This window comes from Cygnus atratus, chromosome Z (assembly GCF_013377495.2).
Source record: "Cygnus atratus isolate AKBS03 ecotype Queensland, Australia chromosome Z, CAtr_DNAZoo_HiC_assembly, whole genome shotgun sequence".
Classification (NCBI taxonomy): domain Eukaryota; kingdom Metazoa; phylum Chordata; class Aves; order Anseriformes; family Anatidae; genus Cygnus; species Cygnus atratus.
In genome coordinates this window covers 75898525-76042703 of record NC_066396.1, presented here as the reverse complement: position 1 = coordinate 76042703, position 144179 = coordinate 75898525, and positions in this window count along the sequence as shown.

Here is a 144179-nt window from a genome sequence, read left to right as displayed (position 1 = left end):
CTCCTCTTTCAGTAACAGAGAAGAATGTGACTCCACATTTGTGCCATGAAATTGCTGCTGAGGTTTTGGCGAAAGAAGGCTGCTGAAAAATTCCTGTACAAGACTTCTTGGAGTTATTGTACACCCATATGGCATGGAGAGATGGATGGAAATGCTGCTTTCAGCAGATTTGCATTCAGACAGGTGTGGGGTGCAGGTGATGCAGCATTCACAGAAGTAAGGTTTTGGATAGAACATGCTTTAGACTTCCTCCAGAGCAAGGGGGCAACTGGAGTCTGAAGACAGATTTATAGATTGTCCCAGCTCTGCATAAAAATACACATTTGGGTTTAATTTTTTCATCTAGAGAAGTTGCACCTGATGAAAAGAGGAAGAGAGGCCAGTCAAAGGGATACAGGTTTATGGAAGAAGCTTGTATGATTCTGACTTTTCTGCCTATTGTCATGGGATAAAATGGCATGCCTTAACCATGCAACAGTACTCTAAATATCTATGAGTTCAGAGGATAGTTACCAGCATTCTGTGCTCTTAAATACTGGTCATCTTTTAGATTGCTAATTTTCATCCTTACCTGTGTAGAAATTCACTTCCTTTCTGGTTTTTGTATAGCCCAGATGCTTCAGTGATAGTATCAGTGGGATTTTCAGAAGTGCTTGTAAAGTTTTCTACTGAAACAATGATAGAATTAGTCTTAGAATGAGTTTATTTCCAAAGGATGGATAGTTGAAATCAGTTGGCCCCTCTGGGACAGGTGGACATTCACACTTAAATAGCTGACAGTTCTGCAAGCTCCACATTAGTTTCTGTTAATAGCTTCCTGAAAACCAAGCCCACTCAAAACTTCTTGGCTCATGAATTTAAACATCAAGGGACCTAAATAATTAGGCTCTTCTGAAAAATCTTTGCCTCTTGCTAAATGAAGCAAATCAGGATAAGATGTCAGGAACTACAAGGAGGAAAAAAAAGAAACAAACAAACAAACAAAGAAATAAAAAAAAAAAGAAAGGTTATTTTGTTATAATTTCCTCTATTAAGTGTCCTGGGAATTTAGATTAAATACAGAACAAATATAACACTGCTGAAAGAAACAAAGGCTAAGAAATAATAATAATAATAATAATAATAATAATAATAATAATCTTATCTTGTATTTGGAATCAGTCATTCCTCTTTTTCTTTTGGGGCCAAAAGGCAGGAGTGGAGCTCTATTCAGTGTTCTTATCAACTAGTATGTAATACTTTGTCACATATTAAAGTAGTCCTTCTATTCAGCTTTTACAAGCTAAATAACTTTGTTTCTTACAATCTGACAAAACCACTGAGTATACTGATAAAAACTATTGTTGATCCTATCCAAACGCTGAAAAAACAGAGGTTACGTATAGCCATCTACAAGAAATGGGATTAAGCAGTTGATGACTAAAATGCCTCTGCAACTTTCTATCTCTATTACATCCCCACTATTTATATGATTTTATTTCATTTCGTCTCTGCTCATTGCTTTTGCTACTAAGCTGCCACTTTGCATTATGTCCTACTCTCCTGTTCCCACAATGAACAACCACTGCTAATTCCACCTAAATGCATGTCCCCTTGCTTGCATAAGGGGAACCTGCTAAGACCTCTTCAAGTCAGAGTGCTCAGTGATTCCTTCTACACTCATACAGCCTTTCCACAGCTGGCAAAAGTTACTTGCTTTTCCACTGTTAAAAGACAACTATGTTTCACAATGAAAACACTGCATTTCCAAAATCCCTCTTGCCTTCCTGCTAAGACTACTTCCTCAGAAAGCGGTAAAGTCAAATCTTACTGGGAAACAGCACATAAACAATTCAGACATGCAAACCTAGTGACAAGAAGGCTAGAGAAGTTATAAGGTAAAGCTTTCCGTGGGTGCATATAAAACTGCTGGAAACAGTATTTGTGCTTTAGTTTCTGTCAGCTGCTAACTGGGACTGAACTTTGCCAGGCTAGATAGTGAACAGAAATGAGATACAGCCCCTGTCTCGAGACTGTTGGTACTCACAGACAAAAGAAAAGTCGTAGTATGAATCTGATCATCTCTTCTACAAATTGGTTTCTAATTTCCAGACAATCAATAACAAAGTTTTTAATAAAACCAACAAGAGAAACTCCACCTATCAAAGGAATCACAAAGCATAAAATCACATTATTATAAAGATTTTTTCATTTTTAATAACTGTAGAGAGAAATATACAGAGAAAATCAATGTCAAAAATTTTCAAGGCTCTCTGAAGGAATTAAAACCACTAATTATTTCAGAATAAATTCAAGGACTCCCAGATTCCCATTGAAAAATTAAATCAAGTACGTATAATTCAATATATCATTGTTTTGCAAGAGACTTTCAAGTAATTATGGGTGGAATATGTTAAATCTCATGCAACATAAATCACTATATAATAAATTGTTTTTGATGGTGAAGCAGGGGGATTTACATTTCACTTAATATCAAACGTAGAAAACTTACCCTTAATCAAATATGGCAAGGTTGCTGTAATTAACAATTCACTGTAAGGGATCATTCCACATTTTTAAAGGGTGAGATTTAATGACTCTATAAGTAGGACCTCCTGACAATTTCATGATCCTTTTTTTTCTGGTCAGATTGAGAATGAGAATATATTCTGTAAAATTCTAAGTGTTTGAGGCTAGGCTTTTCCAGTGATGGGTGCTGGCCCTAGGAAGTTCAGCCAAACAACAGTCTGTGAAATTCAGTACGGAAGAATATTATCACCATAATTTGTGGATTAAGGTATTTAGCTGCCAAATGATACACACCAGGCTATACATTTGCAGCAGAGTAAATCTTTTTCATTAACATTTAAGAAATCTCTCACTTTGCCTGCTATACCAACTCTACAAATGTTCTGAGACTTTTCTGAATCATTAAATTGGCTAGGATCCATTCATAATGGTTGACAATTAAAATAATTCCCTTATAATTTTACACATTTTGTTGTTTAAATTAATTTAAATACTTACAATGAATTCCACTTTCATAATATATTATGGGTCTGCTCATTTTTTGTAAAGGTTGAAAAGTGATCAAGAAATAAAAATCACCAAGGAATATTGGATGCAACAGACTCAAATGCATACTCCTAATGCTTCCTAGTCTATATCAATAACTTAGACGAGTAAAATCAACAAAACATCTTTTGAAAAGTTCATTTAGCATTCAGACACCAGTTTGGTGTGAGACATGCTGTGGCTTCCACAAGTAAAAACATTCACTCAGATTAAGTCTGAGAAATGCGTAATACTCAACCCCGTCTTAACCACAGGTTAAGATGTGCGTGCCCCCTAGTAAATCAACATCACAGCTGGCAGCCATTTTGCCACATGGCAAACCTGAGCTTTCTTCTTTCGAGCCTCTCCTCTGCTCTGGGATTGCTGTCCCTTGCAGTGGATACCTCTTCTTCTCCTCCTTGCAATGGTGCTGCTGTCTATCTGCCATAGAGATAAAATGGTGACGTGATAGCCCCACAAAGCTCACAGAGTTTGTGTGACCTGACTCTGATTTTGAATGTGATCTCCGTGCTTGGTGCTGCTCTAGATGAAGAAATCAAGAATGAAAAAGATGGCAAGAGCTGCCCAGATAACAGGAGCGTGAAAGAAAATGATATATTTATTTATTTTTAATTCTATTTATTTATTTATTTATTTATTTTAAGGGGAGAGCAGGGAGAAGGGAAAGTAAAGGGAAATGGTGTAAACTGCCTTTTTAAAGCATAGTCAGAGCCATGAGAGCTGAGTTTTACTACTGGCACTGCCCACCTGTGAAGCTTTGGGCAGGCACCCTTCCCAGCCCATGCCTTGTTTAGCCCTCTGGGGACTGCAAGGTGGGGGAAGAAAAGGATGTGCTTACCTCTGGGTTGAGTGGGGCTGGCTTCTGCTATGCGCATGAAGACAAGATCTCCTCCCCAAATTCAGGAGGGAATAGAGAGTATATGTTCTTTGTGATTTGCATGAAAAATAAGGTCCAAATTTTTGAGTTGGAAAACCAGTTGCATTGATCCTGCTGGAAACAGAAAACAAGACTTGAAATAGCAAGAACAACAATACCAACAGCAGCGGAAACATCCACCCGCACAAACCTGCCTAATCCAAAATAGTTGAACACTTTTACAAACACATTGAATAAAGAAGTCTGCCCAGACTAGGCTTGTGTCTGGGAAAGTTTAAACTAAAGGAGGTTCCTGAGGAGGAAATTTAGGATACCAAGAGGCTCATCATTTAAAGTGTTTTGCAGTTCTAAAAGCACAGCTGCTGTGATGCCATTTGGAGAAAGGAACATATCCATGGTAGCAATAAGTGACAGTTTGCTTCAGCACAGGGAGGACTTTATCAGGTTCTGAACACAAGTTTTATCTGTATGTGAAAGCTCCAATGCTCTCATGCCGTAAGGGAAATGGTAATAGTTCTACATACATATGTTTTCAGTGCAATTAGAATAAATCCTCTTTTTATTCTAGTTACTTATGCCACATTAGAAGAAGCCATTTAAAAAGGAAAGGAAATAGGCAAGGTGGAGGATGAACAGCTCTTCCTGCCTTCCTGTCTCTTCTGAGCTGACAAGGCTTACTGTGCTCTGTCTCCTTCTTTGCACAAAACACGTTTCAGATGGAAACCTGGTCACAGCAGGGCAAAAGGCACTGCACTAGGCGTGGATCCAGCAGGCATGTCTCATTCCTGTTCTTCAGAGGAGTGGAGGAAACTGCCTCAGAATGTTTCATGGGGCAAGTGCAGCCTATGAGTCTTGGGACAACCATTGCTGAAGAGAAGGAAGCTAGCAGCCACTTGTCTCAAATAAGTCTTCAGCCCACACTGAGGCCTCCAGCGAATTTTATTCCTTTTTCCTTTTTTTTTCTTCCTTCTCTATAGATGGCAATTCTCATCCCACTTAAGGGAATAAGTCAGTAGAAGTGGGAAACTAAAGCTCTTCCAAGAGGCCTCTTGCATAAGTAGGAAATGAATGAGTTTTAAAAAAGTCTTTATGGTCATCTCAACTCTATATGCTATATGCTATAGGAATCTGGGACTCCTCAGCCAAGCAACTATAAAGTCAATATTCTTTAGGAGTTTATTATTCTGCTGAGACTTTAGCAACACAGCAACCTGCTGCTTTTTTTATTATTATTTTTTATTATTTTTTTTATTTTTTAACATTAGAGCTACTGAACAGTAAAAAAGATGTTTCATGGTTGTTGGAAAAAAAACCTGTAACCTGGAAAAAAAAAAAAAAAACAACTGGAAAAATAACCTGTATTCAGCTCTACTGAAGCAAACCAATTGGGAGATATGTTTCTTTTTGCTAAACACAAAATGGAATAAAGGAAAAAAAGCCCTACTGCATAGTGTGTCAATTGGTAGTTAAAAGTTGTGTCCTTGTCAGTAGCTTTTCACTTTGGTCATAAGAGAGACAATTGCATCTACACTTGTTAAAACGATGTTACAGAATCACAAGCTGTTCAGTTTCTGTACTTTTAAATCTTTCTGTTGCTCTACTGGCATGCACTTTTCCCCCCTCACCAACAGCCATGAGTGCACATTTAGCATGAGAATCAGCCTAGTGGTCGTCCTGATCTGTGAAGTCAAAGCAAGAGTGGAAAGGGATCGTTAGCTGTTGCCAGCCTCAGCGGGAGGGCCCATGAAACAATCGAAGAGCTACCAAGGGAAGAGAGGTATTCTATAGCTTACTAAAAAGTATAAGGAACGATAAGCATTCTACTGTGCTGATAATATTCACGTAGTATGAAAAGAATACTTTTTATTTTTTAACTTCAGAAAAATCTATACCCCATGTCCTCATGTCAACTCTGCTGTTTTTCCTTCCTATCAAGTTGCGAAATTAACTGCATTTTTTACACCCCACTGGCACAGAGCAAAGCAGCACCCATTTAAAAGGAGTAAAACAAAAAAGTAAAAAAAAAAAAGTTGAGTGTGTGGAAGCTTGTTCTTAAAACAGTGTTGCTTCACTCATGTGAGATTTTAGTGTCATGCTGTTCAAAGATAAGCATATTCCTAATACATTCCTTCCTCATTGTTATGTTCCTTCACTCTAGCAGGGTAATACCTTGTTACTTCTGCAGTAAACTTTCACCTCTGAGGGTGAAAAAGAAGATTCCTTAAGTCTTAGCCTGTAACAATGGTAATTAATTAGCTATTCAGCTGTAGTCTATAGACAGATGACTTTAAAATAGCTGAGCACCAGAAGGAGCAATATAGGAACAGCTGCAGCAGCTGGGAAGCAAAGGCTTGACTATAAATTGGAAAGGCTCTTTCCCCATGGCAAAAGAGAAGAAGAATGCCTCTGTCTATGAAGAGGCCAGCAGCTAGTCTAGTAGGAGCAGAAACATGGGAGAGAATAACAACAGTCTTCCCTGATTCACAGGAAGGAGCTGACAGTTCACACCACGGAGGTCAGCAGTAGTAACTAAGATATTTAGCCAACAAACGAGCAGAGCAAGAACCTGAAAATGCACTGCACAGTCTTAACCTCTAAGTGAAGCTGAGAGAGTATGCCCATATATTACTTTTAAAAGTACTCAGTATGCTCAAATACTGACATTAATGCTTGGAAAATGCTAGATAAGGTCACATTAAAAAGTGTGCGAGCCTCATTTCACACCAGGGAAGGTATCAGGTGACATGTACTAAGAACTGCAACTCACTCATGTGCTAGAATAATAAATACACAAAAATACTACTGGGAGAAGAACTCATTGAGAGCAGTCCTGCAGAGAGGGACTTGGGACTTGTTCTGCTGGACAAAAAGCTCAACATGAGCCAGCAGTGCACACTTTCAGCCCAGAAGGCCAACTGCATCCTGGGCTGCATCACCAGAGGGGTGACCAGCAGGTCAAGGGAGGTGATTGTCCCCCCTATACTTTGCATTTGTGAGGCCCCACTTGAAGTCCTGCATCCAGGTCTGAGGGCCCCAGCTCAAGAAGGATGTGGGTCCGTTAGAGTGTGGTAGTTTTATTTGGGTGGGTAACCAAGGTCCACCACAGCCACTCTCTTACTCCCCCTCCTCAAAGAGAAAGGAGGAGAAAATATGATAGAAAGGGCTCAAGGGTTGAGATAAGGACGGGGGGAGATTGCTCAACAGTTATTGTGACAGGCAAAACACACTCAGAGTAGGGAGATAGTAAGTTTTATTACCTATTACTAACAAGCTAGAGAAGTGAGAAACAAAGAAAAGAAATCAAAAACACCTTCCCTCCATCCACCCTCTTCCACCTCCCTCCCCAAGCAGTGCAGGGGAATGAGGAAATGGGGGCTGCGGTCAGTCCCTGACGCTTTGTCTCTTCTGCTCCTTCACGGTCACTCTCTGCCTCTGCTCCATGGGGGTCCCTCTCAGGGGATGCCATCCTTCCCAAACTGAGCCTGTGGGGGCTGCCCACAGGCAGCAGCTCTTCAAGAACTGCTTCCACATGGCTCCATACCACAGGGTCCATCCATCCCCCAGGAGCAAATTGCTCCAGCACGAGTCCCCCAAAGGTGGCAGCTCCCCCCAGAACCCCCGCTCCAGCTTGGGCTCCTCTCCACAGGCTGCAGCTCTGGCCTGGGGCCTGCTCCTGTGGGGGCTCTCCATAGGCAGCAGCCTCCTTCAGGCCACATCCACCTGCTCCACCGGGGGCTCCGCCACGGGCTGCAGCGTGGAGATCTGCTCCATGTGGGACCCATGGGCTGCAGGGGGACAGCCTGCTCCACCAGGGGCCTCTCCACAGGCCGCAGGGGAACTGCTGCTGCATGCCTGGAGCACCTCCTGCCCTCCTTCTGCACTCACCTGGGGGCTGCAGGGCTATCTCTTACTCCTCTGTCTCTCCCAACTGCTGTTCCTCAGCATTTTTTTTTCCCCTTTCTTAAACACGATTTCTCAGAGGCACAAACAACATCACTTATTGGCTTCTCTCTGGCCGGTGGCAGGGCCCTTATCTAACATGGGGCAACTTCTGGATTCTTCTCACAGAAGCCACCCCTAGGGTCCCCTGCTACCAAAACCTTGCCATGTAAACACACTACATAGAGCAGGTCCAAGGGAAGGCCACAAAGATGATCAGAAGGCTGGAGTACCTCTCTTAAGAATATAGGCTGAGAGAGCTGCTGATGTCCAGCTAGCTGGAAGAAGAGAAGGCTGTGGGATGACCTTATTGCAGCTTTTCAGTACTTAGAGGGGGCTTATAAAAATGTGGAGAGCCACTTTTTGCTCGAGCAGACAATAATAGGACAACAGGGAGTGTTTTTCAATTAAAAGATGGGAAATTTAGATTAGATGTTAGGAGGAAATTCTTCACTCAGAGGGTGGTGAGGCACTGGAACAGGTTGCCCAGAGAAGTTGTGGATGCCCCATCCCTCAAGGTGTCCAAGACCAGGCTGGACAAGGCCCTAGGCAACCTGATCTAGTGGGTGGCATCCCTGCCAATGGCAGGGGGTTGTAGCTGGATGGACTTTAAGATTTCTTCCAATCCAAGCTGTTCTAAGATGATTCCATGATTATATGAAAGTTACTCTCATCGTAAAAGCAGTGTGACCTAGCAATAACCATGGTGTTATCACAGAATCTCTGTAAGATCACAGCCCCAGGGGCATACGAGGGTGCTCAGGGTTTTGTCCAGTCAGGGCTTAAAACCCTCCAAGGGAGGGGATGAAAACAGCGCTATCTCCGAGATTGCTCTGAGGTGCTTCACTTTTTCTCATGTCTTATGTACAAAGCTTAGAGACCTAACAGCTGAGGGCTGAGAATTCTGGTCTGTTAGACCTTGTAATTAGGTGGTTACTTGAATTTCTTTGATCTCTCTAACCTGGTGGTAGTTTAGAGCAGTGTATTCATTGAATATGTATTCAAGGGTAGGGGACTTATATGAGTTTACCTGTACGCTTTCTTATTCATATATTTAGCTTCCTGGAGTGACTTCTTGGCAGTAACTTTCTTCTTGGCAGTAATGAGCAAGGAGAGAATTCTAAGGGTAACGACCAAATGCAGGTGTCCTCACAAGAAATACAGGGAAATTAAACTAAACAAACCTGTTTTATGCTCTATGAACTATTCCTTTCCACTTCCAAACAATGAATCAGGTAGTTAAATGCCCCATATTCCACTAATAAGCTAAAGCAAAAACTAGAATAAACACACACAACTAACTATTTCCTTCTAAAGTCTGAAACAAAGTTATTTCTTGTTTTCTTCAGACTTCCCTAACGAAGAAGCTAGGGTTATTAGCAGCTTCTTCTGTAACAAGACGTCATTCACAGTTATGATTTGCCATGTCCCAAATCTCTGTTACATATCCAGAAGGTTGAAAGCTGTCATCTAAGCTGAAAGTGGGCTGACCTGCCAACTGTCTGCTCCTGTTAGCCACTCCCACTGAGCTCCACCTCCTGCCTCTCCAGCCGCACTGTTCTGTGAAGTGCCCTAGCCAGGTCTGTGCTACTGGAAATTCTATTTCCAGGTTATGTCTGCTCTTTAGAAAGAGGAAATACAACAGCCAGAACTTGCCTGCAACATCTTTTTGATATTGTTGGAATTCAAAACACCCAAAATTGCAAGCTATTGATCAGAATGAGGACACTCTTGCCCCATGGTGCAAGTGGGGAGTCCATTTTCCGTATAAATATGAGGGAAAAGAATGCACACAAATATAACCGACGCAGAAATTAATTATGTTTAAGGCTTGAGTCTTTTCATCATCTTTCTGTGAGGTGCTAACAGTGAGCTCTTCTCTTTCTGGTCTTCTCTCTCTTCTTTTAAGTTTCAGACACCAGATGGCAAACATACTGTCACTGTGTATAACATGTAGAGAGAACAAGCACAACACAGCACTACTTAAATATAGTATAATTTCCTCCTGAAACCACAATGAATGTGTATATTCCTGTGAAGTACTTCCACTATAGTTGACAGTGGAAAGTAGTGTAAGTTATTTGTAGCATTCTTCATAAACATACCTGTGTATGAAGCTCTACTCCAAGTACCATGTCAGTTAGAGGTGTGATGTTTGTTTGCAAACAATTTAAACTATAAAAACCTTCTCCAAACTGACTTGGATCCATGGAAGGGTGCCTCCCAAACTTGCACCAACTGCAACTGCTGCACAGTTCTGAAAAGATGTGAAATGCAGAAAAGCTACTGTGAAACCTCTGAAGCAGCAAAACATCTTCTGTGTGACTTCAATACCTTAACTTAAAATACACAGGAGTCAATGGAGTTGCACTGAAATAAAAGTAGAAATGAATGAACGAACCACTGGACTGATATGCTAGAGACACACTTTCTGTTCTGAACTCCTCCACTGGCCTGTTAGATAAATTTACATGTATTAACCAGATATCTACAGACTCCCACTTGTTCTAAGTGTAATTTTAACAAAGGAAAATAAAAAAAAAAATGTTGTTTTTAAATTTTCACAATCGTACTGCCAGAAGCTGAAGGAAACTTGAGGTCCTTTAGATATTTTCTAGGCAATTCTTCTAGCCTGACTCTTAGCAGAAGAGGGCTCTGTTCAAAAAAGAAAAATAATTTCAAATTTTCTGTTAGATTCAAATACCAACATATAAGATGTGCCTTCTTCCTCCTAACACACAGCTTTTCAAAACAATTCTCCAGCTAAATGCAAATGCTGAGATTGAAATATTTCTGCACATGCCATTTAGTATCTAAAGCAGGAAGTCTAGGAGGCCAAAAGAAGTGAAAAATCTCCTCTGAGCCTGTCATTGATTAGAAGAACTGGCATGAAATTTAATGATGGAAGAAGGAATGAAAGAAAAACAAAACAAAACAAAAAAACAACAAACAAACAAAACAAAACAAACAAACAAACAAAACACTTTCTGCTCCTTCCTGAACCCTCTTCAGTAACTTAATAAGAACTCTGAAACAAATAACATTCCACCCACAAAATAACTCTTTTATAATAAATTTATCCCCAAATATACAACCAGTCTAGGTACCAGATAAGGGTCAACCAGTTAGGCCAATGAATAACACTTTAACACACAAGCCAAAATACGCAGAACAATGTAAAAACAAGTTCAGACAGGAGCATGAGAGAAAGCCAAACTTTTTGTTTGGTTGGGCAGTTGCCAAAAATATTTGGTATTATAATAGCAGATTAAATACAAATGATTTTTCTGTACTTATCAGAACAAAACAGTTACTTAATCCTCGGTGTTAGAATACAGATTATTTTGATAATCCAGAGAATGAGTAGAAGCAAAGAGATGGGAGGAGGAAGCAAGGGAAGAAAAGTAAGTCTTCTGCAAGGTTTTCATACCCTGGCAGAAATCTTTTTAAAGCTTCTGCTCAAGCTCACACAGATAGTTTTTGGATAAAGAAAGGTCTAATTATTTCAGTTAGTAATTGCTGGTGTCAGACTGGCATAAGGATATTTGTGTCTTTCTCAGTTATCCTTTCTGCCTCAAGTAATTTGCTTGGCAGTTCTAGCACCAGCTGCATTGTGGAAACGAAGAGAGCCAAGACATTGGTCCAGCTGGTAACAAGATATTTTCTGTTCCAGTGACTCTTCGTTAACTTGCTGCAAGACCCACACATCACTATTTGCAGTATCTGAAAGGTGAAGGAGAAGAAAACTGAAGTATGGCATCGTTTTATTCTCTGCTAATGGGATTTATGGTCAAAGCTTTGGAAAACCTTTCTTTGTATATGAAATCACAGTTCCAGTGTAGAATATTTGGAGCAGTTGCCTTCAGTGAAATCTTATTCAGCCCATTGCTTGCTACATGAACCAGCATGGATGGCCAGAAACAGAAGCCTACCTGGAAATCTGTTATACTGTTGCAAAATATCTTTAATACCATGACACAGCATAGTACTTTCTCACTAGCTTGAAGAACTTGGGTAATTACAGTTTAGTAGCCAAAGGTGGTTTGTCCCTAGCCATGAGGCTCAGACTAGGAGATATACAACCTGTAAAAGATAAAAATCCTGTCCCAGTTCCCTCTGACTGTACATACAAGAGAATTTTCTTCTTATATTATCCTTAAAATAAAATATTTAATATAAGATAGTCCAATTACAGATAGAAAGAAAAAGAATGACAGCTGATAAAATGATACTTGATTTTTTTCTGCCTGGTTACTCTAGCTGAGTACTTTCACACTGGAAAGTACTACCTGACTGGAAAAGGCTAAACTGGATTCTATTACAATCAGGAAAGGTAGATTCAGGTCCATATAACTTACATTTTGACAAAAAGACTATCACTTCAATAAAGTTTTTGCTCTTGTGACAGTACAGCAAATTCTGCCTAAGCTATGGAAGAACTAGACCCTCTCTGGATTGCACTGTCAGGCAAATTAATGAAAGAAACAATGATCTGCATCCATTGCAAATGTTTATGCATGTAAAAGGAAGAAAAGATAGTAAGTTGGAGTAGGAGGTGAATTCTCCCCACTGAGCTTTAATAAATTAATTATTGTTTATTCATTGACCCAAGATAAAAGAAAATGCTTAGGTGAGGAACTCCAGCAGTAGTTCCTCCCTTGGAGACAAATTTTTAAGAAGGGAAATAGAGTAGAATTATCTTTCAGGATACAAATATAGGTGTTTGGAATCTAGAAAAAAAGGAATGAAAAAGTCATCTGAAAGCTGGAAGCTCACAGAGCTGCCTCTGTTACACTGCTCAGAAACCTTGCGATGGTAAAGGTAAGGTTGTCTTTTCACTTATCTGCAGGCTGAGGAGTCTCAGGCTGATGAATCTCAGGCTGAGGAATCCTCAGTCCAGTGGGGACTGAGGGGAATGTTTTGTTTTCTTAAATGCCAACTAGCAATCTCTTGACTTCTCTCAACAGTCACATGCAATCACATCTCTCTTCATCCAGACATCATCATACAGACATATGTGTTCAAGGAATGAAGTTGGTGCATGTAAGGTGGAAAGCTCTTTACCTCTGCAACAGACAGAATACTAAGCCAAAGTACTCTACAGGCTCACCATGAAGAATTGGTTACAAAGTGGAGTGTGGTGTCCCTTCTGTCTCAACCACCAGATCACTTTCAAACCTGCAAAGTACCACATAGTCTTTGTATATGTAAACTGCATGCTAATAATACTGGAAGTGAAGAGAGAGAACAAGCGGAGCTACAGAAGATTACTGCATTTCCATACATAGTTTGTCTAAACAGGAACCCAAGATGAAGATATTGGAAGTCAGAAATCTAATGCCTCCTTCCAACTTTCCAGCTCTGAATGGAGCATGAATTGCAGCATTAACAGGAAAGTCTAAGCCCTTTCCTAGCGGAAAACAATTCACAGAATCACAGAATCACAGAATTGTAGGGGTTAGAAGGGACCTCAAGAGATCATCGGGTCCAACCACCCTGCCAGTGCAGGTTCCTTAGAGCAGGTTGCCCAGGTAGGCGTCCAGATGGGCCTTGAATACCTCCAGAGAAGGAGACTTCCATGACCTCCCTGGGCAGCCTGTTCCGGTGCTCTGTCACTCTCACTGTGAAGAAGAACATTCTTTCGCATGTTGGTGCGGAACTTCCTGTGAATTTCAGCTACTGGGATTTCCCTGCAGACTCCTCTTGGTAAGCCTTACAAAGGTAAAGGTATTTCTGCATGCACTGCTGATCTAATGAAACAGGGAACAACAATAAAATACTTATGCAATATGTACAGACAAGCAAACAAATAAATCAATGAAAGTCAAGAAAAATATAGAATCACAGAATCATAGAATATCCTGAGTTGGGATAAACCGACAAGGATCATCGAGTCCAGCTCCTAGTTCCACACAGGACCACCCAAAAATCAGACTGTATCTGACAGCACTGTCTGAACACTTGAACTCTGGCAGGCTCAATGCTGTGACCACAGCCCCGGGAAGTCTGTTCCAGTGCCAAAACTTGGACTTGCTCTGTTTTCTAGAAAGGCAAATGTTCTGCATGCCAAAGAGACACAACAAAGTTCAGACCTGAAAGGAAATATCTCACCAACCTCTTCAGCTTTATATTTCCACTGTTATTAGAGGCCCCTGGATGCCTCAGAGATTTCAACCACACTATGTGAAGTGATATATAAATAAAAGTGGTAGTCTGGCTTCGACACCAAGTGAATTTCTTGATTTCTGTGGTGTGAATCACTGCTGCTTTGGAAGGAACTGTAAGTCGGCTGCATATGGTTGTGTTACACCCTAACTGAGTCAAAGACATATACCCAGTCTTTCTCCTACTGCATATGTAATGACAGCACTTCAGAACGATGCCTTACAAAATTATCTGACTGGCACCAGTTAGCCTAACAGCTGTGCTTTCTGTACTTTTAAGACTTTTTTCTACCACATTTTCATTGCAGCATGGGGTAAGTTATGAAGCAAGGCATTTCAAGCTGTTTGTGAAGAATCCACAGCTACACTTAGCATTCAGCTCCCCCTCTGATCTCTCCAGCACCTTGGGATGAAAAGTTTTCCGATGCACATGGCTATTTATTCCAGCTTTAATCATCTTGCTGACCTCTGGAAAAAAGGCCCACTGTACAGAAGACTGTATATCGGAACTGAAAAGAGAAAAATCACACAGATATAGTCTTAGGTCTAATGAGTATTACTTGCATTCACAGAACTGAATATTGCTTGAAGCCAGCCTTGAAAATCTGAGTGAGGAATATGAACATTTTAAAGTCAAGCAAGAAAATATCTGTTCCTTAAAATGCTGGGCCACCCAGAGGTCATGGATTAATTATTATAATAGAGCATAACCGCAAAATGTTTTCACTTTTGGGAGAGAAGAAAAACTCGTGTTACTCTAATGCTCCACTGATGTGCACAGTTCTCCTCCTCCCCCTCCCCTCCCCCCAAGACTTGGGACACAGAAAGCAGCTGAAGTAAAAAGCTGAAGTAAAAACTCACTTTTCTTTAAGGCGTTTCACAACATGATTTCAGCATTTATAGCTCTCTATTATTTCAGAATGGAAGTACTTAGCACAGGCTCTAAACTGTTTCAAAACACCCCTGCTTAGTAGTTCTAGATACTGAAGAGTAGAGTTAAATTTGGTCAATTTAACCATCATCCATAGCTGTTTGTATAGCATGTTGATGAAGGCAGGAAGAACAAACAGAAATAGTATGATTTTTTGTGCACTTCCTTATTTCCCATTTCCATGCTAAGTTTCTCAAGTTCTCTGAGTCAAGATTATCCTATTTACAGACTTTGGTTAACTGGAAAGATTTGGATGACTTTGTAGCACACAGAAATAGTGTATGTAAGCAAGTATGTTTTGGATTTGGATGGGTACATGAAGCAACAAGCACCAGAGCCAAAAATAGCCAAATAAGTGGTAACATTAATAGCTCTCATTTTAATCTACAACAAGTGTGGGTTGTTTTTTTTTTTAACAGTTTTTTTTTTTTTTAATCTCTGTTCTGATGTACAACTGGAAGAAAACATATGTGAGTGAAAGATCTGAGCATAAACTGAAACACAGGAGGTTCTGTCTAAATATCAGGAAACACTGATTGTACAGGTGTCTGAGCCCTGGAACAAGTTGACCAGAGAGGTTGTAGAGTCTCCATCCCTGGAGACATTCACATGGTTCTGGCCATGTAGGAGCAGGGAGGCTGGACCAGCTGACCTCCAGTTGTCTCTTCCAACACCAACTGTTCTGTGATTCTGTGACTCAGTGAAAAGCTGTCATCTGAGCTTCATAATAAATAAATAACATCAGAGAATGAAACTATCTGAGGAATGCGGTCAATGCAGCCATTGAACTGATGGGCTGTCAATTTTTTTGACTAGCTGTAAGTTTTGAAGTATGTATCATTTTATCCAAGTAGGAGAATCACATCAAATGCCACAACAATATAAATTCTTCTCTTTTCTAAGAGCTAGTTTTCTTCTACTAACATATTACAGAACAAGAACCAGCAGCATTGCCTGATGAACAATAATATTATTAAAATCTACAAAGATTTGCAGCACATGTGATTCAGATGTGTTATTTTGGTAGTTCATGCTGATTAAACAGAAAACAAGCTTCAGGTATGTCTTGGTTTTGGCTAGGATAGAGTTAATTTTCCTCCTAGTAGCTGGTATGGTGCAGTGTTTTAGATTTAGGATGAGAATAATGCTGATAGCACAGTGATGTTTTAATTGTTGTAGAGCAGTGCTTACACTAAGCTGCTCAGGGATAGGCTGGGCATCAGTCAGCGAGTGGTGAGCAATTGCATTGTACATCACCTGTCTTGTACACATTATTATTAGTAGTACTATTATAATAATTATTATTATTATCATTTATTTCCTGTCCTAATAAATTGTCTTTATCTCAACCCACAAACTCTCACTTTTTTTCGGATTCTCACCCTGGTCCCACTGAGAGGGTGGGGGGTTGGGGCAGGGTACAAATGGCTATACTGGGGTTGAGCTGCCGGCTGGGTTAGACCACAACAAAATAACAAATACAGCAAAAGAGAAGTACACACTACTTGGCACTATCATTACAGGGGTTGGAAACAACCCAACATTAAGTAAGACATGAATGAGCTGAAAGCCCCAAATGAATTAATAAAAATTCAGAACAGAAATGTACAAATATGATGGATTTCAGGTGCAAAAGGTAAACTGATAAGTTTTAAAGGAAAAAAAAATGCAAAGAAATAAAGTAAGATACGTCCACTCCACACTGCCAGCCAACACACTGAAAAGCCAATTTGTCTGAACCAAACTGTTACAAGTCATGATATATTTGCATCCTGATATCTTTGTACACCTTTTGTGGATCACCACTATCAAAACAACCCTCTACCCTTACACCGTTTTTGGTGCAGGCATTGAGCAAGTGGTAAGGCTGAGGAGTTATGTTCTCTGTTGGCATACCAGTGGTGCTATGGAGCAAGAAGAAATAGAAAAGAATAAAGACAAAGAGAGAACTGGTGAGAAGGGAATAAATTATTGTGAAAATGAGAATGAAAAGGAAAGTGAGAGATGAACAGAAGCTGCTGAACAAAGAAAAGATAAATCGCTGTGACCTGTAAATCACAGGCAAAGCATGTGTCTTAAACTGGCTGTATTTCTACCATGAACTAATTCTTTCAGGCCAAATTCTAAGACCTTGGGGCAAGTTCATATCTTCGCAGGTTTCCCAGGACTAGATGATTCCTTTAAAGATCTATCTGTGAAGTAGCAGAAGATATTCTCAAAAATAAGCTCCAGAATCCAGCTGCAACTTTTAATCTTGATCTGAAATGCTGCCTGGTAGGCAGCTGTTTCCAAGGAGATGGACAAGGAGCTAGGGACAGCCAAAACATCCTCACAGAAGAGAGTCTATCTCCACCCATTCTGCATGTCATAAATCTTTACAAAGCATCAGTCTCTAGATCTGAGTTGACAAGCTCCCACCCAGCTCAGAACATGTAGATAATGTGAAAAAACTCCCTGGATCAAATTTCCTCCATACAGAAAGAGTGTATTTAGCACTGTCATCCTTTCTGCAGTATCCTGCTGTATCTTTTAGCTTGTTTTTCTAAAACTGTTGTGAACTTCTTTTGGCAGCAATGGATCTTAGCCATTAGGAAGATCCTACTAGACTTATTACAGTACAGTCACCATGCAGGTAAAGCCCCTGGTGACTATATAGCCCCTGATCCTGACTATTCCTACCTTAAATCCTTGACCGATATAATGTTGCAGCCTTGTTTATTACCAAAGAAAAGATATGATATATGGCACTATGATATTATAACATCTTTGTAATCATGATTAATGGGAGGGGGAAAAAATGATTTTTCAGTGATGTCTATTTAGAGTATACATTCAGAAATATGTATTCAGCATATAACAGATTACAATAAACATGGTATTTTGCACAGACTTTGGATCACAAAGCAACATTTGAGGAACAGTTTGCTATTCCACATCTAGATCTTCTCCTGGTGGATTGAATAACAAAGTACTCCCTAATGGCAAGTGTTGCAGCATGAGCTCAGAAGGGGCACAAGCCTACTGCCATTAAAATCAGTCAGCTGTTCCATCAGTCAGTTACCACTCTCCCATTCCTTCCCACAGAAGATAATTTGTGGTTTGTACTCAGGGCCACAGATGAAGACAAAAGTCTCCTGTACACAGCTTGCTGGAGTCCGTAGGGAATTTAAGGGAGACATCCATTAGAAATAGCTTAGACATCCACCTACCAACCATTGTCTAGGCTAATCCATACAATTTTTGCAGTCATTACTTTTAGACGAAAGTGAATAAACACCATGTTTGTATTGGTTTAGTGTAATAAGTGAAAGACTCTCTGGTCTCAGAAATCAATGGGAAGAGATTTGAACAGAGGTGACATTATAGCTGAGAATTTTTATTCAGTTGTTATCAGTAGATACCTCATGGACAGTGTGGAATCAAATGATGAAAAAATCTGCAGAATAACTGTTTGTCAAGTTAATGAAAGCAGGAGTTTATTATTATTATTATTGCTTTGCAATCATAATTTGAGATTTTGTAGTGGACTTTCACAATGCAAATGTAAAGCACTGCTCTACATATATTAGACTGAGTACTTGTCATGGTGCATTGCCAGGATTACACTATCTTTCAAAGACAGTAAACATAAGAACAACTAAAGAGGAAATTCTAATTAGCCTTCCAGTACACTACAAGATTTAATTTTGGTTCTGGGTCAGATGGACGTTAATCAGGGATCTGAGTGTGTTTCTATCACAGGTTAAGAAATAAAAGTGAAAATGAAAATATAGAATAGCCACAGAGTTTAGCTAAAATCCATATCATGGGCCCTGCTCCTTTTGGGATTTAGTGGAACACTTTAACATATGTTTAATTTCAAGAAAGTGAGCAATCCATTTAAACCTCATGGGTCTGATGTGCTTTATTATACTAGATTAAGGCTTATGGTTTCCTTCAAAATACATCTGAATCTGCTAGACATCTGTTGTACGAAATCTTAGTAATCAATCCATCACTTTAATGCTAGTTTCTTTCTTAACTATAATGTATGTTGGAATGGGATTTATAGGCAATAAGGTTTAATTGTCTAATCTAGGCTTAATTATCTAATCATCTAATGACCTAATTATTGCACTTACAACCCCAATGATCTATAAACAGTCACCAAAAATTTTTTACCTTTTGCAAGTGCACATGTGAGTGCCTATATTTCAGAAACATATTAACCTTGTCAGAGCTCAAGTATTTATAAAATTCAGAAGTTTTCTTAGTGTAAATTACCAAGGAATGAGCCCAAGAATCCAACCTCAGTTTGCATCTCCTCATGATATTCTTTCTGTAATTGACAGGAGCATGGTACTAGAAGACATTTATTATTGAGTGCAATCTCCTCCAAGCTACCTTATCTTGCAAGTCTTTTCTTAAGGTGTGTTTTAATTCTTTTATGTTGCAAACATTTTCACCCTTCTTGCTTTGAAGAGAGTGATGTTGAAGAATCTTGTTGCTCTAAAACAACTCAGAAACTTTTGTCTAATCTCCGGCCTTCATTTTTTGATAGACATCTATTATACCTGTGCTTTTGGGCCAACATTATCTAGCAAATTTTCTCTTCATTCACCATTCATAACATTCATAACATTCAACATTCATAACATTCACCATGCTAATAGAAGTTAATTGAGCACCAGCCATCTCTGAGACTTCACTTTGCTGGGTTAAGCAAGCAATGGTCTTATGTCACTTAACTTCTAAGATACCCACAATCCTACACTGCAGCTGTTTTGTCAGTCTCATTAATGTTGCCCAGTTTTCACTGTCTGTAGAACATGTTTCGCTAATGAGAAATCATTGTATATTAGATTTCTATGTTATTCCAAAGCATTTAATGTTGCTCACAATTGCCTAAAATGGGACATGAAACCAGCCAGTTTCCTTAGGGAAGAAAGCAAATGTAATTCTTAAGTAAATCTAGAGTTCACACTTACAGATTTGTCACATAAATGCAGTCCGTTCAAGCTGTATACATGTGCTAAAAAAAAAAAAAAAAAAACAGTCTATCTTCTTTATCTGTTTTTTTTTTTTTTTTTTTTTTCCCCTCCTTGTTGAAGGTTTTGTTGTTGCTGGAAAGGCTTAGGAAAACAAACAAACAAACAAACAAACAAAAACTTTTAGGTTCAGGATGGTATTTCATTTTGAGCTTTAAGCTAAATGTGCAGAGAAAAAAAATCCAAATCCTCAGCAAAGACAAGTCTGTTGTTTTATAGGTAAGTCCTACACAGTCCTCAGATTCAAGCAAACTGTGATTAAGGGAAAATAAGAAACTTTACAGTATGTAGACGTTATAAGACTACATTTCTGACTGACTGTGGTTAAAGACTCCAGACAGCTTGGAAACAGCTGTTCATTACAGTGAATTAAGAAACTGAAATATTTCAGAGAAAAAAGTCTCCTTTGCTACAAACACAGCCATGCAATGTGCTATGTTAACATGCATTATATTCGTTATAGTTAAGTATGAGTGTTTGCTTTCACTCTCCTAAAGGGTTTCAAAATGTGGGTGTACCGAAAACAAGTGGTACTTTAGCAATCTTCTGTCTCATTAAGAAAGCAAAATTCCATTCTCTAGGCTTGATATCTTGCTATTACTGATTTCCATATCCAGATGTATAAGTGGACCAATGGAAGCAAAGTCCAAATTAAGTAATCAAGCCACTTCAAAGTAGTACACTATCACCACAATGCAAAGAAAAGAACTATTGCTTTTGAAATGGATTATGTACATCAAAAACATCAATGGATTTGTTGACTGTGTGATGTTGTTTCAAGTGAAACATGAGAATTGATGGAGTGCCCATCCCTGGAGTTATTTAAGAGATGTACAGGTGTGGCACTAAGGGATTTAGTTATAGGACTCAGGAGGCCAGGTTGAAGGTAGGACTTGATGATCCCGACTGTTTTTTCCAACCTAAATGGTTCTAGGATTCTATGGGTCTTTGAGGGTCATGAATATGATCAGAGGGCTGGAGCACCTCTCTTGCGAAGAAAAGCTGAGAGAGTTCAGGTTGTTTAGCCTGGAGAGGAGAAGCATTCAGGAAGACCTTATAGTACTTCCATTACCTAAAGGGGGCCCACAGGAAAGATGAGGAGGAATTCTGTCAGTAGTGATAGGAAAAGAGATCACAGCTTTAAACTAAAAAGGGTAGGTTTAGATTAGATATCATGAAGAAACGATTTACTCTGAGAGTGGTGAGGCACTGGAACAGGTTGCCCATAGAAGCTGTGGATGCCACATTCTTGGAAGTATTCAAGGCCAGGTTGTACGGGGCTTTGGGCAACCTGGTATGCTGGGATGTGTCCCTGCCAAGAAGGGTTGGACCTAGGTGATCTTTAAGACTACTCCTAACCCAAACCATTCTATGATTCTAAAAGTCAATCGTATTTAAGAAGGTTCTTAATCTTTCCTATGTTACATACTGGCATTGCAAAAGGCATACAACATGCTGTCCATGATGTTTTTTTAGACTTTGACTGTCCTCCTCTGAGAAATACAGTCCTGAAAATTGTTGCTCCTACTGATTTCATTGATATTGCAGTACTTTCTTAACCAGATAAATCTGGAGTTCTTCTTCCAGTATTTATTTTACATGCCTTGTCTGCCAGTCGTAACAGTACTGTATTGTATAACACAAGCATTTTAAGATAAAGGCATCCTCCAAAAAATCATAAAGACAGTTCTGCTTAGACTCAGAATAGAATAAAGCACAATCCAATCTGTTTCATCCAAGATGAGGTTTTCTATGTGTAGCTGTTACATGTCAGCAGATTATTACTGAACAGTTGATATTCAACATACTGTTGAAAACAATAATCTAGAATATATCAGAAGAACAGGTGGAAGGGAAAAACCCTCCAAGAAAATACTTTAACACCTTCCATCTTTCTGACAGCAATAGTTAGAAACGATTTCTGCAACGTAAATATATTTTTAGTAATGCTGAAGACATCATGTGCTCTCAGATTAGTCAATTTTTAGGAGTAACAGCAGCTACTGAGGTATACATTTGTGGTGGTGTACTCCCTCTGTCATGTGTATCATTAGTGTCATAGGTCACATGATACTATTTAGAAGCTCTGGGATTTCCTATCAGTGGTGGTCACTATACCACCATTAATTGTATATCAGGAGAAGCAATGCTTTTATAGGAATCTGACATCTGCAAAGTGAAACTCTACACTGAATGTCATTAAAGGTAGGATTTCATAGAGAAGTCATATATCACAGAGCTCCTTCTTTTCCAGAATGTAAAATATCCTTGTGGTTTCTGAAATGTCTAAAGTTATTCGTCCAATATAAATAATACTTGATGACCTTAAAGTAAATCTATTGCTGAACTAGCCTGCTATTTCTATGCTACTTGATCTGTGCTCAGGGTGATAGCTGTCAACATTAGAGCCCACAAAATAAACTTATCATTATTCTCCATCCCTCACAATAACAAGATGATTCTTCTAGATGAGCATCAGACAGGAGTCTACAACATGTTCAGGTGTGTATCTCTGTAAGTAGCAATATGGTATGTCTTGACTTCTGATCTTGCTGTGGAAAAATGGTATTTTCTATTCAATAGTCCTTTCAATATTCTTTGGAAGAACCAGATTGGCACCAGGTATAAAAACCAGTGTAGCTGAGCTGTAGAATTAGAGTGGAATTGTGTCGTTGCCACAGTGGCCAATTCAATGCCTTGGAGCTAGCCATCTGAGCAAATTCTCGATGATAGCAATCACATAGCTCTGTAAAAAATACAATGAGAATTCAACCAAATTACTCTTTTAGGGGAGAGAGGGGAAGAATAGCATCACCAACAACAACAAAAATTCACTGTGGCTAAGTCAGAAAAAGAAACAAATATTTTGTGTTAATTTCAGTGAAAATAAGGTCTTAATAGAGCCTACCGAGATAAAATTTTAGCTTCACAGTTACTAAATATATTTGCTCAGTTTTCCAGATTGTGATATATCTAGTACCAATGTCTTGGTACTTAATATAGTTACTACTGGGAATTTTATTTTACCGATGTCCAAGATTATTCTCTCTGCTAATATGAATGTTTGAATTATTTGGGCACTTATACAGGGCCTGGATTTTCAAACCTCCTTTAAAAACATGCCAGAAACGTTTGCACAATTATTAGTGTTGAACTCTACAAGGAAAGAATGCAAAAAGTATAATTGCTTTGTTTCTCACATTATCAGCACCACTGAGAAAAACAGTATGTATATAAATTGATACAACATCTAATACTCCATATCTTTTCCACAACATCCAAAATACATTGTGTGTCTAAGATTCTCCTCAGTTTTTTTTGTAGGAACCATGGATGGTCCATTGACCTCTGTACTTTGAACCTTCTTTGGTCTGTACATCAAGCAGTAAAACTGGCCTCAAGGTTTATGCTAGAAAACTGGATTCACAACCCTCATCAAGTCAGAGCTGACTCTCATATCAGCAAACCACAAATTAATGTATAAAAAATGAGAAGTATCTGGGACTTGCATCCCACCTCATGCTTAATACATCAAAACACTAGAGTGAAAAGAAAGAATACAATGAGGAGTAATGTTATTTTATATAACATTCATAGTCCTACTACTCATACTGTAATCATGTTACTACTTTTCTGGCACTGGAAGAAATGGTATTATGAAGGATTGTTAGCGGACAGAGTTGCAAAGCTAGGACGCATTTTGAGCATATATTGTTTATGGGGAGTTTTTCTTTTATATATGAAGTAATTTGCAGTACACAAACACATTAAATAAGTGAAAGTCATCCAGTGAGGAAGCCATTCAGCCACCTATGCAAAAGGAATTAATCATTTGCTGAATGTTCTTTATCCATGTATTCTATAAGAATGCTGATATGAAGCATGGATGTGTAGTCCCATGCAGAGCTGCAGGGGAGTTTCAGTGGGTTTTTCTTGCTCCTGTACAGAGAACAAGGGAGTGAAGGGAAATATACATCTTGACACAGAGCCTACTGAACATGAAATACGTACTTCAAATCTGAATAAGGAAACAATTTTCATTGGATAGTAAAAATGTGGGTTACTTCCCTCTGCTAAAATACAAAGGAGTCCAAAGAAGGCATTTTGACTTATGCGTTTTTTCACACGAATATTATTAGTCAGAACTAACCCAGGTGTACAGCAAAATAGCAGTGCTATCTGCATTTTTAAGAGCATTTAAAATATTCACATAGCAAATGGTCAAGCCCCATCCTGAGTGCCAAAATTTAAATTCAGTTCTCTTCTTGGAGAAATGTGTTTCAGAGAGGTCTATATGGGTTTTAACCCATATTGAAAAATCATGGCAAGTAAATTACTACAAGTCCACAGTTATTAGTTAAACTAAGATTCAATTCTGCAAGTGAAACCTACGGCTTTATCTGTGTAAGCTAACACCGGCTTCCAGGAGACAAGCACTAACTAGCTCCAAGGGTTTTTTGCACAGCAAAAAGCTTCTATCATCTCATTTAATTTACTACTGGATACCTGGTTTGAGAGCAGAGTTTAGCCCAGTGGTTTTAACACACTTTTTACAGAGTCCCCCTCTGTAGCAAGGCAGAGCATATACTGTATATCCTATAGAATTTCTGCATATCCAGCTAAGCCTTTTAAGTGTCTTTAGGAATCCAGATGTTTTTATCTTGTTGGCAAGTTTTGTGTATGTGTGTATGGGAAGGTGGGTGAAGTTGAATCAAATATAAAATATAGTATGGCTTTAACACGGTTGCTTTTAGCTAGATTACTTTGTCTCTGCTATTCATAAATAATGCAATAAAAAGATACTGCTTTGTCGATAGAACATAATTACATTTTTTTATAGCAGCATTGTGTGTGTGTGTGTATCCAGTTTTCACACTAATCCCGGGATCCTAATTTATTATCTGCTTCAAAACAATTTCCATCTGAATGCAATTTTCTTCACGCTACTCCCCCCTCACTACAAGGTTTTAGAGTTGAGTGCATCCACAGCCAAATTTCCTCAGCATTAGCTCAGAATAACAGGCTCAAGTTTATCTATAACATACAAAGTTCAATATAAAAAAAAAAAAAAGAAAATGTGTGCAGAAATCCCAAACTTGAGTTCATCTTCTCAATACAGCTAATGGCTGAGAAAATAAAATTCCCACCTGCCTCATATTTTTCATATGAAAATTCAGGTTTTTAAAGAAAAGTTGTAAACCTGAAATATTTTTGGACATTAGGTAGAATAATTGTGCTGTTATTACAGACATTCACGAAGCTGCAGTTCGGATACTTCCCAATTATTCCACAGGTGTTTTTTATTAATATGGGAGATATTATTCATTGCTTTTTCAGTTTTGCTAACTTCTCAGGCAGAAGAGAGCATGTGCTGTGGATTCCCAAGTCGACCTGAACACAGTCTCTAATGCAGGGACTATGCTGTCACTAACCCTCACTACAACATGTGAGAGCCAGGCAATCCCTTGCAGATTCTCTCATCCTTGTCAGCAAATTTACTCTGAGGCACTGGCTGTTTTCTAAAGACATTCATGTCTGTTTCCAGGTCAGCTGCTTCAGAAGGAACACCTGCCTGAGGTAAAATTACCACCTGGTAATTACTCTTGGTCTATAAGGGACTCAAAATCTCTAACGCAGACAATACCTCATATTCCCAAATAAGAAAAGTAGCTTTCATCTCATCAAACCTTCCTCTCTGTTCTCCAGGGAGGAAAATTGTGTTTTGTCAGCACACAGAAGATCCAAAAGAGCCAAAATACTTTACGCAAGGAGGGAAATAAAAGTGAAAAAAAAAAAAAAGGAAGAAAAAAAAAAGAAGGTGTTTTACATTGACAAGTCAGAGATCAAGTACAAAAGAGAGCACATGAGCTGTCTTTCTCAGCTCGGAAGTGCACAGAAACTTTGAAGCTTGGCAGAAGTCACACGGGTCCTTGATCTAAGAGCTATAAACACAGGCCTCATCTCTTATTTGGGAGACATAGGATTGCACACGTGTGTAAGTCAGATTTGTCACAGGACAGTTAACCAATGGGCATTATCAGTCTTCAGGAAAAGTCTCAAATTAATACATAATTTTTGGTGATGGATTTTCACCCTTAAAAGTCTGCCATAAAAAGTGGCCAGCAAAAAAAGAAGACCACAAATTTAACCCAGCATTTTAGGTGCTATACCTAAATTCTTTATATCTAAAAGCTAGAAACTCATGAGGAGCTTAACCAGGTTGTGTTTCTCTAGAGAGAACCAGCAATTGGCACCTGCCAGTGGTGAGCTGCTCAGTCCTTCTTCTCTTCAGAGGAGGACTGCAGTTGGGTTACACCACTGTGTCCTGCAGTGGTCCTCAGGGTGCAGGAGGAAGGAGTCTTGTCATCTAAGCTGTGCTGGAAAACAAGAAGATGCTTTTTGCAGGCACGCCTTTGTAGTAGTGTGTAGTGTGTATCCACAGTATGGGGAAGACTATCAGGTAGTTCTGCAGGTGGGATGAGCTCCTCTTTGCCCCACTGCCACCCTGCACTGTTCCTGGGTCTGCGTTGGGCAGTCAGAAAGCCTTGCAGAGGAAGGATCTGGGGTGACTTGCAGCTGGCACATGGTCTCCAAATATAGGAGATCTGGTCACAGGAGGTGTTGGAGCTGTTTGTGCTTTACTCTGAGCTATGATAATGTACATAATGGAGTAGGATTTGCTCCTTTGGATGAAATGCAGAATGTTAACAGCTTGGGGTTGGGAAAAAAAAAAAAAAAAAAAAAAAGGCTGAAGAGTGGTCTCCTTTGGCTGACACACAGGCTGAGCTCCTTCTCAGGTAGCCCTGGAGTCACTCTGCCTTCAGGGCAAGCTCTGACTGACTGAGCAGAGGATGTCGGGTGAAACATGTCCACAGCAGCCTTTTCCACAGCTTCCTCCACAGAGGAGTCTGCATTAACTCCATCTGCTGGAGGCTGGGTCAGTGCAGCAGGCATGTCTCCAGGGTGATGGCCATGGCAGGACCTCTGCAAAGAGCTAAGGATTCTAGTTATGACAGTAAGGTATGAAAGTAATTTCTCCTCTGTGTTGGTGCTGATGATTATACATATCAGCTTATGCAGAGGGGAAAGTGCATTTGCTCATTTATCCTTCATTTGCTTTTGCCACCATTCAGGACTGTGGCAGGGGACAACATGCATACAGATACATCTGACGCAGATGGACTTTTTAATGATATTTTACTTTCCTCATTCAGATAGCAACCAACCAAGTGCAGGGATAATAAAAGCTAGTTGGCCTTTATCAAATATTGCAGCTTCTAGGTCAACATAATAAAGCAAAAGCAAGTTTTCCTCTTTCCAGCAGAGCTCCTTCTTATGCCTGTGGCAGCTTGTGCATCAAAAAGGGGTACAGGATTGTGTGATAAGAATCATATTGAAACTGATAATTTCTTGCGTATTTACATAAAGAAGAAATATGGAAAGATTAAAATGGTATAGGAAAAGTGGGGTACTCTGCTTTGTTTTACAAAGGAAAGGGATGACCTGCCATAGATCAAAAGTACAAATTATTGACAGCAGTAGTAAAGGAAACGAGCAGATCAACAGTGTTTATTCTGTATAGGTAATGACCACGTGAAAATCCAGCTTTATGGATAACGAAGAACACAAACTTCTACAATAGAGGGAAATTAGGTTTTGCAATGAGGAAAGTGGAGAAAAGTGCAGCAAAGGCAGAATCTTGGGATCTTGGGCATTTTTATTTTTTTTTAAGCACCTTGAATCACATATTCCCCTAAGCCACAAGAGAAATATATATGACCACAGTGGCAATTTGTTTCTTGGATGCTGCTGATTTCAAAAGAAATTATTGTAGTACCCTCTGGAGCCATATAAGTATATTTAGTCCTTCTCCATCTCCAAATGAGTAACGTATATGGAGGAGGTGTATTTGCCTGGCTCTGTAGTAAGAAAAGCCATGTTTTTATGTGCAGATATATTTTTGTAACCACCCTGAGCCTGTTTCAAATTGATTTACACGTCACTAACTTTTCCCTTTGAAAAGCAGCTGTGAGAATCTCACTATTTTAGAGAGAGAGATATAACTACAGAAATGGACAACAGAAAGAGATTACTTAGTTCTCCCACCTAAGACCTGCCTGTTTGAAACAGCAAATATTAAGATATCGGTGTACAGAGGAACACTTCTGCAACTTAGAGAAAAAATCAAATCAGCTCCCAAGATTCTCATCATAATTCCTGGATTTACAGACCGATAGCACACTTAGAACAGCTGAAAATAGAAGTCCTGTTATAAAGGTGGTATAAGAACGTCATCCTGTAACAATAACCCATTGTGATCATTTACTGTAATGCCACTTATGCTTCATGTTTCATGTCTGATGTCAAAAAAGAACCAGCCAAGAGACTTCATTGTGAAATATCAGTAATGTGCTTATAATCTCTGCAGCGAAATAATGGTTGCCTTTGCAATATCTTCACCTGCCCAGTCCATTCTTCTCAGTGCTTCGTCTCATGGATTCCCACAGTATCCTCATTTTCAGACATGGTAGACAGCTGTTTTCCTTTCCTTGAAGATGCATAAGTAAATAAATAAAATTAAAATCCTTGTAATTTAATTGTTCCTTTTTTCCTATATTCTTGCTCTTTGAAAAAAATAAAGGAGGAAGAGGAGATAGGGAGATGGTGAGGACCACAGTGGGACTGCTAACCCATATAATAAGCTCTTCAAAAATAGTAAAAGCTTTTTTTTTTTTTTTTTCCCCTTCCATAGTGCTATCAGTTTTATTAATGTCGTTGTATGTAGCACAGAGGCACAGAGCAGAAACAATGTGTTACAAAGGTATTCTGGGAAATGCACAGAAATACTCCAACAATTTTAGAGCTGCAGTCAAGCCTCTATTTTCTCCTATTTCTTCCTTTTCACATATATAAATTACTACTAAAACTACCACATCTGAGAGGCAGTGTGGCCTACAAGATGGCATATTGTCCTGAGGATAATCAATCTTTGCTCCTGATTTTGTTTGTGACTCTCTCTCTCCTTTTCCCCCCCCACCCCCTCCCCCGCCTTGGAAAAGTTTTTTTTTTTTTTTTTTTAAAGTAATTACCTTCTTCTCAAAACTGGGAACAGCTACTGCTGTCCTGGTAGAGGTCATTGAAGTCAGTGGAAGAAGCACCACCACCAACTCAAAACAGACACTTGTAAGAAATTACACTTGTTAAGATAGAAACGACCAGTAAGAACATTTTTATTACAATTATTCCATCCTCAGTCCTTAAAATATTACCATGCTGTTAAAATGTCTTTCTAGAAGAGGGAGTCACAGGCCACAGAGGGAACTGTGACCAGCAGAGTCCACCACTATTACTGAACCTTACTGTCATGGAAGAGTTCATATTTCTGTCCCTTCCTTCAATGTTTTTTGGCTGCTACTAAATGAGGGATTAAAACATGGAAGACATAGGAATCACAGAGAATCCATATTAGATACCATTATGTTATGTCTGTCTACACTGACATAACTACACAGAATAACAGACATGCTATACATAATAGCTTAGACTGCTTTCTCAAAATATTACCATCTTGCGTCTCCTTTCCTCTTTCATTGCTTCAACAATATTTAATTTTATAATATTTTTCTCTGAACACTTAGACACACCTAATCCTTTTTGCTGTCTTCTACATATTTATAAATGTGGGCTGCTGTTCGGAGCCTCTATTAAACATTCAATTAACTGGTCATAGCTCTCACGGGCTATTGGTATTTGCCATGTAGATTGCCATTAAAATAGTCACACTTGGAATGCATCATGACTAGTGCATATGAAATTTAATGCGTATATCGGACCTCCTGAATCTTTGAGTTGCTACATTCTGTTATAGGCTTTTCTTGTAACAAAGTTCTCCTTAGGTTGTAGATGTACATTTAATATATACAAAGCTGTTTTTCACTCCTTATTCCTGCTGCTGTGAGGAGTAAAACAAAGTAATGTCAAAAACCATAACTAATATTTGCTATTGCCTGAGAGATCTTATCATAAGCTTTATATCAAAATGACTTTTTCTGTCAGATATGTTTTGACACGATGGGAAAATATTTCCATGCCTGAATCAGAGGAATGAAGTCGAGGTAGAGGAGTCATCTCTACCTGGTCCAGGAGACTGTCTCTCATGATTAACAGTGTTATTGCTTAATTTGGAAGCATTAGACAACTTCACCTGGGTAAGAGGAGGTCAGTATGCACAGGACTTAAAAGCTTTGTGATGGGCTATGATGTCTTCTCCACTCAGTGCCAGAAACAGTTTCTCTACACAAGTTTCTCAATGGAAATTCAAAGACATGCAACTAAATCTGGTGGGCACTGCTGAGCCATGTCCACAGAAAAAAATTGGAATTTTTGCCCACTCAGTCAAACTGTCTCTTTGGTCAGCAAAAGGAAAAAGAAAGGTAATTTTGTTGTGCCCACTTACTTCCTCCTTCTAAGGAGAATAAATTGGAGCACTGGACGCTGACCACTGTAGTGTATGCCACAAATACAGAGTGTTGCATACACATCGTGCAGAGCTCCAGGTAGACATCTGTGTTGGGTGCCCATCACCTCCATCAGGTTGCTTCTTTGGGGGACTGTACTATGACACAGCCGCCATTAGCATATTCTGGATATTTGTTTTCTCCTCACACCTTTTTGGGAAGGGATGAACCTCACCAAGGTGTCTGCCTGTTCCATTTCAGACTTTTGATGAGATTATGTTTTTGTGGGTAAGGCACAAGAGCGTCAGAATATAGAGGGAGGGATAGGGGTGGGAGTGTTGGTGGGTGGAGACTGGATGCCTGGGCACATAACTCCACTCCTTTCCAGACTATCTGGAAATGGTATCTGTGGAAGTATTTTTTGATACAAACCAAATCAAAGACTTGCAACACTGATGTGTGGACATGTTCTGCAAAGAATATTAAGACACATGCAACTTCAAACAGGGCAGACCAGACTTGTATTTCTGCAATACTGTCAAAAAAGAATAGCCAACAGAGCCAATGCCTTAAATGGCAAAAGAAAAGAAAGTACCCTTCTTGACTCAAATAATGAAATTCAGCACAGAAGTCAACATAGACTTCATCTTCTATCACTAAGCTGAAATTTGTTTCTGAGGTTTTTGGAATACACACTAGAGTGCTTATGAATATGCAGCTCTCACAATGTTTGTCTTTCTGTTTAGATGCAGGACTCCTGCTGAAGAAGGTGTTTTATTTTGGCAGGAAGAGTTTCCAGAGGTAGCACTAATAGGGAAACTTCTACACAGAATTAAGTAGAAAATGAAGTGCTTCTTAGGATGGAATTTATTCAAATATTTTTATTTGAATATCTTCTCAAGGTTGAAGGTGTGCTGGTTGTTCTCCACTTGTCAAGGGAAATGTAACCATCTTCATGCACTGACTATCCACAAGGGAAAGACAAGCTTGAAGAGCACAGAGGACATAATTTACCATCACATGAGAGAAACCCACCAGTAAAATACAAGGGTCTGGACTCTATAATTATAGAAGTAGTAGGTACCAATAGCAGATGGTCTTCACTGATGCAGATCATGTCACTGTCACATGTACCCCTTCCTTCAAACATCCCCAGTACAGAAAGAACTGCAGAGCTGTTTGCGTGGCTAGCAGCTCTGACTCTAGAGAACATCAATGTCTGGGAGAAAATTTGGCTGCACTGAATTTAAAGTATTTAGTAGAAACTTATTTTCTAAAAAGCTTAGAAAACCAACAACAAACAAAACCAAACAGAGCAAGGAAGAATCAGAATGGATACTAGCTAACAGTGTCAGGCATTGATATCATGAGATATGGGTTCCTATATATAATCTAACTATGATGTGAAAAGCCTGGTAATTGGGCTAGCAGCCATATCAAAGACCATGTCCATATTTTCAAAAGGTGTTAGCAAATCTTTTCTTCAGCAAAATTGAGGCTGACTGGCAGAAATTGTCCATGTTTGATCTCTGACAGACTAAGGCATGCAGTGTTGTATATGTTAAAGATTTTGTTTTGTTAGGTGTGTTTCTGTGGTTCAAATGAACAAACTAATTAAGCAGTACGCATTTTGCCCAGATGCCCTCAGTCAGATTCTGTATTTGACCACAGCAGCATCTGGATTCTGCAGGTCCACTCTACCTTTATGAAGGTTACTTTAGATTTGATTCAAAGACAAATAACAGCTGTTAAGACACTTTAAACTTTATTATTATTATTACTATTATTATTATTTATTTATTTATTTGTTTATTTATTTTTTCAAGCAGGGATTTATCTTCAAATTAAAAAAGATATCCAATGGAAAAATAAAGCAAAACAAAAATGTTTCTCTGTATCATGGGAACACATCAGAACACCAGATGGGAATATATGCTCATCCAACTATCTTACAGGTTTGGGGATGGATCATTAAAGAAACATTGATGGCTCATAGATGGTGTGGAAACAATTCTATTTATAAATAGTTCTTATGCATTACACGTTTTACATTTATTTCCACTTAACACATTATTACTAAGAATATATGAATGAAAACAGAATTTTTAAACAGCTCATCTGTTCTTTATCTGCTTGTTTCCATTCCCAGGTATTCTGTTTACAATGGAATTACTGGATATAGAAATATAGAAAAAAATATTACATCTAAAGAAAGACAGATTTGCTTAATATTGGAAAAGGAAACATCAGAATGTCATCAGAATGGATATATTCCATTAATAAATATAGAATAAATAAATAAATATAGAATAAATAAAGAAATACAGAAACATATTTTTCATTTACTGGAATAACATATATCGATATTCAAAATTCAGCCAGAACCCCTGCTGAGAGAAGCACTTAAACACATGCCCAGCTTCAAGTGGATGCTCATGTCTGTTGAGCTCAGCAGGGTATAAATGTACATCTGAAGCTATTTAGTCACTTAAATCACTGCTTGACAGGGTAAACCACCAAATCACAGTCAAAGACAACTTCTGTTAAGCTATGCACATCTGATCTCAGACATTGTTGCTCCATAAGAATGCTCAATAGGGGGTATTGTTATTCTTCTCTTACCAAGGGGGAGGTTTTGGTATTTGTTGTTGGTTGGTTGTCATTTTTTTAATGGCGCTTCCGTGCCTTAATCAATAGGCTTTAATTTACACTTGGTATTAAAGTAATTCAGGGTCCAGAAGGAATTTTCCCCTTCTGGACTGCACAGGATTGCTGTGGTATTTTTTATTTTTGTCTACAATGTCACGCAGTTTTCTAGGCTCAGTCAGACCCTAAATTTTACTTATCAGTTGTGTAAGATAACTTTAGATGGACACTTTTCTTATCTCTTGACATTTGATTTTCTAACATGAATAACACCAAAACAAAAAGTTTTCACCCCCTTAGACTTAGCTAATTCCAGTTGACTGAAGTGCCCTTAATAATTTTTAGCATTCCCTTACAATTCCAGCTAAGTAACTTCTAAGATCTGGTTATAAAATACTAGCCTCACTTTTTTTTTTTTAACAATCATTTTCTCAATTACATTATAAATATTATGCAGGCCCCAGGCAGTTCCTACAAAGATTCACTGCACCTACATATTAGTTTCAGTGAGGAGAAGTAAGGATAAGAAAGATATTTTGGAAAGCAAGGTCCAAGCATATACCAAGTCATTTGTGTCTCCTGGAAAACATTCAGTAATTTGTATCCTTCAATGCCCATTAAAGATTGTCGATGAATTTCACCTCTTATTATGGCAATTGAAATTTCACCTCTTATTACAGCAATTTCACCTCTAATTTCGGCAATTGAAAGTTTCATTCTACTAGAAGGCAGTCTATGCAGCTGTATCACTGGAATTCTGTGTAATAGACAGTACCTTTCTTTTCTGGTGTAACATAACTTTATTTTCAAATATCTACACTTTCAAAATTAAGCCCAACTACCAAGTCATATTATTGTGGTCATTATTTCTATGGAAATTATCCATCAGTAATATAGCCTATTCAATATTTCTTTCATAAGAAGGCTTCCAACTTGAACCCTAAGCTCAGACATGCCTAAAGTTGTGAATAAATAAATAAAAATAATAAATATATATATATATATATAGTCTATATTTGAATTTCATAAAGCTTGTCTCCAGCTATAGGATCTCATTATAATCTTTACACAATCTCACAGTATAATCAGATGACAAATGATTTTGAAATAATTGTTTTGTTTTACTTGTTTAGATGTAATTCCTGTATAAATATTCAACTAGTTTATTTAGAACCTGCCATCAACAACATCATGATGCTGAAAGACATATCTCAATGCAAATTCCATAACAGTGGGAAGCTCATTCTCTCTCTTCCATAAAAGACTTTTAGAAAATCAGCCAACAGAATTGTGTTGCTCCTAATAGCTATTTAAAAGACAAATGATCAGTTTTAAATGGGAAATCTAAATTTGGTTTAGATTAAACACTACATTTCAAAAAGAAAACTACATCTAAATATAATTGGGTCAAATTACTCTGAACCAGTGCCAAAATCTACTAGTTGAACGCAGTTCATTATGGCTTCAGCTGGAATAACCATTAAAACTCAGATTTCATGTCTGATAGATTCTAAAGGGCTTTTTAGCCACTTACAGATAGATCATACAATTCTAAACCTTACACAAATTATCCACTGATGTCTGTGGTGTTTGTTCTGCTAGGTGAGAACCCATATACATACATATATATATGTATAAATATATATATGTTGGTCAGTGTGTGTATGCATTTATAGATGAAAGTGTTGGTGTTCCAGGACTTTCAGCCCATTATTTCTTTCAGTAATTACACTTTAACAATGAAAGATTTCTCAGGGGTAATTTCAACCGTAAATGGCTTAGAGACAATGTATCAGTAAATGTGGATCACTGTTGCAGTATCCCGCATGTTTCTCCATACTCCTTCCCCATTTTTATTAACTATGCAAAATTAATTACAAGAGTCTGTTTACTATCTGAAAGGAGATGGAGGATGGGAAAATTAATTGTGCAGACAAAAGTTTTACTCCAAAGCAGGGATTAGCAGGGCATGTTATCTAGACACAATCACTACCAAAACCTCCCTCAAAATGATTAAAATCCTGAACAACATCTACTAAAGGAAGGAGCAAAATATCCCCAAAGTGATGAGATAGTTGAGTTACATCTGTCTCTTTTTTTTTTTTCTTTTTTTTTCATGAAGTATAAGGGTTCCAAAGCTTTCTAGAGATGCTGTAGTAATCCTTCATACTTCAGCTTTCGTAACATTCTTTTTTTTCCCACTCACTCCTTCACCTAAAAAGAGGATTTGTAAAAAGAGATTGGTACCAACTGTTCATCTATTGGCAGGAGTGATTCAGGATCACCATCCTTTGGACAGAACCTTTAAATCCACAGAGCCTAGTCCATACTCTGGAATGATCAATGGGCATAGGCCTTTTTATCCCATTATAATGTTCAAAAAGGAATATAGAAAGGAATCAGAGATCCCTGGTTTTAGTGAGCACACAATGCATTCAGCTAGATTGCAGCACTAATACAGCAGGTACTCAGCATATTTCATAGTCCACACCAAACCACTCAATACCATTGGTGACTTTGATGTTGTGTTCCTGCCACACAAAGCACATAGTTTTATATCTACAGCCCCACAGAGGTACATTAACACTGAGAACGTCAGTAGTAATATGTTTGGTTTCCCTTATTCTGGTTACCTGAGACAGGAGATAGAAAATAACAAAAATAGTAACAAAAAACAACTTATTTCAGTTCTTGAATCCTCCTTTCCCTTTCATGAAGGAATAAGGTTGGTTTCAGTGGGTGATGTGATGACTCTATAGTTCTAATTCAAATGATAATTCCATAATAAGCTTTTTTTTTTTTTTAAAGAAAAAATAATTTTTATAGACAAAGTAGAAGACATCTTTACAACTAAGCTTAGCATCAAATCATTTCAACTGCCAATTGGCTCTAAAAAATGTGTTGCTGTTATTAGAAAAATAATTTTCTGATGCTCATTTCAAGGGCCCTTGGATTACTATTGCATAATATGTGGAGATAGAAATGATTTATTTTGTGTACAGGCATTATGGCACTGTAACATGCATTATGGCACTGTACATGCATTATGGCACTGTAACAGGGTCTTCCAGCAGCAGTATATAAAGAATTATCCTGTGACCTTTTAAAAATCAGGTTTGTACTGAAACTGAAGTCATGACACTATTTTTCTGAACACGGTAAAATATCCTGAGAAATATCTGTATATATATATGTATATATATGTATATATACATATCTATCTATCTATCTATCTATCTATCTGTAAAACTATGTATCTGAAAGTTAGCCCATCTTCTTTGTCTCACCACTGTCAAATGGAAAGGATATGTTTCTTTAGTGGGAGAGCCAGGAGTAATGAGGATCCTGCTTAAACTTTTATTCTGGAACAACAGATTTTTGCTCATTCTAGAGATGTCCCTTTCATTTCGGATACTGCTGTACAGGCAGGTTCTAATATTTCTTTCTTCACATGGAGCCTGGATGTGGGAGTCTAGCTCAAAAGCATCTATATCCAAGCTACTCAGACTCAATAGAGACCTGGGCAATAAAGTTTGCAAAGGTTTTTTCCTGATTACATGCAGACATTTACTTTACCATTAGACAAATTGCACCCACTCCTCACCTGATTGTGTCAACAAGCTCTCCCCTGCTTGTAAGGAGAAGGTTTGTAACCAGCTTAGATCTATGTGCCTTTTTTGTAGACCATCAAAGTATAGAAATGAATTCCTCCCTTTGTCTTTTACTATGCGCTAATATGAGTAACATCGGCTTTTTTTGTTGTTGTTGTTTTGTTTTGCTTTGTTTTTTCATCCTCTCTGGTGAAGAGTAGAGGAAAGGGTGGGGGAAGGAAGAGAAATCATGTTATCAACACAATGTGTTGTTGGGACATGGAGTGCATCATGTCCCAGATTCATGACAAGCAGTAGAACTGAAAAAGAAGAGCCACCGTGTTTTAAAAATCTGGTGCTGTATTAACCACTGAGCCTTTGCAACTAAAAGGGCCCTTTCCCTGGGTTTATATTCGTTCATTGCTAAAGGTTAGTTCTTTACTCCAACTAAACAAATGGCAGACTTCAGAAAGAAAATAAATAAAGATGATATTAATATGAAAATACGTAGTACATAAGTGGAAAAAATGTTATATATCCAGATGAGGGAATAAAAAACCCAACAGCCCTAGAAAGAAAAAGGGTACATTGAACAGTGTTGCATAAAAATCAGTGAGCTGGAAGACATTAGTTATAGAAGAAGAACAGCTGACTCTAAGTCTGGAGGAAATGGTCATTCTCATAGCACCATTTGTAACTTGTGATAAAATTATTTAGCTAGTCTCTGGCCTAATCTCTCCACCAGGAATCTAAATCAGTGCCCGCATGAAAAAAAAGCTGTAGTGTTGCAGAGAGGTAGAGGCTGAGAGGAAAGCTACAGAGGCTTTTCTGGGGCAGTATAATTTTATGCCATCATATATTTCTTTTCCAAATCTGATCTTTTATCTGAATGCAGATTTCTGCCCTGGTTACTGAAGCACAGCTTCTGTTCTGAACCACTTCCAATCAAGTTCTGTCGATGACAGATCTCTGGGTTGATTGCTTAATTTTTCCCTTTACCTGCTCTCAGAAACAAATGTACCCTGGAGCAGTGATTAATCCTTTGCAATGCCCAAACTTCCATTCTAGCAGGGTGTAGAAAAGCTCATTGTATCATGAGAAAAGGTCCATAGTAAACTCCAACAAGAACAAACCATTATTTGTTGTAATAATGTTGAGCTTGTTATTTACCTTCTCTTCTTACATGTGCTGGATAAATCTAACCTGTTCCAATGTTTGATCAACCTCTCCATGAAATGACTTTTCTTAATCTAAAATCTAAACCTCCCCTGGCAAAACTTGCAACTATTTCCTTGCAGCCTATCACTTATTACCAGAGAAAAGAGGTGCACACCCTCTTTGCTACAACCTCCTTTCGGGTAGTTGTAAAGAGTGATGAGATTTCCCCTCAGCATCCTCTTAGCCAGACTAAATTAGCACAATTCTCCCAGCCACTCCTCATAACTCTTGTATTTTAGTCCCTTCACCAGCTTTGATACTCTTCTCTGCACACTCTCGAACAACCCAATATCTTGCTTGTAGCGAGAGGCCCAAAACTAAACACAATATTTTAGGTGTAGTCGCACCAGTGACACATGCATGGGCACCATCTCTTCCCTAGAACTGCTGCCCCCTCTATGATGGATTCAGGCCACGATGTCACTGGCCTCCTCAGTCACCTGGGCACACTGCTGGCTCATGTTCAGCCAGATGTTGACCAACACCTCCAGGTCTCTTTCTGCTGGGCAAATTTTCCAGCTACTCTATTCCAAACCTGCATGAGTTTGTTAAGACTGAAGTGCAGGACCCAGCGCTTATCCTTGTTAAACGTCATGTAACTGGACTCAGCTCATTGAACCAATCTGTCCAGATCACTCTGCAAAACCTTCCTACCCTCAAATAGGTCAACAGTCCTGCCTGACTTGGTATTGCCCATGAATTTACTGAGGGTGCGCTTGTTCCTCTCATCCAGATTTTTGATAAAAAATTGAAAGAAAACTTGCCCCGATACTGAGCTCTGGAGAATGCCACTGCTGACCAGCTGCAACTGGATTGAACTTCATTCACTATAAACCTTTGTGCCCAGCCATCCAGCCATTTCTTCACACAGAAAACCGTACATCTGTTCAAGCCATGACCAGCCAGTTTCTCCAGGAGAATGCTGTGGGAAACAGTGTCTAATGCTTTACTAAAATCCATGCAGACGACATCCACAACCTTTTCCTCATCTACTAAGTTGGTCATTTTCTCAAAGAAGGAGATCAGATTAGTCAGGCAGGACCTGCCTTTCATAAACCTATGCTGGCTGGTCACTCAAATGTCCTCTATGCACCGTGAGATGACATTCCAGATGACCTGCTCCTTGATGTGCCCTGGTACTGAGGAGAGACTGACAGGCCCAGGGTAACCTAGATCCTCCTTCCTACCCTTCTTACAAATTAGTGTCCCATTCGCTAACCTCCAGTCAACTGCTACCTCCTGGTTTAGCCAGAACTGCTGGTAAATTGTTGAAAGTGTCTTGGTGATCACTTCTACCAGCTCTTTCAGTAGGCTTGGATGTATCCCACCTGGCTCCATAGACTTGTGGATGTTCAAACGCTGTAATGGGTGATTTACAATTCCCCTTACTAAAAAAAATGCGACATTACTAAAAAGACTGAGGCAAAAAAGGCATTAAGTAGTACATCAGCCTTATTCTCACCTTTCCTCACAACATTTCCTGTCATGTCCAATAAAGGGTGGAGATTCTCCTTAGTCCTCCTTCTGCTGTCATTGTATTTGTAAAGCTTTTTCTTGTTGTTGTTGTCTTTTACTGCACTAGTCAAACTGAGTTCTAGTCAGGTTTTGTCCCTACTAATTTTCTTCCTGTGCACCTTGACAAGAGGTCTATAGTGCTTCTGTGTTGCCTGACCCTTCTTCCAGCACTCACAAATTCTTTTTTCTTCCTGAATTCCTGTAGAAACTCTCTGCGCAGCAAAGCTGGTCTTCTTTCCTGATGGCTTGTCTTTCAGAACATTAGGACAGCCTGCTTCTGTGACTTTAAGATTTCTCTCTTGAAGAAGAGAGAACTTTCCTGGAGTCCTTTGCCTTTCAGAACTGCCTCACAAGGATCTCTGTCAACCAGATCTCTAAATAGGCCAATCTCTGCCCTTTGGAGAACTTCTGAATACAGAACCTTCCCTATTTCACCAAAGAATAAAAATTCTAATTTCATGATCATGCCCAAGACAGCCTCCAACCATCACATTACCCACAAACCCTCCCCTGGTTGCAAGCAACAAGTTAACTGGGGCATCTTCCCTAGCTGGTTCACTCACAACCCCTTTCAAGAAATTATCCTGACACACTCCAGGAATTTCCTAGTCTCTTTTCTATCTATTGTATTGCATTTCAAGCAGATGTCTGGGAAGCTGAAGTCGCAGTATACCTTTCTTGAACCAATCACAGCATTTAAAGATTAGCTACTTATACAGTGATGAAATATGACCCTTTGCTTGTTTTAAACTTGCTGTGAGTTCATGTTCCCTGATCTCTCTCTCTCTTTTTTTTTTTTTTTTTTAATAAACAGTTATTCCCATTCATCTTCTCTTCGATCCCTCCTCTTATATCCCATCTCAGTTGACTCTCCCACTGCTTTTTTTCATAGCTCTTCTAGTTCATTTATACCTTTTCAGAGGGAAGTCCAGAACTGGACTCAGTATTCAAAAAGTGATTGTACAGCAGGAACCAACAGCACTTTTTTATTCTCAATTCCTTCCCCAGTATTTCAATACAGACATTCTTTTCACAAAATTTTGCATTTTACAATTCAATGTAGTCTGATCCTATTAGTAGCATTAAATGGGGTCATTCTTGCACATTTCACCTACCTGGGTAGGAAGTCACCACTGCAACACTAAAACTTTGGTTGAGATTTTGCCTTTGAATCTGAGGTTATGTTTCCATGAAAAACAGGGAATAAGTTCCCAACTTGTTCATTCAAAACTGACTCCAAACCCAGCACAACAACTGTGGTCACTGTCTGGGCTGATGTGGTTGATTACGGTGAATTTACAAAGATAGGATATCCCAGTAATGTTTAAGGTATCCCAGTACAGACGTGATCCAGTCACAACTAAGAACATTGAGCTTTGACTTTGACCACCAGTTTCTTCTCCTAATACAATGAATATTTGTGTTATATGAAAGAGCAGCACACTGCAGCTGACAGAAAATTCAGTGTCCAATGACAAATATGGGATAGCTACAGGCAACCAGCTGGACACCCTAGAAGAAATGGCCTACTAGCCTAAAAGGAAGCCAATATAGAAAGAGAGACTTTGTTCACTGCTGCTGGTCATAGAGATAAAGAAGGTGTTTTGGGCTAGATCATCAGCTCAACTGAACTGATAAAATCTGCCAGAAGTCCATGTTTGTACCAAGTGATGTTTGTACCAAGTGATGTGAGCTTTATTATTCCATAGTGACTCCCAGATACAGACTGAGGAATGCAAATGTGTTTACATATCTTCCAAATTTCCTCAAATCCTCTTTGAGAAATACTTTGCTAAACAACATTGTTTTTATCTTTTTCAGGGTTTGAATAAGGTTAATTCAATTCAGCCAGATTCTTCCTTCAGTAGCTAATATCTAATTCTATGACTTGGTGACACACAAGAAGGTGTTTTTTTTGTTTCTTTGTTTGTTTTTTTGTTTGTTTGTTTTTGTGTTCACAGCTGAATACAAATCAGCCTTGTATTCTGTTAGCACGTCAATAGAGGACAAGGGCTTCCTTTGCTTCAATATTCACAAGATACTCCTTATTAAATTCCTTTGTCATGAATTAAGGCTGAAATTCCTGAAACTGCCTGGGCAAATAATGAAACACCTATGCAGCTGTCTTTATAATGGTTTTACCTTAACATTTTCTCCGGTTTTCTTGATTGTTCACCTTGCAATTGCTTTGTGGGGGTATACAGATTTCTTTGTTGAAACCAACAGTGTCACAGTGGTATGTGACAGAGAAATCTTATTACAGATTACCTACAGTGAAACTATTAATCTTAAAAGTCTTAAGAATACAATGTGACCTAAATTAAAGATGGGTCCTTTACAGAGTTAAGCATTAAGAACTACAAAACAGGTAGACATTGTCTGAACATGGCACATATGCTCATCAGTTCTACTGTGCAACAGAATTAGCATAATCAGGAATATTATTCTCTCAGTACTTTTTTTTTTTTCTTTTAATATATATATATATGGGCTCTATGATATTAACAACTTATAAAGATTTTATAAAGATTTTATTTAATGACAACTCCTTTGATTTATTTCAGTCTCTACCATTTTAATTTTTCCTGTCCATGTATAACTTCCTACCTTGCAGCTTACAGCTTGTTTTTTACTCTAAAATATACATGTGCAGGAGACAGGAGATCTGTGGCAAGCTTGTCCTCAAAGTTTATCCAAAATTTTCTTCACTTCATGTTGTCCTCCAAAATACTAAGAGTTCTAAGGATGAATGCTATATCTGGTGTCAATATGGATATTTTAAATTGGTACTATCCTTAGAGTTTTAAGGTATGGTAATAATTTGAAATGGTTACATTATTTCCTTCAATAATAATAAAAAACTCCCTCTGATGACAGCAGTTTTGAAACTGTTCTACCATGAAAATACTGTGCTACAGAGGAAGATTTATATTGTAAGGCATGACCCAAATGATAAATGCCGAGGTCTGGAAAGAAATGTTCCCTCTGGGCAGGATATTTTGTAGTTACCCATTTTAGGGGTTTCTTACATCTTCCTCTGATACATCTAGGAATGATCATTGTCATAGGCAGATTATTGCATTTGAATGAATATTTTTTGCATTACTCAATGAATATTTTTTGCATTACTCAAAGCCAAGAAAAGAAAACTCAGCAAAGATCAATTGGCGAACATTTTTTTTTTTTTTTTTTTTTCAGTGGCAACAATGTAAAAACGGTAGGGATTGCAACCCCAGCAGGACAAATGGAAAAGATTACAGTGTACAAATATGAATGTCATATTTCCACTTCCCTACAAAAAAGGTCAGTCCTTTATTTCTGTTGAAACAAGAAAGCCACTCTCACCATCTCTCAGGAGCAAAGAGAAATTCTCTCTGTTTTCAGAGAAGAAAAAAATGAAATACGGTCCTGCACACCTTCTTTTAATGAGAAAGGTTTACACATACCTGAAGTCCAATGATGAAGTAGAGAATGACACTGATAGATCAAAGACCTTATTACTTTCTAGTGTTGAATGTGAAGTGCTAATGAATGATTAATAGATATTGTAAGTATGTTAAGAATATTAATAAATATTATGGATAATTTCCCAACCATCAGCAAAGGGAATTCAAAGCAGTGATAAGTCAGAGTTACAAGTAGTGTATTAGTCTACTGAGCTTTATAAAATGTATTATTTATGAAATCTCATACTACTTTTTATTAAGTTTTTTTAGGAAGCATGACATTAATTCAAAAATTTTAACCAGAAAGAGATTCAAGCTGAAGTATTATAAACTCCAAATCTAATTTATTTGGATGAGAATTGGTTTAATATATCTCTTAGGCAGTGTTGAAAATCTCAGCCCATGCACTTAGGACCGCTGAGAAGGAAGACAGGTAATTTTTTAATTTCAACGAGAAAAACAACAAAAAAAGTCCTTTTAAATCAGCCATTAACAAAATGGCTGAATAAATAAAAAAAACATTGTCAGACTGCGCAGTTGCATACTGAGAGAAACTTGCTTAATATGATGGCCGAGTACATTTCAAATTCCACATATTTCAGGTGGTTAAATTACATTTACAATATTACTTGGGAGATAAAAAAATATGTTTTTATACTTTAAAAAGAAAAAAAAAATTGCATAAGAAGCAAGTTACCAAACTGGGTCTACTTTAACTATATTGTAAAAAATTCATCTTGAGCAACTGAAAGTCCTTATCTGGCCACAGTTAAAAGTATTTTATTTTTTTATCAGTCTATTTAGCAAAGGTGAGATCTTTTGTAATTGTTTATCAAATTACTTTGCATTTGTCTCCACAGCAGAATGTAGCAATGTTTTCCTGCCCACTTTACAAGAAATAATTTTTTCTAGTGTCTATTTACAATGTATTTTTTCTGGTTCTCACTTATATTCTTCTTTCCTGTTATCCATGCTATATGGAAAATCTCAACAAAATTACATTTCCCTTCTGTCATAAAAGGAATTAAGTACTTCTCTCATAAAAGTGAGGCAGCAATATATTAATTGATGAAAACAGTGATGTAGCAAAACTTAATAATGAATAAGACAGCATTTTTTTTCCGCATTGAACATTTATCTATATTTATCTATATATCTATAATGCAAAGAAACTGAAAATATATGAACCATTCTGAGTTCTACAGGTTGAGAAATAGATATTTTCTTCTTTTTTTTTTTTTTTTTTTGTGAGACAGAGACTCATTTCTGAAACAGCAAATTAACTCTTTCTTTTCTTTTCTTTTCTTTTCTTTTCTTTTCTTTTCTTTTCTTTTCTTTTCTTTTTCCTTTCCTTTCCTTTCCTTTCCTTTCCTTTCCTTTCCTTTCCTTTCCTTTCCTTTCCTTTCCTTTCCTTTCCTTTCCTTTCCTTTCCTTTCCTTTCCTTTCCTTTCCTTTCCTTTCCTTTCCTTTCCTTTCCTTTCCTTTCCTTTCCTTTCCTTTCCTTTCCTTTCCTTTCCTTTCCCTTCCCTTCCCTTCCCTTCCCTTCCCTTCCCTTCCCTTCCCTTCCCTTCCCTTCCCTTCCCTTCCCTTCCCTTCCCTTCCCTTCCCTTCCCTTCCCTTCCCTTCCCTTCCCTTCCCTTCCCTTCCCTTCCCTTCCCTTCCCTTCCCTTCCCTTCCCTTCCCTTCCCTTCCCTTCCCTTCCCTTCCCTTCCCTTCCCTTCCCTTCCCTTCCCTTCCCTTCCCTTCCCTTCCCTTCCCTTCCCTTCCCTTCCCTTCCCTTCCCTTCCCTTCCCTTCCCTTCCCTTCCCTTCCCTTCCCTTCCCTTCCCTTCCCTTCCCTTCCCTTCCCTTCCCTTCCCTTCCCTTCCCTTCCCTTCCCTTCCCTTCCCTTCCCTTCCCTTCCCTTCCCTTCCCTTCCCTTCCCTTCCCTTCCCTTCCCTTCCCTTCCCTTTCCCTTTCCCTTTCCCTTTCCCTTTCCCTTTCCCTTTCCCTTTCCCTTTCCCTTTCCCTTTCCCTTTCCCTTTCCTTTTTTTCTTTCCTTTTCTTTTCTGAGCGGGCAGCTCAGAACAAGCTCACTGCAGGTGGTATGCCTACTCAAGTTTCACTAAACTTGCAGCTTGGAGGAACAAGGCAGACCTGTGGATCCTTGGATCCATAATGGTACCAATGACCTGAATATGAAACTTTATAGCTTTACTGTGATAACATGGGATTTGCTGACCAGTCTTGCTTGAAATGAAACTCGATGAGACAGAAACTACAGTTCTTTGATGTTTTATAATAGTTCTTTGAAATGCTTATTGTAGAAGACGCACAGAACTTCCCTCACAATTTTATTCTGTGTGTTTGATTGATTGTTTTGAGTTTTGATACAAGGTAATTTTGGGATAATTGCTAGAAGGAAAATTGTATTTCTTAACTTTTCTGACTGCTTTTCCTTAAAGAGACAATGAAGTGTTATTTTCCTTGAAACTGATTTCTGGACAGACAATTGTTGATTTCTGGCAGATTAGGAACATCTGAAGGATATCTCATTTTGCCACTCCTGAAATCTGTGCAAACTGTAACTTGGGACTGGACATAAATGACACAGCTGCACAGATGCAGTATGCCGGTTGGATACATAAAAGCATACCTTTAAAATAGATGTCCTTCTCTCAAGCCTAGCAGAAAATCAGGGAAAAAAATATATTCAGAAGACCACTTGGGAGCATGGTACTCACTATCATTTACAACGAGCCTGCATGCTGAGGATTCATATTTGATAGATGGGATCTTGAGTCCCAAGAAGGAAAGGATTATAAATACTGCTATGGTCTCTCCCTGACAGATTTCCTATATTATCAGGGTCAAAGCCACCATGAGACCATCAATATTACTTCAGATCTGAAACAGTATCGAGACAAAATAAACACTCATTTTCTGAGCACTGCAGCCCATTGCCAAGATTAGTTATGTACTCTCTATCAGAACAGCATACCAAAACAACGGGCAACAGGGCTCTAAGCAGACTGGTCTAACTTTGAAACTACCCCAGCTTCAGGAAGGAGGTTACATAAAATGATTTTCAGAGGTCCCTGGTTTTACCAGGGAGATGTTTCTCGAGAATTAGCAGCTATAAATTTATTCTAGAAATCTGCAGGGAAAAAAAGTAATAAAATATTTGTTGGTAAATATTTTTTTCTTAATTAACCATTCTGAATAATGTTATGTCTCAGTCTGCCTTTTGCTGTTAGCATACAGCTGATTTTAAAACAACATGCAGAGATAGTTACCTTGGTCTTCATATTCAGTACTTAGCAAAACACTAAATGTAACATAATTATTCTCTCATGTTCTTTCATGTGAGAGGAGGACATTTCTCTGTTGCCTAATGCTGTGCAAAATATAAGTTAGAAGTTTTTCACTTTTTCAGATGCATAGTTACTTAGATAAAAAAAGCTTTTCTTTTTTTTTTTTTTTTAATTATGTTGAAATTCCCAAAGGTGGACCTGAAATCATTGACGATAGATTACAGTAGCAGAATGATTTTATGTGTATGTGATACCCATGCAGCACATTCCTCAGATGCTTGTAAAGTATGCTAGCAGACAATAAATGAAAAAAAATCTGGGAACAAAAGGAGGTGAATGGGAGAGGAACAACACTGGGGTACTTTTTTATCTGCTATGCTAATAGATAATCTGTGTTTTAAACTAATATGCTAGACAAAGATGTATCTGACCCATTGTGGGAAATGCATATGTAAGGAACCTAACTCAAGGTGTCTGCTTACACAATTAGGTAGTGAGATCCTACTTTTCCAGAATATGCATGTTAGGATTTCCACAAGTATGGGCTTCCAGAACCAAGAAGAGAATCCACTTGGGATATATGACAGGTAAGTCTGAGCAAGGTTTTATTGACTCACCCAGCAGCTTCTCTAGCATGATGCATTTTCAGTATCAGTGAGCTAGCAAAAAAGAAGTAGGGGACTGACAGTGAATATCACGGTACAATTATGTTACAGAAGAAATTCCCAACATGCAGTTGTACTTTTCTCTTGTTGGACACCATTACAATGATTTATTTTTCCTCGAGCAACTTGATATTTGTAGTGAGGATGATCTAACTGTCATGAAAGAGCTTTTGTAATGAGTGGAGAACTTTGGAATTATATTAATGTCAATATTAATTAACTGAATGCATTAGGAAAACCTATATTAGTCTTAATTATTTTTTTTTCACATGGGATTGATGTTTGCACTTTAGCCATTCACAAAATTCAGATTATATATTTATATATGTATATACACACTCTATTTTTCCACACATAGCATATCCTGACCCAGTAAAGCAAGCGTTAAAACATAGAAATACTTCACACAAGGCTTTGGATTATTGGATTACTTTTAAACTAGATAAAGGCAATAGAATATAGCAACAGAGAAACTTTCACAGATAAGATTAAAAAAAAAAAAAAGTACAACAGCTCTCAAGTATTTTCAATTAACATTATTTTTGCGGCTCATAATTTCATGTGTCATCAGTATTAATTACATTTTAAATGATATACAATGTTGCAAATATTTCCTGAAGCTCTAAAGAGGGAAGAATATACCACTAGCATTAAAAGCAGAGCTATGTAACCTATACTTGCATGATAATATCTCTTTTAGAATAATAACATAAGCCTAAGAATAGAAAACCTTGAAAGTACAGAAAGAAAAAACAGAGAGCAGTTCTTTTGTAAAACAGCAAGAGTAGTTTGACAGCTGAGTTTCCTGTTCAGAGCATCTGAGGTACTGGGACGGTAGTCATGGCAAGATAAGAATATTGATTGCAGGCAAGGAAAAGGTAAAACACAGAGCCTCTATCCAAAGATCTGTCATGCAGTTTGATTTGCTTGCTTGAAAATCAAGTTATTTTCCTGCTTTTGTCAATACAATATTGAAGTCATGATCACAAAGGGATGTATTTCTAAACAAACAAAAAGAATGAAAATCTGCAGCACACTGGTGCTGTCTCAGGCTGTCAGATCATGTCTCTGTGGATGCAGTCATGCAGTCTAATGCTGCTTTCTAAGGCTTGAGTAAATGACTTCTTTCTATTTTCTTCTTTTCTATTTTCTAAATGTCTTCTTTCTTTTGGACAGCAGCATGGTCTGGCCATTTATTTAGAACTTTTTTTTTTCTTTTTCTTTTTTTTTTTTCACTTTCTGTGTGTGTTTTGTTGTTGTTTGTTTTGTTTTTGTTTCTGTGTTTATTTTTCACCTCCCGTATAATCTCTAGAAGTAGTACTTCCAGAAACAACAACAGGGTTTCCACTTGCAGGAAATGTAAATAGATTCAGGACAGACATGCATGCCTTATTTTCTAGAGCTAGGCTGTTTGGATATTATATTTTGTAGGGCAGTGTTTTTATTTCGACTTTTCATATATTACAATGCAATGTAGACACTATTAGTTTATCTAGACAAATAAATATATCAATGAATCTCTAAGGAAAGGCTAAAAATGTGGTCACCTACTATTCAGGGAACATTAATGTATCTTCAAGGGATGAAGAATAAATCTATGGTTCCAAATCTTCATTTCATATTCTGATAATTTTAAAATATGTTACAGTATAGTTGGTCACAACAAGTAATTTAAAGGTTCATCACTGCAGTTAGAAGATTGCTGTCTGAGTAAAGCTTGCCTTGAAAATAGAATTCATTAATTTTTCAATTATTTACCGCATAAAGTCAAGCATACATATGATTAGCAGATGCATTGGGTCTGAGTGCATGTCTACCCTTGTTCATTAGTCAGCTGTCTCTAAGGGCTGGCTCTTAGGAAAAGAGCAGAAGGAAAAAAACAAACATGGGATGATCATTCCTCAAAAAATAAAAAAATAAAAAAGTCTTCCTGGCTCTGGTAGTTAAGGGATATATAAACTGAAGGTTGAGTCTGGACTGTTGCACCCACAAGTCTGTGATATAATTTCCCTCTGTGAGTTTGTCTAAACACTTTCTTACTTTCTGCTTAACCCCCCACAATTTTTTTTATTTTATTTTTTTTCATCTCTGCAGCAATGAGTTCTACTCTCAAATCTGAAGTGTGTGAAAAGGTAAAAGGTATGAAAAGGTAAAAGGTATTTGGTGCATTCTTTTAGTGCCAGGCAGTAATGCTAGCTCAACACAACTGGAGTGTTTCCTGATCTTGGTAAAAAAGGAGTCCTAAAATATCATCAGAAGGATTTATTATTTATCATACTATAAATAAATAAATAAATAAATAAATATTATTTTATTTATTTATTTTATATATTATTTTTATATATTTATTATTTTATATATTATTTTATTTATTTATTTATAAATACTATAAATAAATAAATAAATATTATTGTGATATAATATAATATAATATAATATAATATATATATAATAATATATATATAATATAATATGTAATATAATATATATTATTTATTATATATACTATTTCAGTTATTTCATTATTTTATTTTATTTTATTTTATTATTATTTTTTTCCAGCAGTGAAAGAAACTCTTATTCAAATGTTAAGCACAAAACTTCAACAACAATATTTATACTGAAAACTACATTAAGAACAGTCTGACTAACCCGTCAAAAGAACTGATTGTTGTCCCACTAGACCTGGCATTATTGTGGCCTCACCTTGAGTACTGTGTACAGTTTTGGGCTTCGCAATATAAGAAGGATATAAAAATATTAGAAATTGTCTGAAGAAAGGCAACAAAGTTATCTGGTGAAAGACCTAGAGGGCAAGAGAAATGAGGAGCAGCTGATGTCTCTGGGTTTGTTAATCCCAGAGCAGAGGAGGCTGAGGGGAAGCCTCTTGGTGGCCTGTAGCTTCCTCAGGAGGGGAGCAGAGTAGCAGGTGTTGAGCTCTGCTCTCTGGGGACAGTGACAGGACCGGAGGGAATGGCATAGAGTTAGGACATGGGAGGTTCAGGCTGGATATTTCAGAATATTGCTGGATATCCTAACTAGCAAGGAAAAACAAAACAACAAACCAAAACAAACAACCAAACCAAACAAACAAAAAAACCAACGAAACAAAAACCTACAAAAGTTTTACTTAGAGGTTTTAAAAGCAGCATCTGCAGCTTTTCCTAATCACCCAGGAGTGAAATTTAAACTCTAGCACAATTAAATTGCAACATTTCTATTAAAAAATATCTTTTAGTTACAATGATTACTGGCAATCCAATCCCAAGCAAAGTAGGCCTTCCATCACTCTAGCATGTGTCTAGAAAATTACAAAAATAGGTTACAGTGTATAAGACAGAACTGGTCATAGGGAGATAACACAGTTTCCTTAACCTCATCCCTCTGCTCCACACTATTTTGCTCTGCCAAGAGCATCACCCATCACTCACAGTAACTGATAAGCATAAACAGCTTAACTTTGAAGTGATCATCCTGTTCTGTTTTTATTATTTTATCAGATTATTTCAGTACTGTTTTTATTTCCAACCCATAGAGGCTGTGTTCATGAAATTGTACCTGTTTTTTCAGATAGTTGAAAGAAGATGTTATATTTGCCTTTAAACCTTGTTAATAATCTCTACTGATACTCACATGATTGCAGCAATTCTAATTCAAAATAATGATGAAAGGAAAAATCTTTGGTTTTACAGCCATTAAGTACCATAACACTTTTTCTCGTTATGACATGAAAATTCACAATAGAACCTACCACTGAACCTAGATATCTCAAACTCAAAGATTTTTTTAACCTACCTAATAGATTACAAATTACAGATTTCTGAGCAGTCTGAATGTTTTATTACTTCATACCCATAAGGCACAGAGCCTGTCAAAGTACATAAAAATGCATGTTGTATTAATTAGAAGAATTACAGAAAACCAAGGCTTCAAACAAGCAGTAAGCAGATAAGAAAGATATGCTATCTACTGATAAAAGGACACCTTTACAAAGTGTGGCTCAAAACTTTATGGCTTGATAAGAAAAACTTGAGGGAGTGTACAAGTCATTCCCATGTTAAAGTTCAAACTAAAGAATGATTATTTCTAGTTCTGTTTTGGATGTTGCTTAGAGCCTGAACCCACCACAGATGATGTCAGATATTACATGGTCTCAGATAACTCTGTCTGATGAACAGCTAAAATCCTTTACTTAATCTGTCTCAGCACACATAACTTCAGCACTTGTCGCCCAGTATCTGAACTTTAAAGCTAGTGTTATACTGAACCCCCCAAACAGTACTAAATCTTAAATGAGTCTGAAAACACCTAATTTAATTTAGTTTCCCAATCCTATCAATATAATCTGTTCTTCTGTTAGAAGTTAATTGGTTTTAAGAGCAACTTGAAAGATGTGTATATATATATATACATATATATATATAAAGAATCTTTTTAACAGTATGATGCATACTACTCTGAAAATAAAAAAATAATAGCCATACATTCCAAGCTCCCTCCTCTCATGCAAACTAGGTAGAACAGCTTGGATGAAAGTTACTCTGACAGTCATGTTATGTAAGAATGTATATTGCTGCTGGAAAATACTGAATTGTGAAAGAATAGGTATTTTCTACCATCACAGAATTGGAGATATCTTACAAAGTCAGCTAGCTGATACCTCAAGGCTGGGTAAGCCAACAGTTTTATTGCAGTCTTTTACTACAATTAGACTTAAGTGATGGAGACTCCACAACTCCCCAGACAATCTATTTTGACTTAATTACATACCTGTAGTAAAAAAGAAAGTAAAGACACCTTGAAAGTACCACGCTGTTATGTTTGGACCTTACCAAAGGTGTTTTTGTTTCAAAACTGCATCATAAAGCATATAATAAAGCTACATATTTCTTAGTTTTCATATCTAAGCCTTGGAAAGGGGAGGAAAACTTCAACATTCTTATTGTGTGCTTGCTTTTAGATTAACTATCGGGATCAGATTCTAGAAGTTAACTACGTGTTAAAGTCCTGTCTCAGGTGCCTGAGTTCCTCTCTGCATCCTGTATTATGTTCAGAAATCTAGGTAGGGCCTTTTCATGAATATAAAGATATTAAAATATTGCTATATAACACAGTTGCCATACCACTTGTATTTGCCTATGCAGTGACTAGTCTAATGCTATCAAGGAAATGTAACAGGATGCATTCAGAAGAATCTACTGAAATGACATCACTTTAGACATATACTTATAAAGCACTGTAAACTGCAAAATCTGCTTTAGAGGGCTCTGGTTACTGTTATCAGCCTCTTCTCACAGATAACTATTGACAGGACAAGAGGGAATGGCCTCAAGTTGTGCCAGAGGAGGTTCAGGTTGGAAATGAGGAGGCATTTCTTCTCAGAAAGAGTAGTCAGGCATTGGATCAGGTTGCCCAGGGAGGTGGTAGAGTCACTGTCCCGGGGGTGTTTAAGAAAAGGCTGGACATGGCACTTAAGGACATGGTTTAGTGGGTGATGTTGGAAGTAGGGGTATGGTTGAACCAGATGATCTTAGTGGTCTTTTCCAACCTTAATGATTCTACGCCCTATGACTGTAGCTTGTATATCAAGTGCCATCTTTAAAAATTAAAATCATAAAATCATCTAGGTTGTAAGAAACCTTCATAATCATCATGTGCCACTGATGACCAGCTGCTAACTCTTTTTCATACTGTTAACCTTGACGAATATAATTTAGAAAAGTATACACAGTTGAATCCCTAGATCACTGACTTCCTGTGCAAAAATGTCTTTGGATTATGAGGTATGACAATTTGAGTGATTAACCAACAAATGCTCTAGGCCAGCTGGAGAGAATAAAGAATATCAGTATGTATTAATCAATAGAAAAAAGACTTCAAAGTTAAATGCTTGTCTGTTAAGCCATTCTAAATCAGCAGCATTAGGGAATAATGTATGTTGCTTTCAATTCTCTTAATTAAAGAAATCCATTGGACTGTAAAGTCTGGATTCTTCTCAGTTAGGGAGCTGGATTGTCTTTGGCAACAATCTCTATCTTTTTGCTCAAACGAAGAACAAGGTCATGACCTAAGGGATCTGTATTAATTAATAAAAACTGATCATGGAAGCATGAGTACAGTGTATAATGGGATTGTGTAGGTTAGGTGGTGGGGTAAAATAAAAAGTTTAAAATGGAAAGAAAGATTTAATAGTCAATGAAAATGTACCTGTACAAACCTCCTAGGATCAGGAAGCTTTTCTGTAAATCATTGCATGTGTCAAATAATAATAATAATTTTTAAAAAATCAAAACCAGACTGATTAATTTTTATTTGCCTAATCTTTGTCTAAAAAAATGTACCATGCCTACAAAATACAAATTTGATTGCTGGTGGCTGATAGTTACCTTTTTTTACATTGGACTGACTTGTCCATGTACTTAAATTTGTATGATGATAAAATATTTTTTGTAATTTTGTTATTGTTGAGACAGACTTTATCTTTTTTAATTTTTATTTTTCCTAAAAAACATTCTGAAAGTGAGTTAAACATCAGTGAAATTTTCAGTGCCATTATTTAAGCCTTCACGTAATTTAAGACATGTATTCTCTACCTTTAATAACCTCCCTGTACATCATTCTAGATCTCCTAGGGTCATAGATTGACCTCAGTCATTTGTGAAAATAGAATTGAATTTCTGTTCCCAGACAAACCATTCAGACTGTGGTTTTGTTTTCATCTTGCCTAAGGAAAAGTGGAGAACACTTGAGACAACATAAAGGTCATATCAGCTCTGTAGGCATTCTTTAATAAGCTTAAACTGGAAAGTCATCTTATACAGAAATTGTTCATGATGCAAAGTGTGGAAACTATTAAGAGATGTCTTTTTTTTTTTTTTAACAGTATGAATATGTACCCCAGTTTTTTACATAGTTCTTTTCCATCCAAAAGCTTACTTTTTTTTTTTTTTTTTTTTTTTTGACTGCAGGTGCTAACAGTACTTGATTATATTTACTTAATCAGTAGGATTTTCATGTTTACTTTTCTTTGTTCTGCTTGACTGTTTTGCTGCTTGAAGATATCTTCACTCCAGCAGCGTGCCTTGGCAGCCAGGAGGGCCAACCATATCCTGGGGTGTATCAAGCACAGCATTGTTAGTTGAGGGAAGTGATTTTCTTGCTCTACTCTGTGCTGGTGTGACCTCACCTTGAGTACTGTGTGCAGTTTGGGGTACCACAGTATGAAAAGGATGTGAAACTATTGGAGAGTGTCCAGAGAAGGGCTACTAAGATGGTGACGGTCCTAGAGCGGAAGACGGACAAGGAGCTGCTAAGGTCACTTGGTCTTTTCAGCCTGGAAAAGAGGAGGATGAGGGGAGACCTCATCACACTCTACAGCTTCCTTAAATGGGGGAGTGGAAGGACAGGCACTGATCTTTTCTCATTAGTGACGAGTGATAGAACCTGAGGAAATGGAGTCAAGCTGTGACAGGGTAGGTTCAGGCTGGATATCAGGAAGAGGTTCTTCACCAAGAGGGTTGTCATGCACTGGAACAGGCTCCCTGCGGACGTAGTCACAGCACCAAGCCTGTCAGAGTTTTAAGAAGCGTTCAGACTACACACATGCAGCTGCAGGACAGCATTACTCTTAAAGAGCTACAACAAACCTATACCTTTTTGTGTCACCTGCTAAACACAAGGTAATGTCTTGAATGAACAAGCTTACAATGCATGCTATTTGGACCCCCATATGGGTAGAATGTCAGTCACAGATATAAACATGTAAGACACTACTGTGCTTACTGAGAGCAGCAAAAAGGAAATTACTGCTCTATAGAAGTAACAGAAGACTTACCTAAGCTACCATCTTTTTACTGCTCTGTTGCTGGATAGAGGTAGTATTGATCCATGCTTTACTAAAGTTAAACTATCTAAGGTCATAGGTTTATTGTCCTCCATAAACAGGTAATAATGTTTTCCGTGCTGTAAGTTTCAGTTATTCATTATTATTATATTCAGTTATTTTACTGACACATGGGGGCTACTTGGCTTCCAGATAGAGTGTGACATAGCAAACTTGCATCTTCCTGAGGGAATTAATATAGACACACTTTGAATGACAGTTCAGTCCATAGCTATACAAAAATCTAAGCAGCAAAAAAAAAAAAAAAAAGTTAGTTTTATTTTTTTCCTAATGTGTTTTGACATAAAGCAGGACTATAAACTCAAAGTAGTAGTAAATAGACAATTTCAGGATTTTAATAACTGCCCGTCCAAACATGCGGCAGTTCAGGTCTCCGGATGCGGGGAGTGTCTGAGCCTCTTGCTGCCATCGGCGGGAGGCAGAGGGACTGCTTGCGTGAGGTGCGAGCAGGTGGACGACCTGGTCCGCATGGTGGCGGAACTCAAGGAGGAGGTGCAGAGGTTGAGGGATATCAGGGAGTGCGAGCGGGAGATAGACTGGTGGAGTGACTCCCTGCAGGACCGGAGGGAGAGGGACCAGGGTGAGACGCCCCAAAGGGGGGTGGACCCCCTGCCCTGTCGCCATCGGGCAGAGGGAGGGGACCTGCGAGTTGAGGAGGAATGGAGACAGGTCCCTTCTCGACCTCACAGGAGATGCCCTCCCCTTCCGGCGCTGCCTTCCCAGGTGCCCTTGAACAATAGGTTTGAGGCCCTGGAGCTTGAGAGACCGGTGGGTGAGGACAAGGTAGGAAGCCTACCCAGGAGGATGCCTGAGGTGAGGAAGTTGACTCCACGCCTCAGGACTGCCTCCACCAAGAAAGAAAGAAGGGTGATTGTTGTGGGCGACTCCCTCCTCAGGGGAACGGAGGGTCCTATTTGTCGGCCTGACCCCACACATAGGGAAGTCTGCTGCCTCCCTGGGGCCAGGGTCAGAGACGTTACCAGGAAGCTTCCCAACCTGGTTCGCCCCTCTGACTATTACCCGCTTTTGACAGTCCAGGCTGGCAGTGATGATCCTGAAAAGAGAAGCCTGAAGGCTATCAAACAGGACTATAGGGGGCTGGGACGATTGGTGGAGGGAGCGGGAGTGCAGGTGGTGTTTTCGTCTATCCCTACGGGGGAAGGGAGAGGCACGGAGAGGACATGGAAAGCTCACGTGGTTAATAGGTGGCTCAGAGGCTGGTGCCAACACAGAAATTTTGGGTTTTTTCACCATGGGGAGCTTTACTCGGCACCCGGCCTGATGGCCCCAGACGGGTCCCTATCTCCAAGGGGAAAACGGATCCTAGGCCAGGAGCTGGCGGGGCTCATAGAGAGAGCTTTAAACTAAGCAAGAAGGGGGACGGGGCTCAAACAAGGCTTGTTGGAGCCGTGCCGGGGGAAACAATGGCTAGGCTGGGGAAGAAGGCGATGGCCCAGCTGAAGTGCATCTACACTAATGCACGCAGCATGGGTAACAAACAGGAGGAGCTGGAAGCCATCGTGCAGCAGGAAGGCTACGACTTGGTTGCCATCACGGAGACGTGGTGGGACCGCTCCCATGACTGGAGTGCTGCAATGCCTGGCTATCGGCTCTTCAGGAGGGACAGGCAGCACAGAGGGGGTGGTGGCGTGGCTCTCTACATTAGAGAATCTTTTGATGTTGTGGAACTCCAGGCTGGGAATGATAAGGTTGAATCCCTGTGGGTTAGGATCCGTGGGAAGGCCGGCAAGGCTAGCGTCCTGGTCGGGGTCTGTTATAGACCGCCGAACCAGGATGAGGAGACGGATGAGGAGTTTTATAGGCAACTGACAGAAGTTGCAAAATCGTCGGCGCTTGTCCTTGTGGGGGACTTCAACTTCCCGGATATATCCTGGAAACACAACACGGCACGGAGAAAGCAGTCTAGGAGGTTTCTGGAGAGCGTGGGAGATAGCTTCCTGACGCAGCTGGTCAGTGAACCCACCAGGGGTGGTGCCCCGCTAGACCTTCTCTTCACAAACAGAGAAGGACTGGTGGGAGATGTGGTGGTCGGAAACTGTCTTGGACAGAGTGACCACGAAATGGTAAAGTTCTCTATTCTTGGCGAGGCCAGGAAGGGGACCAGTAAAACTGCTGTCTTGGACTTCCGGAGGGCTGACTTTGAGCTGCTCAGGACGCTGGTTGGCCGAGTCCCTTGGGAGGAGGTTCTGAAGGGCAGAGGAGTCCAGGAAGGCTGGGCGCTCCTCAAGAAGGAAATCTTAACGGCACAGGAGCGGTCCGTCCCCACGTGCCCAAAGACGAGCCGGCGTGGAAGAAGACCGGCCTGGCTCAACAGAGAGTTGCGGCTTGTGCTTAGCAGAAAAAAGAGGGTTTATAATCTTTGGAAGAAAGGGCGGGCCGCTGAGGAGGACTACAAGAATGTAGCGAGGCTGTGCAGGGAGAAAATTAGAAAGGCCAAAGCTCATCTGGAGCTCAACCTGGCTACTGCCGTTAAAGACAACAAAAAATCCTTTTACAAATATATCAATGCGAAACGGAGGACTAAGGAGAATCTCCATCCTTTACTGGATGCGAGGGGAAACCTAGTTACTAAGGATGAGGAAAAGGCTGAGGTGCTTAATGCCGCCTTTGCCTCAGTCTTTAGCGGCAATACCGGTTGTTCTCTGGATACCCAGTGCCCTGAGCTGGCGGAAGGGGATGGGGAGCAGGATGTGGCCTTTGCTATTCATGAGGAAATGGTTGGCGACCTGCTAAGGAGCTTGGATGTGCGCAAGTCGATGGGGCCGGATGGGATGCACCCGAGGGTACTGAAAGAACTGGCGGAGGAGCTGGCCGAGCCGCTTTCCATCATTTATCGGCAGTCCTGGCTATCGGGGGTGGTCCCAGTTGACTGGCGGCTAGCCAATGTGACGCCCATCTATAAGAAGGGCCGGAGGGTAGACCCGGGGAACTATAGGCCTGTCAGTTTGACCTCAGTGCCAGGAAAGCTCATGGAGCAGATTATCTTGAGGGTCATCACGCGGCACTTGCAGGGCAAGCAGGCGATCAGGCCCAGTCAGCATGGGTTTATGAAAGGCAGGTCCTGCTTGACGAACCTGATCTCCTTCTATGACAAAGTGACGCGCTTGGTGGATGAGGGAAGGGCTGTGGATATGGTTTACCTTGACCTCAGTAAGGCTTTTGACACCGTTCCCCACAACATTCTCCTCAAGAAACTGGCTGCTCGGGGCTTGGACTGGCGTACGCTTCGCTGGGTTAGAAACTGGCTGGATAGCCGGGCCCAGAGAGTTGTGGTGAATGGAGTCAAATCTGGTTGGAGGCTGGTCACAAGTGGTGTCCCCCAGGGCTCGGTACTGGGGCCGGTCCTCTTTAATATCTTTATCGATGATCTGGATGAGGGCGTCCAGTGCACCCTCAGTAAGTTTGCAGATGACACCAAGCTAAGTGCGTGTGTCGATCTGCTCGAGGGCAGGAAGGCTCTGCAGGAGGATCTGGATAGGCTGGAGCGATGGGCTGAGGTCAACTGTATGAAGTTCAACAAGGCCAAGTGCCGGGTCCTGCACCTGGGGCGCAACAAGCCCAAGCAGAGCTACAGGCTGGGAGATGAGTGGCTGGAAAGCTGCCTGGCCGAGAAGGACCTGGGAGTATGGGTTGATAGTCGGCTGAATATGAGCCAGCAGTGTGCTCAGGTGGCCAAGAAGGCCAACAGCATCCTGGCCTGTATAAGAAGCAGTGTGGCCAGCAGGTCTAGGGAGGTGATTGTCCCCCTGTACTCGGCTCTGGTGAGGCCACACCTCGAGTACTGTGTTCAGTTTTGGGCCCCTCGCTACAGGAAGGACATGGACGTGCTCGAGCGAGTCCAGAGAAGGGCGACCAAGCTGGTGAGGGGTCTGGAGAACAAGTCTTACGAGGAGCGGCTGAGGGAGCTGGGCTTGTTCAGCCTGGAGAAGAGGAGGCTCAGGGGCGACCTTATCGCTCTCTACAGTTACCTTAAAGGAAGCTGTAGTGAGGTGGGGGTTGGTCTGTTCTCCCACGTGCCTGGTGACAGGACGAGGGGGAATGGGCGAAAGTTGCGACAGGGGAGTTTTAGGTTGGATGTTAGGAAGTACTTCTTTACCGAAAGGGTTATTAAGCATTGGAACGGGCTGCCCAGGGAGGTGGTGGAGTCGCCATCCCTGGAGGTCTTTAAGAGACGTTTAGATGTAGAGCTTAGCGATATGGTTTAGTGGAGTACTTAGTGTTAGGTCGGAGGTTGGACTCGATGATCTTGAGGTCTCTTCCAACCTAGAAATCTGTGTGTGTGTGTGTGTACACTCTTAGCCGTATGGTCTGAATTTTCGGGTAGACTTGCATGGAGCCAGGGTTAGGACTCTATGATCCTTATGGGTCCGTTCCAACTCGGGTTATTCTATGATTCTTAATGGTGAGTGAAGGGTTTATAATAATCTAAGTTTAAATCACACTGCAGTGAACAGTATATTTCAGGAAACTTTTAAGTGAAGTTCTCTGGAGGGTGGATTTTTTATTTATTTATTTATTTTTAAAATGAAAAGCAATGTCAGCTCATCTATTTTAATTATTTAAATTATTTTCACTTCAAGCATTCCATTAGAAATTATAATCCTTGATTGCCATCAGTATGAAGCTACACTGAAAGCCCTGGCTAATCACATAATTAAAGTCATTTGGTAGTGGACTTTAGTGAAATTAGGAGCATTTACATCAGTTTTAAAGTCTCTGTGCCCTCGCTCAGTAAATTAATGTAAGAAAGCATATTAGAAAATGGATTAGTCTCATTGAATGACAAAAGGCACCAGTCAAAATATATATACATATATATATGTGTGTGTGTATATATGTAAGTATAAATGTATATCCCTTGAGCCTTCAAAACTATACCTGTGGGCACAACACTTTTTGTTTAAGCTGGTAGGTTTCTTTAAGCTGGTTGATTCATTTGAACTTGATACTTCTAATATTTTGGATTTATTTTTTTTTATTGCACTGCTGATATTGTTTATCAACAGGAGCTAGAAAAGAGAAAAACTACATGGCCAGTAAAACAATGTTGAAGCTGCACTAGCATGTAATCTACTCATCCTCTGCAAGATCACTTTAAAGGGTGGAAAGCTTTCCTTGATATTGCTCCAGAGGAGATCTTTGAGTTAACTCCTCAGGAGGCATGCTGCAGGACTACTCCATTTTAATGTGTCCTGGGAAGCTTTATCCAGGTGCATTTAGGAGGAAGGAGTATACTTGGAAATTTCCTGAGTGAGATCTGATTTCTACATAGTTGCAAATCCCTGGGAGACCACAAAAAATTTTTGAAAATACTGAATCTCTGACCTATACACCACATGACAGGAGTCCTGATGAGGTCTGGACAAAACAAGCAATGATTATGTCCATCTGTAATCACAGCCCAGGGGTGGATTATGATCAGACTAGCTGGAAAATAATTCAAGGTTCTGCAGATGGACAAATGTACGTATTTCATCTGGTTTGATGTGAAAAAAAAGCCATCAACTATTCAATTGATGATAGCTGTCTGAACCACTTATATCTAATTTAGTGTTACCTGCTTTGCTAAATTTCTGTCCAGATTGCGTTTGTGTTCATTCCAGGAATAAGACTTCAGTAACCTTCACTTCAGATCTGTTATTCACTGTTCACATTACATGTGACAAAGCTTAGATTTTCTTTATTAAGAAAAGCATATATTTCTTGATGGTCGTGGTGGTAGTAGGTTTTTCTTTTTGTTTGTTTTCACATTCAGGAAAGCCAAAACTATTAGCATCACTTAGAAGAGCCAACAGAGCACATGAAAAACAAACAAACAAACACAACAACGACAACAAAACACCAGTATTCCACTATTGAATAAAAATTTTACCTAAGACTAAGATTCAGTGAGTATTCAAATACAACTTTTCTTTTCTTCCTCCTTTCCTTCTCTCTCCATCTTTTTTTTTTTTTTTTTTTTTTCTTCCTTTCAAGAGGCCTGCTGACTCTAACCATGATTCTTGTGATGAGGCATAATTTGTGAAGTTATGGCTCTTCTCTGAAAAGGGGGCATGAAACATTTTAATGAAATGGAAATCTTTTGTTAGAAAGGAAAATATCTGAAGTATGTCCCCACATAAGAGCTGCCAATGGCTCTAGAATTTCATCATCCTCCAACTGCAGGGTCTGCACAGTATCTGTATCAGCACAGTCAGAGCACGGGCAGCTGAAAAGGCTGTGCATCCTTTGGCAGCAATTGTAGCAGTGGACTGTGATACTGGAGCAGGCTTCCCTCTTTGAAAGCACTTTTAAGATTTTCTGAACACAGACCTCAGTATTTTCATTTATTTATTTTATTACTTAAAATGGTGTCTTCTTCTAGACTGTAGACTGAAATGGAGTATTTGGTATGCATTGTACAAAAGGTATTTCTCATTTATGTCTCTTTCTCTAGGAATGGTGTTAAAACCACATTTTCTTATCTTTGATTCGCACTCTCATTTTCTCTCCCCAGAGCTGTTAAAATACACAGATGAGAGCATGTAATATATATTTAGTTAAACTTAATTTTGAAAACTTTATTTTTCTCCCACAGGTCTCCTATATGAAGTATTCAAGTCACTTAAATACATTTTGCTGCATATTGAAAAGAGCTATTTCTACCTTTGGGAATCTTAAACTATAGTCTGCAAACATAACATATGCTATTCATAAACCAAAATATGCAAGCTTTTATAGTTTAACTAAAGGGCACTACCACAAAAATGAGGGGTTGGGACTTATTTCCATTTCCTGCATCATATGACAAAGACCATCTAGCTGCAATACGGTCATGGAAGATATGCCTTCATGGATTAAACACAGCATAGCCAACCAGTCAAAAGAGGTGATTCTTCCACTATATTTAGCACTGGTGCAGGCTCACCTTGAGTATTATGTGCAGTTCTGGGCTCCACAATATGAAAAGGATACTAAAATACTTGAAAATATACAGAGGAGGGCAACAAAGCTGGTGAAAGGGCTGAAGGGCATGTTCTTTGAGGAGAGGCTGAAGACAGGCTGTCAACTAGAAGGCTGTCTAGTCTGGAGAAAAGGAGGTTGAGGTGATCTCATTGCTCTCTGCAGTTCCCTGAGGAGGGGACGTGGAGAGGAAGGTTCTGGTCTCTGTTCCCTGGTAATCGATTATAGGATGCACAGCAACAGCACAAAGTTGCACTGGGGGAGGCTCAGACTGGACATTAGGAAACATTTCTTTACCATGAGGTTGGTCAGACACTGGAACACCTAGAGAGGTGGTTGATGCCCCCAACCACAAGCCTGTCAGTATCCAGAAGCATTTGGACAATGTCTTCAGTAACATGTGGTTAGTCCTGAAGCGGCCAGTCAGTTGGAGTAAATGATCTTTGAAAGTCCTTTCCTGTGGCGTAACAACCACACGGACACCAGGGTTCTTTTAGGATCAGCAACTGCTACTTCTTTATTGATGACATAACTTTGGCACTCTCTTACTGAGGGCCTAACTTTATTTCTCATATTGAGGATGTAGCTTCATTATTCTTGTTGAATCCCCATATTGAGGACAGGCTCCCTTCTTATACTATTTGCCCCAGAGCAGTACTTTTCCACTAACTATTCATTGGTCAAGAATTTTGCCTGGCAACCAGCAAACACCCAGGAGCTTCCATGCCTTAACGGATGGAGAACAAGCAACCCAAGGGAGCAAGACATCTCCTGAATCACCCTTCTTTGTTCCTTCTAAACTCTTTACATTCCTGATGGCCTCATCTTTAAGAGTCTGATGCTATCACCAACCATGGGGCTTGTCGACCCCCATGGCCACACTCCCACACTTTCCAACTGAACTGTTCTATTCTGTTCTGTTATATTCTATTCTATTTTCTATTTTCAATTTTCTACGTTTTCTATTTTCAATATTTTCTATTATTCTCCATTCTCTCCTCTCCTCTCCTCTCCTCTCCTCTCCTCTCCTCTCCTCTCCTCTCCTCTCCTCTCCTCTCCCCTCCCCTCTCCCCTCCGTTCCACTCCACTCCACTCCACTCCACTCCACTCCACTCCACTCCACTCCTCTACTCTACTCTACTCTACTCTACTCTACTCTACCCTATTCTATTCTATTAACTTTAATGCTTTAATGTTCCTTTCAGTTTCTTATGCCAATTTCCAAATTCTACATCCAGCCCTGCCTGAAAATTAGACAAGGAGGTAGAGTGTGTCTGGCAGATATGGAGTTAATACGCTCTTGTGTCCAAATTGCCTTTGTTTTTTCTTTCATTAAATTGCTCTTATTCAAACATGCAAGTTTTGTTTGTTTCTTTTTTCCCTTCATCTCATTTTCACCCCCTTAGCCCTACCCCCACACCTAGTCCTGCCGAGCTAGGGGGAATGAGGGAGCAGCTATGTGGTACTTAGCTTCCTATCTGTGTTAAGCTGCAACAGGAGAACTGGGGAAAACATGGACGTTGGGTCCTTTAGCAAGTGTGTGGGAAGTATGTCTTTTCCCTGTGGCTCTCTTAGAGATAAAATAGCAGAGAAAACAGAGCTGCAGCCTGACTTGGGTAGCTACAGTTCACATTTTGCTGTCTCAAGCAGGACAGTGAGAGTTTCTTCACTCAGATAAATCATACTTCCCCTTGCCTGCTACTGGAAATGGAGCTTCTGTCATGTCCTGTTTGTTGTAAGCCTGGAGAACATAAGAATAAAAGACACATGAGTGATGAGGCAATGTTAACAGGCTATTCTGCTGGACAGCCCGCACATCATGGTCCCCATCTTTTATACATCAGAATGGTTCAGCTTCTAGGAAAAAAATCTTATGTTTAACATTTTTCACACAATAGCCACCAGCTGAGCAAGTATTCAGTGGATAAGGCAAATGCTTTACATCAGCAAAAACAGTGGAATTGAAAACTCTTTCCCACAGGCTCCAGTTCCTCAAGAACTGCTCCAGTATCGATATGTACCAAGAGATACAGTGCTTCAGGGACAGACAGCTCCAGAGTGGATCCTGCATGGGTTGCTGTACCTGCTACACAATTTGTTTCTGCAAGGGCTCTCCATGGGCCGCAGCCTCCTTCAGGCCACATCCACCTGCTCCACCAGGGGCTTCTCCATGGGCTACAGCGTGGAGATCTGCTCCATGTAGGACCCATGGGCTGCAGGGGGACAGCCTGCTCCACCAGGGGCCTCTCCACAGGCCACAAGGGAACTTGTGCTGCACGCCTGGAGCACCTCTTGCCCTCCTTCTGCACTCACCTTGGGGGCTGCAGGGCTACTTTTCTCACGTTTTCTCACTATCCTCTTCCACAGCTGCTGCTGCTTTTAAATGGTCTACAGAGTAGACATGTTAAGGAGTTCAAATGCTTCCTCTGAATTTGCCCTATCCATTTTCTCGAGTGTTTTGTATATAAGTATGTATATGACAGTACATCAGTTAAGGTCTGCTTTGTTGAGGATTATTTCAGAGTTATTATTATTGCCTTTGAGATTACTTAATTTAGGTTTCTTTCCAGTTGGTGACAATCAGTTACAATAATGTTTTGCCTTGAACAGTTTTGGTAAGCCGTGCATATATTTATGTTTATAAACTTTGATATTACTGCGTTTAACAAAATGTAGCTAGAAGTCCAAATACCTATTTGAAATTAAAATTGCACTAGCATAACCTTTAAAATATAAAATGACAAATCTTACTGTTGTAAGGTACTTCTATTTGAAATTAAGGAAATGAGACTGGAGCTTCTAAGCCCTTTTAGGGTTCATGTTATAGTGCTAGACTAAATAAAAGGTAGATAAAAGCAAGTGGTTAGACTTGAATGCCCATGAATTCCTACAAGTGCCTCCAAGTAACTGGGAGTTGAATTATCTGTAATCAGGGAAACCATTAGATATTGAGAGTTGATCATTGTAGTCATTTCTCTTGGAGTAACTCAGGGAAGCAACTTGCCATCCAGAACTGTTGTGAATCTCAGCAAGGTAGTGCTCATCTAACATGGTTCTGCTAGTGAGAGGATTCCAATAGATGGCCCATGAGCCTCTTTTAAATAATTTCAAATGACTGTTTCACAGACAAGATAATCTCTATTACCCATTGCCTGATATGCCTGTGAAAAATCAGGTGCCACAGCCTGTCATACGCTAGTTAAAGTTTAAGACCCACTGGAAAAAAAAAAAAAAAGGGGGGGGGGGGGCAACAAAAAGTTATACAGCAAATAAACATGGAAAATAACAACGTTGCAGAGTAATTTAGGTTGGAATTGACCTCAGGAAGCCTCTCTATGAGCCTCCTTCTCAAAGTTGTACATGAGCTCAGACCAGATTACTTGGGGCTTTAGCCAGACACAGCTTGAAAACTGCTTGTTACAGAGATGGCATAACCTGTCTGGGTCCTGACTTCACTGCTGCCTGTCAACATAGGGGAAAAAGCTTTTCCTCATCTCCAGCCCAAACCTCTCTAGTTTCAGCTGGTGGTGCTGTACCTCAGGCAGCACTTTTACCAGGCACTGCTGTGAAAATCCTGGCCCCAACCTCTCGATACCCTCCCTGTAGGCACCAAGGGGCTGTTAGAGACCCCAAAACTGTCTCTGTTTTGGGTTGAGCCAGCCCTGGCCCCAGAGCCTCACTGTGCAGGGCGAGTGCTTCAGTCCCACTGTCTTGGTGGTGCTCCCAGAGCCTGCTCTGGTTTGTTGATGTTTGTTCTGACTTGTGGTCTCAAAACCAGATGCAGTACCCAGAGGTGGTCTGACAGATGCTGAACAGAGGGGATAAACCCTGCCCGCACTCTGGGCTTTTGTCCTTGCTGGATTTTGTGGGATTTTTGTTAGCCCATTGCTCCCCCTGCTCTGGTCCTCTGAATGGCAGCCTTGCTCTTGCACCTGCCCCCCTGTTTGGTGGCATCTGCAAACATCACGCTCGATCTCCTTCACTTTGACCACTAGTGAATATGTTGAACAGAATATTCCTGGACAGAATATGTCCCAGCATAGAGCCCTGCCATACCCCACTTGTCACCAGCCTCCAGGTACAACTCAGTTACAACCACCCTGTAAGCCTCCCTCACCTAGCCAGGTTTATTGTCTCTCTATCTGTCCGTCCGTCCGTCCATCCATCCATCCATCCATCTATCAGCATAGTGGCTTTTTTTTGGTGTTGGAGTGAGGAATATTAAATGACCATACATTCAATGTGATTAGTAGTCATTTCCTTCTGCCGATGGAGGTAGTTAGCATGCATGCAGAAGTCAGTGTCTGTCTCTAGTAAGTACAATCACAGTTCTGAATATTATTTTAGCACGTGTTTGACTGTAAACATTTGAATGCACACTCCATTGATTTTTGTCCTGAAGGGTGCATCTTCTGTAGGACTCTGCAACTAAGTGTGCTGGCAAATTGCTGTTTGGTTTGACTTCCTCATGTTTGTGCCATGAGGAGCATCCACAGTTGAAAGTACTGTGCCTGTACCTATTTTATAGGCACTCACATGTAAGAACAAGTGCACGCTGGGAGAACTTATGTTACATGTGAAATTGTATATGGTACAGAAAATAAGGAGTCATTTACTGTTTAACAAAGATCACAGTAATATTTCACTAACCAGAGCTAAAACAACACCAGGCAAAAGAACAAAGGCACAATTATTTATTTGGAGTTTTTTCCTTCTGCAATACTGTACATCATTTATGTATATGTACGGGAGAAGGATACTGCCAGCAAGTAAATCTGGTAATATTTCAGATGAACTAGATGTCAGGAGTTTTCCCAGGGAGCATTCTGCAGACATTCTGTGGTGCTACATGTTGGATTATACTTTGCTTCTAGGGAGTACATAACAATCTAGGGAGATATAACTTCCATAACTTCCAGGGAGTATGTGACAATCTGACAGAGTTGGATCACAAGGAAAATAAATCTGACAATCCCAGACAGAGCTGGGTTAGACCTTTTTGTTTGGTATCGCTTACAGGTATTTCCTCCCCAAAGTTTTTGACCTACTTTCCCGATATATTATGTAAAAATAACAAGATGCAGCTTAAATTAGGTCTTCCAGCACTTTCTTACAAAATACATAGATCTTAATGTGAAAGCCTGGAGGGCAGACTATGTATCTCCTGCTGCTCTGAGTAGGGCAACAGCTTTCTGGTATTTCAATATATTTGTATTAAGCACTTTCAACATATTGATTGCAAACAGCAGCAAGTCTGTTTGTTTTAAGGTACAGATAATACAAGGCTGGAAGGGGAATTGCCAATGTTTTGTTAGTATAACTGGAGACTGCCATCATCTAAAATCATCAAAAGGCAGATGCCATTTTTTTCTCTTTCTATTTTGATTATTGCAATGCTGATTATTGCATTTCTCAAGAATACCCATGAAAGCAGCAAGACAGCTCAGTAATGGTCTAGCCATGTTTTGATAAGCACCATTTAATTCACAGGATCCTTTGCAGTCATTTACAGTTCGGATGATATTTCTATGGATGCAAGTGCACAAGAACTCAGAGAACTTAATCAGTTTGAGGAAAGCAAAAATGATTTGTAATGGTTCATAAAAGGAGCCTTAGATCAATTAAAGATAGAAAAGTAGATGGATGAATAAGAAAATCAAAAATAATTTTTAATCATGTACTGGGTTGTTACCTAGGGACAAATTCTCCCCATAAGGCGTTCAGATGAACTCCACTGCTTCCACTCGTGTCAGATTAATCAGTTGTGGGTATGATATGGACAAATAACTACTAGCTGAGACAAAAAAAAAAATAAATTAAATGGATGAAATATTTAAATACTACAAACCTCTACCAGCTGTGAAGTTTTCCTGTCGTGCATCTACATTGTAGCATAAATGTTTGTTTGACCCAAGTTTCACTAGCATAAATGTTTATTTGCCCCAAGTCTCACCACGTCTTTACTACCTTCCTGAAATACTGCTTATTTTGTTTCAATATGATGTGCAAACTGCAATGCTACTGTTAGATTTTTGTGTTCTTTCCTTTTAGATATAACCAATGTTTCTTGGGTTAATATAGAAGCGTATTAAACCCGTATGTAACATTTTTAAGACACAAGGACCTACATTTTTATATCTATCTATGCTTTTGAGAATAGGCTTTGTATTAATCATTACCTTCTAAACTTATTTTCAGATAAAACAAACAAACAAAACAAACAAACAAACAAACAAAAGAACATCACAGCAAACAAGGCATGAATTTACTGAAAAACATCTGTGTACCACTAAGTTTTACTTTCCATCCGGCGCAACTGAATTGTGAGTTGAAAGAATTACTGCAGGCAAAAGAAAAAGAAGACTGAAGCAGAGCAACACTGTTTAAGTTGTGGTCACTGCTTTGTCAGAAAATGCATGTTTTGTGTTTCTTACTATTTTTCTAATTCTGTTTCAAAAAATGGGGTGGGGTGGAATTGGAACACATACTTCTAATGTACCATCAGTCTAACACAAAAATAAGTGTGGATCCATTTGGCAAAGACTTGGGGTCTACAGGGCTGCTTCTCTCTCATTTCTCACTCCTCTCTCCCAGCTGCTGCAGCACCATAGTTCTTTTCTTACTTAAAGACATTGTCCAAGATGCACAACCAGAATCACTCATGGCTCAGCGCTGGCCAGTGGCGGGTCCCTTTTAGAGTTGTTTAGAGCTGGCTCTTATCTAACATAGGGTAGCTGCTGGGTTCTTCTTACAGAGCTACTCTTGCAATGCCCCTGCTACCAAAACAATGACACGTAAGTGCAATAAAGGACAGTCACTAAATACATAGTTTATTTTCACCTTCATAACTTTGAACTCACAGGGTTCATGATAGGCCATGTGTCACTTTATTTATATCATGGAGAATGCAGAGGAATAAATTTGTGTGGAAAGCATTAATGGAATTCAGGAATAGAGACCAAGTTTTTATGCACTGAAAACCCTGCAATAAAGACTACATCTGCTTGCATTATTTTCCTTCCTTAAGAAACAAAATATTTGAACTGCTTCCCTCTTGGGTTTATTGAGGTTGATACAGATAGTAAAGGAATTGGACACCATTTTTTCTTTCTAATTCTTTTGGGCTGACATTGTAGTTTCTTCCAATGAAGTTCAATGGGATTAGTGGTGACGACTACAGCAGCAGTGTGGAGAACCACAGGAATAGTCACTGATGGAGGGACATGTCTCTTTCAGTGGAAGCAGAAGGAAAGCAAGACGCTTTGTGCACTCCCCCAGTGTAAAAACAGATGCGTACCATTTACACTCTTAAGAGGTGACATCATGGTGCATCACTGTTGCATCAACTCCCAGTGCAGATCCTCTGTTAATTTGTTGGACAGCTTTGCTTCAGCAGCAGTATTTCCCCTATAGGGATCATAGTGCAGATTGTTAACATTCTGCCTTTGCAATTAGAAAATATTATAAGAACTCTCTAGACTTGGTAACAGGAACAACATGCTAATGTTAGTTGTGAGCAAAGATGTTTCTGAAGAATTTAATGAAAACATTCTCTGTATGTGCTGGCTTCCCAGTCAATACTGAATTACAGAACTCTGATAATATTAAAATAAATCTGTTTTTAATACGTTTTGACTTGACATGAAAGGATGGCTATGTATGGGCCATTGCACAAGATACTGTGAGGAATTAGGTGATCAGTCAAGGACTGTTCTTGCTTACTGCTATTGCTTGTATATTTCAGTAACCAACCATATCAGTCAAGGACTGTTCTTGCTTACTGCTATTGCTTGTATATTTCAGTAACCAACCATATCTTGCTTGGCCAAGGGTCAATCCCACACAATGCTTTCCATTCTCTATTTTTTATTAACTTTCTCAGACACAAAACTCAGTCATGAGGGGTGGCCATCGTAAGAGCAACTCCATTGGGTTCCCTGCCACCACCACGAGTCCAAGACATGAATATGCAGGAATTGTTATTAGAAAAGTGCTACCCCTTTTAGTAGGAACAAGCCTCAACCATCAGCCAGTGCTCTATGGTGCCTAGTGGTTTTCCTCACCCTGGCAGAGCTCCTGGGACTTCCCTGTCAGTTTTCAAGACTGACTGCATCTGGAGTGCTAATAAACTGTTGCATCTATTGGCTACTGTGCAAATTCTTGCCTTCCATGAACCCCAGAACTTTGGTCCCATGCAATGATATTTGGTTATTCCTACCTAAAACGTACGGTCAACTTGTCATATATTTTACTCAATAAATTTTACAATATTTTTCAGTTACTTTATCTGAAAAATAAATAAATAAATAAATAAATATTGCTTTTATTTGGTCAGCTTAGTTTAAACATAATAAGACACTGCTAGAGAAAGGGACGTTTCATGGTTAAACTTTAAAAACAGAAGATTAAGAAAGATGATGAATTTACTTTCTAACAGGACTGCAGCTACAGTCTATGTGCTTAACTGTGTTTCCAAGAATAGTGTCTGATCCCTGGTTCCCTCACATCCTAGGCAAAAAAACAAGTGGGATGTGTAAGTTCCTTCCTTAGAGCAGACAACATGTATTAATACAGACAATCTGTATTAATTTGTCAGCTTCATTTAAAGGGAAATACTTGTTTATAAACAGATATTGAATGGGTAACTTTTGTAAATCACAAGAGAGTAGATTTAGATTAGTTATAAGGAAGAACTTCTTCATTGTAAGGGTGGTTAGATACTGTAACAAGTTGCCCAGAGAGGCTGTGGATGCTCCCACTCTGGACATGTTCAGAACCAGACTGGATAGGACGTTGAGCAACCTGATCTAGCAGAAGGTATTCCTGCCTATGGAAGGGGGTTGAAACTAAAAGATTTGTAGCGGTCCATTTGAACTCAAACAATTCTTAGATTCTATGATTATGCAATTCCATCTTTTTAAATTGGGGATTTAACTTCAACAGCTACTGTAAATTAAATACCTATGGAACAGTAGCCCACAGCTATCAGCAGTAAGGACATGAACCAGACTACATCAGTCGACCAGGCATTATAGAGAACCCATACATGCTTATAGAGAAACTGTATATTATTCACCCCAAACTTGTCTCATTCAGTTTCTTATGAGTTTGTTTTGCTTTGTGGAGATTCCTTCCCTGAATTAAGCTGGTTCCGGTTCCTTAGCTCACTCTTCAGAGAAAATGAACTTCTGCCTAGTAGTATGATGATCCCGATGTGCCCTGCAGACAGCCGTCACTGCCCATCAGCATTGTCTCGTCATGGCTGGTGATGATGCGCCCTGTACAGGATTCCATGTGTGCAGGGTAAAAGACCTAAGGGTGTCCCATAACCTCTATTGCAGACTTTCCTGGCCTACAGTAAGGCCAAATTTGCAAATTAGTTCCAAATCTCTTAAGTCTGAAGTAGATTTTTGCCTCACCAGTCTGATGGTGTCAAACATTCCTTGGCTGGCATACTGTGAGATAGTGGGGCCGGATCTCCCCAGCTCCTGAAAGGGCAAATAACTTTCTTGAAACAAACTGCTTTCCTCTCACTGCTGGGCTCCCGATGACCTGATGCCAAGTCATACAGTAAGCATGTGGCCTTCCCTCAACTACTTCAGGAGCACAGTGCTTGGGTTCACAGCAGAGCTCTAAATATAGACACAAGTATACTGAAGTGTGTGTGCATTTTTATTCAAAATTATTGTGTTATATAACTTAATAATCTCCTTTCTGTCTAGTTTCCCATATCTTCCTTAATGGTTCTATTATCATTCCTTTTCTTTGATAAATTCACGTAACCATCTACCCAATATCCCTTCACAATTTATTACTCAATAATTCATCTACCTTTCCTTTTCTTAGGAATGGAAAGGATATTAAATTGCTAATTACCTCTATTGTAGTATTGGAAAATATTTTTCAGAAATATCAATCTTTTCATGGAAAGGGAAGTAGGTAAAAGTACAATTATAATTTCACCTTATTTTTTGACATCAGATCAGTATTATACCTATTTACTGCCTTCAAGCATTCCATTTGCTCTGAAGGCACTTCATAATGTTACTTTATTGAACTGCCTCTGTGCTTACTGAGATTGTGGACCCCAATCACAGAGTGTTTTTGTTTCCAGCTGCTTGCATAAATAACAAGGAATGTCCTCTAGCAGTTCTGCTGGTACAAAGTCAACTTCCACAGTTCAACTGAGAAGGGTTGCTATTTTCTGTGCTTTCCATCTTCTTCCATTTGGAAATATTTAGAGGACATATTTTAGCTCTGTCTGGGGTTTAAGACTTTCTAAAGCTGAGTGCTAAATGTGTGCCTCATGTGAAACATGTTCCTTATTTTACATACACAACATTGCATCTCCCAAAGTGCTTCATACAAGACGATGGAGCTTGAACCCTTTTTGACCTTTGTCAAGGGCAAAGTGGAGTGTGAAGTTGCTTGGTTCCATCATTACCAGAGGAAGCTCTTTTGTACATATTGGTCTCCGTGGTATGAATCAGGTTTTCAGCACTAACACCACTGTAATGCAAATACTAGTTGAAAGGCAAATGAGCAACCACACAAAGGCCAAGCAACCTTTGCAAGACTATTAGTAATCTGTATCTTATTTTGTAATTATATGTTGAACACTGTATGTTCCTCACGTGTCCTAAACATCAGAGACATTTTTCATTTCAGTTTTATATAGAATCTGTCAAATATGCTTTGTCTAGCAAAGAAAGTGGGATTTAAACATAATTGCACACACTATAAAATACTAGTTGGCATAGCAGGATTATCTTTAATTTGAGGTCTTTCTCATGGATCTCTATTAAGAATGTTCATGTCTCATTTGATGCATCATGTGGCTGCTTCACAATGCCTTGGCCCAAAGAGCTCTGGAGGCTAGGCCATCCTTTGCAAGTATCTGTAGCGTTTTCACTGCCCCAATTATTAGATGGTGGCCTATATGCTTCTCTAATTTATGGATTGTTTCCTGGGGCCTCCTGGTCTTAGATTTGAAGTGCTGTGACTGGGGGAGTGTCACGTCCACTTGTCACCAAAATTGTAAGAAAACAGTTGTATCAGCTCAATATCCATAAATTCATGGGACTGATGGGATTCACCTCAGAGTGCTGAAGGAATTTTGCAGACATTATAGCCGGACCACTCTCAACAATAAACCAAAGCTCTGGGGAGTTTGAGGAGGTCCCTGTTGACTGGAAGCTAGCAAATGTGATGCCATTTAAAATACATCTTAGGAAAAAAAGAGCCTCAATTGTAAGATATGATGAAGTACTGAAATGATGCATTATCTCCACCACAGGTCTCTCAGCCACCTGTCTGGAGTGACTGGGGTACAGATCATCCTGCCCAGGGTATGTGCACTAGAGCAGTTGGTATCTTGAAGTCTTCTCCAGTCCTCTGACCACCAGCATTAGATCAGTATGTCCCCATCCAAGATGACTTGCTGTGGATGCACAGTGGCTATTGTGTCCAGGTAAGTAGTACCTTGACACTTAGTAGGTATACTAAACATCCTATACTGTATACCTCAGTAGGTATTTTGAACTGGTCAGGGAATAGACAATTCTATAATTTTCTCTTCTTCACCAACCATGAAGAAGTTTCCATCTGTGCAATTCAAGTGTGGGATTCACATTCTACTTTTCAAAATGTGTTGTGTATACCAGCACTTACAATTCATGAAACAGAAGAATCTTCATTGTTAGAATTGTTACATCCAGAATCAGCCTATATTTTAATGGACAATTTTACTTTGTGTATTCAGAGGCAAAAATACTTAACAGTTATCTTGTCAATCACTTGTGATTATTATAAGGGAGAAAAAAAAGCAACAACAACCACAAAAAAAGTTAAAATTACAAGGCAAACCCTTCTGTATTATTGCCTACAGACTTTTTAGTCATTCAAGAATATTTTTGAGAAAAGATCCATATCCATTTAAAAAGTGGGTGCCTGGTATTATTACCCTCTGATGATATTAGCAAAATTTAAATTCAGAGTTCACAGCTGTGAGTGTAATGTTATGTAATGTCTTCTGAAAAATAAAAATCAAAAAAAAAAATGAGATCCGATCAAGTGGAATTTCTATTCCTCCAGAAGTTCTGATATTTAAAAAAAAAAAAAAAAAAAGTGTTCTATACTTATGATATTGAAGTGACTGGTAGACTGCTTAACAGGTTATAACCAACAATTAATATGAAGTACAGCAAAGTAGCACTGTGACAATTTAGTACCTGTTTGAACCTATCAGAACTTCTATGAAATCTCATGGCACTCAGGCACCCAGGCTTTGGTTATGTTTCTGTGAATGGGACGTAATATCCCTTGCAAACTAAGAAAATCCTCCTGTTGAATCTTACCTGTTATGAAATGCTGTGGTCTAAAACTCTGGTAAATCTGGTTTAGGACTACCTTAGCATTAAACCTATATATTAATCCCCTTTCATTTCTGAGATAACCACATTCACTCTCAATGACTTAATAATGACTTAATACTTAAGTAAATATTACAGTAACACAGCATCTTGAATTCTATATTTAGACTTGAGGAGAAGAGAACTTGACATAAATCCTTCTGAGATACTGTACGCTGCAGCTCAGATAAGTTAAACCCTTTCAAATTTCCTCACTCAACTTGGTCACAAAGCTGCCATGAAGGAAACATAATACACCACAACATTCAAATCATATTACAGTAGAAATTATTGCAGATTCCAGTGGAGTGCATCACTAGTCTTTGTAGTAATTCCAGTGATTAAGTGATAATCTCTTTTATTTTGTTCATAAAAGTTAATTACTGCACTTTGATTAGCATACAGGCAACAGAGAAACATTAGAAAGTAAAGGTATGCTTCTGGCAAGGTTTTGCATATATTCCTGTGGAAGGGAGTGCAACCTAGTGAAGAGGTAGAATACTACTGGAAGGTGAAAGACACAAGGCAATTTGAGTTATAACAGGAAACATACAACATTTAATCTACATGAACTTTTTATATGAGCTGGAATGTTACTACTTACAGAGGTGATGTCTAATTCAAAGATTGATCTTACAGATCTTTTTGGATTGTCATTTTGTTTATGACCTACTCACAAGAAGATGAAAGTACTGGGAAATTTCTAAATGACATATAATTGGAAGACAACATTGCCCACAGGAGAATGTCCACACTCTTCAGGTAGAAGTGAATGGTGATTGAGGTGACTGTGGTAAATTAAATAAGAACAGGAAGAAATTGGCTAGTAAAGAATATGAAGTTTATGAATCTGAGGTCCAATGCTGTTCAGCAAATCTAGATGTGAGTAACTCAGAAGGAAAGACACTGTGAGACACAGTCCCCAGGGTCACTCCTAGTTCAACACTTACTGAGAGTCTCAGAAGATTTTCTATGATACTGGTGGAATTGAATGTCAGTTCCAAATACCAGCCAACAAATACTGGATTTTACATTCAGATTTTTAGGAAAAAAAAAAAAAAAGATTTTAGAAATTAATGGGATGGAAAGTTTATGTTAAAATGTGGCATATAATTTCATATTAAGATTTGTAAAATATTTTCTTCTTTTCTCTTTAAAAATACATATGTAAGGAAAATAACCCAAACTCAAGTGCTCTTTAGATAAAGTAGATGTTAAAAAACCAAGGTAGTTAAATGGGAGGAGAAAAATGGGCAAGCTGGAACAGACATAGCCAATACTCATCTGAAAACCATTCAATGGATGTGCAGTACCTAGTAGTGTGACACTGCCAGTTTGCTTTCTTCCTGCATTAGCATCAAACTAATGGAGGAAACTCAAGTTCTAGATCAGAACAACAATAGCAACAACAACAACAAACAACAACAACAACAACATAATAATAATAATAATAATAATAAGCAATCTAGGTCCTTTACTGAAAATGCAGTGGCTTTTTTTTTCAGCTGACAGATCTTTATTTTTTCACTGACCAGCTTATTTTCTGGAAGCAGTATAGTCACCACACAAATTTGGTACTGGGGCGGTGGGCCCAGATTCCAGATAATTTTTTGTCCAATAAAGATAGATATTTTGTATTGGCTCAAGCAAAGCTTTATTTTATTTTATTTTATTTTATTTTATTTTAATTTAATTTAATTTAATTTTATTTTATTTTAAACACATTCCAGTGTGTTGAAATAATGATGCTTTTGAGTCTGTTGATCATGATCAATAAATTGCTTTGTCAGGGAGTAAGAATAATCACATGGTAACAGTATATGTTCTTTTTCTGCAAATGAGCCATACTAGTCAGGAAACGTTGACTGTACAAGTGAAGGCACAAGACACTTGTAATGACTGTAATGACAGATACAAGTGATAATCTTTGTTAAGCAATTGCTACAGCGCTTACTGTCTGAAGGCATAGTGTTGTTTGACATGTTTATCAATAGGCTCTGACATTTCAATGCTAACCTGCATATCCATCTTAATTCACATTGCTCTTTCCTTGTGTCAAAATAACAATTAATTTCTGGTATACTGTTGATAACAATGTATTTAGACAAAATTCGAACAGTGTTTTGGAAATGATCAAAAATGTTGAGTCATTGACAGAAGTAAAAGTGTAAGCCCTTGACACAGATTTATAACTCCTTCACACACAAACTGGAATTTTATCGTTAAAAAGTGAGCCTGACTGGTTGCATGCCATTTTCTCTTTGACTTTTGGGTTATTATAATTAAGTTGGTTTGCAGTGGATATGTCACCTGGGGCTTTCAAATATCAAGCTGAGTTAAGTCCGGAGCGGAAAAGCAGACAGAGGATATTTTCAGTGTATAAAGCAACTAAATTTTCCAGATTCTTATAGCCTTTGGATCTGATTTCCTCACCTGAGCTACAGTGGTAATATGACTAACATCAACCAGAGATGTTTTTCTATCTTCTTCCATCTATTTCCCATAAGAGGATAAGGTTTTTGTCTTGATGCAGACCAAAATTTCTCCCATCTTTAGCTGTTGATCTTGCAAAAGACAGAACACTCAAGAAAGTTGCTTATTAGAAGTCCTGGGGAAGGGAAGGGAAGGGAAGGGAAGGGAAGGGAAGGGAAGGGAAGGGAAGGGAAGGGAAGGGAAGGGAAGGGAAGGGAAGGGAAGGGAAGGGAAGGGAAGGGAAGGGAAGGGAAGGGAAGGGAAGGGAAGGGAAGGGAAGGGAAGGGAAGGGAAGGGAAGGGAAGGGAAGGGAAGGGAAGGGAAGGGAAGGGAAGGGGAGGGGAGGGGAGGGGAGGGGAGGGGAGGGAAGGGAGAATCTTTAAATACTCACCTGCTAACAAGCTGCACTGGAGTGCCAGGGGTTTAGTCAGTGGTTTTAGTGGAAGCATACAAGGGACATGTCTGGAAGTGTTAGGATATCTGACATTAGTCTTTTCACAGAATGACATTTTAGTCTTTCTGGTAGGAAAACCTTAGTTCTCAACTAAGTCAGTTTGATCTAAGTAAGGCAAGTCAGAGTGTATGTACCGCAGAAATATACATGAAAATACATGTTTCTTGGAATGAAGGAGTCTCTCATTTCAATTCTACCTGAGCTCAACACAGCTCCTCCATAAATGCTATTTAATGACTTGTTATTTAAATATTTTGTGTTATTACACAAACACACAAATAATAATTAGAGAACTTTATAACTTGATGCTCTCAAGAAAGTCATCACTTTTAGCTTAATATTTTGTGAAATCATATTAAATTTCTGATACAATGGACCCTGAAACTGATACAGATATTCACACTGCTGTCATAAGATACGGCTTTTTTATTATTTTTTTTTCTGTTGAACGATTGAATTGTGTTTAAATTGGTGGATGCTATGACCAGTTTCAAGTGTTGACTAATACAGTATTGGATCAGTTATTCATGTGATCCCTAGGCAATCTTTTCTCTAGATGGTAGGTTAATAAGATCAGCATCTGTTTTGGTTTCACCCAGCAGGCAGCTAAACACCACGCAGATATTTGCACACTCCCCACACAGTGGGATAGGGGAAAGAACTGGAAAAAAGATAAAACCTGTGGGTTGAGATAAAGACAGTTTAATAGGACAGAAAAGGAACGGAAAATGATGATGATGAAGGTGACAAGCGAATATATAAAGAAGTGATGCACAATGCAATTCCTCACCACTCACCAACCAATGCCCAGCCAGTCCCTGAGCAGCGACAGCCTTCCCAGCCAACTCCCCCCATCGTTATTGTTCCACATGACACCACATGCTATGGGACATCCCTTTGGTCAGCTGGGGTGAGGTGTCCTGGTTCTGTCACCTCTCGGCTTCTTGTGCATGCCCATCCTCCTCGCTGGTGGGGCAATATGAGAAGCTGAAAAGGCCTTGGCACTGCTCTGCAACAACTAAAACATCATTGTGTTATCAGAATTATTTTATTCCTAAATGCCATACCAGTTATTAGGAAGAAAACTAACTCTATCACAGCCAAAAACAGGGCATCATCCAGCTCTCCCTCAGAAAGTCCTCTTTCCAAACTGACATAGGTATGGAAACAGGGACCAAGATAAGGAAGTGCAGGGCATAAAGGTGTACACCATGAATGAAATTAAATAATTTGGTCAAGAGCAAGAAACATATTTCTTAAAAACTGTCTACATAGTTAGCAGAAGTCAGAAGGCAGTTTTATTGGAAAAAGTAATATCGGAAACATAGACAGATCTGTCCCTTAAGTGCTTTGTAATGATCCTGAAGTTCCAGCAACAAATAATAAATATATTTTAGTGCAGAATGTGGGCGTGGATCCCTCTAGGAGTGTGCAGTTACTAGCATAAGCACCTAGCCTATTTAGAGAAACAGGATATCTCCTGTACCAACCACTGCAACACAGTCTATCACTTCAGCTAGAACATTCCTCACAGTGTGACCAGGGGAACCTTCTTCCCTGAACTATGCCCCTCTGTATCATTTATCAACGTATAATTCTCCATGTCATATGGCTAATGCTGCTTTAAATGCAGTTTCTGGCGTCTAATACAATGAAGTGAGTGCCATTGCACAAAGAATTTGCAAGAGGATTTCTTGTAGGGCTCAAAACCTTTCAGTAATCAAATCAAACCAAATAGCAAGCTTCAAAATAATAATAAATGCATAGAGAAGTTTGACAAGGAGGCAGTTAGGTGCCAACAGAATTGAGCAGAGAAGTACATTGCGAATGAAACCTGGTATGCTGGAATGTAAGCTGCTTACCTCTAGTAAACCATTTTAATGCTGATAGATAGATTAAAATGGTATAGAGAAAACAAAGGAATTGGAGCAACAATTGATGGAATTCAGTATATGCTTGGCATCTGTATTTTGATCAACTTGAAAAGCAATTACTAATTTTTATGTGGCTGAGATTGTCTACAGCACTCTTTGGGAATGTTCCCACAATTGCATTGTTGTTCTGAATAAAGCTGTCCAGGAGTGTTCATGTGGGAGATGTTATTCCACTGTCACCATTTCTCTCATGGAAATGTATGATATTTGATTTGCATGATCTTCCAAGGTTCAGAACAGACTTTCTGGTTGCTCAGTCCTACCAGCTCACAGTAGCCTGCTAGATCTGTCGTCCTTCTTGAGCAAGTGCTCAAGCTATCAGAGAGCTTTCACTATGGTGGGATGACTGTTGGTTAACAGGGAATGGGTTGGATTTAACAGAAGATATTGTGATTATAGTTCAGTACTGAACATATTTGCTGAAGATGTGAGATCATATTGAAATGGCTTTTCCTTAATCACTTTCCACCCTCTTTCTTAGATAGAAAACAAACAAGAAAACACACACACACAGGGAAAACAAATCACAAAAAAACCTCTTCAGATCTTAAGTGATTTTTTTTTTTTTTCTCTCATATATATGTGCCTAAGACATTCTCATTACCAAGCTGATTGAAAGATAAAATTCCTAAATGGGAAGGAGGGAAAATGAAATCCTTTCTCAAATAGAGAATATAAAGAAGAATTTCTCTCTTTCCCATTTATATAATGAACAGAGAAGAGACAATCTAGGATTATTAAAAGCTAAGGTCTGGAACACTGTCTTGTTTTTTGAAGGCCTGAGTTGAAGACTATTTTGTTTGTAGTTTTATCTAGAGTCTGTACACTTGTGAAATCTAAATTAACCAAAGTAAAGTTTGCAGAGAGATCTGGTAAAACAATTTTGGAGGTTTCAGAGAAAAAAAAAATGGAAAAAATAGGAGCTGTAGGCATGATAACCATCTCTTTTGTGAGTTCCACAGCTAGAACATTCCTCTGATTTCCTAATTTCACAGAATACTCCTGTGAAAGGCTAAGAACAGACAGCAAGGATGGATCAATATCTACACAACAATACTGAGATATCATTAGATTTAACTCTGTAGGACTGTCAGACATATGGCTCACCCTGGTGATGTTTTTGGTGGTGTTCATATGTGGTTATGGTTATTCCTAGAAAAAAACAGTTTTGCCTTCACAGATCTTTTGTGTAAGAGAAAGACATAATGGGCAAATGGTTTTTAACCTCGTTTTCTGTGGTTAGTTTTTCTCTCCATGTTGTGAGTTTCTCCAGTGGAGAGGAACAGAGTCTGAGGATCTGACCTTGGACCAGCCAAACAGAAAAAGGTAGCCATTTTTAGATAGTTCCTTTTATATGCTGTTTTAAACAACTATCTTGCCCATAATTTGTCTTTCTCGGTGACTCGTATGGCTTCTGCATGCTTTCAGTTAGCTGCTACTTTTCAAACTAGAGCTGGCTCTATTTCAGTAAACATCACATACAAAACTGTGTGTGTAAAGGTAAAGACTACCTGTGAAGCTTACATGTTCATGTCCTATGTCAAGTTGTTGTGACATTAATCGTGTCTCTGAGGAACCAGAGCTGTGGGTTCTCCACACCAGGAATTGTAAAGAGGTACAGCCGTCATTGAAAATTTGGTTCTTCTGATACAAACTTGAAATGTCAAAACTGTTGGAATTCTCTTCAGAAATAAATGTGAATACTTGAATTTAAGTTATGAGATAGCTATAGGAGAAGGTTTATTTCCAAAGAGCTTTGCACTAGTACCAAAACCTGTTTGGTCAGGTTTCCTGAAGTACACCACAAAACAACAGTTTTACCTGGAGGATCAAAGAAAAGTCAAGAAGGGGGAGAAAGAAGACCAGGCATAATCTAGGCAGAAGAAGTTTACTGAAGGCTTACAAGTTAATTAACTTACAAGTTAACAATTTTTTTTTTCCTACATATCTATACACTATTTGATGTTTAAACATTTGAACTTATTCCTTCAAATCTATCACACATAAATTTATAAATTTGCAAAATAATTCAGACCCTTTTGCCCACAGGGCTTTCGATGTTCAGACATAGTCAATGATACATCTGTAAATATGCAAAATGTACTGCACCAAAGAAATTCCATCTTTTGAACATCCTTTTACAATTACAGAATGTCAGACAAAAATACTTCCCTTACAGCAAAATAAGAATATCTTTGTTTTATTTCATTCTTTTTCTCTTTTAAAAAAGCTTTAAAGAGTTACAAAATAATCAGAACCATATTAAAGGAACATATAATCTGTAGAGCTGTAACAAAAATAAATAGTGTGGATTTCAGGAATGATTATCAGAAAAGAACTGTGATAGTTGTAAACATAGTTAATGGAGTGCACTGCATAAAAATCACCTTCTGCTTAAAAAAATCCAGTGTGTCAATGCTGTGATTTTAAATCTTCAGCCTTGTTAGATACCCTTATTAATACTTTCTCTGTTAATTCTGAAAAATTAATAAGCAGTCTTCTAGAAAGACAAATAGGAAGAGAAGATCTGTGCATTTAATTGAGAATATGTGCTGTCCTAATTGAGAATATGTGCTGAGATCTGTTAAGTACTAAATATAGTAGGTTTTTCCTGGTGTTTAAAATAGCTGCCTCATACTGAGTCTGGTTCTTGAATGATAACAAGTCTGTCTGGGAAAGAAAGGAAACCATATTTCTTTCATTTAGGGGTTCTTCACTTCCTACTGTTTTGGATTGTATAGTCTGCACAAACATTTTCTACGAGAATGAGAAATGTCAGTCTTCTTTCATCAAGAATGTGGGGGTTCAAACTTTCCTTTGTGAGAGACCTAGAACTCAGGCTGTCATATTAAGAATGGAGTAAGGAGGTTCAGAGGTCCACTGTAATTTGGAGGACAGAATCTAATGTTTTGTAGCAGGGAAAGAGATTATTGCAGTAACAGAACACCTCTGCCTCCTCTTACATTTTTAGTCCACATTTGCTTGTTTTGATCCATGTCAGACATGGATTAAAATCTAGCTTTTCCTCCGCAGATTTTGTTTGTATTCAGAAAGTCTTCTAGAATGTCTTCCATCAGAACTTTTTTCTCTAAACTAAAAAGGTATTTTTTATTCCTGATTTCCTCTTATGCAATGCCTTCTAGATTTCTGACTGGTAAAATTTTATTTGAGCGCTTTTAATCTGTGCTAAACCAAATCCTTTTTTTTGTGCTTGGCAAATTGGTGTATAGCTTCACTGGATTTCACAAAAATGAAAAGTTTCTGCTCTTTCCTGTTTTCTTCTCGTGGGATTTTTTTTGACTTTGAAATCTAGCACTTTTTTTTTTTTTTTTTAATCTTTCAGCTGAAACTTTTCTGTGTCCTGCTGCTAGGCAGTCTGATTGATTCAACATCTGGGTTTGAAAACCTGTTCACCAACACTTAGGTGCTCTCCTTAGTCTCTGGGCTGCAGTGTGAGAGGAGAGAATGTGGAGTGTCTTATGCTTAAAACAAAATGGAACAAGAAAGCAAAAAAATCTAAAATCTTCAAGAGGCTGAGAGAGTTGGGACTGCTCAGTCTAGAGAAGAGGGAGCTGAGGTAGGATATTTGTACATAAATACCTGATGGGAGGGTGCAGAGAGGACAGAGACAGGCTATTCTCAGTGGTCCACTGTACCAGGATAAGAGGCAATGGGCACAAACTGGAACACAGGAGGTTCCACCAGAATATCAGGAAGCACTTCTTTACTGTGCAGGTGATGGATCACTTGCACAGGTTGCCCAGAAAGGTTGTGGGATCTTCCTCCTTGGAGAGCTTCAGAAGCTGCCTGAACATGGTCCTGGACAATCTTCTCTAGGTGTCCATATTTGAACAGGAGAGTTGGACCACATGACCTCCAGGGGTCCATTCCAATGTCAGCCATTCTCTGATTCTGTGATTCAATAACTGCCCTCAAAACAAACACCAGTTTTGGGATGAGTGAAATAATTCACTTGGCCTGAAATAGATCTTACCTGAACTTAAAAAAAAAATAAAAATAAAAAATAGAGGTGTGCGATGTTCATTTTTCATTATAATTTTCTGCCTCTTTCTCAGTTAATTCATGTGGGTTTATTTTGTCCTACCACTGAACCAAGAAACCAATTATTTGCACAGCACTAGTCCATTATACCTCTCAGCACCTTGTAGTCCTTGATCATAAATGAGGAGGTTTCCCTCTGTGGAGAGAGAGATGAGCATTATTTCTGCTTTTCTCAAGAAAAAGGATCAAATGTTAAAGCAACTTTTAGCTGTTCATTCTAAAATTTACTTCCAGTACTTCTACATGTTTCTAATTGGGAAACCAGAGTCCCTATCATTTTGTTAAGATAATCCCATGTACTGATCTCATGACACTACATATTTTGATCAAATGTAATTGCCAACAAATTATCAAGTAATATGGTCTTTGGAGCATTATCAGTTCATGTGAGTTGCTATTTTCTGTTCTGTTAGAAAGTTCTTGATCACTTCTAACTATAATAATTATACACTTTTACTGAATATGATAAATTCAAATAATATAATGCTTTGTAGTGCTGTGAAAAGGAACCACAGGAACAATGAAATGCAGAAAAGGAGATGGTGTAATGAAAAGTACTAACTCTGTGCTTGATTTTCTAGTACTGACTTGAGTAAAAGTTATTTTCTGTACTTGGCAGACGCTATAGTAAGTTCTATTTGTTTTTTCCTTTAAAGTTTAGAAAACCTTTCACTACAAATCTGTCTGAAAAATATGTTTGAAAATAGAATTATGTCAAAAAGATCATATGAATAGCTATTTTTTTCCCCTCACTTTACTCAGGAGAAAAAAATTACACATACAAATATACATTTTCTATCTCTGCCTCTCTTTCTTGATCACTCCCCTCCCACTTCAAATTATATATGTGGAGATAATTTATGGTTGAAATACTTCCCAATATGGGACAAATAACTACAGCTTTTGTGTTCATTGGAGAAATACGTTCATTTTACTCTCTGCCTGGAATAAAAGAATATTTTTGCTTCTTAATCAAGATGGGTCAGATTTGGGCCAATTCGTGTTGGTGTAATCCTAGATACATCTGGTTTGATGAAAGACCTACCTTTTAGCCCTGCTGAGAGGTAGCTGGTTGCAGCCTACTGGAATGCCAGCTTGAAGTCTTACCACAGTTATCAGATTCAGGGTATATTCTATATATAGAATCAGGGCTTACATAACAATTAATTTTACAGCTCTTTGGCTGTCTATCATATTGTCCTTAGCTATTTAAATGCTCCTAAAATGTATTTGACAACAAATCAAAAATAAATGAAGCTTTCAGTATGACACCGGATACACAAATCTCTACATTGTATTGGGTTTACTTGGCAAGATTTTGGTAATGGGGGGCTTCAGTGATGGCCTCTGTGAGTCGAGTCCAGGAGCTGCCCCATGTTAGGTAAGAGCCAGTTCCAGCTGGCTCCAAAGGGACCCACTGCTGGCCAGAGACTGGGCAATAAGCATTGTTTCTGCTTCTGTGAGAGCAGATCTAAGAAAGGGGAAAAAATGCTATGTAACAGCAGCTGGGAGAGCAAGTAGTGAGAACCAGCCCTGCAGCCCCCAGGTGAGTGCAGAAGGAGGGCAGGAGGTGCTCCAGGCATGCAGCACAAGTTCCCCTGTGGCCTGTGAAGAGGCCCCTGGTGGAGCAGGCTGTCCCCCTGCAGCCCATGGGTCCCACATGGAGCAGATCTCCGTGCTGCAGCCTGTGGAGGAGCCCCTGGTGGAGCAGGTGGATGCGGCCTGGAGGAGGCTGCGGCCCATGGAGATCCCCCGCAGGAGCAGGCCCTGGGCTGGAGCTGCAGCCCATGGAAAGGAGACCACGCAGGAGCAGGGGATCTGGGGGGAGCTGCTACCCATGGGGGACCCATGCTGGAGCAGTTTGCTCCAGGGGGATGGATGGACCCCATGGTACGGAGCCGTGCGGGAGCAGATCTTGAAGAGCTGCTGCCTGTGGGCAGCCCCCGCAGGATCAGTTTAGATCACTAAATTACAGTGATCTCCCTATGCTGAGCCTGTTTTGCCCGTGACAATTATTGTTGAGTAATCTCCCTGCCCTTGTCTCAATCCTTGGGCCCTGTTCATCATATTTTCTCCCCCTTTCCCTTTGAGGAGGGGGAATGAGAGAGTGGTTGTGGTGGAGCCCAGCTACCCAGCTGGGTAAAACCACAACAGTGTTATACTCCTGACTGCTGTACCTGGTACCATCAGGATTCAGATATAAAGATTTGTTCTTATTGAGTGATTAAACTGAAACATTGGAGACATTGCTCACTTTGATTTTCCATAGATTTTCTTTGTGGCCATGTATTATTTCTCTGTGCTGTAGTAACAATACTGTCCTTTTGCTGAAAACACCATTATTCTGTTGTTTTAAAATACAGACAAGCATGGGGCTGAAGCACTCACCCTGGTCCCTGAACATGCTTCTTTGTTCTGCCAAAATTGCTATCCTCCTGCAAGTGAGTTGTGCTAGAGGAAAAGTGACAGGCCCATTCAACTGCCCAGACATCTCAAACATTAGAAATTCTTATTGTCTATGACCTATGAGGTCATAGACAAGGTTACTGCACCTCTTCCAAGTGGAAGCAGTGTCTGTTGCCTGAGCCACTCTAGCAAGGACTAAAATTCATGGTGAAATATTTCGGAGGGAACTGTGGCATTAAACTGCGTTTAAAGGAATTACTTTCAGTAGTAATTACATCTTGTTCTGACTACTACCACTTACCTAGGGTAGTTCAGAAACCATTTTAGAATACTACTCCTGGTCCTCAAATGGTATGGACTTTCTGCCACACATTATTTTATTATTTTATTTTATTTTATTTTATTTTATTTTATTTTATTTTATATTTTAATTTTATTTGGTTTTGTTTTGTTTTGTTTTAATTTTATTATTTTATTTTATTTTACATTTTTATTTCATTTTTTTACTATTTAAAACAGAAATAGTCCTTGATAAACTTTTTTGATCTGAGTTGCAATATACGTCTAGCAGAAAAGACAGTAAGAATCAAGATCTTCTTGAACTTACCAGTAATTAGAAATGCTCTGGATATCTTCTTAGATACCCTTATGAATGTCAGTCATCGGAATTAATGAACAGTGATAGTAAAGAAGGTAAGGGTGCAGTTGCAGAAATTAGAAATTGTGGAAAAGACCTGTTGCAGATGAAGACAAAATAACTCTCCACTCAGTGCCATTATTTATTTTTAAGTGCATTTTATTGTGAGTATAGAACACACATTAGTTTTGAGTTATTTTTTAAAAAACAAAAATGTGATATGTGGGACCTATGCTGAAAGCCCTGGGCCTATTTCATCTCCAGAAGAGAGACAACATCCAGAGGTGAAGACAGAAACAAACTCTGTTCCAGACCACAGTCTTTTAAAGCTGCCCGTATCTGTGTCCCTGGGGAAGATGGAGATTTGCCAGAGACAGCTACATGCAGATGCATTTTAGATTTCTTCTGCACCACTGTGGCAGGTTTCCTTTCAGGGAAAGGCTGTGTGTGCTTGACAACTGGTTCCATCAGCCTGGAAGTACATAGCCGTGTGTAAAAAAACCCAACAGCAGTCATATTTTGGTTTTGTTCCCTTCAATGTGAGAATGTTCTTTCAGTTTCAACTTTAAGTTCTTCCCTTCTGAGACCTTTCCATTAAACTCTGTTGATCTAAAGATGAGCTATACTGTTTTTTCTGTTAGCAAGCAACAAGATCTGATATTCATCATCAGAGTGGCTGTGAGTCCTTGTGCTTATGTGGCACACAAACTTTAGGGAGTTTATTTGAGGAGAAAGCTCATAATTTGATAACGGGCAGTGACACCCATCATGGAAAAGTGAAGCATAGCAACACATGAGACAACATAAGCCTACAAAAACAAGTAGCAGCCAGCCCTAAGTGGGACTTAGACCACAATTATTTCTGGATGGCAAAACACGTGCTCCCCAAGTGCTCAGAGATGCCTTCACCACTGTCTTTTTCCAGAGCTTATGCTCAGTATTTTAGCTAAATTGAAGAAAAAAAGAAAAGAAAAAAAAAAAAAAAGGTGTAATTCTTCTTGGGGTATGTTAGTGTATGAAGATAGATGGGTGAGAAAGAGCACAATCCATTTCCACTAAATTTCTGTTGTGTCTGGGAACAAATACAGACTTTGAAGATGACTAGTAAAACATTGCACTTGAGTAAGAGAACACCACAGAATCAAATGCCTGAAGTGCACCCAGTGCTCCCTGGACTGTGATGTGCTTTTGTTAAACTGTTATGCGGAGTTACTGTCACTGTCAGAACCAAGAAATCATTTAGGAATCAGACAAATTTATGGGAGTTAACCTATCATACTTCTATAACGTGTTTTTTGTTTGTTTATTTTAATCAAACAGCACAACAAATGTTGGAAAATACAATTAAACATATCAGTGTATCAATTTTAGGTAAACAAGAATGCAAAGCAAAAGCTGTGTTTATGCTAGAAAAACATGTTGATCAATTCCAGGGAGAAAGATGTGAGACTGCTATTGAGAAAAGAGAATAAAACATCTTAGCATGATAAAGCAGTATACTTTGGTTGATGGGCTACTATGGTTTACAAATGCTCAGTCTTCTGCAACTTTGTCAATTTGATTTTAGTTATGAACAGAGCGGAGAAAAATAACTATTCTTAAATAAATGGAGAAAAGGAAAAGTGTATGTTTAGTTGACTTGATGATTTAGTAGTAAATCTTTGTCAAACAATGAAAGTACGAGGACAATTTCATTAAACCTTCTAAAGGTGCTAGGAAAAAAACAGGTGAACTTTGGAGCAAAGTTGTCTTCCTGTTATCTGAAATGAATAACATTAACGCCAGGACCCGGCAGCCCTCGCGAGGGAGGCTGACGAGGCGTAGGCGGAGCCAGCAGCACCCCCTCCCCGGCCGTTCAAAAGGAGCCCCTAGGGAGCGTGGGCGACCAGGAGCGCGGTGACGACCAGGGCGGGCAAACAGGGCGTGGCGCGTCAGGAGGGCGAGGCGCGGCAGTTTGCGCGGCAGTGCACGCAGGCGGGGCGAGCAGGGAGGGTGGAGAGGGCAGAGTTTCCCCCCCGCCCAGAAGAATAACACCTTTAACGGCTGTCAACTGCTAACTAGGCTGCAATGGTCTACACCAGGCAGAGTGCACTCTGTAGAAAGTCTGTAACCACCCAGACTGACCACCTGCTCAACAATGTGGCAGTTCAGGTTTCTGGGTGCAGGGAGTGTCTGAGCCTGTTGCTGCCATCTGAGGGAGGCAGAGGCACCATGTGTGTGAGGTGCGAGCAGGTGGATGACCTGGTCCGCCTGGTGACAGAACTCAAAGAGGAGGTGGATAGGTTGAGGGCTATCAGGGAGTGTGAGCAGGAGATAGACTGGTGGAGCGACTCCCTGCAGGGCCTGAAGGAGAGGTACCGGGGTGAGACACCCCAAATTGGGGTGGATCCCCTGCCCTGTTGCTGTCGGGCAGAGGGAGGCAACCTAGGAGTTGAGGAGGAATGGAGACAGGTCCCTGCTCCACCTCGCAGGCAACGCCCCCCCACCCCACCCCCCCCACCGGCCCCACCTTCCTAGGTGCCCTTAAACAACAGATTTGAGGCCCTGGAGCTTGAGAGACTGGTGGGTGAGGACGAGGTAGAAAGTCTACCCAGGAGGATGCCTAGGGCGAGGAAGCCGACTCCACGCCTCAAAACTGCCTCCACCAAGAAAGACAGAAGGGTGATTGTTGTAGGCGACTCCCTTCTGAGGGGAACAGAGGGCCCTGTTTGTCAACCTGCCCCTACCCGTAGGGAAGTCTGCTGCCTCCCTGGGCAGGGATGTTGCCAGAAAGCTTCCCAACCTGGTTCACTCCTCTGACTACTACCCTCTTTTGATAGTCCAGGCTGGCAGTGATGGTATTGAAGAGAGAAGCCTGAAGGCTATCAAATGGGACTTTAGGGGACTGGGACGGTTAGTGGAGGGAGCGGGAGTACAGGTGGTGTTTTCATCTATCCCTGCAGTGGCAGGGAGGTGTACCGAGAGGACACGGAAAGCCCACCTGGTTAACACGTGGCTCAGAGGCTGGTGCCAACACAGAAATTTTGGGTTTTTTGACCATGGGGCGCTTTACTCGGAACCCGGCCTGGTGACCGCAGACGGGTCCCTATCTCTAAGGGGAAAACAGATCCTAGCCCAGGAGCTGGCAGGGCTCGTTGAGAGGGCTTTAAACTAGGAAAGAAGGGGGATGGGGCTGAAATTAGGCTTGTTGGAGCTGTACCAGGGGAACAATTGCAAAGCCGGGGAAGAAGGCAATGGCCCAACTGAAGTGCATCTACACTAATGCACGCAGCATGGGTAACAAACAAGAGGAGCTGGAAGCCATCGTGCAGCAGGAAGGCTATGACTTGGTTGCCATCATGGAAATGTGGTGGGACCACTCTCATGACTGGAGTGCTGCAATGTCTGGCTATAGGCTCTTCAGAAGGGACAGGCAGCACAGAAGGGGTGGTGGTGTGGCTCTCTATATTAGAGAGTGTTTTGATGTTGTGGAACTTGAGGCTGGGAATGATAAGGTTGAGTCTCTATGGGTTAGGATCAGAGGGAAGGCCAACAAGGCAAGCATCCTGGTGGGGGTCTGTTATAGACCACCGAACCAGGATGAGGAGACAGATGAGGAGTTCTACAGGCAGCTGGCAGAAGCCGCAAAATCGTCGGCGCTTGTTCTCGTGGGGGACTTCAACTTCCCAGACAAATCCTGGAAGCACAACACAGCCCAGAGAAAGCAGTCTAAGAGGTTTCTGGAGAACGTGGAAGATAGCTTCCTGATGCAGCTGGTTTGATTCAAAGATCGATAGTCCAATTTCTTTAAGTGGTATATTCTTTATTGCAGCGCTGGATGCACGGGGGATCTCTCCGCCTATCGTGCATACCCGAAGTGAAAAGCCGTCCCAAATTTATACAGCAGAGTGATGAATATTTTATAAACGCCTATACATGTTCATTATCTAACCCCGCCTACTCTTGCTTCTCATGCTAATTAGTTTTTTGTGTCCTGCGTCTGCGCAGATCCTCTCATCAATTCTGGGCAGTGGTCGTTGGGCTGTGGGTGGTGGTCTCAGAGAGGAAGGCCATAAGTCTTCCTCACAGTGTACTTTTCACCCTTGGTCAGGATTCTGCTGAGTTTGCTTTCTTCCTAACCGCAAGGACTGGTTTTTGCTAATTATTTCTTTATCTTGGGTTCCAATGTCCAGTTTGAGATATATTGTCCTCCAATGTCCTGTTTGAAATATATTGTCCATACATCTGTTTCCTGTCCTATACATAATGTTCTGTTTACATTTTATTCCTCCTTTATCTCAACTTCTCTAATCAGGTTAGAGAGCCTACCAGGGGAGGTGCCCCGCTAGACCTTCTGTTCACAAACAGTGATGGACTGGTGGGAGATGTGGTGGTCGAGAGCTGTCTTGGGCAGAGTGACCACGAAATGGTTCAGTTCTCTATTCTTGGCGAAGTCAGGAAGGGGACCAGTAAAACCGCTGTCTTGGACTTCCAGAGGGCTGACTTTGAGCTGTTCAGGACACTGGTTGGCAGAGTCCCTTGGGAGGAGGTTCTGAAGGGCAAAGGAGTCCAGGAAGGCTGCGCACTCTTCAAGAAGGAAATCCTAATGGCTCAGGAGCGGTCTGTCCCCACGTGCCCAAAGACGAGCTGGCACGGAACTAGACCGGCCTGGCTGAACAGAGAGTTGTGGCTCGAGCTTAGGAGAAAAAGGAGGGTTTATAATCTTTGGAAAAGAGGGTGGGCTACTCAAGAGGACTATAAGGATGTTGCGAGGCTGTGCAGGGAGAAAATTAGAAAGGCCAAAGCTCATCTGGAGCTCAGTCTGGCTACTGCCATTAAAGATAACAAAAAACGTTTTTACAAATACATCAACACAAAAAGGAGGACTAAGGAGAATCTTCATCCTTTACTGGATGCGGGGGGAAACTTAGTTACAAAAGATGAGGAAAAGGCTGAGGTGCTTAATGCCTTCTTTGCCTCAGTCTTTAGCGGCAAGACCAGTTGTTCTCTGGATACCCGGTACCCTGAGCTGGTGGAAGGGGATGGGGAACAGGATGTGGCCCTTACTATCCACGAGGAAATGGTTGGTAACCTGCTACAGCACTTGGATGTACGCAAGTCGATGGGGCCGCATGGGATCCACCTGAGGGTACTGAGCGAACTGGCGGAGGAGCTGGCCAAGCCGCTTTCCATCATTTATTGGCAGTCCTGGCTATCAGGAGAGGTCCCAGTCAACTGGCGGCTAGCAAATGTGATGCCTATCTACAAGAAGGGCTGGAGGGTAGACCCGGGGAACTATAGGCCTGTTAGTTTGACCTCAGTGCCAGGGAAGCTCATGGAGCAGATTATCTTGAATGTCATCACGCGGCACTTGAAGGGCAACCAGGCGATCAGGCCCAGTCAGCATGGGTTTATGAAAGGTAGGTCCTGCTTGACGAACCTGATCTCTTTCTATGACCAAGTGACGCGCTTGGTGGATGAGGGGAAGGCTGTGGATGTGATCTACCTTGACTTCAGTAAGACTTTTGACACCGTTTCCCACAACATTCTCCTCGAGAAACTGGCTGCTCGTGGCTTGGACTGGCGTACACTTCATTGGGTTAAAAACTGGCTGGATGGCCGAGCCCAAAGGGTTGTGGTGAATGGAGCCAAATCAAGTTGGAGGCCGGTTACTAGTGGAGTCCCCCAGGGCTCAGTGCTGGGGCCGGTCCTCTTTAATATCTTTATCGATGATCTTGATGAGGGGATCAAGTGCACCCTCAGTAAGTTTGCAGATGACACCAAGCTAAGTGTGTGTGTCGGCCTGCTCGAGAGAAGGAAGGCTTTGCAGGAGGATCTGGATAGGCTGGACCAATGGGCTGAGGCCAACTGTATGAAGTTCAACAATGCCAAGTGCCGGGTCCTGCACCTGGGGCACAACAACCCCAAGCAGCGCTACAGGCTGGGAGATGAGTGGTTGGAAGGCTGCCTGGCCGAGAAGGACCTGGGAATACTGGTTGATAGTCAGCTGAATATGAGCCAGCAGTGTGCTCAGGTGGCCAAGAAGGCCAACAGCATCCTGGCTTGTATAAGAAGCAGTGTGGCCAGCAGGTCTAGGGAAGTGATTGTCCCGCTGTACTCGGCTCTGGTGAGGCCGCACCTCAAGTACTGTGTTCAGTTTTGGGCCCCTCGCTACAAGAAGGACATGGAGGTGCTCGAGAGAGTCCAGAGAAGGGCAACAAAGCTGGTGTGGGGTCTGGAGAACAAGTCTTACGAGGAGAGGCTGAGGGAGCTGGGGTTGTTTAGCCTGGAGAAGAGGAGGCTCAGGGGCGACCTTATCGCTCTCTATAGGTACCTTAAAGGAGGCTGTAGAGAGGTGGGGGTTGGTCTATTCTCCCACGTGCCTGGTGACAGGACGAGGGGGAATGGGCTAAAGTTGCACCAGGGGAGGTTTAGGTTGGCTATTAGGAAAAACTTATTTACTGAAAGAGTTGTTAGACATTGGAATGGACTGCCCAGGGAAGTGGTTGAGTCGCCATCCCTGGAGGTCTTTAAAAGACGTTTAGATGTAGCCCTTAGTGATATGGTTTAGTGGAGGTCTTGTTAGTGTTAGGACAGAGGTTGGACTAGATGATCTTGGAGGTCTCTTCCAACCTAAACGATTCTGTGATTCTGTGAATACATCAATTTTCAACCTAAGTTCGAACTCGAAATCACTGACTGCCGGTATAGTTTAATTTATTTTAAATTGTTCAGTCTGTTAACATAGAATTGAAACCTTGAATTGAAAGCAATTATTTGAAATTTCTATTTAGAATAAAGTTTTCTGGTTTGTTTGCAACTGAATAGCTTGTATATATAGAAGGCTTATCAATATTGTTCAACTCAATTATTTTCTCTGTTACAGTAATACATCTCCCCTTGAACATTGTCTCTTTGGAAAGCTTTGTTTTTAAATTATTACATGAAAAACCCTGTGTTTCACTGCAAATCCAGCATGGAAATGCATGTCTGTGTATGTTTTCAGTGCAGAACTACATCTAAAACCAGTGTGTTTTAAACTGCTTTATGGAGTATTTACACCGGAAAATCAGATTTCCGAATACCTCTTCTTCCAAACTCTGAAAACTAAATGGTAAACACCAACAACATGGTTCTAATATTATCTTATTTATAATCTAAACATAAAAACACCTTGTATGCATAGTCTCATTTACATGTTTACAGCAAAATAACATTTTCCTTTAGAGCAGCAAAATAACAACTAAATGCAATACAAATATTATTACTCATCTGATGCCTCTTCAGGGAAAGAATAAAATATCTCCATTACAAAATATATTAGTTCCATTGTACTTGTCTGAAAATTATTACTTTGTTTTGCAATATTTATAATAACAGAAGCTTGGTTTAGTGATCAATTTCTCATTTATTTGGAATTTACATTGTTTCAAATGATTGCTTCACATGTGGTATATTCTTGATTTTCTAAATATTTCCTCTTTGTTTCTTTCTACCTACTTTTTGTTGTTCTTTTCATTGTTATGGGAAAGCTCATGCCCACAGTGTTTTGGACTTGCTAAGTCAGATCAGCATATTAAGCTGTTGCAGTCTTATAATTTTTATTGTTTTCTGTTTACTGTAAAATACCTTCCTACACATGTTCCCTACACAAGTCTAAATGCTAGATTTAAAACAACAAGAAGATCGGGAAAAAAATATATATATATCTGCAGGAACTTTTACCTCCTAAAGACTGTTTACAAAAAATAATAAGAAGGCATCTATACAGTTAGTCCCTGTATAGTGTGAACAGTTTTGCCTGTATATTAAAAAAGACATATAATTTTCTGTCTTGCTGAAGGGTGAACAATTGTTGCAGATTTTGTGTTCAAATTTTTCCTCAGGACCCCTTTCCTCATTTTTACTGTAAAAAAAGACAGTTCCATCAGCAAAGCGTTTGGCATTGATCTGAAGTAAAAGTTGGGTTTCACAGTTTGGGGAGAACTGGTGGTCCAAGGATACATTTTACACTCTTATGAATTTCCCTCCCATCAGTATCTACAATGACAATGAAGAAACTTTAAGAAAGGTGGATCAAAAGACAGGCAGTTAGGCTATTGCTCATATTTCAGGGTTGTGCCCTCATGCTGTCAGCAGGACTGTTGACAGATCCTGTGGTGGAGTAGCTCCTTCTCCAGCTCAGCTACGGTTCAAGATTAACTAATGTTACATTATTCCTCTATTGTCAGTGGGCAACAGGCATAATGTGTGAGTACAAACTGGCACTCCGTGATCACTTTTCAAAGTCTTATGGCCTGGATCATAGCCCAGTATGGGAAGTACTAGAGCTGTACATTCTGGAAGACAATACAATGGCACAGTTGATGGAAAATACTCAAATTGTCTTATCCAAGTCGTAGCCAGGATGGAAGAGTACTGACTAACAGTCAATTGTCTTATGGTCCTCCAAATATTAGTCCTAAGTGAAGAGCCCCTTGAGCTCTCCAGGATTGCAGTGGGCTGTGACCTTTGATTTCCCTCTGAGCTGAGATGTCTCCCAGGACAGACTCCCTGAGATTCAAAGATCATTCATTAAATGTGCCGACAAACGAGAAAGGTGAGTAATTCACCAAAAAGGGGAAGGTCCTTAAGACACATAATTAGTTTAAGACCACCCTCCCCCCAAACCCTGCAGCAGCTTTCATGAGAATCTTGCCATTCTGGAATCTTTCACTGAGTCACTGTCTCAGTTATAGCAAACACCTCTGAATCATTATGTTAAATTGGCTGTTGATTAAGTGCTGTTAAATATCACACAATTTAATCTTGTGATTTACCATAAGGTATTAACAAATCCAAATTGCTGCTAAATCAAAGCTGTGTAAAAACTAGCTTGTGACAGATCTGCACCTGACTGACTAATGAGTGAGCAAGAGCAGATGAGGCTGAAGACAACAAAACACCAAGAAGACCTGCACGTGCTCCTTCACAGCCACCTGCAATGGCTTTACCATCTCCAGGGTGGTGGTCTTCCTCCCCACCTTAAGACATTAAGTGCTAGATGATGTCCTTATCCTCTGGTGTGCGTTACCTGTTTTGTGCCTCCTGATCACTTCAGGGCCTTCGGCCCATGCAAGGTCAGGAAGGCTCTCTGTTCCCAAGTTAAGTGAGTACAATACACTTCCATTTAAACTACAAAGTTTCAGCTTGATGTTAACCATAGTCAAAACATGGAACTTATATACATTAAAACATCACCAAACATGACACTGTTGAGATGCTATATATAACCTTCTCTGTCAGATTCATAGCTGAGTTATGACAGTAGTGAAACTGAGAACCTGACTAAATTTTACCCGTTTGAGAGAAATCTGAGCATCAACACACTTATGCAGTGCTCCACGTAAAACAGTTCAAGACGTGGACTAGGAGAATTTGGTGTAAATGATGTGAAGCTCAGGAAGTCTCAGTTATTATGACAAGAAAAACTGATGTACAGAAGGGCTAGATGAGATTCAGAGAGAGGAGAATCAGTTGCATTACAATTTTTGTGGGTCTGACAGTCTGCTGATATATCAGAGTTCTTTTGTGCATGCAAATTAATTATCCATGTAACCTACAAACTATCAGATGCCACATCATAAGATGCTGCACTGTACGTTTTAGTTCAAGAAATGGGTATATGCCGTTAGCAGTCTGGATTATAATATATATATACATATGTATTTCCTGAAACAAAGTTATCAGGGGAAATAGCTTGGAGTCTGGGTATGTGCAGCAAATGTGTTTCTCTTTTTGTTGTGCTGATCATACTTCTTTTGTTTCTTCATGATATTTCACAAACACTTCAGCACTTAACAAAGACTTTTTTGTTTGTCAATAAAGGCATTAAGAACATTAAAGTAATTATCCATCTGCCTCTTCCCTTTTATCCACCTCTAGTCTCTTCATAAATTCTTGCAGATGAAAACCCAAGCAAAGATCATCTGTCCACACCACAACATACAGCCCCAGACAGTATCAGATGTGGGACCAGTTCCTCCGATGGCAGGAAACTTCTTTCTGGGGGTGAACCAAAGCTGAGATACCACATCCAACAGGATTTCTTCTCTGTAAAAATGCTTTATTTCCAGCCTAGGATAAAAACAGTCTCTTTTTTCTCAGGGAAGTCTTCATATTCAGATCTGCGAGTGTCATAGGTAAGAGGTGCATAATCATTTTGTGGAGCTGAGGTCTCTTTGGCTTAATTTACTGTCTGGAGGAATCCATGAGTTATTCCTGGTCTTTAGAGGGATTCAGGGTGATAGGAGTCTTTTTTCATGCTGTTTGGGCTACTTACCACTTTTTAATATAATAACCTTTCAAATTCCAATGAGTTTTAAGTCTTTCTACTGTCTTGGTGTTGTGGGTTAACCTTGGCTGGCTGCCTGGTGCCCACCAAGCTGCTCTTTCATTCCCTCTTCTCAGCAGACCAGATGGATAAAATGGGATGAAAAAGCTCATGCAACAAGGTAAGGTCAGGGAGATCATTTGCAAATTGCTATCAGAGGCAAACAGACTCAACTTGGGAATAAAAAACTTCCTGAAATGCTCCGACATTGGTTCTTCCCATGGGTTGCAGTTCTTCATGAACTGTTGCAGCATGGGTCTTCTCTATGGGGTTCAGTCACAGAATAAAAAAATTATAGAATCATTTAGGTTGGAAAAGACCTGTGAGATCACCTAGTCCCACCTTTAACCTTGCACTTCCAAGTCCACCATAAAACCATGTCACTAAGCTCAACATCTACATGTGTTTCAAAGACCTCCAGAGATGCTGACTTTCCCTGGGCAGCCTGTTGCAAGACTTCACAACCCTTTCAGCGAAGAAATTTTTGCTAATAAACAACCTAAACTTCTCCTGACACATCTTAAAGCCATTTTCTCTTTTCTTATCACTTGGTGCTTGGAAGATGAGACCAAACCCCACTTTACTTAGCCTCCTTTTCTAGAGCGTAGTAAGGTCTCCCCTGAGTCTCCTTTTTTCTGTGCTAAACAACCCGAGTTCCTTCAGCTGCTCCTCACACGACTTGTTCTCTAGACCCTTCACCAGCTTTGTTGCCCTTTAGATATGTTCCAGTACCTTGATATCCTTCTTGTAATGAGGATCCCGAAGCCAAACACAGTATTTGAGGTGTGGCCTCACTAGAGCTGAGTACAGAGGGACAATCACTTCCCTGGTCTTGCTAGCCATCCTATTTCTGATACAAGCCAGGATGCTCTTGGCCGTCTTGGCACCCTGAGCACACTGCTGGCTCATATTCAGATGGCTGTCAACCAACACATGCAGGTGTCTTTCTGCTGGTCAGCTTTCCACCCACTCTTCCCCCAGCCTGTGGTGTTACACGGTGTTTTTGTGCCTAACCTGGCACTTAGCCTTACTAAACTTCTTACAGTTCTCCTCGGTCCACCACTGCAGCCTACCCAGATCACCCTGCAGAGTCCTACTACCCTTGAGCAGGTCAATGCTCAGGCCTAACTTGGTGTCTTCTGCAAACTTATTGAGGGTGCACTTGATCCCCTCATCCAGGTCATTGATGAAGATATTGAAGAGAACTGGCCGTAATACTGAGCCCTGGGGGACACAAGTAGTGACCAGCCTCCAGTTGGATTTAACTCCATTCACCACGACTCTTTGGGTCTGGCTACCCACCCAGTTTTTAACCCAACGAAGTGTACGCCAGTCCAAGCCACGAGCAGCCAGCTTCTTCGGAAGAATGCTGTGGGAAATGGTGTCAAAAGCCTTACTGAGGTTTAGGTAGACCACATCCACAACCTTTACCTCATCCACTGAGCACATCACCTTGTTGTAGAAGGAGATCAAGTTCATTAAGCAGGACCTGCCTTTCATAAACCCATGCTGACTGGGCCTGACTGCCTGGTTGTCCTGTATGTACCGTTTGATGGCACTCAAGATAATTTGCTCTGTGAGCTTCCCCGGCACTGAGGTCACACTGACAGGCCTGTAGTTTCCTGGATCCTTCTTCTGGCCCATTTTGTACTTGGGCATCACATTTGCTAGTTGCAAGTCGACTGGGACCTCCCTTAATAGCCAGGACTGATGATAAATAATGGAAAGTGGCTTGGCGAGCACTTCCACCACCACCCTCAGTATCCTCAGGTGGATCCCACCCAGCTCCATAGACATGTGTATGTCTAAGTGATTTGGCAGATTGCTAACCATTTCTTCATAGATTATGAGTATTCTGCTCCCCGTCCCTATCCACCAGCTTGGGGGGCTGAGTACCCGGAGAACAACTGGTCATGCTGCTAAAGACTGCGACAAATAAGGTACTGAGTACCTCAGTATTTTCCTCATCTCTTGTCACTATGCTTCCCTCCACATCCAATAAAGGATGGAGGTTCTCTTTAGTCCTCATTTTATTGTTTATGAATTTATAAAAACATTTATTGTCATTACAATAGCACTAACCAGATTGAGCTCCAGCTGGGCTTTCACCCTTCTAATCTTCTCTGTGCACAGTCTAATGACATCTTTATAGCCCTCCTGAGTGGCCTGCCCCTTCTTCCAAAGATCATAAACCCTCTTTTTCTTCCTGAACTCAAGCCACAGTTCCCTTTTCAACAAGGCCAGTCTTCTTCTGCACCAGCTCATCTTTCAGCCTGTGGGGCCAGCTCCTGTGCCTTTAGGATTTTCTTCTTGAAGAGTGTCCAGCCTTTCTGGACTCCTCTGCCCTCCAGGACTTCCTCCCAGGGGGCTCTGCCAACCAGTCTCCTTAACAGACTGAAGTCTGCCCTCTGGAAGTCCAGAGTGGCAGTTCTGCTTACCCCTCTCCTTACTTTTCCAAGAATCAAAAACTATTAATTCATGATTACAAGTCCTTTAGGAGCAGACTGCTCCAGCATTGGTTCCCCACAGGCTGCAGTTCCTGTCAGACAACCTGCTCCTACATGGCATTCTCCATAGTATGCAATGAGAATACCTGCTCTGAAATGTTGGGTCTGTTTTGGAGCTTGCTGGTAGACTGTTCCCCCTGGCCAATGAAGCTTTACAGGATGGCTTATGAGAATATGCTGGTAAGGTAGTTTTGATGGCATAGAGTTAAAGCACATTCTCCATCCCTGTCACTCTGTAATATCTGGGGGTTTTAATATCTCTTGCCCTTGATGGAAGTGCTTTCTGTTAAAATCTGCATACAGTAACTGTTTGGCTTTGCTTCTGAATGAGGAAAACCAGAAATATCATAGAGAATGTGAATATATAACAGATGTTAGATGTTACAGAATGCACTTGCTCTATCAGGAAAGGTAATGCTCTGCAAGACTTACTGATTTGAGTTATTCTGCTAGTAGGACATCTGCCTCATATCATTTACTTTGGCAGTCTGTAAAATGGCAAACTGTCTTCAGATGCTCCCGTTTGTTTTTAAAGCTAGTTGGTCCTGTGGTTCTTTTCCTGAGAAATTAATATTGCACCACTGCTTCACAGAATCACAAAATCACAGAATCGTCTAGGTTGGAAGAGACCTCCAAGATCACCTAGTCCAACCTCTGACCTAACACTAACAAGACCTCCACTAAACCATATCACTAAGTTCAACATCTAAATGTCTCTTAAAGACCTCCAGGGATGGTGACTCAACTGCTTCCCTGGGCAGCCCATTCCAATGCCTAATAACCCTTTCAGTAAAGAAGTTCTTCCTAATAGCCAACCTAAACTTCCCCTGGCACAACTTTAGCCCATTCGCCCTCATCCTGTCACCAGGCACGTGGGAGAATAGACCAACCCCTACCTCGCTACAGCCTCCTTTAAGGTACCTATAGAGAGTGATAAGGTAGCCCCTTATTGCTTATTGCTTATTGCACTACAACTAAATCCTCTATCACCTGCAAACTGTAGCACTGTTTCTATTGAAGGAAAGAATGTCTGCTGAGCAGATAACGCTTTTCAAAACCTCCTAACTCAATCCCTAACAATATTACCACCCACAATGGAATTATGAATAAATATTAATGTCTTCAAGGCTCTCTGGAGGTGAAAAAATTGCTTTATATATTAACTATCGTCACATTAGATGCTTTGTTCATGATACATTTAGCATAAGGAGTGACAGGCTGCAATCAAGAGATGTTTGGTTTGATGAGAAAAAATGTATTCTTTGTTTCGAAAGAAGAATCGACTTTGTCAGAAAAAAAAATATATGTAGGAAATATCTCTGGGTAGCTTGATGAAAAACTTTTCTGAGCATGAACAAACTAACAACTAATCACATACCACAAGTTTGCACTATAGAAATAATAATAGACTGAAATAGCATAGAAAGTCAAAAGAATGCCACAGGAAAAAAAAAAAAATCCCCAGTAGCTGCTGCCTTTCCTCAGGCTCTTTTTTCTTAATGCATGCATGTAGTTTATTCTTGCAGAATTTTTATTTCATTACCTTATTGGAGACCCTAGGATTTTGTATTTGAGGTGAGCATTGACTAAAATCCACTCCACATAAATGTTTTCAGCTGCACAATTCTAGCAGAAATATACATTTCCAGTTCTGTGACTGCCTAGCAACAGTTGCCAGTATGGATTTGTAAGCATTGCTTCAAATATTATTCTTTGGAAGGAACTGTTTACAACACATCCTATATGATTGCTTCCATCTCCCGTAATTGTTGTAATCAACATGGTCAGAGCTTTTATACGAAAAATACTCTGATCATGTGATGGATAAGCTCAAGTCTGCACTTGACGTAAGTCTTGATCAGGCTTATGAACCTCATTAGACCTCAGTGTGACCATATCTTGAACTGGACAGCCCATTAATAAGAGAACACTTGGTGAGTGGTCACAGTCATGACAACAAACAAAGAGGGGTACAGCACTAGAGCAGGTGTCCATTCAAATCTCTCAAGCGATAATAGCAAATTACATCAGAGGTCAAGAGCAATATTATAAGAATTCTGTTTGACTACAAGCCAATCACTTTATCTTATAAATATAGCAGTCACAGAAAGCCTAATGTGAGCTCTCCTTGCAGAAGCAGTGGGCTGCACAGCAGTGATCTCCCCTCAGGCAGTGACTCCTCTCAAGGTTACTTCTTGAGGTGGAGAGAGCCTTATCAACTACGCTTGTTAGAAAGCAAAACTTTAATTTTTAAAAGGTATATGATTTAGCAACTTGAATATGCAGTAGACTAGTCATTGTGACTCTTGTCATCATAACAAATTAATAGTATCAATCTACCTACTATAACAAACCAAACTGCTGCTATGTCATTAAAACTGTGTAAGTATTGGGTATCTCCTATGACAGATCAGTAATCAATCATATTCCACAAACTACCCCCATGCTTTTGCTTTTCCAACATATTAGTGTATGGCCTTAAGAAAATACTCTTAAAAATTGCAATCTCACCTTGAAAGAACCATGGTAATCTGACTGCCTGACCTATCTGCCACCTTTTATACAGTATATGCAAAGAGTTTTTCAAATTATTTTTGAACAAGTCTACTTCTGTAGTCCTCTACCTGCTCCAAAGCTGCCTCCCCACATCCCTTTAGTTTGATTTGAGATCAAAGCACCTGAATTTTCAAGTCAGGGAAGGAAGAACCAGGTGTAGCTATGGACTACAGATGTGAACGTTTCCCTTTCCTGCATTTAGGAAGTAAAGGCAGTGAAGTGGTGCCCTAGGAAATGTAAATGGTTAGTGATCACCATAAAGTTTTCCATCATGCTCTTCCAGCCCATGGTACATATTGCCATAAATTCTGTATCTGATATTATAAGAGATGATTAAAAGAAAAAGAAGATAGTGAAAAGGTTCATTTTCTTAATATGCTGAACAATGAATCTCCAATATTATAGTCCTCATAGAATTGAATAATTGCATTTCCAGAGAATATGTCTTGGTGGTTTTAATTTGAAATCAATAGATCTGTATGTATCAAGTTTCCAATGAGTGAATTTGTTCTGTGACCTAACTAAAAAGACTTAATTATCTGATAAATTCCAGAAAATTTTTTATCAATCCAAAGATTGCCTTTTCATTTTTCCTTTAGTGTCTGTTCTACAATAAAGATTTTATAGACTATTCAGTCTGAATGTAATTAAAATGTTAGTGTATTTTATGTACTCTTTTTATTATCAGAGCAAAAACATAAGACTGCACAGCAGAACACCTCTTTAAATAAAGGGTGCTATTTCCAAATATGTTGAAAACTTGGCAGAAATTAGAGTTCCCCAATGTGAGCAGGTGGAGACTTAGCTCTTTTGAAAATTAACTCCTGAAGATTTAAATATCAGATTAATGTTCTCATAGGCTGCAAATAACCACTGGATTTCTCCTTCTGCACATAGTTGAATATACACCATAGAGGCATTTACAAACCATGGATATACTGCATGGCAGATGACTTGTGATTTTCAAGAAGAGAAACCCAAACTGTGATTTCTACAAGGCCCCAGTAAAAAGTCATGATCTCCAAGGTAATAGTCTGTTTACAATTACATTTTGATGCTTCTTTCTTAGACATTATTTTAAAATCTATTTTGAACCCTCCCTGAATATATAAAGTTGGTTTTCTAAACTATAGTGGTTTGTCCTGGATTTTGCTGGTTTTTGCTAGCCAAAGTAGGAAGAAAAAAAAATATCAGCATATTCCATTGTTATTTTCCCTCTGCAGAACAATTTGCAATCTTTATAGTGAATAGTACTCTTTCTTATCCTCATGGAGAGATTTGTTGTTTCATTTCCTCTCCACAGCCTGAACTCAAGTTATTGCTATCACCTTGAAGTTATGGTGAAAAACACATAGAAAACATTATTATTTGTGTTTTCACAGATACCTGATTATCTAGTAATATCCTTAGATACTTATTAGGGATATTATTAGGGATAAATCTAGTTGAATCACACTCCATTCTTATGATGTTGACATGAATATTGCACAAAAGCTTCACATTACTTCTTTTTTCCTGGGAGTTATGTGGAAGTTTTTTAGCTTAGTCTTATCAAGTCCATTTCTAATTTATTCCAACTTTGTAATCACTTTCATCACTCTGTCATTTGAGAAATTCTCAGACAAATATATTTTTCCTATGTAAAGGTAATATGGAGTGGCTAGTTTAAGGGATATTATAATCATTAATTAATTCTGAAATATCCATCAAAGGCACAAACTATTTTATCATATCTTCCTTTGCCTATGCCTCTACAAAAATCCATGTGATTATTTTATCTGAATTTGTATTGCTCATTTTAAGTGGGATTTAGGCTTATGAATCTGCTGATCTGAACTAAATTTCATTTCTGCTTTGTCCTACTAGTAACGTTTGAACAGTTCAATGCTCTGACATGGCCACAGCCATTTCTGCTGTGAAGTTCTGGAGAAAGAGTGCTTGTAGAAACATGTATGTGAGAAGGTAAAGGGAAGTACAAGATTCTCTTCCATCAACAAGAGGTTTGACAAGAGCCTTGACAAAACCACTGAATGATTTTCACCTTAACTTTCACATATTTGATTGTATAGTTGATAGTGAATTGTTAAGTTATTCTCCCCCTCTCAATACTCAATGGAGTCCTCATACTCAAAGGAGATTTTATAGGATATATCTGGAAATTAAAGTATCATTAGTTTTTTCTGTAACCAGATCTGCCCATGTTATTGCTCACCGCTATAAAATTTTTAGTAAACATTGCGTTTTAGAACACTAGTAATTCCTCTCCAAGCAACCCTACAGAAATTTTCAATAATCAATGAATTTACTAGCTCACGGTTATATATACATATACTTATTTGCATACTACTTGGAATATGGATAACAATATTCATCTGCATCCACTTAGAAACTGATTTCTCTAATATTAAGGTATAACTTTAATACTGGACTATTTTAAGATAAAGAGAATATTTTGTAACTGCATTTCAATGGGAGATGATTAGTGCTTAAACAAACAAACAAACAAAAAAAATATGTCTTTCATGTCATAAAAAGGAGGTGTGTATCAGGCACATTTTATATCTGCCACTACATTTCTTGATTATGAAAAATCCAAGAAACAAATAAAACTGCTACAAATTAATGTAAATGCTCAGCCTTGAATCAGTTGTTTGTAGGACACTGAGCTACGCTGAACATCCAATGTGCTGCTTATTGTGCTGTTACCTGATATGGCTTTAATTGTCATTGCCTGAATTGCTAGATTTGTACCAATAGCAACCTATGTTATTTAGCCAAGTGTCTTCATTTAAACATTCAGTAGTATTTACTTTATATTAATCTGTGATGGATAGGTCTGATTGAAATACACATATATGTTAATATGACATGGCCAAAATTCCACCGATTTATTGAACAAAGTTATTAGCCAGGATAACTACTCACCAATACCAAATGAAGCAGACTGTATCCCTTCAGGCATGGATTAATGCAACCACTGGCCTTTATTACCAGATAGAAATAGAAAGTTACTTATAAATGTTTCACCTCTCACTATCCAATGCAAATATCAATGCATGGAGCTGCGTGGAATAATCTAAGAAAAACAGAAGATTTTTATTTCGAGTTTTAATATTCTTTTTCTTCTTCGTCTACATTTTAACCAATTATTGTTTAGATTGAGTAATCTTTTTGAATATACAAGAATTAACAAAAACTGGAGCTAGATTCTGGAAATAAGAAATCATTGATCCTTACTAGTTACGGCATATATAGAGAATTGTTATGGTTAGACATTGTTGTGTTTATATTGTAGTAAGACGTCTATAATATTCTGTAAAATTCACAAATACTTAATTTTTCTCACGAGTTAGTGAATATAGATTCTTTTCTTTAAATGAAGCCCAGCATTTGAAATATTCATACCTTTCTTTATAATAGCTATGCAAAATAAGATGGAGTGGGAGTAGTAGGAATTATTGAGGAGATGGTAAAGGAGGTGGCTGAAGATTTTTCAAATATTTATTAATAGGCTCTTTTGTTGTATCCATTACCATAGTAACAGAATATCTCATATAACCATACCCTCATTCATCACTTTTCTGAAGGTAAACGGATGGGAACTGAGATGCACAGATGAAAAGACTAAACATTCAGGGTCAGAACTCTCTTTCTGTACCAGCTGTAATACAGTACTAGATGTAAAATCTAGATCTCAGTAGTCCTAGATAATTCTTTAACCAAAACCCATCTATCTTTTTACTGTAAGATGAAGTGATTAATTATTCATCAAACATATTAATTACAATGGTTTGTATTCTTTAATGTCTTTCAAATCATCCTGACTTGACTGATTTACCTGAGGTAAAATGAAGAGGCGATTTTTGTTATTTGAAATATTTTGAAAGAACTTTTTAAGAAAGTTTTTTTTCAGAGACCCAAATGAGAAACTCTACTTCGAGGTGAGGACACAAAATAGGAATTGGATAGATGTGGAAGAAAAGAGTCACAAGAAGTTCTATCTGTGGGTAATGTGAAGTGCCCTTATTTAAAAACAGATGGTTTGATTCAGATGAACATCTGAATACTATGATTAAAAATGAGCAAAACCACAAATGAATAGGTACGTCAATAAACTCACAAAAAAAGCATCTTTTCTTAAGATCACGTCCACCTAATTCCTGCTGGAAAAACTCAACATCATGTGAAGTTAATGAATAATGCACGTTTCAGCAGCTGCTACCTTCATTTTCACTAATTTCCAACTGGGCCAGAGGATGACTTTCCCCGTATGTGTGGGCAGAGTGGAACTAAGTGAAGGACAAATAAACTTCATGTGCTAACTTTCCAACACTGACTGGATAAACTGAAAATCACAATACTGAAATACTTACCTTTGAGTTGACATGAGTGACTGCATCTGTCAGACCCACCTCAAGGCCTTGTAGAAGTGCTAGTTTTAACCTCATGCATGTCATTACCATCTCACACTTCATATCACTACAGGAGCTCTGGAAGTGCTGGTGTAAGTGTTGTTTTTTATTATTTTTTTTTTAATTTTGTGTGTGTGTGTGTGTGTGCGTGTATGGGGGGATTGTTTTTTTTGTTCGTTTGTTTTGTTTTGTTTTTCACACAAAATGAAACATTTATTTATTTATTTATTTATTTTCCTCCAGCTAAACTGGATTTTCTATCCCAAAGAATACTGTTGAAACTTACTTGGTCTGTTCAATGATTATTTTAAACTATTGAAGTACAGTATTGGTCCTGGAGATAGGGCTAAGCAAAAGACCCTTTGCCCTCCAGCATATTGTTTTTTATGAGTGAAAACAGATAGAACGGGGAAACTCAATATCACTAAAGAGCTAGACTTTAAAGTGTGTTCCTCTTTCACTTATTTTCCTACAAATGGATGTCCTTACTTTCTTCTGGCAGGGTACTTCCTGAGCTACTCCCTTGTTTCCTTTCTGCATCTTGTGCATGTGAGGCTGCTCTCTAGCTGAGCTTTCCCTGTACCCTCCCAGGAGCCCTTTCTTACCATCCAGTCTCTTGCAGTACACATCTAACACATACTATCCACTGTACTATCTCACAGTGGCCCTTATTAATTACACCAACACAGGATCAACTGTCAGGGGCACACAGCATACTAATGACTACTTCTTCACTTACTCTTCTTTGTCCTGGCTACAAACAGGATTGAAAACTACAAATTTCCCTGTGTACCCTATACACTAGCCTTCTCTAATATCATAGTACCTAGAAAGAAAGAAGTATATTCTCAAATTTCCCTTGTTAAAAAAAAAAAAAAAAATTACAGATCACTCTCTGTTACGAATAAATGTTGTTAGGAATTTTAGAGAAACTTTTGGCTGCTTTTAGTAATTTCTTCCTGCTCTCCAACAAAAGGATCATCCGAAATACCAACTGAAATAGTTTCCAAAGATTTAAAGAACACCCTCTAACACCCTCTATTTTTCCTTTTTTTTTTTTGTTTTGTTATTGTTGTTCTTTTCTTTTTCCCTTCACTTTTTTTTTTAACATGCCTGTGAGTTCCATCGGTATTATTAGTGTTCATATTTACAGTTTCAGGTATTACCCCTCCTTTCCATCCCTAAATTGTTGTAACTTTCTTCCTATGTTCCTTTCATCACAGAACCTCAGAATGGTTTTCCAATCCATTGGAAGGGACCTCTGGAGGTCATCCGGTCCATTCCCCCCAACTCAAGCTGAGCCACCCAGAGCAGGTAGCTCAGGACTGTGTTCAAGCAACTTTTTAAGATCTGCAAGGAGGAAGACTCCACAACCTCTCTGTGTCCTGGCCTCCTCACTGCACTGGTGTGTAAGGTTTTCAGTGTGCATTGCCACATCTTCCTGAAGGCCAGGCTGCAGCTGCTGGAGCAAGGCCTCCCTTTCCAACTTTTCTTCCTTTTCCAGTGCAGCACAGGGTTTGTAGGATGAGTCCTCTGCTGCCATTGTCTACCTCTGCTGGTCTTTAGCTCTGCTGCTACTTTATCCCCAGCTCCTGGCACAACCAGGGCAGAAGAGTCAAAGATCTCCCAATGTTACTGGAAAAGTGTTGCCCAGTCCTCAGACAGAAGACTGCCCACCCATGGCCTTCGTCTCCTACCCCAAAGACCCCTGCTCAGCTGGCAAGGGAAAAGAGTATGGAGGGGTTGCAGTGGGACCATAAGGACTGCGGGCAGCAAGGTGGTAATGTGTGCATTACCTGGCAGCTCTTAGCTGAGGACTCGGAAGGAAGTGTGATGACACATGCCAGCGTTGTCATCTCCCTGCTTGGGGACTTCATGTTCATAATAAGCCTCCTGCAGAGTGGGCTGTTGAGTTTTCTCCTGGTTCACCAGAGGATGCAGCCAATCCAGAACTTGTGGTTACATGGAATCACATAGGCGATGTCATTTCACACATCATGGCAGATGGCATATGACGACATTTCCTCCATGGCCATGGACTTTATGCTGAGGTGAGCTGGGGAGAGCTGAGCATGAAGAACTGTTCCCCCTCACTGGCACTGAAATTTGTAATATCACATGTGCCAGTATTTTGAAATGGCTGCATATCTATCTATCTATCTATCTATCTATCTATATCACCGATTACAAATGAAAAGTGTGTTGAATCCAGGGATGGGGCAGCCACAACTTCTCTGGGCAACCTCCTCCAGAGCCTCACCACCCTCAAGGTAAAGAATTTCTCCCTTATATCTAACATAAATCTACCTTCTTTTAGTTTAAAGCCATTATCCTTGTCATTTCACAACACTCTCTGATAAAGAGTCCCTCCACAGCTTTCCTGTAGACCCCCTTTAGGCACTGGAAGGCCACTGTAAGGTCTCTCCACAGCCTTCCCTTCTCCAGGCTGGACACTCCCAACTCCTTCAGCCTGTCTTCATAGGAGAGGTGCTCCAGCGATTTGATCGTCTTCATGTCTGTCCTCTGGACTCATTCTAATAGGTCCCCGTCCTTCTTGTGCTGGGGGCCGCAGAGTAGAACGTATAAGTCAGGTGAGGTCTCATGAGAACAGAGTAGAGAGGGAAAGTCTCCTCCCTTGGCTATGCTGCTTTTGATGACCTCTACTGTCATTTCTAAGTTTAGATTCCTCAGCACATAGCAGACATTTTTCTATAAATTGTCTTACACTTTGCATTTTCTGTTCAGTTGGTCTTCAAAGCCACACAATTCTTCCGGTACATTAATCCCAAACTGTCTTTGAGAATGGCTCTGACTTAGTGTCAATCAATTTTCACAGCATCATTCCTATATCTGGTAGGAACTTGGATCTAAATAATCACAATGTGCTGTTCAGTAAAGAGCATAGCATTTATTTATTTATTAGAAAATTAAATCTCTTAATTACTCACTATATACTGAATGCAAATCAAACTTTATTTAATTCAGAGGACAGAGCCCTTCACTTTTCTCCGTTTTTTTTTTTTTTTTTTTTTTTTTTTCCATCTGGTCTTTCTCCTTTCCTCCAATCACACAAGGGGTTTGCTCTTGCTAATGTAAAAGTTTCATCTCACTTTGGTAGGTCTCGATAATTATGATACTGTAACTAAAGCAAAGGTACTATTTTTTTTGTTTGTTCTTCCACATTTTTCCATTTTGGATACATTTTCTACGACATGGTGTTTAACTTTCACTCAAAGTTCTTCATATTGAAACCATGTCATTGGACAGGATGGGACTAACAAGTTCCCTCAGTTGATCAAAGTATACTTGAATGCTATTTGAATGCTAATTAAAGAGATACATCTACCCATTCAATCTAATAGGACATGAATTTTATTATTATTATTATCTCTTCTACAGCATCCTGCAAATTTATAAATTGTAAGTCTGCAACAGGAGTGCCCTTCTCATGTTATTGCCTACTTAACAGAGAGTTATGTTAGCTATCATATTTTGGAAGAAATTCGCCCCACTATTACCTGTTTCCAGTCTGCATCTGGGAAGTTAGTATCCCATAAAGCAAGGTTCTGGGTAATATTTTTCTCCCTAATATTTTCACAGAGTTCTCTATCCGATCGGATATTCTCCAGCTCCAGAAATGTATAGCTTCTTTGTGTTTTATTATTGGCCCTTCCAAAATAATTTTTACGTAAGTATGTGAAGGCAAGAGTGAAGGTACAGTATCCTGGGCTGATAATGGACTTACTGAAGCAAAGAAAGGCCTCTAAATGCATTTACTCACAGGACGACAAAGTATTTGATTTGTTGATAATAAGGCAAGATGAACAAAGGAACAATTCAAACAAACAAACAAACAAAAAAATACATCAGCTTCACTTTGTCAATGTGTCCTGGTTTCAGGTAGGACAGAGTTAATTTTCCTCCTAGTAGCTGGCAGGGTGCTATGTTTGGGATTAGAATGAGAAGAGCGCTGATAACATGCTGATGTTTTAATTGTTGTAGAGCAGTGCTTACACCAAGCCAAGGACTTTTCAGCTTCTCGCTCTGTCCTGCTAGCGAGCAGGCTAGGGATGCAGCAGGAGCTGGGAGGGGACAGACCCAGGACAGCTGACCCAAACTGGCCAAAGGGGTATTCCATACCATCTGATGTCATGCTGAACAATGTATATAGGGGTGGCTAGCCGGGGTGGGGGGCCGGCTGCTCGGGGATAGGCTGGGCATCGGTCAATGGGTGGTGAGCAATTGCATTGTGCATCACTTATTTCGTACACATTATTACTATTAATACTATTATTATTATTATTATTATTATTATTATTATTATCATTATTGTTATTCTTTTCCCTGTCTTAATAAACTGTCTTTATCTCAACTCACAGGCTTCACTTTCCCGTTTCTCTCCCCCGTCCCGGAGAGGGAGGGGGGAGGGTGAGCGAACGGCTGCGTGGTGTTTGGCTGCCAGCCGGGCTAAACCACAACAGTCCATTTGGCGCCCAACGTGGGGCTTGAAGGGTTGAGATATCGACAGATTTGACCAGAGTGTGTTAAACTAAAATTGGTATAAGTATTCGACCTGCTTAATAGTTGCTAGTCACAATGTTGATTGCCTTAATCTCAAGTCTGCTGTACCTGTTTCCCAAATTGAGTTTTATAGCAAGTTACTTTCTGTATGTGCTCCCTGTCGTGTTGTTTATCCTCTCCGGGCCCTGGTTTAAGATTGTTATGGTACTGTGTGGTGTAACGATGGCTTATGAAATGATGAGATATCTGGTCATGACTCTAACCTGGTATTTGTACTCAGCACTGTCGTCGACTCTATACTTCGGAAACCATATCTCAGAAACTATTAGCATTTACACCTATTGCCTTTTTTCATCAGCGAGTCAATCTGTGGAGGGGACAGGGAAAGATATTTTTTCCTACCTGTTCACTCTCCCTTCCTCCTTCACCACCCTCTTATCCCCCGAGCTAGTTACGGTAGCTCTTCAAGATGTTGAATATCCTTGGGATACTCAGACCAGCATGTTCTTGTTGTTATGTCTCCTGAATGCGCTTCAGGTTTTGTTTAAGGTTAAACAACTACTTAGGAATCTCATCCGGAGATCTGTCTTGAGGCGGGATATTTGCGAGTGGCAGGGAGTGTGGGAGGATATGGGCAGTTTTCTAGGGCAGTGGGCGCCTCCAGTGTTTTGGACATTCACCCCTGAACAACTGCAAAATCCTAAAAAACTGGTAGAATGCTTGAAAAAAAGGTGTCATGACTCTGGCAGTTCCAAAGAGACACAAATCACTGTGGCGTGCTGGGGTCTGGCTTGTGCCTATCGAGCTGCATTGTGGCAAGATATTGCTGCCCGGGTAGAGAACCTGGTTGTAAAGGTACGCCATGTAGATGCTCATGTGCCCAAGAATCGGGCTACTGAAGAACATCAAAACAACCAGCAGGTGGATCAGGCTGCTAAGATTGAAGTGGCTCAGGTGGACCTGGACTGGCAACATAAAGGTGAATTATTTATAGCCCGATGGGCCCATGACACCTCAGGCCATCAAGGCAGAGATGCAACATACAGATGGGCTCATGATCGAGGGGTGGACCTGACCATGGACACTATAGCACAGGTTATTCATGATTGTGAAACATGTGCTGCAATTAAACAAGCCAAACGGTCAAAGCCTCTCTGGTATGGAGGACGATGGCTGAAATACAAATATGGAGAGGCCTGGCAGATTGATTACATCACACTCCCCCAAACCCGCAACGGCAAGCGCCATGTACTTACAATGGTGGAAGCAACCACCGGATGGCTGGAAACATATCCTGTGCCCCATGCCACCGCCCGGAACACTATCCTGGGCCTTGAAAAGCAAGTCCTGTGGTGACATGGCACCCCAGAAAGAATTGAGTCAGACAATGGGACTCATTTCCGAAACAACCTTATAGACACTTGGGCCAAAGAACATGGTATTGAGTGGGTGTATCACATCCCCGATCATGCACCAGCCTCCGGGAAAGTTGAACAATACAATGGACTGTTAAAGACTACACTGAAAGCGATGGGTGCTGGGACATTCAAAAATTGGGAAACACATTTGGCAAAGGCCACCTGGTTAGTCAATACTAGAGGATCTGCCGACCGAGCTGGACCTGCCCAATCAAACCTGTTACGCACTGTAGAAGGGGATAAAGTTCCTGTAGTGCACGTAAGAAACATGCTGGGTAAGACAGTCTGGGCTACTCCTGCCTCAGGAAAAGGCAAGCCCATTCGTGGGATTGCTTTTGCCCAGGGACCTGGATGCACTTGGTGGGTAATGCAAAAGAATGGGGAGGTTCGGTGTGTACCTCAAGGGGACCTAATATTGGGTGAGAATAGCCCATGAGTTGAATTGTAGTATGTTAATTATCATATAACACTGTATGTCATCACTACCATGGTTGCTATATATAATAGATGAAAATGGTGATTAATTAGAAGGTATTGGAAAGAGTGTAACCTGAGCATGACATAAATGGTATGGAATAAGGGGTGGATATCTGTCCTGGTTTCAGGTAGGACAGAGTTAATTTTCCTCCTAGTAGCTGGCAGGGTGCTATGTTTGGGATTAGAATGAGAAGAGCGCTGATAACATGCTGATGTTTTAATTGTTGTAGAGCAGTGCTTACACCAAGCCAAGGACTTTTCAGCTTCTCGCTCTGTCCTGCTAGCGAGCAGGCTAGGGATGCAGCAGGAGCTGGAAGGGGACAGACCCAGGACAGCTGACCCAAACTGGCCAAAGGGGTATTCCATACCATCTGATGTCATGCTGAACAATATATAGGGGTGGCTAGCCGGGGTGGGGGGCCGGCTGCTCGGGGATAGGCTGGGCATCGGTCAACGGGTGGTGAGCAATTGCATTGTGCATCACTTATTTCGTACACATTATTACTATTAATACTATTATTATTATTATTATTATTGTTATTATTTTCCCTGTCTTAATAAACTGTCTTTATCTCAACTCACAGGCTTCACTTTCCCGTTTCTCTCCCCCGTCCCGGAGAGGGAGGGGGGAGGGTGAGCGAACGGCTGCGTGGTGTTTGGCTGCCAGCCCGGCTAAACCACAACAATGTTAAGATGTGGATTTCTCAAATGGACTAGAGAATCTTTATGAATGCGTGGTAGTTTTACCCTGCTGACTAGCTGAACTCCACCACAACAACTCTCTCACTCCCCCTCCTCAAAGGAAAAGGGGGAGAAAATACAATGGAAAGGGCTCAAGGGTTGAGATAAGGACAGGGAGATCACTCAACAACTACCATCATGGGCAAAACAGAGTCAGCATAGGGAGATTAGAGAAATTTATTACCTATTACTAACAAGCCAGAGAAGTGAAAAACAAAGAAACCAAACTAAAACACCTTCCCCCCATCCACCCTCTCCCACCTCTTCCCCCTAAGCAGCACAGGGGAATGGGGAATGGTGGTTGCGGTCAGTTCCTAATGCTTCGTCTCTTCTGCTCCTTCACGGTCACTCTCTGCCCCTGCTCTACATGGGGGTTCCTCCCATGGGATGCCGTCCTTCCTGAACTGAGCCTGTGGGGGCTGCCCACAGGCAGCAGCTCTTCAGGAACTGCTCCCACACAGCTCCATACCACGGGGTCCATCCATCCCCCAGGAGCAAACTGCTCCAGCACGGGTCTCCCACGGGTGGCAGCTCCCCCGAGACCCCCTGCTCCTGCGTGGGCTCCTCTCCATGGGCTGCAGCTCCGGCCCGGGGCCTGCTCCTGTGGAGACTCTCCATGGGCAGCAGCCTCCTCCAGGCCACATCCACCTGCTCCCCTGTGGGCTCCACCTTGTGCAGCAGTTCTTTCCCTTAAGTGTGCTCTCACAGAGGTACCAACGATGTTGCTCATTGGCCTTGCTCTGGCCAGCAGCAGGTACCTTTTGCAGCCAGCTGGAGTTGGCTCCTTTCTGACATGGGGCTCGGCTCTGCTTCAGAAGCCACCCCTGCAGCCCCCTGCTACCGAACGCCACATAATCTCAGTACAAAATGACATCCTGCGAAATCAGGAGTTCAGAGCCAAAGTTAAACAGCTGTAATGTTGTCCAACAGAGAGGGTACTGGGTTTACTTAACAGCTTAATGAGAAACAAACCAGAGACAAAGATTGCCTCTTTCCAATTACAGTATGAAACCAAGGTAGCCTTACTTCTGCCTTCTTGTTTATAGATTTGGTAGTTCTGTCTCTGTGCTCAAGTCCATGTGAGTGATTCTTTTGAGCTCTTTTGTTATTTCTAATTATACCGATACTGTCTTTCTTTCAGGACTTGTACAATTTTCTTTGTCTTGGTGTCTTTGTTTCTCACTTGACTTTTTTTTTTTTTCTTCAGTGAAGAAAACTGCTTCTTCAATTCTTTTTGTCTACTAGTTTTTTACCTGGCTTATTGACAGTGCATCCTTCAGTTTCTCTTGTAGGTTACCAGGTTAGCAATTAGTGAGTTGTATGTGCCTTCTTCTTTCTACTCTTTTCCATAATTTTGTCAAATTGCTACCTGAACACCGTTTTTATTTTTTTTGTTTTTATTTTATTTATTTATTTATTTCCCAACTGCATCTCTTTTTCGTTATTTTCTCTATTTCCTTATTTTTGAAGGAAGCGACTGACTGAACCTTCAGAACCAGGTGTTTGATGACCTGTAAGAGGAGTCCTCCAAATGGAAATTTGGGGTAGAAATTCCTACCAGACTGGAGCAGAGTTAGCTCCTTGAGTGTCTAGTCCAATATTTATCTCTGAATGTGTTGAGTGTCCCCAAGACTCACCTTAGTATTTCCAGCTGCAGAAAAGATGAAATTTTGCATAGATTAGACATTTGTAAAGAGTCAATAGAATCTGATCCTGCAGAGGTGATCATGCTGGACAGTCTTTTTTATGCTGGCAAAAGTTTTAAGTGTTTTTGTCTGTCATTAAAATTTCTCAATAACAATGAAGTATGCATGTGCTGGGGTGGTCGTGTAACTGCACGGTGGTTAGAGTCACCTCTCCTCAATCAGCTGAAGCCACTGCTGCAGAGGGAACTTGCAGTGGATACTCTGGTCACCACCAGGTAGTGAGTAACAATCCTGTTTGGGACACCTTTTTCCCCACACAAGCTTTTTCCCACACTAAGATCATAGTAAACTACTCTTTATTTTAGCAAAACTCTGCTGTAATTGTCTGTGCAACAAAGAGCTAGTCCACTACAAACTTGTCTGTTTTTTTGCTGTGTAGTTAGCCTATGAAGAGACAGACTTATTTCTGAGGACTTGCAAGACAGAAGCAGGACTGGAAGGATGAATAACAATTTATATGTATGGTTTGCCTCCGTTGAATGAAATGTTGATGTCTCATTCCAATGGCATGAAATTCAGAAGTAACAAAGGTCCAACAAAGCACTGTCTGGTGTTGTAAGCATAGGTGTCATCTTGCATCATTTAATGCTTAAATACATGTTTCATGAACCAGAAGTTAAAAGAGAGTATTAATTCTGATAAGTTAGTTTAAATCCCCAAACTCCCCAGTAAGCTATTCCAAATTTTACTTCAGGTTCTATTATACAGTTTCTAATGGAAAGCAGCTTTGCTTTGTCTCAGAAACATTAAAAAAAAAATCCTGATTTTGATGTAGATTGTTGTAAGGATTTATTTTGCACAGCATCGCTTCTCCTGAGGAAACACTTGTCTGTTTTGCAAATGGTAGAAATTTCAGTCCCAGGGTAGTGAAATCTAGCTGAATGCCCCCCATTCAAGATCAATTGAGAACCATACGAGAGTTCAACACTGAACTTTACGTCTTCTGTGGCTTAATTTACCCCCACAAAACTGGTATGAGAGAATCCCAGTTAGCAACTAGAGAGCAGTTAGAGAGAATTGCAATCAGTTAGGAGATTGGGTAAAGCAGATTTTCAACATCCAGGTGTAAAAGGGCAATCTTTTAGCGAAGGAAAAAATTAGATTCTCTCAAAGTGATTGTTTGAAGCAAAATTGTCCAAGACCCCAGAGTATCATGAAGTCTAGGAGTCAAAGAATCACAGAATGGCTGAGGTTGGAAGAGACCTCTGAAGATCATCTAGTCCAATCCCCCAGTCAGTCATCAGTGCTCAGAAGTCCAAGCTTACACCTATACTCAAAAGTACTAACTTCACCAATGCCATTAAAGCAGAATCAATCTGCACGATGAATAGAAAATACTTTGAATCCAATGCTGTAAAGATTAATAGTCACAGTTAATTTTATACAGCGTGTAAGAAACCCCTGGTGGCTTCACAGGACGCTGCTTAAATATTGTTGCCTGGAAAGAAAAGATGATTTGATTAAGCAGTTGACTGTTTCTACGACATTTCTCATTAATATATTGTCTTAATTTACATAGTAGTTTTTAAGGTATGTTGTCTAATGGGCAAAATAGATTGACAACTTAAAGCTGCCATTCATTCTCCCATAAAAGTGATCTGAGTTTAGAGAAGTCTACTAGACCATACGTTTAATATAACATCACTCTACATTCACATCTTAATGGACTTTCCTGTTTAAAAAAACTGCTATAAAAACACACATGAATGGAGAAGGAATGAGCAAATAAACATTTCCATTTTTCCTCTTTCTCACAGGTGAACTCAGGCGTCAAAGGAGGTCTTTTGCCTATGATTACATGAGAAACAAAGGCCAAGAAATAGATTAATGCACCTTGTATCAAACCCAAATTTTAACGCAAAACACAAGCATGCTTCCAACACAAAAAGGGTGAATTAGTGTCATCTTCTTCTGAGCATGGAGGTGTATCTCTAAGCTCAAGCACATGCTTGAGACCAGCTTGCTGCAGAATACGTTTAGCCTAGACAATTAGCAATGAGATACAAAAAGTAGTTTTCAGTTAAATCAAACATTCTTTCTCAGTGTACCACCTAGGAAGATTTGAACACCCACGGTTAATCTCCTTTTACATTTGACTTCTGTTTCCTTAGGACAGAAGCATGGAACATTTATTTTCCTGGGGGATTCAGGACATTCTTTTTTTTTTTCTCAGAACTGGTGGAGAATTTGCTAAGCAGAGTGGGTGTTCTTGTCTCTCTGTGGGAAATTTTTCTTTCTACCTTTCTGCCTTTATTACATGAGAAAAAAAAATTAAAGTGGTATTTGTAGCTGAAACTGTTCTCTGCGTGAATTGTGTGGTGCCTTTTCTAGGACACTGTTCTTTGCCATGCTGGCACAATAATTTCCTCTGCCTCCCTGGTGCTTCTTTGTTTTTCATTCAATTCTCAAACAATGATTAACTTTTAAACAAGAAAGCAAACAAATATTTATGCTTATTCAAACATTAAAGCTGAGTGGTTTATGTGGTATCATGCTCTTATAAGACTGCTTCTTCCCTGCAGTGAACTCTGTGGCCTCATAGTTTATCTTGACAACGGGCTATTGTTTCATAAAATACTACAATGGCGCCATCGTAATCACTTTAATTGTTTAACAGAATGAAGGTTTAGAAAACTGTCCGTATGTTAGATGCACATAGCATTACATTATACCAAATAATGGGTTTGTATTTGACAGAAAAATGTTAACATTCCCTTTAAAAATGTTAGATCTACCACACTTGCATGGCCTCTGCAATCTCCTCATTTTGTCTTTGTTGTGTTGATAAGAATGTTTGTGTACAGCAACAATCTGCAACATATATTTTCTACATTTCATGCCCATTTTTCCTCAGTAACCAGATTTTTTACTAGGTAAGTGAGGCTGTGATGGTAGAAGACACACACAGGGACAGAAGTTTGATGCCTAACCTGTGCTTAATTGGGCCAGTTGGGACCTCCAGCTGCTGTTATCCCCTGTTGAATAGCATTCCTGATTTAGGGTTTTTGTGCAGGGAGGCTGACATGAAACTCCACCTTGTGTTCTCCAGTTTAGCTGTTTACCACTGTACTAGTTATTTGAGCAGTTGCCAAATTAGTGAGGAGGTTTGGCGGTGTGTATCTTTGGATAATGGTTCCTTCATACTGTGTAACTGAGATGGAGAATTTATCAGTTTTTATTACTTAATTAGTAAAATTATACAAATAGTTGCTGTTTCTTTTAGTGCAATGCCACCTGGATACCTGGTTGTGCATTAGAATCAATTTTGAGAGCTGACACAAAAACACGGGCCATTTAGTCCAGCATACAAAGATCCTATAACCTGTCTGTAAGGCAGGTAAATACAGATAAACAGACCATGAGACCGTGTTGGTGAGCACACTAAGCAATTGTTTCAACACGCCAGCTGTGGAATGAATGCTTTAATTAATTAAATAAATAATTTATAATAGGGAACAGAGCAACAGAGATTTTTAAAGAGAGGATCATGTCCTTTTAGCATTTACCTCTGAGGGGTCTGACATCCAGTTTGATGTACTCCGTATTGGGCTGTTGAATACTGTTTTTTGTTAGCAGCTCAGAAAATAAGAAGCATGCTGAATAATGTCTTATATTTCAGCACATGAAATTCAGGCAGCAGAAGGAAAAGTTGTTTTATGAGCACATCCTTAAATTTTCCATTAATGTTGGAGAACACACAAAAAAAAATAGGATTTGGGGTTTCTTACATAACTGTTGGGGAAGAAAAGTGCTTTCACGTTTTATGTTCAAAATGTTTGTAAGTGAAGGCACAACAAATATATTTAATAATGGACATAGAGTTAAATCACTTATATTTTACTTTTTATACCATGATTGCTTTGTGAGTTATGTTCATTTTCTCTGCATTCACAGGCTGGAACAGATGGTGAAGGCTTAGTTATAAAGAACATGTCTATGACTATAACATTGTGCCAGAGTGGGTTCCTTGGATGTAGACTCACTGCCTGAATTGTGCTGGCAGAATGTGGAACACTGCAGGCTGTGCTTGGAACACAGACCCCAGATGCACACTCAGGAATGATCTGACAGCAGGTGACATCACTCACATCTGCCATGCTTTAAACAAGGCAGTATTGTCTTGTTAAGAAGGCTATCGGCTTTGTTGTCAGGAGGCTTGAATTTCTCATCTAAACTGTACCAAACTGTTCCTATTTTCATTTCTTACCTTAAAAATGTGAATTTTTGTCTTTCTTGCAAAGTTCTTTCAGGTGTTTGGGTGAGTAGAATGAATGTGACTGCCATAGTTCTGGTGCTGAATCTCCATTCTTCTCTATTTGTGTTTAAAAACATATATATATCTATAACGAGAAAAATGAGTCTGTGGGACAGAAGCCAAATGCTCACTTGTGCTTCTGAAACGGGACTATTGTGTCATCCATCTTGACTGGAAGCTTTGAGTACAATTGTTTTAATAGTTCTTCATTTCTTAAATTGATTTATAAAGTAATAACACAAGAATACCCTTAATTAATAAATTAGGTGTTCTACAACATCCTAATTTGCATATCTTTCTTCTTCCTTCACAAAATTTTATTGGGAAAGCCACGTACAATGTAACAGCAAATTTAATGCTACAGATATCACAGTCCTCGGAAGACATTGCAAGTCAATCTACATCAGTTAAATTCAGATACATCACCCCACTGGAACACCCCTTTGTATACGTGAAGTAAGTGAGCTGGTGGAGATTTTCTTGCCATCAGAGAGATGCATGTGACAGTACATATAGTCAAGATGTTGTTTTACTGCTTTTCCAGATGGATAACCTCATCTATTTTCTTCAGGGTGTAATGCATAAATGAAGGTCTGAAAAAAAATAAATAAAAGGCAACTCACCATGGTGGGTTATTCTTATGTTTGTTGTGATGGGGGATCCAGAATTGAAGTACCAATGAGTCTGTCATGAACAGACTGCATTTGACTTAAGAGGGGTCAATAAGCCATAGAATGGACTGTAAATCAGGTTAGAAATGATTCACCCTCTTCCTCATATTGAGGGCACAGCTTAGCACTCTGTCTGGCACTGTTTGACAGCCTGCATAGCAGTATCACTGGAGAGGAACCCGATGGAATGCCAGACCTCTGCTCATTTTCATCAGTAAAAAGACTTCTGTCATCTTCAGTGGTGCTGGAGATGGAAACGATCTCTCTTTCCTATGTCTGATCCCTATAGGCCTGGATTTTGAGTCACGCAGATAATGGGCAATAATGGGTCATAAGGTCTAGTTATCTGACGTAGAATCATAGAATCGTTGGGGTTGGAAAAGACCTCCAAGGTCCAAGACATCCAACCTTTCACAGAATCAATTGTAACGGGTTGCCCAGAAAAGTGGTGGAGTCACCGTCCTTGGGGATGCTTAAGGAAAGGTTGGACTTGGTGCTTAGAGACATGGTTTAGTGGGTGATATTGGTGGTAGGGGGATGGTTGGACCAGATGATCTTGGAGGTCTTTTCCAACTCTAATTATTCTATGATTCTTATCCTCCATATGCTTGGAGATGAAATCCAGGATGAGGCTATTCCATCACCTTTCTAGGGATGGAGGTGAGGCTGATTGGTCTGTACTTGCCTGCATCCTCCTTCTTGCCCTTTTTGAAGACTGGCGTGATATTTGCTCCTTAAGTGCCCCCAAGGATGGTGTCTCCACCACTTCCCTGGGCAACCCATTTTAATGCCTGACTACTATTTCTGAGAAGAAATGTCTTCTAATTTCTAAACGAAACCTCCCCTGGCACAACTTGAGGCCATTCCCTCCTGTCCTATCACTAGTTATCTGTGAGAAGAGGCTGACGCCCAGCTCCCCACACCTTCCTTTAAGGTAGTTGTAGAGAGCAATAAGGTCTCCCCTGCGCCTCATCTTCTCCGCACCAAACAGCCCCAGTTCCCTCAGCTGCTCCTCATAGGATTTGTGTTCCAGGCCTTCCCCAGCTTTGTAGCCCTCCTCTGGACATGCTCCAGGGCCTCGATGTCCTTCTTGTAGTGAGGGGCCCAAAACTGAACACAGTACTCAAGGTGCGGCCTCACCAGAGCATAGTACAGGGGGATGATCACCTCCCTGGTCCTGGTGGCTACACTATTCCTGTACATGTTTTTCATACTTTGAATTCAGTCATATGGAAAGGAGTGGGCAGAGACATGCTTTTCATATATGAATCTAATGATATGAAACTTTCCTGGGCAACCTGCAATAGGTGTTGCTGCTTGAACAGGGGGCTTGGACCAGGTGATCTCCAGAGGTCCCTTCCAAACTCAGTCATTTGGTGATTCTATGATTTTGACACTTGACGCTGCACAGATTCACTTGGCTTGTTTGAATCTTTTTTTTTTTTTTTTTTTTGAGTCCTACTGTTGCAAATGATTGGTTTCCCAGCTGTATAGCTAATTAAAAAAAAAAAAAAAAAAAAAAAGAATAGAATGTAAGCGCTGATGTATCTGACACTTGGTGCATACTGAAAAAATGCATTTATTATATTTATTCGTTTATTTTAATTTAGTCAGAATTTGGAAAGAAATTGCACGCTTAATAAAGATACATAGTTCCCACCAGCAGCTAAGGAGGTATTTCTAATAGCTGAATGCTCATAAATACGGTTCATTAGGTGTAACAAAGTCCTGAATATAAAAGTGACTTTACAGTTTGTACCTATATTTATACTTTTGTCATTTGATTCATTGATATGGCAAGAAAATCTCAAAGCAAGACAGATTTAACTTTTTTTCTTTTTACCTAAAATGGATGGGAAAAAATGTTTTCTGCCTCCAAACTGTTTTTCTTACTCTAGGACTGTCAGTCTAGACTGGATTTTAATCTCGTTTCTAGCTCGGAAAAGTCAGAAGTTCTAATTGTGTATCAAGGTTAATGGGGGCTCGTGGTTCCTACAGGCAGTTTTTTAAGCAATTGAGTGTATAACCGTGTAGCCCAGTGAGTATGGCTTTGCCATATTACCGACAAGTCGCAGGCTTTGTGCTAAGCTAAAAATGAAGACCTTTTGTTTCTTCAGGCTTTTTCTTGATTTTTGTCACCTACCTGGTGCTATCTTCCTACCTGTGTAGCTGAAACAACAAATGTTTAATAATCACATAACTATTACTAAATTTGGTTTAGCTTTTGTGTAGATTTGTACAGTTGTGTAGTGTAACTGCTACTCATCTCTCTCTACCAGTAGATAGTAATAACAGGTTGTTAGTGCAAAACGATCTGTGACACTGGAATGAAATTACAGTTTGGAAGGGTTACAGGCATTGAAGGATAACAAAGACAGCTTGCAGCTGTGGTACAGGAGGATATCAAAGGTCCATGGCTACAGACAGCTCACCAGTGATCCGTTGCTGGTCATTGAAATAATGCAGTCTTGGGAAGCAGGTAAAGCTAGATTTCTGGATAACAGAAAACTAAAAGCACATACCTGGCAAATGATATACGGTAAGTGTGGATGTTAAGTGGATTTGTGAATCAGTGAAGATCAAGTAAGAGAACTTTGTCAGCAGCCACACAAGACAGATCTAAGCGGTTCCAGAAGTGACAAGGAAGAAAGCCCTTTCCATGATATCCTGCTCCTCCCAGCAAAAGCCTCAGATGTTGATGAGTCATCCTAAGCTGATGAAACATCCTCGAACTGGTGTTGGATCTTGGGAACAGAAGAGTGAGCACAGCACCACAGAAAAAGATTGGTCCTGGAAAGTTTGTGTATCAATTTTAATTTTATTATGGTGAATGAGCTTTAATAATAGAATTATTTTAACCATATGTTAATGTCATTGCAGCTGTGCTAACATCATTCCTTGACTAGACTTTGCATTCTTTAATTAGTTGAACAATTAATTCTTGGCTTTGCATATTAGATGTGTTTCCTCGGCTCACATAAAATGCAAAAAAAATGTGGAGAAGCAAATTAGTGGAAAATGTGGGCAACCTAAGCTGTAATTTGAATGCAACCAATAAGATAGAGGTGGTTTAGTGTTTACCAGAATATGTGTTCCCCCTAGATTGGAATGTTATACTTTAGATATTTTTTACCTGCTAACAGGTGATCCTGGCAGCTGTTGGGTTCATGCTTGTGAGTGGCATAGTCTAAAATGTAAGGATGCATACATCAAATGGGATACAATTTAAAATAGGTACAACAAAAAGGTACGTGTATTTTTTCTCACTGATATCTTTGCACAGCAGGAGGAGGAATCAGTGATGTGTGCCAAAACTCCATGGGGGAATTTTCAAGCAGTGGTTGACTAACGATTCAGAGTGGAATGAAAATGGGTTTTGTGTCCCCAAGATAAAACTGCTATAACAAACTTGACATCACATTGTTTTGTTTTGTTTTCTTTTCTTTTCTTTTAAAGAAAACTAAGCAAAGGTTTAAGACCAATTGTGTGCCTGTGGGAGAACACTGTAGAAAAGGCATCCAAAAGGGCATTTCATTTCAAAAAGAAGAAGCAAGAAAAGCAACCAAGAAAAACAATATAACAAAGAGGTTAAGATACCTGTGAGACCAGAAGAGGTGGCTTTTCTCAGCACCCCATTGACAGGAAATCCCTGAATAATGTCTGCTAGTTTCATGCTGTGGTTTAAAATACATCAAGGGAAAAGAGTCAACAACATAAGTATATACTTTTGCCATCCCAGGACAGATCCAGATAGCTTGCTTTCTGCTGCATCATGAGGTGTAAGAAGTGTATTAGGGTTGCTTACACCAGTCCTACTAATCACAATGGGAGTGGGACAGGTGTGTGACTGCTGTGGTTGGGAGATATCATGAACTGAATGTCTCTGAGAGCCTGGAAACCTGAGATTTTAATAACCATACTTGGAAACTGTCTGCTGTGCTCTAACTCAGTATGATAACTCAGGGGAGCAAAAAAGAGCATCCATGTTTGATAAACAGCCTTATAGAAGAAAATTACATGTTTATTCCAGAAATGTAAGGGTTTCAGCTCTTGAGCACAAACTTGGATGCAGTTGTGGTAGTTGAAAGCACAACACAGGAATGTCAACAGAACTCTTCTAGAGTTCATTTAGCACCTCTAGTGAGGATGTACCTGGAAGGGCTGAGCAGACAGACAGATTATATTTAATTCATTAGCATTACAGGTGACAGGACTGTGCTTTCTCAAGACTCTTTCAAGACATTTTTCTACCTCCTTCTGTCATTTGTAAGGCTGTTTCTTGCAGTATCCTTCTGGAAAAAAATGTCCAACATACAGCTAGATAAACACATAATACAGCATGTGAACAAATAACTCATGGGTTAGGTTCAAAGAATGATAGCAAATGGGGTTACATCAGGCTGGTGGTCAGTCACTAGTGGGGTTCCACAGGGCTCCATATTAATGTTCTCTTTAATGTTTTTATAAACTATCTGGATGCTAGGCTTGAAGGTACACTAAGTAAGTTTGCAGATAACACTAAATTGGGAAGAGCTGTTGACTCCCTCAGGGGTAGACGGGCCTTGCAGACATTTCTTGACAAATTTGAGATTTGGGCAGTCACCAACTGTGTGAAGTTTACCAAAAGCAAGTGCCAGATTCTGCACTTGGGAAGGGACAAGACTGGATGTATGTACAGACTGGGGGACAAGAGGCTGGAGAGCAGCCCTGCAGAAAGGGATCTGGGGGTTTTGGTCAATGGCAAGTTGAACGTGAGTCAACAGTGCACCCTTGCAACCAACAGGGCCAACCATATCTTGTAATGCATCAGGCACAGCACTGCTAGCCTGTTGAGGGAATAGACTGTCCTGCTCTGCTCTGTCCTGGTGCAGCCTTATCTTGAGTACTGTGTGCAGTTTTCGGCTCTACAGTATAAAGAGGGCATAAAATTATTAGAGTGTCCAAATGAGGGCTACAAAGATGGTGAAGGGTCTAGAGGGCCAGACGGATGAGCAGCAGCTGAGGTCCCTTGGTTTGTTAAGCCCAGAGCAGAGCAGGCTGAGGAGAGGCCTCATGGCAGCCTGCAGCTCCCTCACGAGGGGAGCGAGGAGCAGGCGCTGAGCTCTGCTCTCTCGGGACAGTGACAGGACCTGAGGGAATGACATGGAACTGGGACAGGAGAGGGTCAGGCTGGGTGTTAGGAAAAGGTTCTTCACCAAGAGGGTGGTCGGCCACTGGGACAGGCTCCCCAGGGCAGTGATCGTGGCTCCAGGCCTGCCAGAGTTCAAGTATTGTTTGTACAGTGCTCTCAGACATAGGGCTTGATTTTTATGTGGTCCTGTGTGTAGCCCAGAGTTGGACTCAATGATCCTTGTGGGTCCCTTCCAACTCAGGAAATACTATGATTCTAAGTCAGTTGAAGTCTCTGCTGTGATTCAAGTACATCTCAGATTTGAACCAGGGCTTTCCTTCTCCTAAATGAACAAGTGAACAAATTACTTGGAGTGGCAGTAAGAAGGGCTGCAAATGGATTGCATTTAATGTGCAAATTATGGTCTTTCTACAGTCAGTTTGAGTGTTTCTGTGCAATGCAATGCAATACAATATGCAATGCAATGCAAAACAAACAAAAACCAACAACAAAAAATGCAATGCAGTTGTCCCTCAGTCATTGCCTACATTGTTCTGAAGTCAGGAACAAATGAAACTCCCACACAGGCTGTCAGGAAAGCAGTTTCAAAGACAGGGTGACATCAAATGAATTTCCATCCATCTTTCATTAGAAAATTTCTGAGAAATAGATGAAAATCTATTTATTAATCTGCTGAGAAATTCCTCAGCATTTGTAGTGAGCAGTTTTATGTTCCTCAGCATTTGGAGCGAGCAGTTTCATGTTCTGTTGAAAAAAAAATTTAAGTTTTGTATGTTGCAGGTAAAGAGACAGAAGGAAAAAGGAGAAGAGAAAAAGAAAACCACAAGACAAAAAAGAAAAACAGAGCAATTCAACAAGTTTCTCTCATTTGGAAGTCCATGTGTTTACTTTGCATTTTTCTCTTTTTTGGCAACTCTTGTCCCTTTGAACAGGGTGTGTTAAATTCTAGTCCAAAGGACTAAGCAAGGAAACCTTTGAAAAGCTTAATGTACTGAAAGGATATATAGTTAATAAATCACGTAGAAATGGTATGTCAGAGCACTAAGATTCTTATGCCAAGTAACCACATACACCTACAAATCTGGTGTGCTCTAGATAACAGTTACCAGATGACGAATGGTAAACTCAATTCTTACTCTTTAGAGGGAACTGCATGTCTCTATATAGTAAAATTTCATAAAAACTGGGACAGAAAGCCCCTTATTGAAAATACTTAAATCAAATTTCTCATCTCCAAGTATCACCAGGTAAACCTTAGCACTTAAGAGTACAAATAAATCTGGATGTCTCATCGTTACTCTAATCTAAGAATGAAATGAATCCCCACTTTTTAGCATTGATTATATCAAAATGACCTAACAATTCCAAATGCTTTTTTTTTTTTTTCTTGCATTTCATAGAGAAATTCTTTCTCCCCCTGATCTCAGTATAATTGGATAGAAATAACATTTTCTTAGGTATGTTATGATATCCATCCCATCTGTTGGTTTCTAAAGATATAAGACTACCTGTCTTATATCAGCTCAGAGTGCTATGCGGTCTAGTCCAGTATCTCTGCCATGGCTGATCGGAGATACCTAGGGAAGTAGAAGGTGATAAACAGAACAGATAGTAATACACTCTGCACTGCATTCTCCCATCTGCTAGGAATTCCAGTCACATGGTTGTCCTGGGTAAGAAATAGTATGTTGTGTCTGATAATACTTGAGACATTTCTTTTTTATATGTACCTAGTTGCCTTTTGAAAGATTTTAGCATCCGTACCATAACATCCTATGTTATAAGCAAAGAATCTGTTGAACGGAGATAAATAATTTAACTTGTTTTTAACTCACTGGATTAATTTGGAGTGGCCAAATTCTTATATTGAAAGAATCATTGAATAATTAAGCCCGTTTATGCTTTCATATTTACTGTTCTACCAATATATTCTTTTCATATCCCCTCAAAAATGAGTGGAAGCTGACAGAAATGAAGGATCAGTTAACAGTGTATTGTCTCTACTAGAAGGTTTTTGAGAGCGTTTTTATCTTATTTTCCTGTTTTCAAGATTTCTTTTTAGCTGAGATCAGCCAAGAAAGTACTTTACATATATATTCTGAAACATATGGATTTAGTTGTCAAAACTGCCTGTGGATGTTCTGTCCTTGGAGCTGGATCTAATAAATGAAGCTGATCAGTCTGCAGCTGTACACCATAAAGAGAGTGCTTTTCTTTGCAAATCCAGAGGAACAAACACTGTTCTCTGCTCAGAGAAATGAACAATGTGCAAGACTTTCTCATTTCTTTTCTTCATTGTGCTGAAAAGACAGCTCTACTCAACTATTTTGTATGCAATATTTGTTAAAGTTGACTTTGATAGTGGGTGCTGATAGTGTGTCCCTTAGAGAAACAGGATAGGCTTCTTTACTGACGAGGCATAACTGAAAGAATCTATGCTGGTTCACCTTAAAACAAGCTAGTCACTTTGGCAGTGTTTTATAGAGCGAACTTGTGTAGAAGATACACATGATACCTGAGGATGTCTGACAGGTTATGAGTTCTGATGAGTCGCATCCCTCTTTACTCCTCCTTATCCCTGCTTCAACCTCATGGTTCTTTTTCTTTCTATCCCTTCTTCTTGCTTCTTATGTAATTTTTTACTGATGTGAATCAACTGTGAATCCCTAGTTTTTGGTTAGGTTAGGTTAGGTTAGATTAGGTTAGGTTAGGTTAGGTTAGGTTAGGTTAAGTTAGGTTGGGTTAGAGGTGATTTTACAAGTTGACTCAGTTCAAGAAAGGTTCTAGAGTACCAAATCCAGTGCAAGTGCATATGGCAAGAAGAGAGAGGGAGAAGAACATCCTTCTTTTCAGCTATTAGTTTGACAGTAGAATTACTACAAGTCTTCTCCATAGATATTGTACATCAAGTCATACCTAGTAAGTCAAATGTCAGATTTCATTGTAATTGCAGCATCTACAAGCATTATGGCTGTTCAAAAGCAGCAAGGTTGTAATGCCTGTGATGAGGAATGAATTGGCATCTGTAATGCATACATTTTGCTTTATCAGCACTTCAAAACAAGTGGGTTTGCCATATTCTCTCTCTTGTGGAAATTACTACTTACACTTTTTTTTTTGAGTATTCATCATATACTAGTTATTAAATACAGCAGAAGACAGGACCTCCCCAATTTCAGTTATATCATCCTGCATCTCTAAACAAAGCTCACGGCAAAATTTAAGTCCAATGGACCTTCAGAAAGTTAAAACAGGGTAATGTAAGTTGAATAGAATGTACAAGTGAAGGACTGCAATGCAGTGCTAACTGAGAAGGTTTGGGAAGGAGGAAAAAAAATACCATATTGTGGTATCCCAGTGCCATAAGGTGCCAACACCCTAAACAGTGTTGGTAAATGGGAAAGGAAATTCATCCTTTGGAAATGAAAGCAGCATTTTATGGCCATGCAGCTGTCTTCCTCTATACTTCAGGACAGTGATAGGGGCACTGACCACTCACAAGAGGAACAGGAATGATATAACTCTACGACCTTTCCAGGACACACCAGCCTCAGGGTAGTGCAGGGATACAAAGCAGCCACACAAGTACCCATGAAGGCTTCTTGATTTATTAAACCACCTGCATGCCAAGTGTCTTGTGTAGTGGGGAGTTTTTCACCAACTGCATTAGTGCATGCAATTCTGCATAGGTTTAAACTATGCTGGAACCAGAGTAAATTAAGCTAGACAGGAGTAAAGTAGCACCTTTGCCCTTCTCTGATGACATGGAGATCAAGCAAACAATGTTTCATAAAATAATCTTAATAGCTTGTTTCAAAGCAGTAGAGTCAAAAGAGTAGGTTACTGTGGAGGTGCTCTGCTAATGGTGGGAAGAGCTGTAAATCAAGACAGATTTTTAAACAAAAATCTCCAGTAAGAGAAGGTGTGAAGAGGTGATGAGAATTTCTCAAGTATTCTCAAGGGAAGACATTGTTCCAGGATTATTTTTTTTAAAAAAAACACAGGTTTTGTTGAGACCAAATAATTATGAAATGCTTAGAACTGAAAACACACAAACAAACAAACAAGTCAAACCAACCAAACAACAACAACCACCACCAACAAAATACCACAGTTTATGTGGGTATATTTCAGTGAGGTCAGAGTAAATGAATAAGCTTCGTGTCACTAGAAAACAGGCAAAACATTTTGCTTCTAGTGGTAAAAGAATCTGAATACAAAAACTTCAGTCATTCAAACACATGCAGTTTATTTTACTGGCTATCAAATTGGGCGATGCAAAGATATTATGCAAATGTAATATCAATTGATTCTGAAAATGTGGATCCAATTTTTGAACACAGTAATGCTTTGAGCATTCTTATGCAGGATTTGGTTTTCACATAAGGAATATCAGTTGGAAAAAATAAAAATAAAATAGTAAAAAAAAAAATAAATACATAAATCCAAAACCAACAAGGCACTTTAACCTGTTCATGACTTAAAGTGAAAGTATCTGAAATATCTGTCATTTGGGATAATCCACCTACATCAATCAACGTGGTTTAGCATTTGCATTTGCATTTAGCATTTAGCATTCATAATAGTGGATCCTGAGTCAAGACAAACCCATGTGTATGGCTGTTGCTGTCATACTTTATTCTGCCACCTTGGCCTTGATCCAGTCCAGTTCTAAAGTGGGTTGTAAAACAGGACTGACCGAGTCTTGCTGTCGTATGGCTTTCAATTTCTAAATAGGTCTTCTCAGCAGTGGTTGAAAAGGTTACTTTACTTGCCTTTTTAAAATTTCTTTTTACTTCTTAGTCTGCAAATCCACAGGCTCAATTTTCCATGAGAAAGTCAGGCCAGGCTCATTTTGTCCCTTGCAACTACAGTAATAAAGAATCTGTAATTGGAACTTTGCTGCTGAATTTGAAAGAGATGCACAGGCAAGGGCAGAATTCAGCTCACATTGCTGTAGATGAGCTGGCTCAGCTGAGTTACTTAGAATTTATTTCAGTCAGCAAATAAGGCAGATATGAATCTGCATGTGCACTGGAAGGATTGCTTGAGTCAGAACTGGCCATCTTCCTTAAAGGAAATTTTTAGTGTAAAACCACGTTTTATGGCTCTCCTAGTAGTGGAAGAGAAAAATATTATAATGTTTATATTGTTGTATAAATCAAATGCATGGCTGTTTGAATGTGCTGGTCTGGCTTTTAAACTTAGTCTTGGAAAAAGATTAAGGAGATATTGAATTCAGCTGACAGAGAGGCAAACATAAAATTAGCTGCATAGAATGCAGTGTGCTGAGAGCTCTATATATTGAAATTTCTCTGCTGGTACCACATTGCTTACTGCCCTGTGGACTTATCTGTATTGGCATGGACCATGGGAATGTGGATGCGCTCAGCCTGCAACATTCCAAAACACATGCTAAAACAGGATCAGAAATGGCTGATCCAATAAAAGGGAGGATGGTCTAAATTGTGATAGAGCGCTTGTCCCACTTGCATCTGAGAAGCTCCAGGAAGTAACAACAAACATCATAAACACAGTCAAATTGATAAGATACTGATTAACAGTAATTTCTTGACCAATGCAAAATTAATCTAACTGGAACAATTCCAAGAGCTGACCATAGATCTTATCCTGTGCCATGAACCAGCAACTCAGCTCTGTTGTCTAATTTGGGATCTTGTCTGAAACTGCACCTGATATTCATAAGTGGATATAAGAATCTTCTCAATTGTCCATTATGACAGAAATTGTCACAATACTCTATCAGCTGGAAGTTGTTCTATGCCTGCAAGCAGAAAAATTTACCTCCCTTCTAAACTGCTCCAGCCTTTGTGGTATAGCTTTATGTGTTCTCATTATCTATGGTATATTAGATGAAGAAGAAGTAACTCAGAAGGGACATAAGCTATATAGACTACGAAATAAGATAGGCATTATTTATGTATTTCAGTAGCAGAGGAGATCCTCAACATTTGTTCTAGTGCTGCAGGTTTTAAGGCAATAATGAGATATCTGGATTCTTTCAAACTAAGAGCATATTATTACATTCATTTGTAAAAAGACAGAAAAGAAAGATGCAATTTGTGCTTTGAATCCCTGGGTGATAGAATATTGGGAGTTATATAGACAAAAAAATTGTATGCATTTCATTATTGAAATGATGGGGAACTTGTATCTGCTACACTGAAAATTGCATTGCCACGTGCTGAAAACACTGGGGGGAGAGGGGAGAGATGGGGGGTGGGGGTGGGTAGCGGGAGGAAGAAGACCACAAAGGATGTTTCACTTAATTTCTCAGTGAAAAGCCTTTGGACTTCTTTTGCCATATATTTCAAAAACCTCTTTTCTGATGTTCAGCGATAGTAGTAACCGCCAGAGTTTTCCCTCATCAGTTCACATTTGATTGGAGGAATCATTTATCTCACTGACAACCCAGGACACTCCACGTTTAAAATTTCTTACCTATGCTTTTAGATAAGAGAGTGAGCTTTCAACTCACTGATCAACTACCTCGTAAAATAACTTAATTAAGTAAAGTTAAGTTGTAAAATCTCTTTACCTTTATAAACCTCTTTTCCTCTTTACTGTCTTTTGAACCATTGGGTCATTTGGACAAGTTTGGGTTTTACTATTTGTCTGTAAAAAGAGTTGTTCACAATCATGGTCAAAATAATGGATTTCTGTGGCTTGACCCCTCTGCTGAATGAGAGAAAATTCACCGCCTCCCTCAATGCAAGTCAGCAAATCAATCTGGGGGCTACAGTAATTCATGTCTGAACATTCTCAGTGTAATAAGTATAATATTAATAACCAACTAATTCAGGGTACCAGTTTGGGATATGAAACCTTTTTACTTGTCTGTGTTGGTGTTCATTCATGCAGTAAGCATTCCAAATAAGCCTTCCTAAAATCAATTTTGAGCATTAGTACTACAAATGTCTACTAAGTAATACTAATAGTGTTACTTTACAGTAAAACAGAATCCTGAAAATTACAAGTATCAAATGCAATCGTGGGCTGGCAGCTAAGTAAGGTGGGAGAGTGACCCTAGTCTTGCCTGAAAGAGACATAGCATCAGGACAGAAACACCAGTTTCAGACAGCCATTAAGTACTCTATTACTTTGTTTCACCATCTATTCCTTTTCCTGGTGGTGGATATAGTAAGATCAGATTGACAGGACAGTCTCAGAGCTGTCATCTGTAAAGCACTGCATCCCTTGGAGAATTTGTTTGTCTGAGTCATACAAACAGAGGTCTTCAGAATGAATATTTTACAGTAGGACTGTAATGATCTCTTTGGGTGACTGCACACAGAGATAGTGAATTTTCACATGCCATTACTAATGGTAAAAGATGAGGGATAAAGCTGCTGGCTCTCTACCTTGGATAAAACCAAGCCCTGATGAACTTTATTTAAGCATATGGTATGGTTTGTCCATCACTCAACCTTTTGCATTTGTGGTTTGGTGAATTCATCTGTCTCAGCATACAAAGGTGAACATTCATTCAAAGATAGCACCTGGTGTGCTTGGAGATATCAAGGCTCATGAAGGGCTCAGACCTTTCTTCTCTGAGAATTTTTCTAAACTGAGTGAAGATTTTACATCAAAACATAATCTATAATAGTAGTTGGGAATCCGTGTGTTTTGCACTTTCTAGGTGCAAACATATCAGAGCAATTCCTCAAAGTCTTCTTGTGTTGCAGATTCTGTGTAACACTTCTAACTTGTCAAGGTGCATATTTGCTTTCCCAGGGGATTAATCAAGGTCCCTATCTATGATTACCATAACTGCTCACTGAGGACCTGGATTACATGAAGTGTATTCAAAGACTATCAGATTATTTTCTGAGGACACTGTATTTGGTTCTCATTCTACCCCTGACATTTTATTGAAGCAATTTGTAGTTAATTGCATTAAGTTTTTATTCTTCACAAACTCATTCATGAACTGCAAAGAGATATGTGTCACTTGTGAGTATGCCTTGGAGCCGGTCAGAAATACAAAATGATGTTTTGACTAAAAGCCTTGACGCAAAGCTTGTCTAATCAGACACTATTATTGTAGTTCTCTATATTACATATAAAATTAATATAGTAGTATATATTACATCTACAGTCCCACATATCTTATTCTATGTATTATATCTTATTCTATGTATTATATATGTATTGCATATTGCATTTTATGTAATATGTAGTTTTACACACATATATACTTATAATAAGAAAACACTGTAGAATTGCATTTTCCTGAAGATGTGAAAACTGTCCGTGGATAACACCAGTGCTGATATCAGAACATACCCACATGTAACTAGAAGCTAGCAAAAAGTATGCATATGAATTTTGTCTTTCACGTGGATGTTTCTTAAACGGTGCCTGGGTGTGAAGAAGGCTGGCTAAGGACAGTGGTACCATCTGGTTGCACAGCACATTTAGGCAAAGCACAGAATGGTTTCCTTAGGCACCCAGTTCAATGGCACCCTGTACTCTGACAGTCTGAGCTTTGCACTTTAGATTTAAGGACAATTAAAAAAAAAAAAAAAAGTAGAAATTGGAATTTTAGCACAAAGGTCTCTGCTTTTGTCATCTAGACTATAACCTTATTTTCAAAGCCACTTAGGTTCTTATAGCTTGTACAGCATGTGGCTGTGCTCCTTACAGATTTTAACTCATTCTGGCTGGACACTTTTTTAAAAGCACGTAACATATTGAAAACCCCTCTGTGAGGCAGCCACACTAGAAATCATTGGATCACTGTTTTCTACTAACACTGGTTACTCAAAGTTGATGCACAAGATAGACTTTAAATCCAACAAGGATTTTTTTAATTGTTTTTTAATGAAGGAATTTTAATCCTATTTATTCTTTTTATTCTTTTATTCTATTCAACTTAAAAGCTGTTTTGCTGTTAATTATATATCTGTTTTGAAGAGGTTGCACACATTTCCACTGGGAATTGTTAAGTACAGCTGAACTAGTCTTGGAAATGAAAGAGCAAAAACTGAGATGCCCATTTCAGGTCACTCCCAGTTTTATTTTCTACAATTCTGGAAGACAAACAATGGTTTAGATATCTGTGGAAATAGTGGAAATTAAGTGCTAAGGCATAGGAAGGGCTTTATGCAGTGATAGAAGGAGTGAGGTAAATAATAGTTATGCTAATGGTAATTATGAAAACAATAATATTGATAATTAAAAAATAAACAAACAAGCAAAGAAAACAGTTATTTTTGGTACCAACTACCTGAAGAAGCCACAAAACTACAGAATTTCTGATTGCTATATTTCTGAAGCCAAATTGCTAAGATTAACTAACTTCCCAATAAATGCCTCCAGCTGTTTGAATGGGGTTCTGCTCCTGCTTCCTCTGGCTTGTATGGAAAATGCCTTGTGTTCCATAAAGCAAAGTAAGTTAAATGAAGGCATTTGATGCTCCAGGAAGCACATGCCTACAAGCAAGATGACATGTTTCAACTCATTCTTTTTCCTGCCTTATGCGGAAATAGGGTGAATATTCAATACTGCTGAGTAGCAGGGCCATTATTTAGACAGGCACTTGAAAACATGACTAATTTTAAGCTATGAATTTACCAAATAAAGGGCCAGCGAGGACTCATAGGATCCTCACTCAGTTTTAAGGTCATTCCAGGCAAAAGTTCCTTTGATATTAGTAGCACTTTTCAGACATTTTACAAATGTTCAGGACATTTTGCAAATGTTGCCATTGTCTCACAGGAGTGATGGGTTTCAAAGCTTCAAGTCTGCATAGCTTTCTATACAAACACCTTTGGCATTTCTGTGAACAGGAGTCGGACAGTGGAGGAATGAAAAAAGGTTTGAACCTGACTGACAGAACCAGGACCGTCTTGGCAGAATCTCTTTCAGCTGGCAGGGGGGGATCGACTGCACAGGTACGTGACGTAGCCCTGTTCCTGCAGCTCCTTCTCTGATGGCAGTATTTGCATACCCATAGCCCAGTGGTCCCCAAACTGGGAGAAAACATTAGAGCAGCAGGAAGAAAGTGTTAGAACTGTAGATGTATGTGCATATGATTAATAAATAAATGCACATATATTGGAGGCAAGCATTCAGAAATTTTGTACCAGTAAGGTACACACCAAAAAAGTTTGGAGGCCACTTCTGCAGCCATCCCTGTAGGAGTTTCTGTGCAACAGTCCTCAATGGAAGCACCCCCTGAGGTGTGGAAGTCAGGAACAGGGAGCTGGCTCATTGCTGGTTTTTAATGGTGGTTCTAGTTAGGCAGGGGTGTGGGTGTTTCAAGGATTATTCCCATTTGCCCCTTCATTTTTGTGTCATATGTGCTCTGATCAAGTAAGCATATAATGGATATGAAATGTGTCCCAACTGTTTCTACATTCAGGAGCATTTCTCCTCCAGCTTACCAGCATTTGAGGCTCTGCCTACTGGGATTTTCTCTTTCTCTGGTCTCTCTGGTTTCTTGTACAATTCCACACTGATATCCTCACTAAGCCTTGCATTTAATTATAAGCTTTATTAGTAAACAGTTAACAATAAAAAATAAGTGATGGAAATAAGTGATGCTATTTTATATAATTTGTTTTGATGTGTGAGCTCTGAGTTTAAAAGCAAAGTCCATCACTGCAGCCAGTTATCCTTTGGTCAATGTAAAGTTAATTTTAATAGAAAGCATGGCTGGATATGAAGTATCACAATAGCAGAGTGGACAGGAATAGCCAGGAGAAATAAATCTGCCAAAAATATTTACATTTGTTGAACTGTGAGAAGAGTTTTAATTTCAGAGTTATGGGGGTGTGAAATGTCACCTTTAATGTGTAATGAATATATGCTTATATAATGTAGTTTAATATCAAAGGCTTATTGCTGGACGATATTTAGTGTTTCTTAATACATGCCTTGTTGCCTTCACTCTAATTTCTTCAGTACAGGTGCAATTCATTATTCGGTACTTTGTCTGCCTGGGATGGAGCTCACTTTCCCACAGCAGCCCCCCCAGCACTGTGCTCCGCACTGGCAGCCAGCACAGCCCTGGTACCACACCACTGTTCTGCCTCTCACTGAGCGGTGCTGGCCCAGCACCAGGCTCTCTCCAGCCCCCTAAAGCCAGCAGGCTGCAGGTGGGTGAGCGGTGGGGAGTGGGCAGGGCCAGGGCAATGGACATAAAATGATCCCAAGGTGTTTCACACTGTGTTATGTCGCACTCATCGATAAACCTGGTATGGGAGGGACATTAAAACATTGTTAACATTAAAAAGGTTAACATTAAAAGTTAACATTAAAAAGGGCATCACCAGTCACAGAAAAAATGGTTTTAAGTAAATAATTTTTGAGTATACATTTGCCCATTTAAATTCTCATCACCTTGAGAAATACATATTGTACATAAAGCTCTCTCCACAACATTTCTCGGGAGACAAAATAGTTCATGTGCTCTCTGGTACAGTATTTGTTCATCTGGTTACAAATCCCTGAAAGCAGGGTTTCCACAGTTGTGGTGGGAATCATCATACAAACCACCACCAGCCAGTTAGCACTACGAGCTGTCAGAAAACTGGTCTGTGAAAACATCCATGCCCAACAGAGGACAACAGCCCCTGGAGATTTGTGCCCTTATTGAGCATTGATTGGCCACACTCAGATGCACATCAGACAAAGACCTACCTGATCCTTGGGAAATAAATTAACATTTTGGTTGTGATGAACAGCAACTGTCCAATACTAATCCAACTAATAACAACAGGACAGTGCCGTTTGAACTTATCACCACAGGCTCAGGGTCTTGATCACCCATAGGGATATAGCAACAGAGTTTACAGGTCAGATTGAAGAATGCACCAATCATAAATATCCCAGGTGCAAACTCACTTAGTTTAAAATATGTATCTGGATAAATATGTTGAAACTTCACAGGAATCCCTGCAAAGCCAGAAGAGCTGGTCTCCTCTTTGCTCAGCATGTCTGTGTAACTCAGGCCACTGGGAATGAGATAGTGCATTAACTGGGAGAGGTTCAAAAGGACCCCACATGTGAGGGGAGAAGAACATCTTTGCTTCTGTGTGTCTCACTGTGGTTTGTAGTTACCCACATGGCGGTCTGGTTTGCCTCATTTTTGGTATTATGGAACCTACCAGATAGAAATAATAAGAAAATAATGCTATGAAAATACACAGTAGCAACAATGCTTCTTGGTTTTATCTGTTGAAGACAAGCAAATGATTAAAAATATCTTGGTTGGAAAAGGAGAACGGTTCCTTAAGGACATGCCATTCTGGGAGAGTGGAAGAGCAGCAATCAAGTATATAACCCAGGGTCAATGGGCCGTACACATTACTCATAGCATATATATTTGACAAAAGGGTTGTATCGTCTTGATGTTTTGATACATGTCTACTACACACTGCTTCTGTGCAGCAGGACCTCAGCACTTCGGCCTCACGCCAAGCTCTGGAGTATACTTTTTTTTTTTTCTGGTTGAAAACAACTACAGATAGGGTGTCATGTAAAGAATTACGCTTCAGTGAGCTCTGGAGCCACACAGCTCTTTTCCTGACCAAGTTAATTACTAACCTGGAAAAATATTTGAAATGCAGATTTACAGGCAGTCATGCTCACATAGTGTAGACCAGAGAAATTCATCTGTGACTTGAACTATAAATCTACACATCAGCCCAAACAATAATAGAAAGAGAGGAACATGTTAATTAACCTATATTGTAAAGCATCGACTCAGACAAGTGTTTCAACTCATGGTTCAATTTGTTTTGACTTTATTTTGAGTTGGGAAAAATATTTATCAACTGAAATTATTAACTCTCTTATGCACATTTGGATGAAGTAGGGCACTCCCACAGTTTGTTCCTTTCCCATTTCTCTTCCCAGAGCTGGAACATTCTGCAACGGAGAGTGACTTTCCTCAGGGAAAAGGCATGTGTGGAAGATAAGGTTTGTCCTTCTGAGACATGGATAAGTTTCAGTCACTTTATATTAAACAGTGTTATGAATTTGACTCCAATGATATACACAATAGCTGTGTATGTGCAGACTTGTGCAGACTCAGCTTTCCTGTCCATCACTTGAGAGAGGACTAGGCTGCAAAACTGAGACAGATTGGAGATAGGATCTTGACTGCACAAATTAGGCGAGAATTTCAGCGAGGTCAAGACCTTTGCTTTCAGTCTCATTTGGACCCTTGTCGGCCCCATGCATAATGTAGATTGGGACCCCTTTAACCTCAGACATACCCACCATAATAGTCAACAAAAATTCATGAAAAACTGTGTTGGCTGTGTTTTTTAACAGGCTTTACCTCCCACTAGATCATCATATTGCTTGCTTTCATCAGCCGTCCCTGAGTCAGAGGAACACACTGGCATGATCTCAGCCAGTCATCAGTCTGCATTGTGTAAAATCCCTGGGGTGCCATCCATCGTGACAGCTTCTGCAGAAGAACAGCAATGATATAAAGTGCTGCTTCTTGTTAGCGAAAATGTAAACAGCTTTAGACCAGGGATGTTCTTCAGGTCAGAGTGAAGAACCCTGCTTTTGATAGAAAGACTAAAAGGATCTTTTCTTTCTGGTGCAGAAAATGATATAAATAAATAAATAAATGAATGAATAAATAATAGGTTAGCAAAATAAGAAAAATATGATAAATAGGGATAAATATAATCAATAGGATAAAATAGGATAAATAGTAAAAATAGATAAATAGGTAAAAATAGATAAATAGGTAAAAATAAGTAAAATCAGTAAAATATGTAAAATCAAGTAATAAGCAGATCACAAGCAATTTTTATTTTTATTTTTTCACTTGTGACTGCATAAAACTGGAGGTTTAGGAAATACAGTAACACATTTTAAATACACCAAGTTTCTTTGGAACATTTTAAAAGCAAACATGAAATTAATATAGAAGAGAAGTAACTTGACATCTAGTTTTTTCTAGAACATTTTAGTATGTGCTCTTTAAATCTCTCTCTCTTTTTTTTTTTTTAAATTATTATTATTAAATCAGCAATGAATGATATGTGATATTTGCTGGAATTATGTTTAATCTGTTTAAGTCATGAATTCCATGGCTCATTTCAGTGCAAGTTTTTTAACGTGCACTACGCGTGCCTTTGTAAGAAAGTGGATGCTCCAGAGAATTTCCCTACCATTTGTTATGTACTTAATTGAGTTAGTGGGGAGATGATTATACTTCTGACATGACTAGTTAGAAATGTGTCACAACACTTGAGTGATAAGGAAAAAGATCAGAAAGCTGTGATGCGCTTTGTATAAGCAGACATTTCACCACTCAGCTGAAAATTCCTTGCTCTTTTGAGGTGATTTGCCGGATAATGGGAATTCTAGAGGGAAATAAGAGCTGGTCAGTCCTGACAATCATTGTGGGGCCGTGTGTTGTGGAGCAGCAGGAGCTGTTCTGCAAGGGAAGGGGAGCCAGGAGCTGGGAGCTGCAGCATCCTCACCAACATGGGATACCTGGGCCTTTCTTACTCAGCACATCATCTGCCACCTAGACAGGGATTCCCTAGCATAAACAGTGTAAGTTCTATGAATAACACCAGCATGGTATATTAATGTGTAGGTGATATATACAACATTAGCAGGTGACACTAGGCTGTCATATAAATATGAACTAGATGATGAAAGTAATAATGTATTGTTAATCATAAATGCAAAGAATATTTAATCATCCGCAACAATTAATTAAAATAACATATATAAAATGAGTATAGGAACACATCAGATAATATATAGTTAATACATTACATAAACATTCACTTCCAGAGTTATGTCAATTACCTCAGCATGTGAACAATGGTGTGACATCAGGAAAGAGAATGATCTGCAGAGTCTGTCTTGAGGAATATGTCTTATTTCTTGTGCTTGTTCTGGGGACACACTAGACTTGCAGAACTATGATAAAACAGCCATTTCTGTGGCCTTTGTGGCTTTCACACAAAATGCATTTAAAGTATATTCTTATTCTTAATGACACTCTTGATGACATTTAAAATAAAGTATCTTTATAGATATAAATTTTCCAAATATTTTTAAGTAATTTAAATGCTTTTATAGTAAAGTTGCAGTTGATGGGTTTTCATAGTAATTACTAAGAAACATGCTTTAAATATTTTGGACAAGCTATGCTTTCACTTGACAGCATCTTGTAAGCTCTTTGTACTCCTAATTGTTCTGAAGTGGAGTTTCTAAATTGTACATTGACTGTCTAGTGACTGCACTCAACATCATTTATGTGAAATAATTACATTTTTTGGTTATATGACTAAATGTAAACTAGGTTGAAAATGCAAGTGAAGTTTTTCAGAGTGGTCCATTTTTTGAAAAATATATATATATATATATTATTGTGTTGTGTGTATTTGTTTTACTCAAAAGTAGATTCAGAACTTAAAGTGTCACTCTTCTGGAAATTGAATCTTTGTAAGCAAGTGAATACAAAGAGGTTGGTGCTATCACTGGTAAGAGCAGACCTGCTGGGTGGTTAATGAGAAGTTTTGCCTTGCTGCAGCCCTGTTCTGACAGAAACCTGTCATGTCAAATATTGCATGGCAATATTTGAACTTAGCCTGAGAGTTAATTTTATATTCCTTGGTCATGAAAGAAATTTAATGTATTACATTAAGTAACCTCAAACATGTATATTAAGATGATTACCAAGAAATAAGGAAGGGAGGGAGGGAAGGAAGGAGGAAGGAAAAAGATGGATGGGAAAATATTTTGCTAATACAAAGTATCTGATAAGAGTGTTTTGAAAGAAAACTTGCAGTTACCTCTGCGGTTTCTTTTCCTCAGAAAGATTTAATTTGTAATTGAAAGAAAAAAATCCATAATCTAGCTATAGCATTTATACTTGGGTATGATTTTTATTTTTATTTTTTTTCCCCTTAGTGTAATTAAAGACCGGAGTGTGTCAAGGTGTTAGGTAGGTCCACAGTTCATATACTGCCTTGTGAATTCCAGGGCATACCAACAGGAGAGGCTCTGATGCCTGACTAGACTAAGGTTGAAATACTTCATTGTAGGTGGGAGCTGAATATTTTTTCTGAAAAAATGTTGAACTATTACATTGGAATTGCTTATTTTCTATTCAGATTCAGTAAGGTATCTTGAAACCAGTGAAACAAACAAACAAACAAACAAACAAAAAAAAACATTGTAGTAATCACGCAATAACTGAGCTAGCATATTGGATTTAGTTTGAGCCCTTTAGTGAGTTTTTCTTCAGTAGTCATCAAAAGAATAACGTGAAAATTAAATACAGAATGAAGCAAATTGATTAAGGGTACACTTTGCAGAGAACACATCTGAAAATAACCTTTCTAAGACTTTAAAGAACACATGAAGCTTATGTTTCTGCCTAATGTTAAATATATGTTCAGATACTGTACTGAACTCACTGAACATACTTCAAGCATATCAATGTAAAACTTAGCTCTTGCAAAACACTTTTAGCCAAGTGACAAACTACAGAAGGACGAGAAAGGAAATACTTGCAGCACAATGATGTCTCAAAATAACAAAGCATCCAGAATATAGATTAGAAGCAACAAATCAGTGTATGTTTGTTTTTTTTGGGGTTTGGGTTCTTTACCAAGAGAAAAATCAAGCCACAAAAGATGTGTTTGTATGTCCTCTTAAAACATTAAGCCTGCTGGAAGGAATTTACCACTGAAAGTGACCATAGGCTTGTTGAGTTGGACCCTATTACCAAACAAAATTAGTAAGATATGTGGCATGTATACCACAGAATGGTCGAGTTGGAGATTACCTTGTTCAAGCCCCTGTTCAAGCTGGGTCTCTTAGCACAAGTTGCCAAAGGATCATGAGTAGGCTGTGCATAACTACAGTGATACTGTACCCTTACAGTTCAGTGAGAAAATAGACATTAAAGTATATTTTGCAATTAAAGAACTAAATTATAGTTCTAGAAACTTAGGTCTACAAGGTTTTCTCTTGCTGAGTTTGATTTTATACTAACAATACAACTTGTTAAAAATCACTGAGCATCTGCTAGGTTATTGGGGTCCAGAAGGAAAACAGTTTTGATGTTCAGCTGAGCTAAATAAATGTTACAAGGTTTTCTGAAGTATAGTTTTTCATCCAGAAAGAATGATTAAGAACTCCAGAGTTAGGTATGAAAGTCATCTTTGTACAATAAAATAAATAAATAAATAAAGATCTAACTACATAGTTTAACCTTTTGTTGTTGTTGTTTTCCTATTTCTACCCATCTAATATCCTGTTTAGTGTGTGCAACATGATACTGTTACATGCTCAGCTTGCACAGGATGTTGCCTTTAATAGATATTATTTCCTACAATAAAATATTCCATAGATACAAGCTTTTTCAATAGCCTTATATAAATTTGTTTTTATCTATTTATTTGCATGTAGTCATGCTACATGTGCCTTCAGGTTTTAATGAATTCTTTTATTTTGGTAAGCGGTAGTGGATTTATGTCAATTGTGTTCTCTAGCACAAATGCTCAAACACTGTGCTGAATCCATTTGTGTGAGGATTTACTTATTTTTCAAGGACTATCAATTAATAAATTTCCTGACCTGGATGTAGTATTCAATAGAAGCTCTGCAGTTTTCACTGGTAACTCTGAAGAGTTCCTGGTAGTTCTCAATCTGTTACTCTTTAATATTCTGTATTTGACAGCAGTAAGAGTTTTAAGATGATTCTACCTTTATCCATACCACAGAAGCTTCTATCTCCTAAGCTGCATGATCCTAGCCATCTTGGGTGTTTTGCTATTTTATCAAGGATAGATTATCAAGCCAATTTCAATGTCCCTTTCTGCCTTGCTTTCCCTGAGCTGAGCAGTGGCTGTGCTCTGGGGTGGGTTCACACTTCTGGAGCAGGCAGGGGTGCCTGGAGTCATATCTAATGCTCTTGGCTGCTCTGACAACATATGGATAAGTAGTGATGATATTTCTGTAGCAATTTTTTTTTTTTATATACTGCATAGATGGTTCGAGAAGGTTTCCTCTGTGTCCTCGTGAGGTACTTCTTTATAAAACCAGAAATAAATCCATAAGAGATAAAACCTTGCTAAAGCCACCCAGTGTCAGATATTGGGTAGTTTTCCTCTAGCATTATAGAGAAAAATCATATGTAGCATATCTCCACAGACTCAGTCATAGTACTGTAAAAAGGAGAGGGAGGTTTGAAAGGTGACTTATTTCTTGTCCAGCAAGCTCTCTCCTATGTCATCTATGCAATGCAAACCAGGCTGTTTAAAATCAATTTTCCTTATTGCTTAGCAGTCCAAAACTGCCGAGCTACTGAAAAGTAGATACAAGGGAAAAAGAAAAAGAAAAGAAATATAGAATGAACCAACTACATTATTATTTGAAAGCATAAATTTGGCCCCTTGATCAATGTTATTGCTCAGATCCAGATGTTAAGATTTCCCACTTAGATTTGTTTGCCTTATTGATTTTGATTTCTTACTTTTTTTTTGATATTATTGTTCTACTCAGTAAACTCTGATCTTCTTCAGAGAGAAAATAACTCTTAAAGATTTTTGCCATTTTTCACTTGTAGCATTTTTAGTAAACTACAACTTGCAGACACCATGTTAACATGGGAAAAATGAATATTTTATAGAAATACGTAAAGAGAATAAATCACATATTTGTGAATATAGGCCAAAGAAGCTTTTACTAGCACAAAGTAGTCAAAAAATACTTGATATTTTTATGTTCCACAACCCTTTATATCTTTCTTTACACCTTGTAAGATGTCTTCTTTCTTCACTTTATCCTTTCATTCCCTCTTCTTTTTTTTTTTTTTTTTTTTAAGAATCAATCATTAGAAGACTAGTCAGCAGCAAAATTCACACTAAAGTGACATCTGATATTATAATCGGACTCAGCCTATGAACATTTCATACATCTTCTTTCATACGCTTCCCTTTTCGTTTCCATTCCCATCTTTCAATATCTATCTTATGTTCACCATCTCAAACCTTAAAGGCAGGATGGGCTGAGAGAGACATGATTTGCTGGAACAGGTGATTGCTTTATTAGACCAAATGATACAGATGGAATGCAAAAACTGAAAGGCTTATGGACAGATATTAGGAGATTTTAACAGCACAGGTGACAAGATTCTTCTTCCCCAAAAGTTTGATAATCAATTTCCATCTGTAATAGATGATCTAATCAACTGTTATATTTTTCTATCAGTCTTTCTTCACCACCTCAGAAAGTGAACATCAGGCAGTTTTTTCCTTGTTGTACTTTCAGTTCCATCTCTATTCCTCTACAGTTAGCTTATTTTCTATTTATCTATATGACCCAAGGTTTTGTAATTAATATGAGACC